The sequence below is a fragment of the Talpa europaea genome (assembly GCF_964194135.1).
Source record: "Talpa europaea genome assembly, chromosome: 5".
Taxonomy (NCBI): Eukaryota; Metazoa; Chordata; class Mammalia; order Eulipotyphla; family Talpidae; genus Talpa; species Talpa europaea.
This window is the reverse complement of record NC_140071.1, coordinates 113140711-113252013: the sequence shown is the minus strand read 5'-3', so window position 1 is coordinate 113252013 and position 111303 is coordinate 113140711. Positions and strand designations below refer to the sequence as shown.

General features: G+C 35.8%; 2 protein-coding genes and 1 pseudogene across 3 annotated transcripts; 1 reads left to right on the top strand and 2 right to left on the bottom strand.

Annotated features, from left to right (window-relative positions):
• Positions 1 to 8843: 8843 nt before the first annotated feature.
• On the bottom strand, positions 8844 to 69716 carry CLOCK (clock circadian regulator; the record flags this gene model as incomplete). The annotated part of the gene is made up of 21 exons (XM_084233590.1): positions 69588 to 69716; positions 64185 to 64274; positions 58816 to 58875; positions 54853 to 55001; positions 49867 to 49958; positions 44796 to 44885; positions 37829 to 37949; positions 36474 to 36587; positions 36216 to 36334; positions 34173 to 34255; positions 33825 to 33931; positions 31888 to 32035; positions 31072 to 31147; positions 26848 to 26989; positions 25062 to 25162; positions 23011 to 23100; positions 20094 to 20246; positions 19081 to 19290; positions 18224 to 18429; positions 13470 to 13740; positions 8844 to 9026 (listed from the first exon to the last, which is right to left on the bottom strand). Exons 2-21 carry the CDS (start codon positions 64202 to 64204, stop codon positions 8844 to 8846), a joined length of 2535 nt encoding a protein of 844 aa, XP_084089716.1. The 5' UTR covers positions 64205 to 64274; positions 69588 to 69716.
• LOC311171214 (heterogeneous nuclear ribonucleoprotein A3-like) lies at positions 23322 to 24201 on the top strand (annotated as a pseudogene). Its single transcript has 2 exons — positions 23322 to 23396; positions 23447 to 24201. The product of its transcript is annotated as a heterogeneous nuclear ribonucleoprotein A3-like (transcript).
• Positions 69717 to 98928: 29212 nt separating the features above from the next.
• Positions 98929 to 111300, bottom strand: PDCL2 (phosducin like 2; the record flags this gene model as incomplete). Its single annotated transcript, XM_084234248.1, has 5 exons — positions 111186 to 111300; positions 110239 to 110329; positions 106213 to 106356; positions 101260 to 101468; positions 98929 to 99086 (listed from the first exon to the last, which is right to left on the bottom strand). The coding sequence occupies exons 1-5, from the start codon at positions 111214 to 111216 to the stop codon at positions 98929 to 98931; spliced, it is 633 nt and encodes a 210-aa protein (XP_084090374.1). The 5' UTR covers positions 111217 to 111300.
• Between the last annotated feature and the right edge of the window lie 3 nt (positions 111301 to 111303).

Sequence of the window (111303 nt, the reverse complement as noted above, 5' to 3'; positions counted from 1 at the left end):
ATCAGAGAGGTGTTTAAGCTGTTGACCTTAAGATTTTTCTTGGGAAGAATGAATTTCTCTTTTAAAATCTTTCCTTGAGCCAATAAGCAGTAGTTTAATCAGAAACCTTTTCAAAATTAGCTTGTTATGTTTTAAAAAAGGCAAGAGAGATGTATTACTGTAATAGCAACATGACACAATTGTTTGCCAGGCCCATTTGCTTTTTTTTTTTAAATTGGGCCGGAAGCCCAATATAAAAACAGTCAATATTTGACAATGTGGAATTACCAAATTAAAAGGAATACTATGAGTGTATTCATATTTTTTCTATATTGAATAAACAATGTAACATAGATGCAATGTAAATAAAAGTGGTATGACCAGTGCTTGTTTCTCCTTGTGTGTTATCAAAATAGTATTTATATTTATAGATGAGTTTCTAAAGTTGATGTAAGAAACAAGGGCTAAGCATCGTCCAAAAGCACTTAACTCTCACAGTGCTGAGGTTGTAGGTACTAACATAAGGTGTGGAAAAAAGGAAACTCACCCAAGGTTGTGTGGTAGGGCAGAGAGTCAGTCCAGACTGTTTAATTCTGGAGTCTCTAACTGTTGATCTTATAGTAAGGTTTACCTCATTTTATCACAGCAGCTTCAGTAATCACTGTCATTTAAGCATCTATTCTAACTTGACTAACTGTATTCCAGCTAAGCAGCACAACTGCTTTTCCCCAGCCTGACATGTTCTATTACATATGTAGCCACACTTTAAGAGACTCTTTAAACCCAAAACACAGTTCTCTGCAATAACTGTCACATGTGCTTTGTGTGAAGTATACTAACTAGCACACCCAGAGCAATTCAGGTTTACTCTGAACTACTGAAAGTCTACAATCTATAGTAATTTATTAAAGAGATTATGAAAGAAAGATCTAAAAGTAGGTGTCAGTTAAAAAGTAATAGTAGCTTATATTGATGGAAAAGTTACTTAGGAAACTTTCAAGGAGTTCTTTACCATAAAAACTTAAACAATGAACATGAGTTAAGAGAAAGAAATTTCAGGTTAAGTCCTCAGACTACATTTTCTTGGTATTGCCTTGGGCTATGAGCAAGTAAAGAATTACATTTATTTCTTTTCAAGAACAGAAAGGCTCTAGTAAGTTGCTAGAAAGTAGCTGGTACAATCAAAGCCCAAATTAGCAGTGTAGGCAGCCAGCCTACTTCCCGGGACTAGTTTGCCGTGTGGAATAACAGCCTAGCTTTCTGGGGCACCACCATCTTGTAACAGGACTTGGCTACCTTGAGAGAATTTGGAAGCTTGGGAACCAAGCTACAAGGTAAAAATTCCTACTGCAGTTAAGACTCCACTGTTTATAAACAAAAGGAAAATGTCATTGGTGGTGATTTTAAAATATTTAATAGTCCTTTTTTAAATTCCAAAATAATGTGATTCTTACAAGTTATGTGCCACATAAAGCAGGTGTTATTTTTTGAGAAATGCAGGTGATACTGAAAAAAACATAGCACTGAGGTATTTTTTATTTTTAAAATTGAGTAAGGAAACAAAGTCTGACTAATTACATTTACAAAAAAACAATGCTACTGCTTGGCTCTTTTACTCTAAGGTTCTGAATACATTATAAGAGTCTATGGGAAAGAGCATTATAATAGTACATGTAGTTATAAAAAACTATGCACGTCATAACCTGGGAAAGTGATTATACAGCAAGAGGCCTTTGTGGAGGTAGGCTAATAACACATTTTACCTCTTCTCAAATAGTTTTGAAGAAAAACAAGTAGAACCAATTAATAACACCAAATTAAAATGGCAATATTTAACTGATAACAAAATGATCCACATATTTTATACAATGTTATATTTCCAAACACAGCTCATGAAAATCAGCAGGGAACCTAATATAGCACCGTGGAAACCATTCAGTATCCCTTCATGCTGCTGTGCAATTTAGGATTTGGGGCAAATACCTGGAAAATGGCAGTCTCATTTTTTGTAAATCAATTTGGGTGGATTGCTTTAGGAAAAATAGATGTTACCTCAAGATGGTTAGCCATTCATAGCGCCACCCTTTTGGAAGTAAGAATGATGGGCTATATCTAATTCTTTCTTAAAACCAAGAACCAAGCAGTAAAGACAGCGATGTCAAGAGTAGCACACTAAGAACCACACAGAACATTAGAAAGAATCTGGTGTATGTTTTTACAACTACCAACCAATGTTCACAATTAAAAATTTACAAAGATAGAACATTTTTTTGCACTAACTGGTTTTAATACAGCACTGAATTTAACTCATCTTTGGGCTTCAATCTTTACATAGAGTGAATGTGCAAGTGCCACGCTGAGGCCTTCCCCAACTTAACATCATAGTAAAATAGCTATCAAAGTAATTCCAGAATGACCTAACTGTCAGTCATGGCTGACATATGTATTAAAGAGGATATTTCTTGGCCAATGTTTTTGCTTGATGGTGATTGTCTAGTTACAAAATTCAAAATTCAATCTGAATACAGTTTTTCCTACATTTCAACTCTAGTACTGGTACAGCCATTGCCAGCAGTGAACATGCACCAGTACAAGCCAACTTAAAAAACATCGTAAAACATTTGAATGTAGTTTTTCAAGTGATAACACAATTTCCTCAGCAATTTAAAACCATACATTTGAAAATGACACCTTCAATTTAACCTCAAAGTTGAACCTTTTTTATATCATCAAATCCAACTTGTGGCTGACATGCTTTCATTGCCATACTTTAAGGAATCTCAGAAGTTAGAGAGTATGCCCGTCCCTGACCTGTTGGTGAAGAATTACATTTCAATGCATACCAGCAAGAAGTATCCTCAACTCGAGGCTTCAAAGCTTCAAGCACTGCTTTAATGGACAGTGCTGTGTATAAAGGTTTTGTTTTTAAAGGACCAAGCAACATCACACTATATAAAGACAGCAAACACTTTGTAGAAGAGTTTGCAGTGTGTAGAGTACATATTTTTTGTCCATCTATATTTAAGGACTTTAAATGACTTTAATATGGACAGGATAGGGACAGCCATTAGAAGATGCTGATCATTTTACTAACATCCCTAAATGGGCAAAATAGAGGCAATGTGTGCCACTGGTCCTGTCATACTGGCCTTTGGCTGTGTTGGGGAAGTGATCATATAAAAAGTGTCCATAAAATAGAAAAGGCAGCAAGTGAAACTAGAAAAAGGTTGGAGCTATATGAAGCAGATTTGAAAGGAGTTATTTTTTTCTTACTTGAGAACAGGACGGAAGTGCAGAAGCATCTGGATTTGGGCCCGCCACTCCTGTCCTGAAGTCAGATTTGGATTGCCCAAGAAAAGTGATTGTGAGAACTCTAGAGACTGAACCCCAGATTAGAAGAGCCAGTTCTCTAAGAAAAAAGATCACGAGGCAAAACAAAACAAACCACAAATTAAATACATAACACTGTGAAATCACTCTGATGAGAAAACAACACAGATATTTAAAAATATAAATAAATACAGTTAGCCATTTTTATTCAAGAAACCCAGAGAACTGCTTTCAAAGCAATTGCTTCTTTAAAACCACTTTCTAAATTCTCCCATAAATACTATTTTGATTGTCACTTAATGCAAGCACCCTCAGTGTTTGCTGGTGGTAGTGATGGAATTTCACTTAATAGTCTCTTCATAAACAATACCCTATTTTACTAAAGAACGTTTCCTTAGGAAAACCCAGGCAGCTTACAAAATACTGTTAAATACTCAACAGAACCTGCAAAATATTTTATTTAAGAAATACAAGGAATGTAGTGTTAAATTATGACATGGGGGGAAATACGCAAAACAGTCACATGGAAAGAAGGTGTTTTAATTTTTAAATATCCACGTTTGTTTAATTTTTTGTGGGCTGTTTTAAATACCCTGAATTAATAACTATACTAACAAAATTCATCCCCGGTGTTTCCACAGGAGACATTAAAATAAGACCAAATTAGACTTTTCCTTTTCTTTAACCAAAGTAGTAGTATTTTTCTCAGTTCTTTTGTGCAAAAACATGACAAGAGCAATTCAAACGGAAATGCTGAAATGACATGCCAACATTTCAGAGCACATTTAAAACACCCAGAATAATTCTTGAAGTTATTGTATTCTAAAATATTACTATCAGTCACTTTTAGGTTAGTTCTATACATCTATTCACACCGATGCAATTTTCCTAGACCTCTGAAGATAAACAGGCTCATTGGTCTCTTTTGGTGTCCACACAATAGGCAAGATAGGTTTACAATAGTGTCTAAATGGAACTAGGCATCTATAATAATCTTTTGACTCCACCACATTCAAAACAAAAGTCAAAGGACATTTGGCTACCTTGAAATCACTCCCATAAACCTACTGGTTCACTGGATCTAAACATTTCTCAGAAATGTGTCATTTTAAAATTTCACCTAAGTGATGATTTGGGGATCCTTTAGAAATAGTAATGCCTAAGATAATAAACGTTATCAAAATGAATAATTGCAATAAAGTGCTTGTTAACATTTCAAAATGATGCTTTAGACTGTGGTATGTTGTTTTAAAGTGTGTGCTATTCCTGCATAAAGGATCCCCAGGCATGAGAGTCGATCTTCTCACCTGTCTCAAAAAGCAGCAGCACTATCTTTTGGTAGGCTGACAATAGGCACATTACCCATGCGGATGAGGCTATACTAGTGCTATGGCAAAAGGGGGAGTAAATTAGAAAAATGGGAGGCATGTGGAGGGTTCCTACTATGTTCATAGTTATATACAAATATATTAAATATGCTATAAAAATAGTCAACTCTTATCCTTTGCTATTACTTCAGACGCTCCTTTTAGAAGAAAGGTCACCAAACCCAAACAAACTGAAAGGCTCTCTTCTCTCCAATCCCTATTCAGATGGCAAGTGCCTTTGTGCTGTTTCTTTTCCACAATTTAAAAATTTCAATCAGTTTACTGCTGGTCAGACTCATTCAGCAACAGTAATATCCAGTGTTCCTACCTTCCAACATTGACTCCTGAGGGACTAAGAACAGGGTCACAGATATTGGAAAGGTTATATAGACTTGAACAAGTTATACATAAGTGTTCATCAGCAAACTGTCAATCACCAAAAAAAAAAAAAAAAAAAAGTAGAAATGAGCAATACTAGAGTAAAATGCTACTTGTATTCTGCTTAAAAGCAAAACATTGACTTCAATGCAGAAGAAACATTTTAAAACACACTGAGTAATATCAGTGTTAAAGTAACTTTCACCTACGTAGAGCAGGGCACTAACTAGAGTACTATTTTAAGAGTCCCCTTTCTAAGGCTTCTCGATTAAGGGGTCATCTCCCTTCAACACAAAATGTCCTTTTTATGGAGCTGCACTGCTTCAGTGCCCTTACCTAACTGCAAGCACACTGCTTTAAGGCACTGACCAACTACTACAGCACTTCTGAAGAATCCAAATAACATTTTCACTATCCTGCACTGAGTGTGTTATAACAAAATGCTTAAAGCCACTGGCATCCTTTTATTACTAGTGCATCCCTAAACCACGTTTATATGACAAAATGGAGCACAGGACTCAAATTATCCCCTCAGCCTAGGGCAGAGTTTGGAGACTGAACTGTATTACTGACTTACATCCCCCTGTTCCCCATATTTGCTTGCCCGCCAGTGTTTTCCACTCAAAAAAATGGAGTACTTCTAGTCTAGATTCTGGTTTGACATCACTCTCAGCAGCAACATTATTATTCCTTGTAATTCTCATCTGCAGTTGTTTAAATAATACTGACACACCCGTGTCACAGCACTCCAAAGCAAGCGATGCAGAACAGCTGACATTTCTCCTTGTCTTCAACAGTTTCTAACCTAAAAGGTGCCAGAAAAATACTTAAGAAAAACTGAATATGACAGTAAAGCAGAGGGAAGATAATGATTTTTTTTTAGTAGTTTAAAGGTGTTCCTATTTGGTATTTTTTTCATGACTTAAAATTTAGAATTGTAATGAACAACTTTGGCTACAGAAAGGAACTAGTTAACTGCTGCATCTTCATTAGAATGCTTAAGTCTCCAATTCTCGAAGGCAGGGTCAGCAGGAGGAAAACTAAGAAGTTAGAGGTGGCTGGTGCTTCTTAGTTCTTCCAATACAACACTTCACACTGACAGCACAGGAAAAGCACCTAGCTGCTGTTCCTTTAAATTTAGCAACGAATTCGAAGAGGGGGTGGGGGGGATGAAGGATAAAGAACAACAGGAAAGAGCAAGCCAAATCTTACCTAATTTTCTTTCTCAAATATTTGTGAGGATGGAAAATGAAGGGACTGGTAGAGAAGAACATGAATAGTCTACAGGTTGACCTTGAGGCTTATGTTGTTTGCTCTTGTTAACCTAAGTACAAGTACTCACGGCTCACTGTATTTAAGTATGGTATTTAGAGGATAAACCTTAATATTATGGTTCCTCATATAATTTCGTTAGCTAAATCCTTATCACTAGATATTCCCAGTAAATAAATGAGACACAACTCAGATGTATATGGAATAGCATATGGTTGAGAAAGGCAATTTGAAAGGGGAGAAAATTAATACTCTTGCCATATTCTACATCATGGATTTTGTCTCTGTGTACATTCAAGTACACACATTCTTGACATTCAAGAGAAAGTCAGAAATCTCTTCTAGATGATCATTTAGCTAGAAAAGAAGCTCATTGATATGTTAATTATTAAGTGGTATCTAGTGACACTTCTTTTGTAGAAGTACCTACCAACTTTCTTTGGTTGTTTCATTTTTCAACATTAATTTTCTAATTAATTTTCTAAATTTAAATATGGCTAGGTACAATTTTCTACAGAAAGACAAAGCATATCCTTTAAGGATGATAGCAAAGCTGAGGTCAGAAAAGTCTCAGGATTTTAGGAAAAGACTTAGGATTCCTCTGACTCCTTTATCTAGCAATTTTGTATTAGGCTATTTTCATTGAAACAGAAAACCTTTTCTGTTTAACATCAATTCATTTGATGTTAAATTGTATTATACATTTTCTGTTAAGGTCAATTTTGGTTTATTATAGCTTGCTGTCCTCCCTTTCTTCAGTAATAATTTTTTTTATATTCTGATATATTCCATTAATTTTCCTTTGCTCTACATTAGTAGATTTATTATTATCATAAAACCTATAAAATTATTTCTTGGGTGTATATGCAATTTCTGTTGGAATTTATTATCTTTAGAATACAATACGGCCAAATGAAATCTTAGTTCATGTTTAGAAAGCATGTGAGTTACAATAGTCTAGTGTAGTGAAGGCAAGCCAGTTCCTGTCCCTTCTTTTTTCCTTGTAGGAATATCAAGATCATATTTAGCAAATATTTACTGTTAATTCTTAAGACTATTTAGTTTTAACAAAGGAAGATGCTGACTCAGGAAAACAACTTTGCAATCACATTAATGACTGATAATGGTATGATGTCATCTTTTATTTCTAACGTTGTAACCTCCAGTCCCAGAGACAACGTAGTCTTCACAGAACTTAGGAGAGTAATAATGGCACCAACACCCACATGCTGTTAAAAATGTACTAAGGTTTCAAAACTGCTACTGAAACCAGACAATGAGTTCAAGATGGTGAGTTATCACCTGAATCAAAATCAAGGCACTATGGGTTTTTTGTCCCCTCAAATAACCCTGAATTATTTGACTAAAAGAAGCTTTGAAATTGTGAAGGATAATAAAAAGATTCCAACAAATCTTAAAAGTTAAAATTCCCACCAGTGAGAATGTTAAAAAGTGCCAAAATGTTTTGTGTGCAAATTTTACCGCTATAACTGAAACATTCTTGAAATTACTTTCAGACTTGTGGAAAACTGTTTACACAACTATTTCCAACTATGAACTATATCAAAATGGATCAAAACTCCCAACCATCTAAAAAAAGCAGTGCAAATCCTATTTTCAAACATAACTGAAAAATAATGAAATGAGGGATATTTCTGAGTAACTTGAAAATCCTGTTGTTTCAATAATTTAACCTGAAAAAAAAAAAAAATCCATTCCCAGCAGCACATCATACCTCACTGAACAAACTGTGACATCACAGCCAAAGTATGAACAAAAAGACTTGTGCCCTGGAAAAGTAAATAGAATACTATATGTTGTAAACAAGAGGAAAAACAGAGGATATATTTGTTTGTACATAGTGTCAGAATCTAAGGAAATGTACTCATACCTATGAGGAGATTATGCTTTCATGCAGCATACAAAATGTTTTGCTTTCCTCACCTTTTATCCAGACACATACATAGTATTTTTACAGCATCTACACATAGAGAATTTGAACTTACACAACATTCTGAAACTACTATTCCATCATTATCTGAAAACGGACAGGGGCTGGGGCAGGGGACCTACTGAGTCTACTGGACTGTCTTCATGGCATCATTGTAAGCAAACCCTGACATGGCAGTGGCGTATCCTCTGTAACACTTGAAAACAGGCACAGAACCACTAAAAGTCACTAACATTGTTAGCGCCTCTCTGATTAACTGGAGGTCATGTTACATAGCTGAGCTTAACATTTGGCAATATACTCTTTTTTCCATCAAAAGAAAATATCTGGGCAAGTAAAACACTGTCAGAATTGGCTACCGCCCTATGATCATCTGCTGGCTGGTATTCAATGTACATCTACAGCACTAGGCAGTATTTTTCCTGCTAACGGATTCCAGGAAAAAGTACACTCAATACTGCATCTCATGAAACTGCTGGGACTTTAACTTCTATCCTCAGATCAGCTGAGCAACTTTTTATGGACCAACCCCTTCCTCCCTTGAGGTCGGAGAGGTGGCACATGTGCTACTGTGGTTGAACCTTGGAAGGGTCGGTCAAACTGTCAGTCCTGTGTCGATTCAGCTGCTGCTGCTGCTGCTGAGACTGGTGTTGCTGGTGATGAGATTGAGGGAAAGTGCTCTGTTGTAGTGGAAATGCAGCAGAGAGGATAAGCTGTGTTGAAGGATTCCCGTGGAGCAACCTAGAAGTCTAAAAAACAAATGAATCATGCAAATGGACTATAGAATGCTTTCCTACCTTTCTACAGTCTACATTTGATGTTACTCAAGTTTTCCACTCTCCACAGGGACAAGATCCTTACGTTTCATATAATTTACATAATTTTTACTTTCTCATTTAAAAATACTTTGAAAATTGTCTCTCAAAAGGAGACAACCTCTTTTGGAAAGTATGACAACTTAATTTTTTAAGGCACCTGAGCTACAGATTTTTTTAGTTTAGTTTTTTTTTTTTTTTTTTTTTAATTTTTGTATAGAAGAACTGGTGTATAGGCCAGAGGTGTGTGTGTTTGGCGGGGGTGGGGGGAAGGATTCACCAGAGACAGAGTGGGGAGGAGAACAGGAGGACTGACTGAAATACACTGCTGAGGGGAGCAGTGGGAGAGACAGGAGAGGTCTGCTGTGACTTGTGTGAGTTAGCTCCCTGGCCAGGAATCAAACTCAGGAGGTAGTGGTAAGACTTAGCCCTAGGCCACCAGGGTCACCGTGAGCCACAGATTTTAAAGTACAAAAAGCAATCCAGGGCCTCCCGGGTGGCACAGCAGTTGAGCGCTGGGTTGCGAAGCTACCCGCAGCCTCTGCAGCGCCGGTTCTATCCCAGGCCACAGGTGAGGGTCCCACATGGCGTGCAGACCTCTCCTGATGCGCCCGCTGCTTCCCTCAGCAGTGTACTTCGGTTCTTCTGCCTGTTCTGCTCCCTACTCTGGCTCTGGTGAATTCTCTCACCCTCCCGCTCTTCTGACTGTACCCAGTGCTTCTATAAATAAATATATCTTTGGGGGGGGGGGGAGGAAGCAATCCATGTTTTGAGACAAACCACACATATTCCTTCACTTTATATGTCCTAAAGACCATACTATCGAAACAGATAATAAAATTTCAGCATAGCTGAGAATGTATGATATAGGCTACTCTGAGGTCAAATAGCAATGTCCTCTACATTTGGTTGGTTACAGTAGCAATTCAGTAGCTGGAGCTTGGGCCCTGTGGTACATGGTCTGATTTCAAACTCTATCTCATACTGTCTCATTTACTAGATGTATGATTTGCTCAAGTTTATTGCCTCTTGTGGACATCAGTTTGTTCATTTACAAAACAGTGAAATCACATCGCCTGCTATATTGGACTTTAATGAAGATTAAATATTAACATTATTGTCTTAAAATACTATAAAAATGAGAGCAAAGTTGGAGATTTACAAGCCATATGTAACAGTGTGATGTAACAAAATGCCAAACCAAAACAAAAAGTTAGAAGCCCAGATTTGGAGTTGTTCTCTGCTCTTTATTAGTTGTGTGTGTGTGTTTTTTAATGATGACAGTATTTATGCACATAAATATTAACATTATTATTTTAAAATATCATAAAGTAAAGGCAAAATTAGAGACTTTAATCCTATATGCAGCAGAGTGATGTAACAAAAAACTCAAAACAAAAAAAGGTACAAGATCTGAAGTCAGACACCCAGGATTTGAGTATTTGAGTTGGGCTCTGTAATTTATTAGCTGTGAGACCTTGGCCAAGTTTCAACTTTATGAGCTTTGGTTTCTTTCACCTAATTTTTACTACAAAAGAAAATGAATTTAAAAACATAGCCTTTACTACTGCAAATTAATGCAGGGCTCCTAATTTTAAAGCGGTCTTGTAATGGGAGAGTTTTTCAGAATATATATAAAGGACACATGCACACATACTCACAAAGGACCATTAAGCCTTACCAAGACACCTAAGAGTTTTCTTTCTCTCTTGACTATTAGGAAAAATTTTGTAATAAAGAATTCAGGATGTTTACGAGCCTTATGGGGTTACATTAGTGGTACATTTTGGAACTAGGTGTTACAAAACAGAAAAGCCAAATTGTGTATTTACTGTCTACACGCAAGTGCATTTCTGAAGGGCATTGTCTATGGTATTTCTTAGGGGTCTCATGTCTTAAAATATGCTTTTTTTTTGTGATAATCAAGGTAACACCAATGATTGTGTATATGACTTAGAGGCAAAGATTCACACCCCTGAGGTGCCTGCCCTCACACCACACCCCCACCAAGGCTCCCACAGTCCACCACAGCCTACTGGGACCCTCCATATTTTGCTCTCCATCTTCTCCCTCCACATCCCCCTTTGGTTACCTTAATTCTACAGATTTTGATGATTTGCTTTATTTGTTTCATTTTAACTGACCCTTTGTTTTATTTCTTCATATTCCACAAACAACATTTGTCTTTCTCCTTTTTTTTTTTTAAAGATTTATTTATTTATTTTAAAGATTTATTTTATTTACTTATACAAGCACTGGGTACAGTAAGAAGCGCAGGAGGGCGAGAGAATTCACCAGAGCCAGAGTGCGCCATGTGGGACCCTCCTCCGGTGGCCGGGGAGCAGCCGGGGATCGAACCGGCGCTGCAGAGGCTGCGGGCAGCTTCGCAACCCAGCACTCAACCGCTGTGCCACCAGGGAGGCCCTGTCTTTCTCCTTTTGACTTAAGCTTAGCATTATCCCCTTCAGTCCATCACTGACACAAATGGCAAGCGTTCATTTTTTTTTTTTTTTTAAATCACTGAGTAGTATCCATGTATATACCACATCTTCTTAATCCACTCATCTGTCCTTGGGCATTTAGGTTGTTTACATAAATTGGCTATTGTAAATAATGCTGCATTCTTCAAAAAGATACCTAGGAGTGGAGCTGTTAGATAGTAAATCTATTTTTAATATTTTGAGAAACCTCTATATTTTCCATAAGGACTTTACTAGTCTACAACCCTACCAACAATTTAAGAGGGTTCCTTTATCTCCACATCCTTACTAACACCTGTTCCTGGTTTTTTTCATATGGGCCATTTTCACAGGTAGGAGGTGGTATCTCATTGTGGCTCTGATTTGTATTTCCCTGATGATAAGTGAAGATGAGCATTTTTTCATGTGCCTGTTGGCTATCTGAATGTTTTCTTTGGATAAGTGTCTATTTAGCTCTTCTGCCCATTTTTGAATTGGGTGGTTTTATTTTTTTGGGTTGTATGAGTTCTTTATAGATCTTGACTATAAGTCCTTTGTCAGATGTATGACGGGCAAATATTTTCCTCTATGGCTTGCTTTTTTTTTTTAAAAGTGGGAGAATGAAATGTTCATACTTTTAAAGGCCCTTGTTCTGTGATAGACTAGAAGACTGAGATCTTAAGGCAAGTTTTTTGCTTTTTAAGTTTTTGCTTAATTCACCTTGAATATATTCTCCTAGAAAATAGTTCATAACTTGCTATAACTTCTCATTATTAATTCATTTATAACACAGCTAACCCAATCATTAGTGGCTGCAATAAAGGCTTAAGGCTTTAGTGAACTGAGTTTAACTGAGAGATATTTAGTTTTAGTATTCCACATCACCAAGTAGAGAATTTTGTTTGCAGAGGACACCAAGGATAATATAATTAACACTGGAGTATGCCTAAATATACAGTATGTTTTGAATCTTCTAATCATACTGTATAGATGTTGTATAATTCTAAAACTGGTAACATGTCCCTGGTTTATAGTATCTAACACAAAACTAGGCTACCCTACATTCAAAATTGCTCCAATGAGGCCAGAGGGGAAAAAGCTTCCTTTCCAGATGTCATTATCTGCTACAGTGCATCCCAGTGGGTAATAAGGTTCAGAAATCTGTCTTAATTTGACAACCTAGGTGACTTTCTGCTATATGTAGCTTTCAGATAAGCAGATCCTGCTACACCCACATATTTGTGACTGCATTTTGGTTAATCTGAATGTCTTACATTTATTGAAATTAGTGCTCATAAATGACAGCTAGTTATATATGCTTTCTAGCATGTGCAGTGATTTACAAGCTATTAGCACCTCTATAATATACATGAGGAAACTCAAGTTTAGTCATCTGCCACAAGTCACAAAGTACTTTGTGCCCAGGTTCTTAACTACAACATATGCTTCATAGTGTTCCCCTCTGATATTAATTTATTTCTGAAAAATTTGCAACATTTAATCTGACAAAATAACTTAATGTCTATACTAATTTTTAAGAAACCCCTTTGATAGTTCTGCCTTGTAGAGAGAAGAGAAGGGGGAGAAAGGTGCCTTTTCTTGAATTCCAGAAATTGGTCAGAGAGAGAAACTGAGCTCCACATAGTAAAGTTCAAGCATCTTGATGTGAACAGGATGTGACACTTATTCTACAGAGCAGTTATTAATTTGTCCATGGCAGGGTTAAAAGTCTTCCAATGATTGTATAAGAGAAGAAAAAATAGCTAATACAGACAAGTTTTCTCTTTGTTGGAATTTAACTTGTAAAATAAGCTTTTAAGATTTTTCAGACCACTTACAAACTGTCCATTTATTGCAAATTTCATTTTATATATGTTTATAAACAAGTCTGGAGTAACTTCCCCATGGGGTGGATTACCTGTAAAAATTGCTGCTGTGGTGTTTGGGTCAGCTGAGCCTGAGATGGTTGCTGAACTGAAGTAAGCTGCTGTTCCTGGGAATTCTGCTGCTGCTGTTGCTGCTGCTGTGGTGATGTAACTGGCAATGTCTGTGACTGCTGCTGTTGTGTAGCAAAAGTAGGGTAGGCAGTCACCACCTGACCCATCAGCATAGTGCTAGGTACCATGACTGCCCCACAGGCTACAGGAGCAGTTACCAATTTGGTCACAAGTTGCTGACCTTGAGAAAATCTGTAAAGGAAAGAGAAAGAGTCAGAAGTATAATACTTTATAAAAGGCAGTGAGTGGGTTGAAAATAAATACTACACTAAGATAACACCCAGAGATACTGCCCATTTAGTTTTTAGAAAGCTGTATGTTCCAATTTTGTTTCATGTTTTTAAAGAGCCCCTCTGGGGTCCTACTAAAACAGAAATGTATATAGCAAAATGAAATGATCACAACAAAAATATAAACTTTTGTATATCCATATGCAAACAAAGTTGAACCCTTGCAAGAAAGAACTCAAAATGAATTAAAGATTTAAATAGAAGAGCTGAAACTACAAAACTCTTAGAGTAAAACACAGAGGGTAAGTACCATGACACTAGATTGAGCAATGAGTTTTTTAGATATGAACTAAAAGTATGGGCAACAAAAGAAAAAATAAACTGGAATTCATAAAAAAAAAAAGTGCATCAAAGGACAATATCGATAGAGTGAAGGGGCAACCCACTGAATGAGAGAAAATACTTGCAAGTCAGGTATCTGATAAGGAGCTAATAACCATAATATATAAATCAATCCCAAATTCAACAACAGACAATCAACTAAAAAATGGGCAAGGGTCTTGAAGAGACATTTCTCCAAAGAAGACATACAAATGGACAGTAGGCACATAAGATGATGATCAATATCACTAAGCATTAGCAACTGTGAATCAATACTATGCACCACTTCAGATCTATTAGGATGGTTATCATTTAAAAAAACAAAACAAAACACAGTATTAATGAATATATGTAGAAATTGGAACCCTTGTCTACTACTGGTGTGGTCAGAAAATAGGCAGATACTAAGGAAAACAGTATTATGGTTCCTCAAAAAGTTAAATATAGAATTAACATTTGATCCAGCAATTGCATTTCTGGATATATCAAAAGAACTGAAAGCAGCTATCAGATACTTGAACACCCATATTCAGAGCAGCATTACTCATGATAGCCAAAAGATGAACAGAAATGACGTGTCTGGATGAACAAACAAAAAATGTGGTGTTATCCACACAATGGAATAGTATTCAGCCTTTAAAAAAGGAAATGTTGACACTTCTTACAACCTTGAGGACATTATGTCACATAAAATGAGGTAGTCACAGGCCTCCCCAGGTGGCTCAGCAGTTGAGCACTGGGCTGCGAAGCTGCCCGCAGCCTCTGCAATCCCCGGCCACTGGCGAGGGTCCCACAGGGCACGACAGACCTTTCCTGCCACTCCCACTGCTCCCCTCAGCAGTGTATTTTGTCAGCCAACCTGTTCTGCTCCCCGCTCTGGCTCTGGTGAATTCTCTCACCCTCCCGTGCTTCTGACCGTACCCAGTGCTTGCATAAATAAATAAATAAATCTTTAAAAAAAAAAAAAAGAGGTAGTCACAAGCAACATACTGTATATTCTACTTCTATGATGTATATGAGTAGTCAAACTCAGAGAATTATATGCTTAGAAAGCAGAATGGTGGTTTTAGAGAGTTAGAGGTAAGAGGAATGAGGAACTATTGCTCAATGGGAAGAGGTTCAGTTTGGGAAGATAAAAAAAGTACTGGAGATTGATTGGCAGTGATTGCTATGATGGTGTGATGGTACTCAGTGCCAATGAAGTTTACATTTAAAAATGCTTAATGGTTAATCTTTTTCTTACCACAATAAAAAATTTTAAACCTGTTAAAAAATATCAACTTTTTCTTTAAAAATTACTAGGTACTTGGGAGTCAGATGTAAGTGGCATTGTTAATCATGAATTAACTTAAAGCTATTACAAGGGAATTTTTTAGAACTAGTTTATAGAAGAGATGTACACTGAAAGTTATAAATATAATTGAAACAAAATGACATTCCAAAAATGAATAAAAATACCTTCAATTTATAAATTTATTACTACAGTATAGTACCCGCTGTGTTAGAATTCACTAACATTCCCTCGCTACACCTCCTACTATTTTCCTTAATAAAAGAACAACAGAGGGGCCTCCCTGGTGGCGCAAAGGGTTAAGATGAAACCTATGAAGCTGTCCACAGCCACTGCAGCACGAGTTCGATCCCCAGTCAGGGAGGAACCCACACGGTGCAGCAGACCTCTCCTGTCTTGCCCGCTGCTCCCCTCAGCAGTGTATTTGAGTTGATCTGCCTGTTCCGTTCCCACTCTGTCTCTGGTGAATCCTCTCACCCCCAACACATCTGGCCTGTACCCCAATTCTTGTATGCATAAATTAAAAAAACTTAAAAAAAAATAAAAGGGCCTGCCTTGTGGCACAGGGATTAAGCACTACACTGTGAAGCAATCCGCAGCCTCTGCAGCACAAGTTCGATCCCCAGGCGGCGAGGGAGAAACCCACAAGGCGAGGCAGACCTCTCCTGTCTCGCCTGCTGCTCCCCTCAGCAGCATATTTCAGTCAGTCTGCCTGCCTGTTCTGTTCCCCACTCTGTCTCTGGTGGATCCTCTCACCCCCTGCATTTCTGGCCTGTACCCCAGCTCTTGTATGCATAAATAAATACATCTTAAAATAAAAAACAAAAGAACAACAGAAATGATGCCTCTTCAGGGAACAATATTATTCCTATTTGTCTTTTCTGTGAGATAAAGTTAGTTTCTAGCAATGACCATTATAGTGAAAAAATCAAGACATACTCTACTATATGACAAAACTGCAAATAAAACTGTTAAAAGTACCTAACAATAGTAAACTTATACACATACCTTATTATATTATTTTCCACAAGACAAGTTTATCTTTAATCCATGCCACTCTTGAAAATAAAGGACTATATTTTATATATTTTAAGACCAAATGCATTATTTAATGGAAAAATACGTACATAAAAGGATAAAAAATTTACAGTGCTGAGTGCTAATTTCTCTATAATCTTTCAAAGTTACACCTGAATTCTCCAACTGCTTACTGGTAAAATATGGTGATAATACTTCATTTGCTCTGGTCCCAAGGCACATTCACAATCTATTTCCATTTAACTCTCACTTCTGTGGTTTTCTATCTACTGTCCCCTCTGCAAAGTCTAGAATACCCTTTTCCACAAGCACACCCAAAGTCAAGCCCTTTAAGACTCAGTTGCAGTACTCCTCTCTTCTGTGAAGCTCTCCACTGACAAAGTTCTCCCTTCATTTACTTGCTTCAACACATATAACACTCTCTTCCTGCTTTCTAGAGAGCTAGTAAGCATTTATCAAACCAAATAATACTGATTTGCATTCTATGGCTTTTACTGGTGATATTTTTTTCTTGGGGCAAATATGTAGTATTCATCTAACTAGGCTCTCAAATGTTTGCTGAAAAATGTGTTTTCCTCCTCAAAAAACATGCTTACAGACAGTTACTAAACTGCATCATCCAAAATGCTCATCAGTATCACAAAAGTTTCCCTCAGGCTTTGAAACTAGTTCTCTGCATTTCTATAGAGCACATTCTTGATACTTCCTTTCAAAATGTTAGAGCTAAAAGCTGGACTTCATAACTTGAAGGAATTATTCCCAAGAGAAGCAATGAGCTTTCCCTGCCATCCTTGTCTCTGTAATCCTGCAGCTTCTTTACTATCTGGAAAATAGGAATTTAATAAAATCTATTACACCATCTAATACAAAAGCAAAATTCTATTACAAAAGTAGCAACTTTTGTAAAAATATAAATTGTATTTAGGAAAGATTTTAACACTATAAAGATCCTACTTGTTGTAAACAACTGACAGTTTCAGCTTAAAAACTGACAGTTGTAAAAAAAAGATAGCTTCCTAATTAAAGGGAAAAGGTATTTCTTCAGAAACTTTGTTTCTAGGCTCCTATTGGGACATCCCATTAAAATAAGTCATGCAAGGCTGTTTTTCTAGAGTGGTCCACAAAAGTTCGGAATAGCATATGTTTAAGCTGTTGAGCTTTGAATCACATATTGAGGCTTAAATTCAGAATTCTCATCATCCCCTGAACTAGCTATTGGTCGTTGGCCAAACTACTAAAAGCTCACTTTTCTCATAGCTGGGAGATAAAGAGACTGTAACACATATTAAAAACAAAACAAACTAATAAAAAACAACCCCTAAATGAGACATAAATTTTGAACATTTAGTATGGTACTTAAACTCAAGAAAGGTAATCTACTTTTATTCCGTAACACGTAGACTATGGCAGTATACACCCTAACCACTGCCTATATAAAACTCACCAGCATTTATATTCAAAAAATTTCAGTGACGTCTGTCATAAATCCTGTTTAACAGTGTGTGCTACAGTAGATTCTACAATGTTGGTAGCACATTTTTGGACAGGAAACAAAATTTGTTGCTACTCATTTTTATATAAAATCCTTAATAGGTAAATTCTGAATTTTAATCCCAAATTCAAGAATGCTGGCTGCAGTGAGCAACAAACTAAAATCATATTTTTAAAGACTAAATGGTGGTTTTTCAGTTTACCAATTTACAACTCTGGAATGATTAAGGAATATGAAAACTACCTTATCTGTCTGTCCTGAGTAAATGTAGTTACGGCAGCACTCGGGGTGCTGTTTTGTGGCACACTAGATGGAATCTGGACCATGCTTCCGGCTGCTGGCTGAGAAATCACCATTGTGTTATACAGTGGGGCTGCAAGAGTACTCTGTGTCTGACTGGGAAGAGATGTTTGTTGACTGTGCCCACTCAGAACATTCTGTTGACTCTGCTGGAAAAAGAGAAGATTTTATACATAAACTGAAAAAATTGATTCAGAAAGTATGACAGAGAAATAAGTAGCAGGACACATCCCCCTGGGAAAAATCTAACCACAAAGGAATGACCTGTAGGAACTGAGAATAACTGGTCTTCAACCTCTTGTTGGAAGATAAGCTATGATTTTAGAAGGACATCATAACAAGGATGATATAAAACAGCTGAAAAATCCTGCTAAATGCCCAAAGTGAGTGACCAACCCTAGACATTTTTACATATTTCACTGAAGCCTTGGGAATTACAGTCATAGATCATATACCAATTACCAGGTTTTTCTGTAATACTGATTAATCCATCATTGCCAACAATCTAATCTTCACATGTGCTAAACTGTTTTGTTTTACAGCCTCTTTTACAAGTCAGCCTCTTTTACAAGTCAAACCTTCTTAACATACAGAAGTAGTGTGTATTCTCATTTTAAGCAAATGACAAAATTTTGTGTCAAAATAGTTAAAACATTTAACATTCAAGAATTTAGCAATTAATAATTTTGCAGAAAACATTTTCATTATCACTCTCAATTCTGTACTAACTAGTAATGTTAATTTTTTAAATATGATATTGTTCGAGAGAGAACTACATTTCAATCATTCATTAACATTACCTGACTTGATGTACTTTGTAAAGTCTGCTGTTGTATCATATGCTGAGTTGCACCAATGTGTCCAGTATTCATTCCACTTTGAATTTGGTTAGTTTGAACAACCTGACCTTGCATATTTATAGGTGTGAGTTGCTGGATGCTAGATGAATTTCCAGAAGAAAGTTGAACAGAACCAAAATTCAATCCAGAGGCTGATTGCTGTAAAAACATCTTTAAAAATAAAGATTACATTAAAGTGATCTTTCTAGGTTAAAAACAAAGAATGAAAGCAAAAACAAGCTACAAATTAAATTTTAAGAGTAACCGAACAACTAAATTATTTTGAATGAACAATTAACAAGAAATGACTCCTAAATAAAACATGATCCTTCTATTTGCTCTCCAGTCATTCTAATGTTAGAAAAAATGCTATAAAATTCAAAATCTCTACTTGGCTGAGCATTTCACATTTGGGGGACTGTTTGTTATATCAGCTAATTCAGTGCTACTCAAAGTCCTTTGGTATGGCAGCTCTGCATCTCATCATTTATAATTTATAGCATTAGAAAGAAGCAGTTCTCACATCCCCTTTGTTGAAGTTTCCCTTAACAAAGTCCTAGTCTCCTATGATAAACATAACTTTAGGGTGGCCTTATGATGGATTAAGTAAGACTAAGTCAAATTATACCTACTAGAATATTTTATTAAGACAAAATGATTGATTTATAAGTGCTATGCCTACATGTAACTAAAAATCAATGTAAAATATAATTTTTATAACATGGATTTAAGCTTACTAAAAATTAGACTACTGAGAAATGACTCTAATCTTAAGAAACAAGGATGCTGACAGAACTACTCTTAGAAATTAATTTTCTTTAAAGATTATTAATGCAAAAATACTGCGTAGACAATGAGTATTGCACTAAATTGGAAAGATATATCTCAAGTCACTTTTAATTAAAAAGGTAAAATTTTCTAAGAAACCAAAATGTGAGTGGTATGCTTTGTTTATATTCAACTATGTAATTTACCTGGAGCCCTTGACCATGAACCATTTGAAGCTGTTCTTGAATTTTTCTTAGTTCTTCTTGTTGTCGATGAATATTTGCCTCTATCATCCGTGTCCGTTGTTCCAACTGGTCTTTAAGATGCTGCATGGCTCCTAATTGAGCTGAAAACTGAAACTGAAGTACCATGTATGGAAAAAGTATAACATATTTTAGAATTACTTATTCCTCATAATTGTGTAATGTGAAAAGTAAGCAGTGTCTCACGAGCTAAGAATGTTATGCCAGTTATCAATATATTGCCTCTCAGCATCTAATTCACCCATCTTTTGCTTGGCTTTGTGATACTGGAGCTGGATCCGATATATTCTTTGCCAGCAGGCACAAATTTAGTCATGTCAGTAGGTGGTGCTCAAGGAGTGCTGCAAAAGAAGATGCTTATCTTTCTAGTTCTGGTGCTTTTCCTTCTTGCTAGTCATCACTAGCAACCACAGTAGGTGGCTTTCTAGAAAGTCTCACATCCATCCTAGTGAGCATCTCCCCAACCCAACAAGTCTTACTGATACCTCAACAGGTAGCTTCTTGTTTGGCAGCCCTAGCCTGTAGAACCTTAGTGAAATTCTCTATCATCCAGTGGCTATAGTTAAGCCTGCCCCATGGGGGTGAGGGGTCAACTTGTTCTTTCTGGAGTACTTTATCTCTGATTTAGGATTGGCTAGTGGCTGATCTCTACATCTGTTATTCCTGTATTGTTTTAGAATTTCTCAACTACTTGTAGTAGTAAATCCCTTTACGACTTCTGAATGGATCTTAACTGATTATAAGTACAAACTGGTATTAGAAGACCTGAGCTTATACTGTGGTTCTAACACTTGCTATAACAAGAAACTTGACTTCATTTCTACCCTTAAACAGAGGAAAAAGTAGCCTACAGCAAGTTATTCACATCAAATTCTGTCATCTTGAGCACATCATTAGAAACTTAGAAAATCTGAGAGATAAAAGAATATCTTTTTAACTCATATTGTCAACTAAACTGCTTCTTAAGACAAGTACGAAACATTGACTTTAAAGACCAGACAATCATGAGTGAATGAAAGCATATGTGAATGAACAGTTATTTTATTCTTGGGGTTTTCAATCTTATGTTTTTTTCTTGAGTCAAAAGCAGTTTCTATTTCTTACTCCTTGAAATTCAGCCAAATTTGATGGCTCACCACTTAAATATATATAGGCTCATTGTATTCATGAATGTTCAGCACAAGATACAGCATGAGAATAGAAAATTTCATTTTATTGGAAATCTGCCTTAATCTTAAATAGTTTCCCACAGTAAACTGCATCTAAGAGTGAGAAATATGCCCCCCGCCAAGGTTTTTTAATTCTATTTTCAAAAGTATATACTGAGGAAACAATAAATATTACTTGTCAAAGTATAAAACACTTCCTTCTAAAGCTGACAATTACAAATTTATATCTCAACTCCCTCATGCCTTTATTTTTTTTTATCATTCAAAATATTTGGCAAACAAAAGCATATTATCCCAACTAAAGTTATTTATACTTTGGGGTAAATATAACGTTGTAATTTAAAGGATTTCCATCAGGTACAAATAAGAAAACAGATATAAACACAGGCAAAATAAAAAATACATGAGAAGAAAAAGGCAAAAAGATTGACTATCACTGAAAAGAAATATGTTTGAATACTGATTATCATTTTAGCAGAACATCTATTACTTATTCCATGAAACTATCCCTTTAAAATGTTAAGCAATGCCTATTCTGTATCTTGAGATTAGTAAGCTAATAATATTGAGTGACTGTCTATATATGCACACTCTAATTCTGTTAACCTACAGATAAAAGGATTTGAGGACTCAATGCTGATAAAAAATGTTGCAACTATTATATTTAATAATATAGTGCTGTTATAAACACTATATGACCACATGTTGCTAGAAATCAGGGTGACATTTAATTTTTAGCATCATCAATATATTTATACAAGTATCATTATATGATAATTACAAATATATGTAAAATTTAAACAATAATCATATAAAGTAATCTTTATAAAGATATTTTTACCTAGTGGTTAACTTATCATTATTTGATATTAAGATACTGATATATTTGATACAAAGAAAACAGAAAATTTTGGATTATTTTTACAACTACTCAGTAGTATTTTTAATGTGTTTGAATCACTGAAGAGGTACACAGTCATAAATTACAAGTTGGGAAGCTATAATCAAAAGTAACTTAGTCACTTCTGTAATGTCGCTCCTTGTCTTGTTAATTTCTATATTTAGGCCTGCTTCAGGACTTCATTCTTTTAGAAAACTTTTCTTCGCTTCCTTAGGCTGCATTAAGCATCCATCTAATGTGCTCACATATGAACTTGGGTACCTTGAGTGCAGAATACACAATATTATACTGTACTTATATCATTACGTCTTAACTATATAATATAATAAAGTCTTTTAGCATAGATATCCTTGTATACCCAACAGCTGCAATACAAGGATTGCAGATGATATACAAGGAACTCAAGGAACTCAATAGACATCCTTATACTTATGAGTAGCTATATAAATTAAAAATTATTCAATTCCTCCAATATCCATAGAACAACAAAATGAACAGCTGTATTTCATCTTTAGTATCCTTCTTCTATATGAGGGTGGTGTTAGAGCATATTAAGCAGGATAATTCTTTGTTGTGTAAGACTGTCAGGCATCCTGAAAGACACTGAATATCCCTGATCCTAACCTATTAGGAGCCAGTGGTAACCGAACACTGACAACCGGACACAAATATACCTGGATGTTCTAACTGCCTACAGTTGAGATTCACTGCATCTATAAGTACATGTATGTTTTAAAAATCTGTATTATCTTCAGTACAATTTATCAACTGAAACAACAAACAAAAATACCTGGGACATGCCTTGTGGAATTGGTAAATTTGCAGCTTGAGACATCACTGGCTGAGTTAACGATTGACCAACAGACTGGGAATTTATGGACTAGAGTAAAATAAAAAACAAAACACTGAAGTGATAATTGTTCCCATACATGAGTGCTTCAACCAGAAATATAACATATCTTTATTACTGAATCACTATTTGACTCATTCTTTTTTTAGCTGAATACAGGCAAGGCTCCCCCTCTCCACTGGAAATAACTGCTCCCTATTTATATCTTCCAAGTGACCCACCACATTATGTTGTATGGACTCCCAATAAAGATGACTGAACATTCCCACATAGAACTTGAGCTGGAAAAGACAAATCTGTCCCTAAAGGAGAAAAACTGCCACCCAGTTATCCCTAGCCCCAGGACTACCAGGGAAAGGACAACCATAATCTAAAGGAACCAGAAGAATTGAGAAAACTGTTCATTGGTGGTCTGAGTTTTGAGACTATAAATGATTGTTCTAAAGAACATTTTGAGAACCAGGGGAAACTTACAGATTATGTGGTAATGGAGATCCCCAAACAAAACATCCCAGGGGCTTTAGTTTTGTGGCTTATTCTTGTGTTGAAGAAGTGGAGGACACAGCAAGTGTGCTCAACCACACAAGGTTGGTGTGTGTGTAGAGGAACCAAAGAAAGCTATTTCTAGAGAGGATCCTGTAAAGCCTGATGCCCGTTTAACAGTGAAGAAAATTTTTGTTGGTGGTGCTGAAGAAGATACAGAAGAATATAATTTGAGAGACTACTTTGACAAGTATGGCAAGACTGAAACCATAGACAGGTAGGGTGGGATAAAAAGAGGATTTGCTTTTGTAACTTTAGGTGATAAAGAGTGACAAAATTGTTCAGAAATAGCACACTATTAGTGGGCATAATTGTGATGTCAAAAAGGTCCTATCTAAGCAAGAAATGCAGTCTTCTCAATCACAAAGGGTCAGAGAGGTGGATCTGACAACTTTTGGATTGTGGAGGAAATTTTGGAGGTGGTGGAAGTAACTTTGGCCATGGTAGAAACTTTGGTGAAAGAGGAGGATATGGTGGTTGAGGTGGTGGCAGTGGAGGTAGTTATAGAAGATGGATATAGTAGATTTGAAGGTGATGGTGGCAATTTTGATAGTGGTCTTGGTTAAAGTATTAGAAGAAACTATGGTAGTGGTGGACCAGGATATGGAAACTAAGGTTACAGACATGGTGGCAGTGGTGGAGTACATAATGGTTAACCACAGAGGAAATGTTGGCAGCAGTAACTATGAAGGTGGTGGGAACTACAATGATTTTGGAAATTATATGGACAATAGCAATCAAATTATGAACCCACAAAGAGGGACAAGTGAAAGAAGCTCAGGTATTTCCTGTGCTGGTGGTTATGGATCTGCTGATAGATGTGGTGACTGTGGTAGCAGAAGGTTCTAAAACTTCAGCAGAAAAGGGTGACAGTTCTTAGTGGTAGAGCAATGAGGAGTTGTCAGGAAAGCTGAATGTTACTTTGAGACAGCTGCCCCAAATCCATTAGAGGAATTGTAAAATACTGCCACAAGTGGTATGCTGACCCACAGCCAGAAAGTTGCAGTAGCTTAAATAGGAAAACTTTCTTATTTAGGACTGTCATAGCTACAGTTTGCAAAAAGTGAAGCTGTTGATTAATGCAATATAGAGTCATGTATATCCCTGAAGTCTTTCATCTGTTGTAGCTTTATCTTTTCCTTTTCATTATATGGGGTACATTGTCCTGTAAATTGTGGTAATGGTACCAGAAATAAAAATTCAAGGAATTTTTAATTAAAAAAAGATGATTGGATTTAACTGCAGCGTTGACATTTAAACTTTGTTATAAAATAGCTCTAAATTCTCAGTTATTCATTGTATATCTAACATTTTACCTGAGGAAATCATTAAAGTGATAATGAATTTTTAAAGATTTAAACTTTTTTTCTTTTAATAAATCTTTATTTAAAAAAAACAAAAACAAAGAAAAAGTCTTTATTCAGAAGAATATTAACCAAAAAGCTTACCTGACTACTAAATGATGACCTCCTTTGTGCCATCTTTTCATGAGTTGGTAAATGTTGTCTGGGAGGAGTGCTATTATCTGTTGGGATCTTTGTTGGTGTTGCTGAGGTTAGTCAACAAAAACAATGGCATAAGCACTTTTTAAAAAACTGTTCTCAAAGATTAAACTCAAAAGACACTTAGAAATAAAAACTGTCTTATAACCTAATAGTATAAATAAAGGTAATAACTCAATTAAAAGTTGGTCATAGTGGTGCCATTCAGTGGGAAGGGGAAGGGAGAAGGATCAAAGTAGGGCAGGGAAGAGTACAAGAGACTATGGTGATGGTTCATGGTGTCTTGGTGGTAGGAATTTTATAGGGATTACACCTGAGAGGAGAATGAACGATGTAAAAAAATGTATAAAGTAAAAATTAGAAACTTTTTAAAAAGGGGGGGGGGGAAAGTTGGTCATAGGACTTGAATAAGACATTTCTCCAAAAAAGACGAAGTAGAAAATTTCTGAAATTGTCCATATGAAAAATTACTCAACATCACGACCATCAGGGAAATGCCTATCAAAACCACAATGTGGTATCACCTCACACCTATCAGGATGGCTATTATCCAAAAGACAACAAGTGTGGGCAAGAATGTGGAGAAACTGGTGTGCAATACTGGTGAGGATGCAAATAGTGTGGCCACTGTGGAAAACAGCATAGAGGTTTTCAAAAAATTAAAAGTAGAGTTACTGTACATGACCTAGCTTCTAGATACATATATCCACTTCTAGATTGAAGTGAAAAGAATTGAAATTGGGATCTTGAAGAGATATTTGCTCTCCATATTCACGACAGCTTTATTTACAATCATCAAACAGATTGACCGGTGTAAGAATTAACAAAACTTGGTATATACAAGCCATGGAATACTATTCAACCCTAAAAAAAGAAATCTTGCCATATGTGACAACACAGATGAACCTTGAGGACAACATGTGAAGAGAAATAAGTCAATGACAGAAAGACAGAAGCATAGGGCATGACTCCATTTACACGAACATATCTAAGGCAGTTAAATTCACTAAATCAAAGAATAGGATGGTAAATACAAGGGGTGGGGCAAAAAATGAGTAGCCAGCAAAGTTTCAACTAAGCACAGTATCATGCTCTAGAGATCTGCAATACAACATTGTATCCAATCAACAATAACATATTGTACAGTTAAAGATTTAAGAGGGTAGATCTCATTTTAAGTATTCTTACCACAATAAAATAAAATTTCTAAAGGAAATACTTATGAGGGGGAAATCTTTTCCTAAGAAAAAGAATCTTCCTGATGTTCTACCCAAGATATTGAATAGATCACCATAACCCATTTTTTCTTTATTACAGTTTTAAAATCCTCAGAAATAAGGGCGCTAAAGTTTTTAAAAAGTTACAAATGATAATTATATAAGTCTTCATAAAGACACACAAAAAAAACCTTCAAAAAGCAAATTTAAAGAACAATTATTAGCTTTACCAATAAAAAAAGAATAGTTTTGTTTTCTTTTTGAGGGATTAAAAACTTAAACAATAACAACATAATTACCTACATATTTTACAGGCTATTTCATAAACTTAATAAGCTTAGCCTGGCTAAGTGCAAACAATGTGCCTTTTACTGGGAAAGTTAATTATTTCAGAAATGTAAAAATTTATGCTAAGTAGCATTTCATGAAAAAAGCTGAAACAGTAGCACAAACCATTTTAGAAGCAGTCTCTTAAAGGAAGTCTGATAAGTCTGATTTCAAACTAGGATACTCACAGGAAGGGTCTGAGACTGCTGTGTGAGATGATTTTCTTGAACTCCGGGAAGAAGCAGAAGGTGTTGGGCTGTGATCAAACCTTTCCAGTGCTTCCTTGAGACTCACTGTGTTTATTCTATTATCAGACCCAGAATCTTGGCTCTATGGAAGACAGAGTAAAATAAAAATTTTCTTGTGGATTAGAGATTCCATTCAGCGTACTACAGGCTAGCTGCCTCCCCCACCAATCTTTACTCATAACAAGGCAAAAGTACCTGTGTATATATTAGTAAAGAAGTACAAGTTTAATTTATGGCCACAAAGTTTTGGTTTCATTCTTGAATAAAGAAGCAACAGATGCAAAAGAATGAAGTTAGAATCTTACCTTACAGCATATACAAAAAGTAAATGGACCAAAGACCTAAATATAAGTGTTAAAAATAAAAACTCTAGAAGAAAAGGGGGGAAAGCTCTTTGTTGGCAATGACTTTGTTGGGCAATGATTTCTTGGATATGTGAAAAGTAAAAGATAAGGCAACAAAAGGAAAATAGATAAACCAAAGTGAAGTTAATAAAAATTAAAAACTTTGATGCATCAAAGGACACTATAAACAGTGGGAAAGCAACCCATGGAATGGGAGAAAACATGTGCAAATCATATGTATGGTACAGAATTAATACCTAGAGCACATAAAGAATTCCTACAACTCAGCAGCAAAAATAACTCAATTAAAAAATGGTCTAAAATCTTGCATAAGCATTTCTCCAAAGATACAGAAATGGTCAATACATACATGAAAAGATGTTCAGTATCATTAGGAAAATGTAAATCAAAACTAAAATGTGATACTACTACTTCACACCCATCAGGATGTGTTGGCAAGAATATGGAGAAACTGGCAACTTCGGCACCTGAGACATTGGCACCTGCTGGTGGAAATATGAAATACTACATGTATTATGGGGGAAAAGTAAAAAAAAAAAAAAAAAATGAAACATAGAATTGCTACGATACAACTATTCCATGCTTGGGTATATACTCAAAGGAATTGAAAGCAAGGATTCAAAGAGAACATTCATGTTTATAGCTGTACTATTCATAGCAGCTAAAAGGTAAATGTAATCAAGTGTCCTTCAACAGATGAATGGATAAACAAAATGTATATATACACAATGGAGTGTTATATTCGACCTCAGAAAGGAAGGAAATTCTATTACATGATACAACATGATGAATCTTTAGGACAATAATGCCAGGTGAAATATGCCAGTCACAATAGGACACATAATGCATAATTCCATTTATATTTGGTACCTATAGAGTCAAAGTCACAAAGACAGAACAACAGAGTGACAGCTGCCCGTGGCTAGAGAGGGGAGGAATCAGGAGATACAGTTTAATGGGCACAAAATTTCAGTTTGGGAAAATGGAAGTCTTCATGATGGATGTTAGTGATGGTTACATGACAGTCTGAATGTACTTAATGCCCTGGATGCTTAAAATTGGCTAAAATGTTAACTTTCTTATTATGTATATATTACATTTTAAAAAGGTATAAAAAACAAAAGAAACAAAGATGACACTTTGGTTTAAAGACAAGATCCTATAAGAATCTTTGGAATTCAGCATTGAACTGCTCAAAATCATTCTCTTCACTCAAACTGCCCTTTTTCCTACTCTTTGATTACCATCTCCCATATTTTCTTTTCATTCTCTTTAGATTCCCAACTCTAATAATCCTTTCATGGAAGCTAAAATATATGTATCTACTATATTTTCACAATTACTCTCTCATTTCATAGCTTTTCTTAACTAGTTGACATTCATGACTATTCATCACAATCACACCCCTGTGTATATCAACTCCCTTATCTCTTTCATCATACTTCCTTGGAAAAATTCCAAATGCTAGTTAAATCCAAATTTTGTATTTTACATCTATTCCTACACAGCTGAACATGACTTTAGAAACACAATATTCTGACTTTACATGAATGACTAAAAATGTACTCTTAATCCTGCTAGCCAAACACACAAAAATTCCCTCCTCCATTCATTTTCCAACTCTCCTAGGCCAATACTGAACACTTTTTCCATCTTTTCATTCCTCCAACTGCTCCTCTTCTAATTTCATTCTTAGGTGGTAGCTATGCTTCCTTTTTGAGTGAGGAGATTGCTACAGCACCCCACTGTTATAATTCAACCTACCTATCAGCACCTGTACTCACATAGTCTACCTCTCTTCATGTTACTATAGATCAGGGATCCAAAATCTTTCTATAGAAGTCAGGAAGTCAGTATTTTATGCTTTGAGAGACATATAGGCTCTGTTTATAATGATTCCACCTACTATTGTAGCACAAAAGCAGCCAAAGGAAATTTATAAATAGTTCAGTATAGATATGGCATTTGGTAATATTTTCATGTATCACAAACCACTACTTTGATTTTTTCAATCAAGACTTGTATAATACACCCTGAATAGTTGTTCTGACAGATTTCATTTACAGGTCACAGTCTGCCAATCCCTTCTATAGTTGAAAAAAATCTGTCCTTCTCAGGGAGTCCTTCCACTATTGTCTCTTGGTCTCCTCTGTGATTGGTTCTTCCTTATCTCCCTCATCTCTTAATGTTGGGTGTCCCGATTCTTAGTCATTTTCTCTTGTCTACATCTTTGCCCTTGGTGGTTCCAGTTTCTCAAAAATACTTTGCAAATGGATCTCTTCCTTACGCTCCTGGTGGATCATCATGGTAGTGGTAAACTTGGTGAGAAAGTAGACCTATTAGAGCATATTTTGAAAGCAGGGTTGGATACTGGTGTGAGGAAAAAAGAAGAACTAAAGAGGAACAAGCTCTACATTACTTCAGTTTCTATAATGGTTCTCCTTTCAAGGAGCCCTAGACTTCAAACACTTATTTTCAGAAATCTTCTTTAAAAAACATATTGGATTTACCTCCTCTAAGCACACAAAGATACTGGAAAAGTTCTTTCATATAGGAACCAAGAAAGCAGAGAACTTGTCTGTGTCGGTCAATGCTGTATTCTCAGTGCTAAGGGCTATCTCAGATACTGGCACATGGATAGTCCTTAATAAGGTTTGTTGAATTGACAGAATGATACCCTCCATATTGTCCCCGGGTATGCCGCCATATGTAATTCACTTTTTGTGTGAATTACAGAGAATGAATTACAGAGACTTGAGTCTCTTTATTTCACTTATTTTCTACAATTCAAAAATGCCCATGTTGGGCAAACTTCTAATGGTATTTGTACCCTTATATAATCCCTCTCCTTGAGTTTAGGCTGGACCTAGTGATTTGTTTCTAATGAACAGAACAGACAAAAATGATGGGATATCACTTTTGTGATTGAGTTACAAAAGACTCTGACTTTCATCTTGCTGGTTTTTTCTTTCCCTGGAGGTTCTTACATAGCTGTTCTGAAGGAAAGGACCAACTGGAAAGAGGCTGTGGTCTCTGGTCATCACCCAGCAAGGAACCAAGGATCTTAGTTCAAATGCCCACAAGGAACATAATCCTTCCAACAACCAGAATGAGCTTGGAAATAGACTGTCCCAACAGAACCTTGAGATGACTGACCCCATCAAAACCTTGATGACAGCTTTGTGAGAACCCTGGGATGGTACCCTGAATGCAGTGTCATGGCCAGTTTTGAGCAGAGCCTGAATCTAAAGTCTAACTAATCTGTGCCAAGATTCTGACTGTTTTATACCTTAAGTTTAGGAGTAATTTGTTGCACAGCAATAAGTAACTAGCACACTGCACTTCTACTTTAAGGAGAAACCAGACTTCAAATTCTGACTATAACTTCCCAGCTATGTGTCTTCAGGGGAAGTTTTTGTCTCCCCTCCCCCTAAGTCTTAGTTTCAGTATTTTCTAAGTGGGCATATTACCTACCAGATAAAGATGTATGAGGAATAAATGACATTTTGTAACTCATACAAAGAACTTAGCCAGAGCTTAGCACAACATAGGCAATAATTAAGTGGCAAGTTAACTGAGATCATCTATGTTTCCTATCCAATTATCACTAAACAGCAGGCCCTTTGACTCCTTTTTAAAAGCAGGTAGTTTTAAAATCTTTAATTTAAAATGAAAATAAATAGTATAATTATAACCCTGTCACAAGTGAGGAAATGAAATATTTGAAAAATAATTTTTCTATAAATTACTGTGTTTTCTTGATCATTGGGGAAAAAATGAAAAACTGTAGGATATATACTTTGTCAGCAGCTGTCTCAGGAAGAGACTCTTCAATGCCAAGTTCTCGTCGTCTTTCAGCACGAACTTCTGCATAACTATGATTGGAAAAAAACAGAATTTAGTGTTTGATTGTTCATTTAAAATACTGCATAAGTGCAACCACTAAGTTTCTGTTACGTGTTTTACTTGTTCATCACTAATACCAGACTATTTTCTATGTTCTCATCTTAACTATATAGTGTGTTCTGCCCTAACTAGGTTGCATTTTTCTATATCTGAAAGTTTTTTTTAAAGATTTATTTTTATTTATTTATGCAGACAAGAACTAGCATATAGGGCAGAGGTGCAGGGTGTGAGAGGATTTACCAGAAACAGAGTGGGGAGCAGAGCGGCGGAGCTACTGAATATCCTGCTGAAGGGAGCAGTGGGCGAGACAGGAGAGGTCTGCTGCGCCATGTGGGTTAGCTCTCACCTGGCTGGGGATCAAAATCATGCTGCAGTGGCTGGCGATCGCTTGATAGCACTGAGACTTTAACCCCTGTACCACCAGGGAGGCCCTATATCTAAAGTTTTAATGTAAGTTAAAAGGCAATTCAATTAAGGAAGAATATGCTTATCTATTCTGGTACATAAATGAGTTATTAAAATGAAATTTATGTCAAGAATTATGTTTACTTAGTACCTATATATTTCTATATGATGCCTGCAAATAAAATTTAATGTATTAAAATAGAGGAAAATCGGTTTGTAATTCATTAACAAGTCACACATAAAAATTACATTGGCAAATTATAGATGATTCTGTAATTCAGAACTTCTATAAAAGAATTATTACCTTACTACAGTGTGAGTACAAACAATAAACTCTGGTCTTGAATTCCACTGATGATAAGTAATATAATAATGAGTTTGAAGCCAAATCCACTGTTGTCCTTTGGTCAGGAACCTATAGTAACATGATTTGCCTTTCCCATATTGCATTACTAAGAAGAAAAGAGAAAAATATTCTTTGATTCATATTGTTAGTTATGAATCATATTTTAGCCGAAGCTACATTTATATTTAAATCCATATATACAATTCTCCTGGATTTTCAAGTAACATTAACAATTATATATCAATTATATATAATTGACATATACATATAATTATGCATAAAATTATATGTATATCAATTTTAAGAAAATGCTACTCTGTAGAGACTGCTTAAGATCCCAAGCAATTAACAGCTCTTCCACAGTACCTAACTTATAGTGCAACTTTGCATGCTTTTCATACATAATAAATTGGTAAATACTCACAAATAAATGACTCAAATTATTACCAAAATATACTGAGTGTAACAGCAATTAGTAATCACACCTGTGTTTTCCCCACAGGAATCCTGGGCAGGTGCAGCTTCTTTGGCGCTCTTAATTCTAAATCATAACTAACCAAAATCAGACTAACTTAATTGTTTGAGGTAACTGATATATGCAGTGTTTCCCAAAACATTCCCTGTTGATTTTAAGTTTTGAAGTCTTTTAATAGAAATGAAGCAAAAAGTGGGTTATGAGATTAAAGTTGGAAGACTTTGCTAAATAGGTTTTAAGCAGTCTTCCCAAAATCTTGAGTATTCCAATATATGTCAAGATTCTTGAGGGATTTGGGGTGTTTGACTATGGAGTATTTCCCAGTCTTCCTTGACCACAAAATCTTTTTTTAAATGGACTGCTATTCAGTGAAAACAAACCTTAGGAAATGCTGGTTAGGTCTCGGTCTTTCTGTCTCTCTCTCTCTCTCTCTCTCTCTCTCTCTCATGCTTTTAATGAGGAAGTCAAGATGTACAAACTTGAAATTGCTTGTCCAAAATTACCTAGCCAGTTAATAAAAGTATCAGATCTTTTCAATATATAATGGAGCTTAATGTCCATATCACTAATAATGTTTTCTTTTGTAATGAAATGACTTTACTCTGAAAAATTTCCTTATAGTTGATGCTATTACACAACACAATTGATTTTCATATAAAGAGAATGACAAGACCAGTCTAAGACATGAAAGTATCTTAAAGATCTAATTAAGCTTTAGAGAAAGCCCAAGAGGGTAGGATTTTGGGAGAAGGATCAGAGTAGTAAATAAAACGTATTATTAAAACAAATCCCTGCAACAAAGAATGAATAGTATGTCTATAAGGGTAAGCATAGACTAATCCTTTCTCTGCCACCAATAAATTATGGGATTAAAAGTATATTACTTAGCCTCACTGTGAAGATTAATAATATAGATACTATATGTAAATTGTTTAGAATAGTGCCTGGCACAATGATATGAGAAAGCTTCTGTCATGATACCAATAAAGGTAAGTAACATTATTAAGCACTCACTATGAGCTTTCTAAGAGAGTCTTTAAATATGTATCTAGGCGGATTTACATGCCTGGAAATCAAAAGTTATGAAGAAGTATTCTAATAGTTTGATATATTATAATTTTCAAAGGACTCTACCTTATTCCAGATGCAGAACTTACACAATTCAGAGCAAGATTTATTAGATGCCAGATTATAAAACTGTATTTACTACTAAAGACTAAAATTTGTAAAGTAGGGATAAGTATAATTTAAATTTATCTATGATTCCCACTGGATTGTTTTTATACATAAAGTAAAATCTTCCAGTATGTCTAAAAACATAAAAATGGTTATAAATCTGTATTTTACCACCTTCTACTAATACAATTGTGTTTATATGATTAAAAAACAGTTCCCACTGGAAATATTAAAATCTACTTACAGTGCTCATGACATTTTGCCAAATTTTCTAGGTCATCCACATGATAGTAATCATAGCCTGATGTTCCCAGAACTTCAAATGGCAAATATCCTATTATGGGAGGTGCCCTAAATTACATATAAGACAATCAATATTATAATGTTTTCCATAATAAGAAATACTGCAACTAGAAATCAATTTTGGGGGAACCTTCTTTTTTTTAATGACTATATAATGGACTTGAATATCCTGATTTTTAACATTTGCCCTTGAAATCCATCTAGTTTCAAGATTTGTATAATGTATAAAATTTACACAAATTTATAATTTATATAACATTAACTTTTACGAATTTAATAGTTGAGTTACCTGTGATCTAGAAATAAGAACTTCCATTCTAAACTATGTCTAGATGTAAACTCTTCATTAGGTTCTTCAACAGTGCACATTTCCTATAAATAAACAAGTTAGTAATAATTAAAATTTGGAAACACTCTTCTGTGTCCTTAGAGAATCCTAAATACTGTTAGCCACAATGTCATTGAACAATTTTCACATTTTAGTTTTCTAGTACTAGAGAATGTAAAAACAAATAACCTTTACATGCAAACTTTAGGGAGAATACTTCTTACTTGACACATTTCTCCATTCACTCACATATCTACAAACTCTGAGTTCAAATCACCCTCCTGAATTACAACTGTATTTCTAACTGGCTGTTTCCAAACTCAGTGTCATAAAAATGAACTAACTGCCTTATTTCCCATGCCCAGTTATAAAATTTTCTATCTCAGTAATGGAGGGATGCCTATGTTGTACCATTAGTCTAAAAATCTGATAGTCACAGCACATTCTTATATTTTCACCTTTCAGCTTACATGTAAAAGGTTACTACTGAATCCTTTCAATTCTACCTTCTGTTTTTTAAAAACTTATTTGATCCCCTTCATCTTCAGTGTTTTAGATTCCAGACCCATGCCAACAACATATCACATTATTAACAAAGTATCTCTCAAACAAATTTCCTTGTCTTTCAACTGATCATCTATTCTGGGGCCACAATTAATTTCTGATACTCAAGTATTATTACATAACTTTCCTATTTAAGAACTTTAACTAAATAGCTGTGGAAAAAGATGAAAATAGTGGCTTTGGGTCAAAATGAATGGACCTCAAGGTGAAATAAGTGAAAGAAGTCAGAATGTGACAGATTATCTGATGGCTTTACTCATTGCGGACTATAAATAACAACAAAAAAAAAATACAGATCAAAATACAGTAGTAATAAATCTTGAGTTCAGTGAAAGAATTTAATGATTACCAGAGGGACAGGAAGGACTCAGGAGGGATGAAAGAGGAATACGGAGCGGGTATTGGCACAGGTGGTTTGGTAGAGGGTAAGTGGAACATGTGTTCATATGGAAAAGGAAAAATCTAACTTAACCCTGAAATCAGAATAAATTTTTTTTAATTAAAAAAAACACCTTAATAGCTCCTCATTACTAGGATAAAGTTCAAACTCTTTAGCATGAAGAAAGAACAACAAAGAAAAACAATTTTCAGTTCTGTGTTCTGCTTACTTTTCTAATCTCATCTCATCTCATATCCCTATCCCCTCCCACTCACAGTGACCCTAGATGCTGGTCATATTCAGTTATGTATTCCAACCTGCCACTGTGTCCTTAAATGACCTTCTGTAGTACAATGTAGTGATTAAAAGCTTGGACTTTAAGAATATGTAGAATCAAATCCCAGTTCTATCACTTGATAGCTGAGACTTCGGGCAAGTAACTTTACCTTCTCAAAGCCTCAGTTTCCTTATATATAAAATGGGGATCATTCTAGCCTCTTATAGAGTTGCTATCAGAATTAAGTGAGATCATGCATGTGAAAGCATACAGCATGCAGTAAGTACTCAATAAATGTTAGGTATTATTTCCTAAGATCAAAAGAAGCAGAGCAAGACCTGTTTAATATCCTTGACTGCTAAATTTGAAACTGTGACCTGTACTATGGTGTCTCCATAAAATGAAAATCTTAGTCTAATTTATTTTCAGTTATGTTCTAGCAGTTGAATTATTTTACTTTCCACTTTCCTTCTAATCATTTGTTTGAGCTCAGAAAATAAAAATATTTATTTAAATTTGAAATTTGAAAAGGTAAATTATGTGCAGTAAAAAGCCACTTGCACACTTCAAAAACTGTCTTAATTACTTATTTTTTGCCCTTTCCCCTTTAATTCAGATTGTGAGCTATAGAAAACAACATCCTAAAATTATGCACAAAAATGGGAAAATGCTGATTTATAATCAGATTTTATATTTATTATATACAATTTATATACATAAATTGCTGATTTATAATGCAAAGGACATACATTAGAAAATCAGAAAAATAAAATCAGAAACATACCTTGATGAACTGAGGTGTAGCTAATCTAACAGTAGCTACAAAACAAACTCTGTCTTCATAAGAAGGTCTATGTGTGCGTTGTATAGTTCCTTCAAAACCATTGTGTGCTGAACTGGACACTAAAACAACAAGGAAATAAATAGTCATATCTGTTCCTCCTGTAAAACCTAGTTTTTATTCTGTTTAAACATCTGTGTCTTTCAGAGGTCAAAAAAAAATCACATTAAAATATACTGTAATAGAAGTATTTTAACTCACCACTGTTTAATGATTTGAAATTTCCTATAAATTTCACATATTCATAGGTCGATGGATCCTTTGGGTCTATTGTTCCTCGAAGCATATGACAACAGAATTCTAGCTGATTTTTTGCTGAAGGGAAAAAAAGTTTATGCTATATAACAATGAATGAAACATCTCATGAAATAAATTTGTAAAAGTTGAATAAGTTCATAATCATTACTTTCTCCAACAGAACTTCCTCAGAAACTTTTCTAAGTGCACGAAAATAGAGTACCTTTGGGAGATGATTTTACCTTGTGCTAAATAGAGAAAACAGATATGAGCAACTCCATGTTTCCCCGTTTCTACCTGCCCTTCCTTTTTTTTTTTAAAGATTTATTTATTTATAGGAGAACTGGGGTACAGGTCAGATGCGCAGGAGGGTGAGAGGATTTACCAGAGACAGAGCGGGGAACAGAGACTGACGAAATAAACTGTTGAGGGGAGCAGTGGGCGCGACAGGAGAGGTCTGCCGCGCCATGTGGGACCCTCGCCAGCCGGCTGGGGATCAAACCGGCGATGCAGAAGCTGCGCGACAGCTTCACAATGCAGCACTCAACCACCTGCGCCACCAGAGGAGGCCCTGCCCTTCCTTCTTATTTTCTATTCTCCTTTCAGAGAAAGGTTTGCTTCCCACTCTAAATCCAGTGTTTCTGTCTCTGCCTTGAACAGGCACTCCTATCTTCTCCGGGACCATGGCCAACCACGGCTACATTATCTGTTAGCATCCGCATACTCTTTGGGTCCTTACACTCTACCTTGAAATTTGTTTTTAAGTCTTTCAAATAAGATGGAACAAAGAGTTTTTCACGGAACTCTTCCTATTACCATAAATCACCCTACTTTTCATTACATGCTTTGATTTCAATATATTTATTTCCTCTAACTTCAAGCACTGTAATTTCCACCCTTAAATTTACTGAAATTGTTCCTCTAAAGATTACCAATATTAGTACAGCAGGTCCTTGAATAGGTCCTTTCCTTCAACATTAATTCACATAATACTGACATTAGTTAAAGAACTAGTATACCGCTCTTCACTCATAACAATCTCATGATTTTTTGTTATTATTTTTGAAGACAGGTTCAAAATTTAACTTCTTAAAACCTTAACCACTTGATCACATGTGCCTAACACCAAGTTCTACAAAGTTTATCTGCTCAACACTTACATATGTGCTTTCCTCTCAATCTCCAAAAAAAGTAAGGTATATAGTACGGTGCGGTTTTGATTTGGTTCAGCCTATCTAGTCTGTCACAAACTACAAAAGTTAAGGATGATGGTATCAAATACAACATTTAACTTTTTATTTTTAAAATGTACTACTTACATTTTAAATATTCAGGAGTTAATGAATCACTTTCCAGCAGATGAGTAGAGAGTATTTTATAAACTTCTGAATGTTCCCCCTCTGGGATAAAATTAAATATGCTTTGATCCACAAGATCAGACTGAAAAAGACATTAAAACAAACAAATTTTAATGACTTAAAGAGACATTTACTTTAAAAATATATAATGACTTAAACATTAGATGAGCATACCGTTACCAGCTTTTTATTATCTATAAAAACTGACAAATGCAAACTTAACAGAGCACAACTCAAAAAAATGAGAGTGAAAAAAAGATTCACATTATCTCCATGCCTCTGATAACTAGTATAATCAGACTCAAGATCTATATGACCTAGAAAATCTGATAAATTACTTGCCAAGCTTGGTGTCACCAAATTTGAACATTTAAAAATATAACAGGATGAAAAAAGTTGATTAAAAAAATCTTTGGCCTCCCTGGTGGCACAGAGGTTAAAGTCCCAGTGCTATCAAGCTATCACCAGTTACTGCGGCATGAATTCTATCCCCGGCCAGGGAGCTATCCCACATGGCAAGGTAGGGCTCTCCTATCTTGCCCACTGCTTCTCTCAGCAGTGTATCTCAGTAGATCCACCTGTTCTGCTCCCCTCTGTTTCTGGTGAATCCTCTCACCCCACCCCACACTTCTTACTTACACCCCAATTCTTGTATGCATAAATAAAGTAAAAATAAATAAATAAATGAATGAATGAATAAAAGACAATCAAAGTTAAAAAAAAATCTTGGGCTACAGATGTAGCCTTATCATATATTTAAACCTCTAGTAATCTATGGTGGTGCACAATGTAACAAAGGACCAGCCACGGGCTAAATGAAAAGATTGTCATGTCCACTGTCCTTGATGTCATGTCCTTTCTTTTATCTTTTCCAGGCATCTATCCTGTACCCCAATGTCAACAAGCCTGGCTTTTAGATAACAACAACAAAAAAAAAAGCGCGCCTCCCTGGTGGTGCAGAGGTTAAAGTCTCAGTGCTACCAAACATTTGCCAGCCACTGCAGCATGAGTTTGATTCCCGGCTAGGGGGCTGACCCACGGGGTGCAGCAGACCTCTCCTGCTCCCCTCAGCAGTATATTTCAGTCAGTCTGCCTGTTCTGCTCCTCACTCTGTCTCTAATGAGTCTTCTCATCCCCCGCACTTCTGGCCTATACCTCAGCTCTTGTATGCATAAATAAATGAAAATCAATCCTTAAAATAAAAAAGGGAAAGAAAAGAAAGGTGAGGAATGTATTAAGCATTGAGCATTATTTAATTATTGCTAAAATGTGACTTTAATTATGATTCATTAATCAACAATTACTTGACCAATATTAGGCTACTGGCCTACAATGTGCCATGACTATGGAATCAAAGATGAGTAAGACAGTTCCTAGCCTTAAGAACCACTGACAATTAACTCAATGACTTTAGAGACTTTAGATTTCCTGAATTCAGTCCATTTTACATGTATTTGGCTTCTCTACATTTTCAAGCTGCTCTGAGGAACCCTGAGGTGTGGGGAACTGAGGTGGTATCATGAAGTCTGTGCAAGTTGGGTGGAAGACAAGGGAAGTAAAAAAGGAGCTGTGAAGACATAGTGAAGAGTCCTTCTCTTTCCAGTTCCACTGTCATTGTGGTTACATTTTAAACACTGTTAAGACTTTGTTTGAAGAGGCTCCACTACTTAAAAACAAAGCAAAACAAAACACCTCAACAACAGTCATTGGGATGATAGGAGATAGTAAAGAGGTAAACTCAAGCCATAAATTCACATTCTTTTTTCAGTTTCTTCTGCAGCTTGAGGGAATACCCATCCTTCCCTCTCTCACTACCTTTCAAAGACCAGTTCAAATTACTTCCTCCAAAATCACTCTCTTAACACCATAATCCATAGGAAAATAATAATATTCCTTTAGAAAGTATTACATATTCATTTCCCATTAAAAAAATTCCTATTATTATGTGAAGTAAAGCAAGTCAGAATGACAAGGCCAAATACTGGATATTTATCGAGTAGATGATTTGATAAGGTAAAATAAAAATTAGCAGCTGTTAATAAACAAAGTCAGTTTTCTGAGTTTAAGAGGGAAGGGTGAGGGAGAAGGAGTCAAAGGGAATATTAGGAACGGTGGTGGAGAAAATAAATTACTTGAGTGTTTATCCTATAAAGAAGGTTTTTTAAAAAAAGAAAAGAGGAGTGAAATTGCTGGGTCATGTGGTAGCTCCATTTTCAGTAGTTTGAGGAACCTCCACACAGCTTTCTTTTCATAGTGTCCAACGTTGGGCCAGCAGTGTAGAAGAGTTCCTTTTTCTCCACATCCTTGTCAACATTTGTTGTTTCCTGCTTTTTATTTTTTTTTAAAGATTTATTTATTCATACAAGAATTGGGGTACAGGCCAGAGGTGTGGTGGGGTGAAAGAATTCACCAGAGACAAGAGTGGGAAGCAGAACAGGCAGACTAAGTGAAATACACTGAGGGGAGCAGTGGGAGAGACAGGAGAGGTCTGCTGCGCCATGTGGGTTGCTCCCTGGCTGGCGGGGGAATCGAACTTGTGCTGCAGTGGCTGCATATTGCTTCATAGGTTGTGTTTTAACCCCTTGCGCCACCAGGGAGGCCCCAGTTTCCTGCTTTTTTTAATATGAGCTATTCTCACAGGTATAAGGTGGCATTTCATTATGGTTTTGATTTACATTTCCCTGATTACAAGTGACGTTGAACATTTTTTCATATACCTGTTGGTCATATGCATTTTCTCTTTAAAGAAGTGTCCTTTAAGCTCTTCTTTCCATTTTTTGACTGAATTGTTTACTTTGTTTTTGATTTACAATAGGTTAAGATATGGAAACAACCCAAATGCCCAAAAACAGATGACTGGACCAATTAAGACATGGTAGATATACACAATGGAACACTATTCAGCAATCAAAAAAAGATAAACTCATGCCATTTGCAGCATCATGGATGGAACCGGAAGGGATTATGCTCAGTGATATAAGCCAAAAAGAAAAAGAAAAATATCAAATGATTTCACTTACAGGAGGAATACAGGGGAATGAAATAAGGGATCAGGAAAAAATAATAATAGAAAAACAAAATTAGCATGCAACTACAAATCAGATACATTCTGCAGGGCAGGGGTAAGGAAAAGGATCAAAACAAGGCAGGCAAGAGCACAAGGGACTATGGTGATGGTGCATTGGTGAATTGGTAGTGAGAATTTTATAGGGACTGCACCTGAGAGGAGAAAGCATACATTGCACAAAAGCGAACAATGATATAAAAAAAAAATTATACATACACACACACACACACACACTCTTACATGATTTGGAGGAAGGATGATAAAGGTGTTAGAGATATGACCTTTTTGTTCATTTATGTAGCAGAAAGGAAAAGGCTAGATTTCTGGTGTAGGGCCATAAATGAACAAAAGATCATATCTCTAACACCTTTATCATCCTTCTTCCAAATCATGTAAGTTATTAGCACAGTAAATAATTTTAAATTAAGGAGTTATCTGATTAAAGTTTAAGGGATAACCACACCAGAAAATTTATCTGCATTTAACTATTCAAGAATTTCTAAATTATATTTTTTTATACCAGAAAAGACAGTACTGACTTTGTTAAGACATACTTGTTTTTCTATTTTCCAATTTACTCAATTAAGGAGAGTAGGAAAGGAAAAGTTTCATTCAGTATCTTAGTAAGGAAACTTTAGTCCTTGCCTTTGTTAGGCTGTAGAATGTGGTTAACAATCTTCCCTATATTACATAGTTACAAATTTAATAAACTCGGGCCTCTGTGGTGGCTCAGGCAGTTGAGCTCCATACTGTGAAGCTGTGAAGCTGTTCGCAGCCTCTACAGCACAGGTTCAATCGCAGCCAGCCCGCAAGAACCCCACATGGAGCGGCAGATCTCTCCTGTCTCACCCACTGCTCCCCTCAGCAGTGTATTTCGTTAGTCTGCCTGTTCTGTTCCCTGCTCTGTCTCTGGTGAATCCTCTCACCCTCCTGCGCATCTGGCCTGTACCCCAGCACTTGTATAAATAAAATAAAAATCTTAAAAAAAAAAAAAGTTAAAAAAGAGTTCTTAAAAAAAATTTAATAAACTCTCTGCAGCACATTTAAGCAAGCATAAACAAATCAATCTTAAGTTGTAAAATTTGGCAAATTTTAAATTTAAAATGGAGAATGAGACCCTTTCATGTCTTGGCACTTCCACTAAACTGTCGAATAATTGTGTCCAATTTCTCTGGGTTTCATATTTCTTGCTGGTCTAAGGATGTCTAAATTCCCTTTCGGCACTGAAGCAGTATGACCCTACAATTATGTCACAGAAAACCTGATTAGGAGGGAAAAAAAAATCCATAAATTTCCTTTTTAATCTCAAAATGGATAAAGCTGTGTACCTGATTATTAGCCACAAATAGGCACAACTGTGCCTAAATTAATTTCATAAGTATGAATGACGTTAAGAAAACAATTTTTTGTAGGACCAATAAAATCAGTCTTGTAATTTAGATTATAGATTTAAAATTTAAATAAAAACTTTAAGGTATATTGACTACTGATAAAGTAAATGGAAACAAATTACAAACTCTAATGCCTAACTTAGGGATTTGCTAATATTTTTTCCATCTGGGAAATAGCTAAAATTATTTTAGAAAAAATAATTCTGTATATTAAAACACAAAGAATGGGACACACTATTTTTTATCTTTTGTTTAGCATCTGTTACAGTTTGTTAATGACAATTCAAACCAGAAAAATTCCATTTTTTCCCTTATTGTGTTGTATCCTAACCAAGTATTATTTCATTTTCTCAAAACTAGCTTGTGTTTGTTTTCAAACCATCAAATAACACACAATTCAGCGATGTCAGTGACATAAAGAAAAGTATCCATGGCAACAGAACAGTAAAATGCCTTTAAATAAAGAATATTATTAACTCAGTATGGAATGAAATGGGTTTACTGGATCAGAGCAATCTCCTTGTCCAAAAATTTACATGCCAGTCTACTTGCTTTGACTGACACAAACAAAAAGATTCAGAAGATGTTATTAACAGAGGAAACTAGGCCTGAGGCAGATGGGCAGTCTTTGTATTATTCTTCTTGAATTTTCTGCAATTTTTTTTTATGTCTAAAAAAAGTTTCAAAAACAAATCCAAAAGGAAATGGGAAGATAAAGAAGGCTTTCATTGAAGGGGAATGTTAATGATCAAACACTTGGACCCCCACTAGATGTCTCTACATGTAGCTATTTCAAATGCAATTAGACTTCACAAGAAAGAATTTTTAAACCAAAAACATCAAATAGAAGACTCATTTTCACACATTCAATAAGTGATTAGTGTTTCTCTGAGAAACTAACTACACTAGTTCTTGACCTTAAGAAGCTGACCCTAATTATCCAGTAATTATCCAAATAAACACTGTAAGTGTCCTGATGGCAATATATAAGGTAACAGAACAGAGAGGAGGGACATTTTACTCTGAATGGAGTTTCAGGAAAGTGCCCAAGAAGCAGGCTTGTAAGTGTGACCACATTGCAAATGATGTTCTGATTATCACTAAATTAAAAATTACATTGTTTCTTTAATAACTGAAAATCAATACAATCGTATATATGGTTTAAAGGCATAAGTATATCTTTATTTATTTAATCTTATCTTTATCCTATAAAAGGTTTCTTTCCCCACCTTTTTTTCCACACTGTATACATACATTTTAAAAAGAGTTGGCCAGGAAATTCAGTTAATCAGTATGTCCTTGTCTCTGTCTAAAGGAGTTTACTTACATGTTGCCATAATCTCACTGTTAACTTTCAGAAAGATTTTTAAAAATTGGGCTAATAACTTATTATTTTACCGTCCCTAGAAAAAGCAGTAAAGTCAAGTAATTTTCTGTTACCCAAAGAAATTAGCAAATTACTTTATGTTAATTAGAAAACTACTACAATTTCAATTTTAGTAGGAAATTACTCTTTGAGAATCTTGACTTTTTTTTTTTTTTTTTTTTTTTTTGTGGCCCTTCAATGATTCTTGGAAGCAGAAAATATTTTGCTTTGGCTTATAGCAGCTCCAGGGACAATGGAGAATCTTGACTTTTAATGGCAGTAAGTCCATTCTCTTTATAAAGATTGAAGAAGCAGAGTAATCAGAAGGCAGGAGATAGTGCTTTTCAATATCTCTTAAAAGACCTTTACAAAACCATTTGCTTTGTACTGTTATAAATTTTCAAAAGATAAGGCATTTTAGGAGTAATTTATAAATAACTTTAGAATATACATATCACAAGTTCCATCTCAGATAAGACCATTACATATTACGTAAAAACTTAAAATTCATAAAAATCATCAACTGCAGTAGAGCAGTTAGCAGTGTCTGGTACAGAATTCAATAAATATATGGTAAATAAAACAGCAAACACATAATTCAGGTATTCACCATCCTAGTCAAAATTATGCAATATAATTTTTTTGTAAGTCTCTACCTTTTCAATTATCTTGGTAATAAATTAAATATGGCCATTATAACATTATCAATTCAAGTCACATAGCATAAAAGTTCTGTATCCATTATTTTTACTGAGTTCTTAAGTCATCCTTTAGAAAAAATTTGAGTTTCTCTAGCTACAACAGATATGGCAGTAGAAATCTAGTCATTCTCAAAATAGTCTCAGTGATTTAGCAACATCTTAATCAGGCTGATTAAAAAAAGGAAACACGGAAAACTTGGTATTAGAATCAAGAGGAAGAGTGGCTAAATATTTACCTACTATAAAGTCAAGACTGACCAGAAAACATGTCCAGCCTAAACCAAAGACATACGTAGTGTATTCATCCCTACTCTAACCGCTGCTGAAGAGGTCTACTTCCTAGTACCTTGGAACCTTTAAAGTAGGCATTAAATAAAAGAAATCATAAGATTTGTATACTTACTGGTAAATGTTCAAGTAATGAAGTTACACTCTCAGACACATATATTATGCTTCCATCTGTCATGATTGCTAAAAAAAAACCATCAAGAGCCTGAAATTAAACATAATGGTCAGTTAAATGAAAAGAAAAAAGTATTTCACGGGACAGAAATAAAAATCTAAGATAAACAACAAAGGACTTAATATGGAAATGTCCAGAGCATTGTCAAAACACTACTTTCCCCTTTACAATACTTTAGTTTACATCTTTGTGCATTTTTAAATGCTTTGGGGAACTCTACTCTATGGCTATCTATTTGACAATAGGTTTTTAAGACACTGTTCTACCTTTATCATATATATATATATATAAAAATATATTTTTTTTCCTGAAAATGGCATTATTTGAATGTGTTTATATCTTCAAAGCGTACACACCATCAATAGTATGTCTTTAGCACACAAAAGAACATGTTATCACCTTTTGGATATGTTAACAGAGAGGCGTATGATGTAAGTATATGGGGGAATAAAGTGAGAGTGAAAGGGAAATTAATCTAAAATGGTAGATAGAGGTGAGATCAAGAAAGACATTAAAAATGAGATTAAGACATAAGGAGTACTCAAGAATAATTTGGAAGCACTCTATTGATTAAGAAGGAAAAAAGAACTAAATTAGCAAAATCTCAGTGACTTTTGGAATACTTAGGGAAATTAATGAGACTGAATGAAATATGTAGTAACAAACACAGAGAAGAAAAGACTTAGGCAAATACTGAGAAATGTGAAGTCAGAGTTTAATACAATATTTAATAATAAAGCAAACTTTATATATTACAAAGTATCTTCAATTAAGAATCTGATGACAACTGAAGAAATGAGCTCCGCAAAAAAGAGAAGCACATGAGGATGAAGAGCAGAAAAAAAAAATGTCAGGGATAACGATGAGAAGACAGAATATAATGTCATCAGGGAAGTCAATGGAAAAGAGAATGACAAGGTGAATCAGGAAGAAAAGAGATGGTTCATTGTAAAATAAGATCAGAGGATAGGAACAAGAGAATGAGAAATGAATTTTGGTGATTTTGAAAAGAGTGTGTTGTTAAGAAGGTGAGTTGGACTACAATAAGTTTAGAGATAAGTGATTAACTGGAAAGCTATGATAAACAGTGTTGTGTAAACTTTAGAAGACGGACAAGTTTAAGGAGCAATCAAAGAAAGGCAAGTAAATAACAAGGGTCAAGGAAAGGCATTTTTAAAAAAAGTAACTGAAGTATATTTGTAGGCTGAGGGAAAGGAAGACCCAGTGAACAAGATGTTGAAGATGTATAGCAGAAAAGATATACTATAAGAGGTGTTCCTGTTCTCCTACCAAGACAGTTATCACACTAAATTTGAATGCCTGTTGAATTTCAGGGCTCACTCAAAGGATAACAATCTCTGATAAGAACCATATATATCTTCTTCACACTGTATCTGCAATACTTAGCATACGTAGATTAAAAAATATCCATAGTACATCATTTATGAATCTGGGAGTTAGAACAACCTCCCCTCTAATTCAAAGTAATTGTTGAAACATGTGTTGAATGTACAGGAAAAGGCAACCCACCACTTCACCTCCCCTTCTATGGAGGAGAGATTTGGGTATCAAAAAGAACTTATTGTGAATAGAGGACTATCTTCTACAAGAGCCCAGACAAACCCACTCTTGTTACCTTTTAATTTCAGCAAACTCAAGAAATTATCATCATCAAAACTTCTTACTACAATGATGCTTATATTATTATTTCACAAGGAAAAGAATCAAAACAATGTTAAGGAGAACATGCTTTTCTCATGTGAAGCTAGATTACATTATCTTTGAAAGCAAATTAATATTTACTATGTTTTATTTGATCCCAGGATATTCGCTAGTAATTGACATATAACACTCTTTTGTGAAGAGAATGAACTGAAATTTGAATTAAATAAAACTCTTTTATTTAATCCCACTCCCAGAACCAGAGCATGAGTTTCACTCTTTGAAAGCAGGCAGACTAAACAGAGAATAACCTCTTCTAGCATTTCACCAAAGTCTTTAACAGAGGAAAGGACCCAGAGACCAGACTTCTTTGAGCAGACTATTTAAGAAAGTGGGTACATCAAAACCAAAGGGGCCTGGAGGAGGAAGATCAGAGATGTGGAATAGAAGACAGAAAAGGACATCCTCCTCCCCAGACTAACAATGAGAAGCTATTCCTTCCCCTCACTGAATGATATCATCAAAATGATTCATCAGTTAAAAGTCACTGCCTTCCTATTTTATATATACTTGACCCATAACGAATGACTATAAACTTTCATTGTTTGAGAATTAAATACCTTAGTGTTTAAGGATAGAACAGAAGTACTTTGTAGATCCAGAACAGTATCTCTTGTGGATCCATATTTAAGACTACACTAGTGGACATTAGTCCTTCCCTTGGAGAACAAGAGAGAGCTGCCAGCTGCCAAGGTGGAGAACTACATACCAGAGGACTTGACAAAGAGATCACTTTGTTCAGAGATCTGCCCAGGCTAAACTGTACTTTCTGCCTTGACTTCTGTCAACCACATCTCCCTCCCCATATCCCACCCCCACCTCCCACCTACACACACACAAACAGGATAGCAAGGAATATTCCCTTGACAACAGACTTGAGAGGGAGAGACAAGTGGCAGTGGAGGAATGGAAAGAGATATAAATGTAAGTGAATTTCAAGCTCTCAATCCCAGTTCTTTTATTTCTTAGCTATCTGACCCTAGACAAGTTGCAAGTTTTCCGGGCCTCATCCATAAAATGAAGGCATTGAGTTGAATACATAATCTTTTCTACTAGCAGCTCTAGTAGAACATCCAAGATACAGCCTATATCTGAAATTCTGCTGAAAATGGCATCTGGACTGCTTAACTATAACCTGATCAACACGACTAGCCAAAAGTAACAAACCTTCTATAGGTTAGAAGGATCTATATTATAATATATACACACATTTATAAAATCTTGGTATATTAATGTTAGAAAGTATATTTACTTAGAAGTTGTAAATACTCATTGAAAGTAAAAAAATATTTAACATATTAAAAGTAAATATAATGTTTTTCAGTAATAGAATCTTAAAAGATTTGAGGAAAATCATGAGACAATTTATATTTTCAAAAATTTAAATACATGTACATTTTCTCTGTGGTATATTATAAATATTGTTATAAATTTTTTAACATTTCTTTCTTAGATACCTTTGTATGTATTACATGTTTTGGCAATTAATAAAAAAAAACCTGTCCATTATGAAATAAAATTTAAACACAATGCTTTTCTATTTACCTAACTAGTAAAAAGATAATTTACCTTCATGAAGGTTATTAAATGAGTGTAGGTACTATACCAATTAGTGAAATTATAAGAACTTTTTCATATCAGTAAAGCAGTAGTTTATGATTAACACAAAGGGTCTCAGTCAATTGCACTGAGAACAGAAACATAAAATAAAGAGTAATTAAATGAGTTATTTCCTTCCTCTGTGGACAGTAACTTGCGTTCACCATTCCATAAACATATTTCTTCACCTAGAGAGATTATTTTGGTCAAAACCAAACTACTTTTTAGGGAGAAAAATTGACAAAATTAGTAACTATTTTTTGGTTTGTAACCTAAATGTCTGCTAACTTAAAGTCCTCATTGCTGGTTACTAAGCTAAAACTTCTGTGCCATGCTTAGCTTTTACTGACAAGGAGTTTCACGAGCAGCAGTATGCACAGGGGCTGAGGCCATGGGATTAGAGACTTTTGACTAGTCTATCTGCAATGAAGCCTGAGCTACTTACTATGTTACTTTTGGCAAATTTCATAATCCCTCTGTTCATAAGATTATTGCAATAATTCACCAAGTTAGTATGTAAAAAGTGCCCATCTTTCAGATTTTAAGTACAGGTTTAAATATATAAAAAATATTTATATTCCAACAAATTTTCATAAAGTAACATTTCTGCTGAATACATATAGATTTACTTATCCAGTAATTAACTGTTCCATCTAAAGTATAAACAGAAAAATAACTCATTAATTTGCAAAACACTTGGTGTTGCTTTAGACTTTAGTCTATATACACCTAAGGTATGGCCATTATATATATGCACGTGGCACACATAAAAACTTATAGTCTAAAATATATTAGACCCAAACAAGAGATGTAGGATATATAATGATATTACATTCCCATCTCAGCTGCTTTCCTGTATACCTTCTATGTTTACTTTTTGTTATGTATCTATTTTTCTTGCCCTTAAAGTATACCACCTCTATTTCATATTTAAGTTCTCATGGAAATTTGAGAACTTAAATATGTAAATATGTACATAACATCAATATTGCTCAATATAGGAAATGATTAGTAAATAGAAAAAATAAAATTGATAAAGTATGAATGATTCAAAACATTTGTGGATTTTATAGCTGATTGAAGTACTAAGCTCCAATTTAAGCAAATATGCTCTGAATTGTTTTCAAAAATCATTTTGTCAAAAAAGAATATTTACTTATTTTCTTTTGAAAGTGTCTACTTAAAAAGAGCTGCCTTTCAAAGTATATTTCAGTTTTACTATTTTCAAAATACTGAATTTGTTATCATTTTATATTGTTTTTATAGGTGAATTTCAATTTTTAATTAATTTTTTTTGTTAATTTGTTTTTAAAAATCCTATTGTCCAGTAGGATACATTTCAGAGCATTAACATGTAATAGGATGAAAATTTTTTTATTATTCTCCATTTGAACATTAACGGTGTGGCCTCAGGTAGAGAACTTCATAGCTATAGGTGTCTAACTTTTATTAAGTTTCTCAGAAATGTAGATAATACTGAAAATATGAAAAATTGCATTACTTTATCACAAAGTACTATTTGTTTACAATACTTACATCCATAAATTTTAATTGAAAATATAGTTTACAGATTTACATTAAGAGTTTTCAGTATTAAATTAATATTGTTAAAATTATACTAAAATCATTCACCCCTATGATTTCACTTTTGAGGAAAATAAAACTTTTCAAAAATTAAATCTGGACATACCTCTAACATTAACTGTGTAAACTCTTCATTACTAAGGAATGTAGGTTTCCAGTCCTGTCGAATTTCACTAGCATCTGACTGTGCAGTGATTTCTGTAAACAGATTATTTGACACATTAGTGGCATACTCCAACCCCCGGGCTAGGGTTGGGGAGTGGGGTGGTATTCACGGAAGTCCTACAAACTGCCTCTTCTCTTCCCACTCTAAAGATGAGCTCTGTAGGTATCTATTGGTCGTGGTAGGTATCAGGAGGTCTAGATTTTGGTCTGATGAAATATTTGTCCTAATGTGACAAATTATTTTCTTGGATTTGGTCTCTTGGTAAAACCAGTCTTGATTGTTCTGGGGAGGCTTGATAGCCTGTGTTGCTGATAGGCCTATGAGTGCTTCCTGCTTGACAAAATAACCAAACAAAAATCAAAACAAACATATTAGATCAAGTATTATGAAGAAATTCTCTTTCTTCTTCCTTTCCTTGCCACTGAAATGGTAGTACCTAGAGCAGACATAAAGATGTGAACCTGGAAAAAAAGGAACCAAGGAGGTGAGTCAATCTGCCCTTTTAGCAGAGAAGACTTTAGGCCTGCATAGAGTCAGGCAGAAAGATTCTTTGCAGAGTGAGCTGCTCTATCTTAAATAAACAAGGAGCCTAATTTAAGATTTTAGGAAACCATTATAGACAAAACCCCAGAGTAATTCTGCTTAGTGTCCTCTTACACGTTTTCTTAGTAGTAGAGAGATGGTCAAATATTTGGAGATCCCTAACTTGGGGCACATATTTAACACTATTATAGTTTATTTTGCTACATATATCTAATGGATTTACTTATGAAAAAGCTATTCATAACTGATGAAATCTAAACTGCTTAAGTAACCAATGTATTTCTACTTTTAATGCAGACATATTAAAACAACCAAGCAAAATACAAATTCTGTCATAGACATTATTGCACAAAAAATATTCTACTTTGCAGTGAAAAGTATAGACCAAATTGTTCTGATTTTTTTGCTACCAGGTACACCAATAAAGCACATTAACCTGTCACATAAAATCTGCTATAACAGAAATGTTTATTGTAGACTATTTAGAGTAACTAATAGTATAGGTAACTAATCCATAAAGTAAAAGCCATGCTTTTTCAAATTCACATCAATTATATACATTCCGAAAAAAAGATTTAAATCCATCAGCAAATTCCATCAAGTTTAAACAGGTTTTGGAGAAATAAGTATAAATCTTGTTCAAATTATTTTTATACGAATTATATACCTGGTTTGAAAAAATCCTGACCAGCTTAATGACAAAATTAATCTTCTGTTGTCAAGGGCAAATGCATGCATGTCATATTATTTCATTTCATTCAACAATCATTTATTGAGCTACAATGTCAGAGGGACTGAACATGCTATCTGACAATGACAACTCCAATGGTACTACTGTCTATAAAGATGAAATGTAACGATAGTAATATGGCAATAAAAATGAAGACAAGCAATTCTGACACATTTACAAAAGAATCAAAAAGATTTCGGCAACATTGTACTAAGAAATATGAAAAATATGCAAAAGTCTTTAGGTTTGAGTCCTACAGTCTGAAAGGTGGTGGGTGGAAAATGGTAAAAAAAAAAAATTTTTTTTCGTGACTTGACACCACCATTAAAACAAATTCAGTTTTAGCACTGAGTTTGAGGACATGCAAAAGAAAGATCCTGAAGTTATCTGAAATCAAAGACTGAAAAGTTTGCATCAAAAAATGCAGATTTAGTAGTTTTTAAGAGGGTAATAGCTGAAGTTATGAAATGAGATAACCAAGGGAAAGAACGTAAAGAAAGTAAATACAAAATATAAGACCTTGGGATGTCCACTTTCACCACTGTTTTTCAATATAATACTGGAAGTCCTAGCCAGAGCAATAAGACAAGAGAAAGACATACAAGGAATCCAAATAGGAAAAGAAGAAGTCAAACTATCACTATTTGCAGATGATATGATAATATACATAGAGAACCCCAAAAACTCCACAGAAAAACTAATTCAACTCATCAATCAGTTCAGTAAAGTGGCAGGATACAAAATCAACACGCAAGTCAGTAGCCTTCCTATACACAAACAATAAATCTGAAGAAGAAGAAATCAAAAAAACCATCCCTTTTGTTATTGAAACAAAAAAAATCAAATATTTGGGAATAAATCTAACAAAAGAGGTAAAGGACCTATACAAAGAAAACTATAAAACACTGTTAAAAGAAATAGAAGAAGACACAAAGAAATGGAAAGACATCCCCTGCTCATGGATTGGGAGAATAAACATTATTAAAATGGCCATCCTACCAAAAGCAATATACAGATTCAATACTATTCCAATCAAAATTTCAATGTCATTCTTTAAAGAAATAGAACAATTATTGATGAAATTCATATGGAATCACAAAAAACCCCGAATAGCCAAAGCTCTCCTGAAAAAAAAAAAGAAGGGAATGGAGGCATCACACTCCCAGACTTCAAACTATACTACAAAGCCATAATCATCAAAACTGCATGGTATTGGAACAAGAACAGACATACAGACCAATGGAATCGAATAGAAAATCCAGAAATAAACCCACAGATTTATGGTCAACTAATCTTTGACAAAGGAGCAAAGAATATGCATTGGAGCAAAGAAAGTTTGTTCAATAAATGGTGCTGGGAAAACTGGGTCGCTACATGCAAAAGAATGAAGCTTGACCACTACCTCACACCATACACAAAAATCAACTCAAAATGGATTAAAGAACTAGACATAAGACCTGAAACCATAAAATACACAGAAGGAAATATAGGTGAAACACTACGTGATTTGCACATCAAAGACATCTTTACAGACACATCACCCAAAGCAGTGATAGTGAAGGCAAAGATAAACAGCTGGGACTACATCAAATTAAAGAGCTTCTGCACAGCAAAAGAGACAATAACAAAAACAAAGAGAAACCCCACCAACTGGGAGAACATTTTTGCACACAACACTAATGATAAAGGACTGATCACAAAAATCTGCAAAGAGCTGATGAGACTCAACAACAACAAAGAAAATAATCCAGTCAAAAAATGGGCAGAAGAGCTAAAAAGAAACTTCTCTGAAGAGGAAATGCGAATGGCCAACAGGCATATGAAAAAATGTTCAACATCACTTGCAATCAGGGAAATGCAAATCAAAACTACCATGAGATACCATCTTATACCAGTGAGAATGGCACATATTAAAAAAACTAGCAACAACAAATGTTGGTGAGGGTGTGGAGAAAAAGGAACTCTTCTGCACTGTTGGTGGGAGTGCAAACTGGTCCAACCACTATGGAGAGCTGTGTGGAGATTTCTGGACCTACTAAACATAGAGCTTCCATATGATCCAGCAATTCCACTCCTAGGTATTTACCCAAAGGACACAGAAACATCAATTCCAAAGAACACCTGCACCCCTATGTTTATAGCAGCACTATTTACAATAGCTAAGCTTTGGAAACAGCCCAAATGCCCAAAAATAGATGACTGGATCAAGAAGATGTGGTACATATATACCATGGACTATTACTCAGCATTCAAAAAAGATAAACACATGCAATTTGCAGCAACATGGATGGTGCTGGAAGGGATCATGCTCAGCGAAATAAGCCAAAAAGAAAACGAAAAATACCGGATGGTCTCACTCATAGCAGGAATCTAGAAAACTTAAATAAGGGACCAGGAAAATGAATAACTATAAGAAAGTGAAAATCAAAATCAACAAAAAACTATGAACCAGAGACACTTTTTTTGGGGGGTGGGGGGTGGGAGGGGAGGGATTGGGGTCAGAATGGGGGGGTTGCAATTGTATGGGGAATATAAAAATAAAATTTATTATTTAAAAAAAAATATAAGACCTTGGAAAGTCTGACTTAAGGGCAGGAAAATAAAGAGGAAATAAGTTTGTTTCAGTTAAGAAGGAGGAGGTAAATGAGTAAGTACAGTACAGCACAATGCAAAGAAAAAAGCAGCCAGGGGAAGATGGATTAAAATTTCTACTGTTTCAAACATGCAGAAGAGGTAAAAGAATAAGCTATTGCTTTATTGGTGACAGAGCTGGTGAAAGGGTAATGGCATTAGTGAAACCAACAAAAATACTTTCAAAGAATGGTGAAGCCTAAGCCAGGCTGAACATGCATTATCAAGTGAGCTAGGGAGAAGTAAATAGAGGCACTAGTCATAAATTCTCCTGAGAAGTCTTCCAGTTTCATTTGCATCCGATAAAGGAAGTATCTTTTTACAAGTTCTTCATCTATTATCTTTGCTACCAAAATACAATTCTTTCTTTACAATTCTTTCTTTTCATGACCCATTTAGTCAAAGTCATTGTCTCCAACATATAATCATCTTATTTTAAAATATAGTGTTTATTCCCTGGATATACACTGAAACAAGTTTTTAAAATGACAAAGCCCTCATGATCTAGCTCTTATTCTTTCACATACACCCATAACTTTCCAATTCAAATTATGCTCCAGTTACACTGAACTCTCCTACTTCTGTTTTTGCACACAGTATTTTCTCTGTATGAATAACTAGTTTCCTCATAAATGGAAAACTCAGCTGAAAATCAACTATTTTTAAGTCTTCCCTGATACATCCTTTTCTCTTTGTTCTCACAGTAAATATACAGCTTACAAGCACTTCTCACGTTGTAATTATCTGCATTGTAATTAGCTGTTTACAAGCTTGTCTCCCTTGACTTAAGTTATATAAGGGTGAGAACTGTTACCTTGCATCACAAGAATCTAGGATATAGTATGTACTAAATAAATGCTTGTTGAATGAAAGAACATACTTCCTAGGCAATTGATTTCTTCCTCATAAAAAATTTAAAAAAAACAGTCAGTCTTAAGCATCATTGCCAAGACTGTATTACATTTGGTTTAAGAGTCTACTATTTAAAAAAAAAAAAAGGATTTTACAAGTTAAAAATTTACCTTTATGTTTTCGTAAAAAATCAATGCTCTTCTGTAGAACAGTAGACTTGTCCATCTTTCTAGCATTACCAGGAAGCATGGATCCCAGTTCTTTAATGAGAACATTAAATTGATCTCTACGTTTCTTTTCAGATTTGTTTCTAGATACTCTAGTGAAATAAAAAAACAAGCAGTTTTCAAACAATCCATTTAATTACACAAATAACAATGCTAAAGTTGTCACAACCACAGAGCACTGTCTGTTGATATCGATAGTAATATTTATCTCCTAAGTTACCAATAATATGCAATTAATTTGGGCAATAATTTTTCTTCCCAGTTTATCACTAAAGGAACTTTTACATAATAAGAATCTGTTACACAGATGTTTTTATAAAAAAATGCCAACAATACAAACCGTATTTAAATCTCAGGCTTTATTTATTTATTTTAAATATTTATTTATTTATGCATACAAGAACTGGGGTGTAGGCCAGAAGAGGGGAGGGTGGGAGGATTCACCACAGACAGAGCTGGGAGCAGAACAGGCAGATCTACTGAAATACACTGCTGAGGGGGGCAGTGGGCTCTACAGGAGAGGTCTGCCGTGCCATGCAGGTAAGCAACGTAGCCTCGGATCGGATCTAACTCTTGGGAGTGGCTGGATATAGACAGAGAGAGCTGTGTCTTTAAACCCGAGACCAGCAGGGAGGCCCTTAGGCTTTATTTAATCTAATTTTTACCAAGAATTGTATTTTCCTCAATGGTTACTAAGAATATCACAGAAATATTTTGTGCAAATACTATTATGTGTGATGACAAATTGTTAAAAATTATTGAATAGGGAAAACTTTACCATTGCCTGTAAGTTTTAAATTACAAACAAATCTAACAGTAGAAAACTCCCCTACCTCCCAGCTTAATCACAGATTCTTCTTCCCATTTATTCTACATCCCAATCTCAATCTCTCCATTTGTCTGTCAGCTCCTTCATTATATAGCCAATTTTTTTCATTTAAATGTCACATAATAACTAAAAAACAGTAAGCACTCAAAATGTAAATCTAAAATGAATAATTATTACTATCCTATGTGAAGCAATAGCCAGTAAATAAATACTTTGCTGCACTGAGAGCTTTTGAGACAAGTAAATACAATTATGTAAGTAGAAATTAACCATTCTGTAATACCGTGAATACCTGCTTTGTAAAATCAGATTTCCAAATTCAGCTTTTGTTTAAACAAAGTATACTACTTTCTCAAAGTGTCATTGGATAACTTTATTTATTCTGTATTAATAAAAAAAAGTTTAACTGTTCAAACCTCTTAAGTAACATAACAGATATTAACTAACTTCTTCAAACATGGAAAGCTTGTCATAACGACAGACTATGCTAATGAGGGCTAGAGAAAATGGGAAAGACAAGCCCTTTCAAGAAATTCATGTAATTCCTATGGAAACCTGGAGGAAGCAAGGATGGCATTCTAGGGTTGGGGTGAAGTGAAAATAATAAATACTGAAAAAAATCATGAAAGTTTTTATGCTATGTAATAGGATTTTAATTTAATCCTGAAAGCCGTGGAAGGCACTTAAAGGTTTTAGGCAAAGAAATGACATGAATAGATTGCTTGTTAATAAGACCATTCTGGCATCCATGATGAAAAGATCATGATTGGCAAAACAAATTCATTTAGCAAATACTACTAATTAGTTACTGTATGCCACATAGGACTGAGGAGCCACGTAACCGTTTAGGGGACCGCTGTCACACCACTCTTTTAAACCACAGTGTCAGTGTTAATGGAGCAATGTGGGTTGAAGGTTAAGAGACAGAACTGACAATTTTAGGTAGATTGGATTAGATTTTGGTGGGGAGATCAAAGAATCTAAGAGGATCCCCAATACTGTTAATGCTGTTTCTTAAGGTAAAATACAACATGTGATACTGGTTTTGGTGGACAGATGATTCAGGGAAGAATTGAGATATGGTGAAATTGTCCATTTGATATTTTAAAGGGCATATATGAGAGGCACTTAGATATATAGCTTTCATTACTTTCCTCTAGAGATGAGTCAGAAATAAGTATCTGAGAATTAGTATATATGAAGTACTTTAACACAAGTTAAAAAAATAACAGCCAATATTTGTTGTATACTTATGTGCTAGGCACTACTGTAAACATTTACAAACTCATTTAAAAACAAACTTTAATTCACATTAGACTCAAGTTGAAAGTATTCAGACCTTGTAATGAATGGCCCCACTGATAACAAGTCACAGATGTGTCATTTTGGGGGTAGGTACAAAACTCCCTTTGTTCTAGGTTCAACACGAAGGTCTTTAACTCCTCACTGCTGTTAGAGTTTAATGTGGTGGTGTTTCATTTTTACAGCATAGTTATGAGATTCATTCTTTCTCCAAGATTTTCTACAGACACAGTAATCCTGGTTTCTCAAAATCATGATCAAACAAATCTTCAGAATCTCCATAAACAGAATATCCATAGTTCACTTTATGCATTTATAAACTTGGTCTTTAAGACTCTAAGCCAACTCCTTAGTGTTCTGCCTCTTCATTCAAGCAAGACATTCTTTCCATCTTATCAGAGACCTTATCTCTGCCCTAAATATTTTGTAAGAAGTCTACCCACCCCCATTAGATTAAGGTTTTTGTTAAGGGATTATCCTGTATATTTGTTTTAGCTTTAAGTCTAAATCTTTTCATTTCCTTGAATAATGTTGTATAGCTTTACTCAGAATCTTCTAAAATATACTCTAAATCACTTATTTAACTATTTAGCAAATCCTGGTTACTGTAAGGGCTTGTCTTATACTTTAGTACCTTTTATTCTGCTAAAGATAGACATTCAAAAACAATTCCTTATTATGTTTCTTTTTTTTAATTTTAATTTTATTTTTATATTCCCCATACAATTGCAACCCCCTTATTTTGACCCCGATCCCTCCTTTCCCCGTGTAATGTTCTAATTCCTCTACCATCGTTCAAACACCCATGCAGTTCAATGGTGCTAGGGGAAAAACACGAAATGTTTATTTTTTTAAATTTTATTTATTTATATATTTTTTACATCATTGTTCATTTTCAAACAATGTTTGCTTTCTTTGCTCAGGCGTAGTCCCCATAGAATTTCCACCATCAATTCACCTGTGCACCATCACCACAGTCCCCTGTGCTCCTCCTTCCCCCCTTCAATCCCTCTCCCTCCCCTTTCCCTGCAGGATGTAGAAGTATTTATTATTCACTCTCAGTGACTACAAACTTGGCTGTAAAGCTACCTGGACACTCTCTCCTGATACTATAACTGTGAAGGCTCCTATTTAAGGGTGGGAGCCCTCACTACTACCACCGTAGCTCTAGATCCCATTCCCTCACTTACTTGATAATATCATTCCCAAAATCCACCTTCCTTTATGTCCCTTTTTACTGGACAACAAAAGCATATCAAAGGACACAGAAGCCAATCACACAAGACCTTCCAATGGTCAAAATTAAAACAAGTTGAGCAAAAAATAAAAAATATGCCAATGGAGTATAACCTAAAGGATAGAATATATACAGTCCATGTAGATATGAGATAATTTTTCTTATAGAAGAATTTCAAATATTGTAGGTTACCCCCTCTTCCAAAAGGAGATACTCCAATCTCCTGCCATTCCAACACTAACTTGCTTCCAAAAAATAGAGTAAGAGAAAAACAGCAACTACAGTGATGAATTCAGGCAAACCCTACCTTAACAAAATGTCCCCAGTAATGTCATCAATAATGATATGAAGAGAGGGAACTTTTAGAGGGTAGTTTTATTTAATTGATAAACTTTATCTGACAGTCTAAGCTCTTTCACTTTACTAATATATCTAGATATTGAGGTTCTTAAGGCAGATAGCCTTTGGAAATTAATGATTTACTATTTGGTTACTATGAAATTTATTCATTATTCATTTACATCTTAAATTGAAATACCTTTTTGCTTTGTCCTTGTCATCTTCTTCCACCAACCCGTCAAAAATACTACCATCATCTCTAAAAAAAAAGGAAGTTGATAAAGAATATGAGAGACTTAGCAACATCAATACTAAATTCTCAATGATATGAATCAAATCATTACTGATCTAAGATTTATGTAGGATGGATTGTACAAATTCAAATTCAGTAGCTACTCACTTGTTTTTAATAAATACTTGAAAATTAAAGTTTGGCTATATTTAATTAAATATTCAAACTTTATTACATGTGAATTTAAAACTGCTTAGTGGTACTATGTAAATAATATGCAAAACAAGAATTTAACTTAATCCTAAATTAAATATCTTGTTTCAAATCTTTAGTAACCAGCAAAAACTACAGGAAGCCAGTGTATTTGCCCATTACATAAAATTATTCACTTAATTATAATAGCATGGCTTTAAAAACATTTTCTGAGACATTCACTTTAGCAAACCACTAATCACTCATAAACATGCCAATATCTAGCATATTAACTTATATTAATACTTTCATTATTGAAAAATAATATGTATTAAATACATGTTTATTTATATTAAATGCACTTATGTATATTTATATTACAGCTATATTTGTATTACATATACTTCATTGTTTATTGACAAATAATTATTAGCACTAGTGTGCTAGGCTCTGTTCTGGACATGGTTATAGAGCAGTTAACTATTCATACACATCCCTACTATCCTACAGCTTATTTTCTAGTAGAAAGAAACCAACATGAAAGTAAGTAATAATGAAATTCTTTTTTAAAGGGGTAATATTTTAGTTATGTGGTGGTTGCTTAACTCTGGGTGGTAAGAGAAGGACTTGCTGAGGAGGGGACATTCTGATCTGAGATCTAAGTGAACAGAAGCGGGGTTGGGCATTCTAACAAATGAAGTCAAGAGCACAGGTGGCTAACCCCTTAACCTACAAAGCAAGTTACTTTTAGGTGACTTACAGTCCATGAAACACAACTGTCTGTGGCACTAAAGTGCCTGCTGGACACACTATTGAAATCATCTGCAAATTCTGTATTGCGCAGGTCCAGCAGGTTCAGATTCCATGTAGGCAATGAAATTTATGAAAAATTCTGTATGCATATGTATTTTATTAATGAGAAAGTCTATAGCTTTCACCATATTCAGAGATTAAGAACTACTTACTGTTTTATGTATGAACACAGATGTCATCCCTAGAGAGTATACTGTCTAGAATTGGCAATCATTCCAGAAGCACAATGCCAAAGTCATATTTATTCCCCCAGTGAACATCTTTTCTGAGAAGACTACACATAGATCCTGCCTGAAAATATGGCACAGCCCAAAATCTATGGCTGTGCTGCAAGCAGGTCTCTTTAAGTTAATACCCTGGGCCTTAGGTCTTAAGTTCTGGTATAGTATAGATCTACACTGCTTATTCTCCTACAAAAGGGAGACACATAGGCCCCAGATGTCAAAGCCACTGCTAGATACAACACTGGCCACAAAATTCTTTAAAAAATTTCCTGTGGAAGAACCACACAGTATAGTATAATAAAAGTTATTAGCATCAGAGCAACAGAGATCATAGTTAGAAATTCTCACTAATTACATGACCTTCAACAAGATATTTAACTACTCTGACCTATGGTTTCTTATCTGTAAAATCTCATGGAATATTGTGAGGTTAAGTGCAACAACATATAGAAAGCATGCTATACATTAGCTACCAAAAGAGTAGGTACTTTAAAAAGTTTCTGTATTGAAACAAATTTAAGGCACTATTAAATGTAAGACTTATTATTTTATGTACCACTAAGAAAGACTAAAACATGTGAACAGTTAAACTATGATAAGTCAATTGTTAGATGACCCCAATGTCAAAGATGTTTAAAAAAATAAATAAAAATAAAAACCATAGGACTCTTAAATATCAAAGCAGCCAGGGGGCTTATCCTTTTCCAAAGAGTAAGACTTTAAATTACAATTTCAACTAATGAAATCCTAAAAATAGTTACACTATATTAGCCACAAAAGCAAAGATGCTTAAAGATAAGCAGTTACTCTAATGAACACTGATGCAAAGATCCTCAATAAAATCCTAGCCAACAGAATCCAACAATGAATCAGAAAGATAATTCACCATGACCAACTGGGATTTATACCAGGGGCTTAAGGATGATTCAACATTTGAAAATCAATTAATGTAATCCAACACATCAAAAAAAAAAGAAAAAGAAAAACCATATGATCATTATCAATAGATGCTAAGAAAGCATTTGAAAAAGTTCAACATCCATTTGCAGACAATATGATAATATACACAGGGAATCCTAAAAACTCCACAGAAAAATTAATCAAAATAACCAGTTTAGTAAAGTAGGATAAAAAAATCAACACACAAAAAATCAGTAGCCTCCCTAAATGCAAACAATCAATATGAAGAAGAAGAAATCAAGAAAACTATCCCTTTCATCACTAAAACAAAAAAGTCAAATACTGGGAATAAACCTAACAAAAGAGATGAAGGACATATACAAAGAAAATTATAAAACATTGTTAAAATAGAAGACACAAAGAAATGGAAAGACATCCCCTGCTCTTGGATTGGAAGAATTAACATCATCAAAATGGCAATCCTACCGAAAGCAATTTACAGTTTCAATGTTATTCCAATAAAAATGTCAATGACATTCTTCAAAGAAATAGAACAAATATTGATGAAATTCATATGGAACCATAAAAAAACCTCAAATAGGCAAAGTCTCCTGACTAAAAACAAAAATGGAGGTGTCACACTCCCAGACTTCAAACTATACTACAAAGTCATAATAATTAAAACTGCATGGTATGGGAACAAAAACAGATACATAGACCAATGAAATTGAATAGAAAACCCAGAAACAAACCTACATATTTATGGCCAACAAATCTTTGACAAAGGAGCAAAGACTATGCAATGGAACAAGGAGAGCTTTTTCAATAAGTGGTGCTGGGAAAACTGGACTGCTACATGCAAAAGAATGAAGCTCGACTACTACTTCACATCATGCACAAAAGCCAACTCAAAATGGACAAACGAATTGGACATAAGACTTAAAACCATAAAAGATATAGAAGAAAATATAGGCAAAACACTACATGACATACAACTCAGTAACATCTTTAAAGACATATCCCCCAAAGCAAAGAAAGTGAAGGAAAAGATGAACAGCTGGGACTACATCAAATTAAAAAGCTTCTGGGCATGGCAGACGTCTCCTGTCTCGCCCACTGCTCCCCTCAGCAGTGTATTTCATCAGTCTGCCTGTTCTGTTCTCCACTCTATCTCTGGTGAATCCTCTCACCCTCCCGCATGTCTGCCTGTGCCCCGGTTCTTGTATAAATAAATAAATAAATCTTTAAAAAAATTAAAAAAAAAAAAAAAGCTTCTGTACAGCAAAAAAGACATTAACCAAAACAAAGAGACACCCTACTGACTGCGAGAAAATTCTGGTACACAATACTACTAATAAGGGACTGATCACAAAGATTTACAAAGAGCTGATTGCAACTAAGCAAAAACAAAGTAAATAAACAGTCAAAAACTGGGCAGAAGTGCTAAAAAGACACTTCCCCAAAGAGGAAATTGCAAATGGCCAACAGGTATATGACGAAATGTTCAACATCACTTTTAATCAGGGAAATGCAAATCAAAACCACACTGAGATACCACCTTACACCAGTGAGAATGGCTCATATTAAAAAAACAGGAAACAGGGCCTCCCTGGTGGAGCAAAGGGTTAAGCACCGCACTGTGAACCAGTCCCCAGCCTCTGTAGCACAAGTTCAATCCCCCTGGCCGGCCAGGGAGCAACCCATATGGTGAAGCAGACCTCTCCTGTCTCGCCCGCAGCTCCCCTCAGCAGTGTGCTTCAGTCTGCCTGTTCTGTTCCCCACTCTGTCTCTGGTGAATCCTCTCACCCCCACACCTCTGGCCTATACCCGCTCTTGTATGCATAAATAAATAAATCTTAAAAAAAAAGCAAACAACAAAACAGGAAACAACAAATGTTAGCAAGGATGTGGAGAAAAAGGAACTCTTCTACACTGGTAGTAGGAATGCAAACTGGTCCAGTCACTATGGAAAACCATGTGTAGGTTCCTGAAACTACTAAAAACAGAGCTTCCATATGACCCAGCAATTCCACTCCTAGGAATCTACCCAAAGGACACAAAATCATTAATTCAAAAGGATACCTGCACCCCTATGTTTACTGCAGCACTATTTACAATATCTAAGATATGGAAACAACCCAAATGTCCAAAAATAGATGAGTAGATCAAGAAGACATGGTATAGGGGCCTCCCTGGTGGCGCAGCGGTTGAGCGCTGGGTTGCGAAGCTGATCACAGCCTCTGCAGCACCAGTTCAATCCCCAGCTGCTCCCCGGCCACCTGAGGAGGGTCCCACATGGCGCGCAGACCTCTCCTGCCGCCTGCTGCTCCCCTCAGCAGTGTACTTTGGTCCTTCTGCCTGCTCTGCTCCCCACTCTGGCTCTGATGAATTCTCTCACCCTCCCGCACTTCTGAATGTACCCAGTGCTCGTATAAATAAATAAAAATAAATCTTTAAAAAAAAAAAAAGAAGACATGGTATATGTACACAGTGAAATATTACTCAACATCAAGAAAGATAAACTCATGCCATTCACAGCAACATGGCTGGAACTGGAAGGGATCATGCTCAGTGAAATAAGCCAGAAAGAAAAAGAAAAATATTGGATAGTTTCATTTAAAGGAGAAATGTAGGGGAACCAAAATAAAGGATTAGGAAAAAAAAAAAGATAATAAAAAACAAAATTTATAGGCAACTATAAATCAGAGACACTCTGCCGGGGATGGGGAGGGAAAGGGATCAAAACAGGGAAGAGAAGAGCACAAGGGACTAGGGGGACAGTGCATGGGTGAATTGGTGGTGGGACTTACACGGGGACTATACACTTGAGAGGAGAGAGCATACACTATACAAAAATGATGAAAAATATGTGTAAAATAAAAATAAATAAATAAATAAAAGTATGGAGTTAGCACCAACAGATAAGGAGAAAAAGGACAAGAAGTACAGAGATTACAGAGTACCGAGCAAACATTTTATCACTTCCTTCAGAGCAGCGCTGACCAAATCACTCAAAATTATAGCCCATTTCAAACGCTGACTCTAGATAATATTAATATATCTTACTTCATTACAGAAATCAAACATAGTAGTAATCATTTTTAAGCGCAAAACTCTTTTTATCAGCTTGATATAGACCACTGCTGTAATGGCAAATTATAAAATAGATTTATATAATTAAAAATAAAAGATTCTCTAAAAACATACCTGTCGACAATCGAGCTCATTTTATTACAGCTTACGGTGAACAACGTAACATATTACGTTTTCGTCTTGTGGTAGACATTTGTACTTCTCCTTGGGTGAAAGGAAAAATAAACAGTCATTAGTTTTCTAAAAATCTTATTTTTACATAGTAATCCTGAGAAACACTGCTATCATAGAGACTTCATATGTTTTTGTTTCTACCGAAGACTGGATCATTATTGTCAAGCAAATACCTATAGCACATTAGAAGTTTTATGTCCTCCAAAGAAAGTACAGAGGAAAAAATTCAGGCTGATCATTTTTTTCCTACTATAAAACCAAAGTTAAAAAAGACACTCAATATTCAGTATGTATGCTAGACTATGTAACTGTAAACAGGCGGTAATAACAACTACCTGACAACAAACAGTTGTTATAAGTCTATTTTATTAAACATGATGTTAAGATTTAGGGATACAAGGATGAAAGACAGTTCATGTAGTCCAACACAGTAATCCTGAGAAATACTATATGAGAAATTGAGTAGGGAGACAGATGCCTAAATAATTATTAATAAACAAGTTAAGAAAAGCAGATAAGGGATAATCAGAGGAAATATTCTTGATGACGAGTTTGTCAGGTGATCTAAGATTCTTACTGAAAATATGGTCCAGAGACCACAGCATCATCGGAGAACTTTTAAAAGACCAAATCTTGGATCCCAACTCAGTCCTACTAAATAATAATAATAATACTAAATAATAATTTACATTTTAACAAGATCCCATGTGATCTGTTCAAACATTTAAATTTGAGAAATAACAGCCTACAGGAAAGGAAGGAACAAATTCTAAGGCACAAGAAGAGCAATTTGCAAAGGCACAAAACTATGAGGTGAGAGAGCATCATATTTGAGTAACTTTAAGAGGCTTAACATTTCCTTTAGAGAAAAATCTAGGCATGGTACAACAAAGCTTTTATTTACCAAATCACAAAGTGAGAAAAGGAGTGGTAGAGTAGTGAAGGTAGTAAGTCAAGTAGAGATAAGCCTTACATCAAAACATCTTAACCCCACACTGGAGGAATTAAAATGTACTGCCTTCACTATACATCTGACAAGGGACTGATACCAAAATTCTTCAAAGAGTTCGTACAACACAACAAAAAGAAAACAAAAATGGTCAGAAGAACTAAACAGGCACTTCTCCAAAAAAGACATGTAGATGGCCAACAGGCATATGAAAAAAATGTTCATCATCACTAGTCAACAGGGAAATGCAAATCAAAACCACAATGAGCTACTCAGACCAGTAAGCATGGCTCACATTAAAAACAAACAAACAAACAAAAAAACCAAAACCAGAACCAGTAAGGATATGGAGAAAAAGGAACCTTCTTTTACTATTGTTGGGAATGTGGAATTGTCCAGCCCCTGGAACACACTTCTGACGTGCAGAGATTCCTCAAAATACTAAAAATGGATCTCTTATATGATCCGGCAATTCCATTACTAGGTATCTACCCAAAGAACATAAAAATACTAATTCAGGGCCTCCCTGATGGCACAAGGGATTAAGTCTCAGCACTATGAAGCTATTGTAAGCCACTGCAGCTTAAGTTCAATCCTTGGCCAGGGAGCTGACCCACATAGGGGAGCAGACCTCTCCTGTCTGACCAGCTGCTCCCCTCAGCAGTGTATTTCAGTCAATCCACCTATTCTGTTCCCCACTCTATCTCTGTTGAATAGGCTCACCCCCTCTCTTCTCCATACCTTTGGCCTACATTCCAGCTCTTGTATGCATAAATAAGTAAAATAAATCTTTAAAAAAATGCTAATTCAAAAGAAAATCTGTACTCACATGCTTATAGCAGCACTATTTACAATAGCCAAGATATGGAAACAAACTAAATACCCTAGAACAGACGAGTGGATAGAGAAAACGTGGTGCATGCGCATGTGTGCACCCGTGCACATACACACACACAAAATGGAATACTGCTCAGTGATCAAAAAAAAAAAAAACCTCATCTCATTTGTGGCAACAGAGATGAAACTGGAAGGAATTATCATAAGTAAAGCGAGCCAGAAATAAAAAGATAAATACCGATGGTTTCTTTTATAAGTGTAATATAGAGAAAGCAAACAAAAGATCAGAAGGATCAAAGAAACTTTAAAACCAACTCTTGAAAGCTGAGCCATCCAGGAGAGGAGGGGGAGGGAAGGAAACAGAGGCAGAAGAGCACAAGGGACTATGATGCAGGGCTATAGGTGCTCTGGTGGTGGGAAAACTATAGTGAACACACCTGAAGGAAAAAATCCTATGTTGTGAAAAAACGAACAAGGAAGTGAAATAATAATATGTCATTAATTATAAAAAAAAAGATATGAACATTGGCAAGCATGTAGAGAAAATGGGTCCTTCAAACATTACTGGTTGAAATGTATAATGATACAGCTTTGGCAATTATAGACAAAAATTGGTAACCCTCAAAATTCGCATGAACCAGTGAAATGAAAAGCTAAATGTATATTTATATAATGGGATACTACTCACTAATAAAAATGAACTACTGATAAATACTGAAAATAAAACAAATTGTACTGCCTTAAAAATGCTTTTTTCCTTATCTCCCTCCCCTTAGAAATGATTCTTAAGTCTAAAGTTTATCTCTCTATATTCTCTATATTAGTTTTTCTAAAATGTAAGGAAGGTTTTATCCATCCAAGATACTTATGTCCTATAATCATGGATTAAATAATGAGTAATCACCTTAATTCTAATGTACATCCTAGTAGTTCTAAGGCATAAGACATTCTACCTTAACTACCATGTTTTTCCTTCAAAATTTAGACAATAGTATAAATTAATGTGTAACTCTAACTAAACCAGTAAAGATTAAAGGTGTTCTAAGAACATGAGATTCTAAAATATGGTATCACTGTTTTCAAATGTACATTCATAAGAGGAAGAAAGAATAACCCTAGATAAAAGATACTGCATTGCCAAATGGTTAAAGTTGCACAAGTGGGATAGTGAAAAATGAGGAATTTTTAAAAGAAAATGAGTGGGGGAGTCAGAGGTAAAAATAAAAGAAGTAGCACTGGTTTTAAGTGCCTGGGTCAGCATCAGCAGATGGAACACAGAAATACAGTATTTTAGAGTGAGAAGAGACTTTAAAGAAGACCTAAGTACCATCCTCTGTTCCAACATATATGTTCATCATCATGTAATAACAGAAGTTTCTACCACTAGAAAAACAATAACACAAAAAGTAACAATCAATTTGAGTGAATTTAAACAGAGCAGTTTCAGATTAAAATTTAAAAGACTAGTTCTGAGCCTTACATGGCACTGATTATAAGCTTGTTTAATCATCAAAAGATAGAAAAGAGGGCAAACTATGGTAGGGGGGGAAAGAACCCCAAGAATTAGGTTTTAGACTATAGGAAAGTCCACACTGACTATAAAAAGAGTCCATTCCAAATTGTCTAGAAGATACAGACTGATGATCTACTAGGTTATTTTACTACTGTTAACAAAGTATTTTCAAATATTATTTGTTGTCCAGCTAACTGAAAATCACAGGACTCTAATTGAAAGGAAAACCATATATCTCTAATTAAGTGAAAACCATATATCTCTAGCTGTTTTGTTACAAGATATTTTCTCTACTTCTCTAGCCCACTGATAGACAAGCTATATTAAAGGGAAAGGTAAGATGAAATAAGCCAAACTAAGTATGCTAGAGAAACTGTTGGAAAAATTCCTTTTAACTTCTTTGAGCAGTGTCATATTAACTTTAATTTAAAAAAGGTGATAGTGGGGGACTAGCTAAAAGGTCTTATTTAGAGACTATCCTAGCATGCATGCTTCGAGCCAAAGTCACATTAGCCCAAATTATGGATTATAAGGACCCAGTTTCAGAAGACATGTGATGTCGTAGAGTTGACTTTCAAGTATACAATCTAACAGAGATTAAATTTTATTATTAAAAGTCTTTTTTATTAAATATGGACATTAACAGACTAGATGGTATATGTCTTAAAGAATCAGTCATGGGAATACAAAGATCACAAATTAAATTTTAAAGGATCAAATTACATACAGGAATCAAATACTCCTTTACATAAGTAACTTGAGTTCACAGTTATTAAGTGACAATGGCAGGTAAGGGTAGGATAATTCTATTATAAACTTCATTTTTAAAACAAGCTTTAAAAAATATGTTTAAATGGGAAGATACTGGCAATCAAAAAACTTTGTAAATCAATTTCAACTTTACCAAATACAGAAGCAGATATGCTTTTAATTCAGCATGTAACATCAGACATAATTAACAGAAGATCTGTGCCAGACAGTCCAACTTTGAAAAAGAACACTTATACATAAAACAATACTTTTTGTATTAAAAATAAAGTGTGTAGTATCTAGTGACATACTACTTGACCTATGAATCCTATGTGCTGTCACCCCTCAAGGTATCCTATTCCTCATCATTAATTTCTCCCTCTTTAACTAGATTAGTCTGATCAACATCTTAGTAACTTACCTTAAAAATTAACAAAACAGAAACAAAAACCTTCTTGATCCACTAATCCCCCTGAGATACCGCCCTACTTTTCTGCTCCCTTTCATAGGAAAGCTGCTTGTCAGATATGGTAGTTCCTGTTTCAATGGTTTTAGAATTTAGTGTTTATATCTTTTTTACTAAGATATGCATGTTCAAAGTTCAAGGAATACAGTTTTTAAGACTTAATTTTAAAAAATCAGATGTCCTCTGACTTCTATGTCAATAACTCCTAAATTCACACCCCTAACCAGAATCTCAACTTCACAGTTATATATCGCACTATTTTTTTTTATTTCTACAGATTTTATAGGTGTCTAAAATACCACATACATTTGTTCCTCTTCCAGTTTTCTTCCCCAACCTGAAATCATATACTCTTCCCCTCACTTACACCTGCCACATTTGTTCCCCAGGCATGCCATGATCACTTCTGTTCTCTGCCTGTCAAACTCCTCTTTAGGATCTTCACAGGGCTGGCACATTCTTGCCATTCAGATCTTAACTGAAATACTCTTCTATGATAAGGGCTTCTCTGATTTCCTAGTAAAAGCACTCCCCAGTACCTATTGCATTACCCATTCTAATTCTCTGCATAGAATTTGTCCTCATTTCCTTTAGCATGCTCATTACAGCAAGGTCAGCGTCTGTCTTTTTCATCACTGTATTCTGAGGATCCAAAGTGCTATCTGAACACAGCTGGCACCATACATGTTTTAGGATAAATACAACAGAAAAAAAAATTAAATAAAATATTGCTCAAATTTGTATGTCAATGAGCTTATGGGTTAATTTACATATTTTTCTGGAAAAATGTCATTCAAAGTGAAGTCCAAGCTACAACCCTTTAATCACCTTTTTTTTTTTTTTTTGGTATTTTGAACTGATTCTTCAGAAAATTTTAAGTTCAATGTGTTCTTCTAAATGGATGACCATCAGCTTCAGAATTCTGTTTTAAGAAGGAAAAGAACGAGACATATTAGATTTATTGAACTTATATAGAATGTTAACATGAAGGTTTTAAAGCAACTTTTAAAGTAACAAAATATACAACTTTTCACAATGTTTCTAAAAGAAACTAATTTTAAAATAGAGAAAAAATGAAAACACTTTAGTATAGAAGTCAAAAGACAAAAGTATAAAAATAATTCCCTCAAATAAAAGTATGTTAATGGTAACAATATAAAAGAAGCAATTTGTAACATTAATAACAAACTGTGGTATAGGAAAGTCAAAGAGTAGACTTTTTAAAGTTATTGGTTTGAAATAGATTGTTAAAACTAAACTATTTTATATAAATAAGGCCCACAGTAGGCACAGAGAAAACAGTTTTTTGTAGCATGTCACCATAAAAAACAAAAATCAACAAAACACAGAGGAAGACAAAATGGGAAACAAGTGACAAACAGCTAGAAAACAAATACAATTACAAAATGGCCATAGGTAGGTCCCTCCCTATCAGAGTGAGTACTTTAAACACAAATGGGTTAAAGTCACCAAATCAAAAGATACAGACTGGGAAAGAGTTTTAAAAATAACCCAACCTCAGCAGCATGGATGGAGCTGGAAGGGATCTTGCTCAGTGAAAAAAGCCAGAAGGAAAAAGAAAAATACTGGATGGTTTCACTTACAGGAGGAATGTAAGGGATCCAAATAAGGGATCAGGAAGAAAAAGAAGTAAAAGTAATTATAATAGAGTAAAAATCAAAATCAAAAGGGAACTATAAACCAGAGACATTCTGCAGGAGGGAAAGGGATCAAAAGAGGGGAGCACAAGGGACTATGGTGATGGCACACAGGAGAATTGGTGGTAGGAATTTTACAGGAACTACATCTGAGAGGAGAAAGCATACATAGTATAAAAATGAAGAACGATGTAAAAAAAACTACATAAAATAATAAAAATATATAAAAATATTTAAAAAATAAATTCCACATACTGCTTAAAAAAAAAAAAAAACCCCAATATCCACTATGGTCTTTCTGTAGCTTATGGGTGGAATACATTAACAGAAATGTTTTGCTTTGTTGGGCAGTTTTACCATTATGCAAACATCATAGAATGTACTTAAACAAAACTAGTTAGCCTACTTCACACATAGGCAGTATACAGGGAGCACTGTCACTTATGTGGTCATCTTTGACTGAAATGTTATGGGTCACTGACTGAAACTATATATGCTACCTGCAAGACACTCATTTTGGATTTAGTGATACAGAAAAGTGAAAGACTGGAAAAAGATAGCCCACACAACTGGTAATCAGAAGAGAGCAGGTGTGGACATACTTATATAAGCCAAAATAGATTTTAAATCAAAAACTGTCACAAGAGACAAAAAGGATATTATATAGGGCCTCCCTGGTGGCTCAAGGGGTTAAGCACTGCACTATGAAGCAATCTGTAGCCTCTGCAGCATGAGTTCCATACCCAGCCAGGCAGGTAGAAACCCACAGGGTGAGTAGACCTCTCCTGTCTCACCCGCTGCTCCCTTCAGCAGTGTATTTCAGTCAGTCTGCCTGTTTCTGTCCCCTACTCTGTCTCTGGTGGATCCTCTTACCCCCCTGCATCTCTGACCTGTACCCCAGCTCTTGTATGCATAAATAAATAAATCTTTAAAAAAAAGGGTATTATATAACAATTAAAAGGTGAATTCATCAGGAAAATATCACAATCATACATCTATACACAGCCAACATCAAAGCATTCAAATATTTGAAGCAAACATTCATGGAAATGAAGTAAGAAATAGCAACACAGTCAATAAACCCAATGTCAATAATGAATAGAAGACAGATAAGCAAACAAGTAAATTTGAACAACACTATAGACTAAATGGTTTTACCAGATGTACACAGAACATTACACTCAATTGCAGCAGAATACACACTCTTCTCAAGTACACATGAAATATTCAGGACACATCACATAATGGGTCACACACACAAAAAGTCTTATCAAATTTAAGAAGACTGAAATCATATCATGTATCTTTTCTGACCAAGATGGGATGAAACCAGAAATCAAGTAACACAAAGAAAAGTAGAAAATTCACAAACATATGCAAATTAAAGAACATACTCTTGAACAATCAAGGGTCAAAGAAGAAATCAAAGCAGAAACTATGTTGAGACAAAACAAACACATCAAAACCTATAAAATGCAGCAAAAGCCATACTTAGGTGGAAGTTTATAATGGTAAATACTATGTTAGAAGAAAAGATCTCAAAAGATCTTGAATTTACACCTCAAGGAATGGGGGGGGGCGGAAGGGGATTAAGCCCCAAGTTACTATAAGGAAGGAAATAAATATCAAAGCAGATATAAACAAGACAGAGAACAAAAAAACTCATTTTCTTAAGCCAATTATTACCTCGATCTAAAGCCAGGAGGAACTCCACAACTAAAAAAAAACATAGGACAATATTTCCAATGTATACAGCTGCAGAAACCCTCAACAAATTAACAAACAAAATTTGACAGCACATTTAAAAGCTCCATACACCATGATCAAGTGAGATGCAAAAATGGCTCAACATACAAAAATAAGTCAATATGATACAACAAAGGCTAAAAATGACTTGTTCATCTCAATGCAGAAAAAACATGTAACATAATTCAATACCTTTTCATAATAAAAATACTCAACGAACAAAAAATAAAAATTTCTTAAATAATAAAAGGTCTATATGAGATATATATAGCTAACATCATGCTCAGCAAAGTGACAAATTTCCCCTAAGATAAACAATCAAGAAAGCGTAATCTCATCACTTCTGCTCAATACAGCACTGGAAGATACAGCTAGAGCAATCAGGCATGGAAATCTTTGGACTAATTTAATTATCCTAAGCCTCAGAAGTCTTACTAAGGAGGTTTACTGTGAAGTATAAAGGATATAATGCACAGGAATATCCATTATTATTTATTAACAAAATAAACACAAAGGGCAACTAATCCTCTAAAAAGCTAAAAGGAAGGTTTAAATAAACAGTTGCAGCATGACTAACTATTAGTATCTTCACCATATAAGAGTTTCTAAAAGTTATCCAGCAAAAGGTTAAAATTCTACCAAGAAAATTAAAAACAGCAAAAAATGTAAGAGTTAAAAAAAAAAAACCCACAAATGGTTAGCAGATATAAAAGTTACCCCTGGCTAGAAATCAAAGAAACTTAAGTAAAATTACATTCTAATTAAATATTAGTGATTCTTTAAAAATTATACTTCATATATCTATCATTCAGCAAATATTTACTGAGAACCAATACAAGTATCCAACACAAGGCTGATGGTAGTTTAAAAGTGGTGAAACAGTCATAGCCACTACATTTGAGGTGCATCCCAGAGACATGCACAAAATGTTCTGTGAATATACAAGTGGGACACAGAAAGAAGTTAAGGAAGCCTTCTAAAAGAAGTGATATCTAAGCTGTGATCTGAAGGATAAATAAAAGCTCATGAAGTAGATCATGAAAGGCTATATGAAGGTTAAAAAAAAAAAAAAAGCCACTGCAGACGGTGCCTTGGCAACATGAAGACACTGACAGATCATTCCAGCTACAAGAAAGACTGAAATGGAAGGAGATAGTATTAGAGTTAGGGAGAGGCAACGTAATATATAGGTAGAGGTTATAGAAAGAAATACAGGAATGTATTACAGATGCTGAGATGGATCCGAAGTGAGGACAAAAGAGCAGTCGATGCTGAGATGGATCCGAAGTGAGGACAAAAGAGCAGTCAGGAGTATCACCTAAGTTTGGACCTATCTGGGAGTTGGAAAGGAAACTCGGGAGGAATAAATTGAGGGGGGGCAGAGGAGAGCTGAAAGCAATGGCTGACATTTATTGAACTTTTAGTATGTGCCAGGCATTCTTCAGTTTTTCTTCATTTAAGAGGCTCAACAATCATACAAGGTATGCTCTATTATCTCCATTTACACAGGAGGAAACTGAAACACAAAGTAGGTCAGATGGCCAAGGTCAGCAGTAAAACTGAGATTAAAAACTGACAGTTCAGCTTGAACTATGCCCTTAATCACTACGTTAGATACCTCCAGAATACTTTAGATGATGGACTTACTTTGATATGTTGTGTTCAAGATTCCTCTGACATATGCAAGAAAATAAATGTCTAGTAAGCAGTGGGAGGTGAGGGTTTGGCATTCAGGAAATAACAGGAGACAATATAAACCGAGAGACATCAACAAAACTATGTAAGTTATTGTATGGTCTTCTCTAGTAAGAACATATAAAGTGAGAAAAAAAAAGTTAACATTGATATTTGATGAAAAATTAGTATTTTAGAGACAGGCAGAAAAGTAGCTAGTAAAATGGGGAGGAGGCAGAGAGGAAGAGAATTTAAAGACATGGGCTCTGGAAACAGTTATGGATTAGTCCCTTTACTAGCTGTGGCTCTTACAGATAGTCACTTCATCTCTATGCATTTTTTTAATTAATTCTAAAGTAAAGATAATCATGTACCCGCCACATACAGTTGTTTTGAGGACTGAATTCAGTATGTTACATGTTTGAGACAGTACATAGAAAATAGCAAATGTTTTAAGTATGACTAGTAATAATATGAAAAAGGACCAAACAGAGAAAAGAAAAATCAATAGTCACTAACATTAAAGGAAAAGAATGTCTAAGTAAGTGGACAACATTAACACTGCAGTGAGGATAAGATGACTATAAAGTGTCCATCAGGCCTTGAGGGGATTATGCTAAAGTGAAATAAGTAAGAAAAAGAAAGACAAACGCTATACAATCTCACTCCCTTGTAGAATATAAAGGAAAACAAACCCTTCGACTCCAATGACACCCGTATTTATGGTTTCCAAAGGTGAAGGAGAGAGAAGGGGAATATGAAAAAAGGGGTCCACTGGATGGTGGTGGACTGTGATTAAAAATCTGGTGCTAGGCATGGGGAGAAAATGTAATCTTGAAGCCTATCTGCAAACTAATGTTACCTGAAAATAATAATAAAAAAAATAGTGTTCATTATATTTAATTACAAAAAATTTGGTAACTTTGGTGAAAGTGATTTGAAACAGAAACTGAGCACTACTTTGGATAAATTAGGAATCTCTCAAAAAATTTTGATGAGTGAAAAAAATATATAAAAAAGAAAAAAGTTTGATGAGGTACACCAATAGCTTGAAAATATATATGCCCACTGTACTAAAAAATTTTCTTTAATAAAAAGGAAATGACCTGAAATGAATCCAAAGTTTTGTATTCATTCCACCATTATTTAAAATAGTAAAGCTGGAATTTAGGCATCCAACAGCAATGGCAGTAACACTGGCATCAAAAATATATCACACATAAATTCAAAATAGCAACATTGATAATCCTATGTAATTAGCTTATCTTTTACCTCTTCCATTGTACTTTTGAAAATTTCACCAATTAATATATATTATTTTTACAGTATGAACAACTTAAATGCTGCCTTTTTTCTTTCTCTTAAGTAGCCAATAATATGGCCCTAGCTGTACCTAAGGAGCATAAAAATATACGTTATCCATTTCAGGAAACAAAACAGAAGAACATGAGTAACAGAACAATACATTACAACTATAAAACATGAATAACAGACTACTTTCCTATGTACTGTTCACATACTTTAAATTATGTGAAAATTCTAATTTCACTTAATTATTAATAATTTTAAGTGATTAATTCAAAAAGGTTAAGTCAAGAACATGGGTTTAAAAAATGGAAACTACAGGGCCTCCCCGGTGGCGCAGCAGTTGAGCGCTGGGTTGCGAAGCTGCCTGCGGCCTCTGCGGCGCCGGTTCGATCCCTGGCTGCTCCCCGGCCACCAGAGGAGGGTCCCACATGGCGCGCAGACCTCTCCTGCCGCCCGCTGCTCCCCTCAGCAGTGTACTTCGGCCCTTCTGCCTGCTCTGCTCCCTGCTCTGGCTCTGGTGAATTCTCTCACCCTCCCGTGCTTCTGACTGTACCCAGTGCATGTATAAACAAAACACACAAATAAATAAATAAATAAATAAAACATGCCTCTATTAAAAAAAAAAATTAAAAAAAAAATGGAAACTACAATAAATCTTTTTCCAACCTAATAACCTATTGACCCACTGACCTACTTTGGAATCTAGGCTAGTTAAATCTGATATCTCAGATATTCTGGGGACTGATAGGTCTATTAACATTAATATAAAGTAGTGCTGAAACTTAATTGACTGGTATAATACAAAGCCCAATCAACAATCCTTAACTACTTTTATCACCATTTATGAAAAATTCTAACTTGCTTCTACAGATTACTATTTTATATTATAACTAAAATGATAATTGTCTGAGGACAATATTAACTTATAAACAAAGACCCAAATCCTTTCAAAATTGAGCAATACAAAAATTAAAACAAAAACTGAGTAAATATGCAATAGTGGCAATCTTTCTATATTGTATCACCCTTCTATCATTCATCATTCTTTTTCCATCATTCCATCATTCTTCTATTATCTTCTTAAGGGAGATGAAAATAACTGATGAGTCATGATTAAGTAAGTCTTAGAATGATGAAATAGCAGGTTTAAAGGTAAATGAATAATGAATATAAGTGATGCAAGACAGAATGAGCTTTTTCTTAATTAAAAAGAATCTGCCTTTGTTTTTTAGAAGACGTCAAAGAATAAAAATCATAAAATACTAGTCCTTACAAATATGTAGTTAGCAATGCTCAAAAAAGTAAAAAAGTTTAAAATTAAATTCAATAGATATTGGTGGTAGATGAAGGGTTTAATCAAAAACTGGTTAAGTAAAAGGGAAGTAAGGCATTTTTCTTGCCTGTTCTGTCAAGTTGTGTTTCAAGTAGCCAGAGATTTAACTGGTGAGGGCTAATCCCTCAAAGAATTTCAGCTAATAAAAACAAAAGAAATTACATAAACAGATCGGCAACAATTATGAATGGATTTTAAAACCATTAGGAGAAAAAGTGATAGTGAATTTCACAATGGATCATAGTGTTACCAATTGCATGAATTATGATGAAATAAATCAAACTATAAAAAATCTTACTAGTAAGATCAATTTTACTATCTCTAAAAGTGAAAGAACACTAGATATTATGTAACTGTTGACATAATGAAATATGTAGTACATAGTACGGCTTACAAAATACGCTTTAATAAAGACTGGAAACTTTTTTCAAATCAAACCTTTCAGCCATATAATCTTAACAGCAGCAATGTCACATTCAAGGGACTAAAAAAATATCTAAAATAAAAAGTTTCTCCTTCCCAAAGCACAATGCTGTATCTATGGGGGGGGGGGAGCAAGAGGAGGTGGAGGGAGTAGAAAGCTGGGAGGGCCAACAGTAAGGGGATGGGGGAAGTCTAAAAAGGTCCTTTAAGGGAGTAATAATGAAAAAAAAATTTGAGAAATATTGCTTTAGAAATAACTGCTGTTTATATGGGAAAGAAATAAGAAAAAGGACATCAGGAGGAAAACAATCAGACAAATTCAGAATGTAAAATAATATATTTCACAGAACAAGTGACCCAGGTTCCTTCAACATGGAGGAAAAGGGAGGGGGCAGGGTGAGGAAGCTTAACAATTTGTTCTTAATTTTAAAATTTGGAGTCTAATTTTTAGAAACACACTTTAAAAATATTAACAGATATGTTTCAAAATAACAGTAGCAGAGGGTAAGTGGATGAGGGCTAGACAAGGGCAGACAGGACCTAATTATTAAAGCTGGCTGGTGGGCAGATGGGATATCATTACTGTATTCCATATACTCTTGTAAATGCTTAAAAATACTCCACTAAAACATGTCAATTGAAGATTTTACTTTCACCAGAAATTAATACAGAATGATATGACATAGAACTTGTTCATTTGCATCAAAGATGAGCTACAAACTAATGCTACTCCTCTTCCAAATAAATTGTAACAAGGAAAAAAAGGACTTAAGAAATATAACCAATTGGGATATAGGTGTCTCACTTGAATCTTGATTCAAACAAACAAACAAAAAGATATTTTTTGAAACTACTGGAAAAAATATGAGTATGGAGAATACATTATATAATAGCAAGAAATAATCATTAATTTAGCTAAATGTGGTAAAGATAGTGAAGTTATGTAAGAAAATACTTTTTAAAGTATACAAGTGTTGAGGGATGAAACAGCAATTTCTTTCATTCTTTCGATTCCTTTTTATAGAAAATCTGTGGGTATCAGGCCCATATTCCTGCCTCATGAGGGCCACATGCTGTGCAATTGCCCTGTGTGTCCCATCCATCTACATGGCTATGTCTCAAGGCATTTGAATTGTGTTTCAACCACATTCCCAGCCCTCAGTCACATAAGACACTTTGAAAGTAACATTAGGATGGCTACCCAAAGAGAATCCCAAGTTCAGTTCCAGTTTGTATTTGCTGGTGATGGTAGTACTGGAAAAAATACATTCGTGACTGGTGAATATGAGAAAGTACACAGCTACTTTGGGTGATGAAGTCTATTCCCTTGTGCTCCAAACCAACAGAGGACTATTACGTACCATGTATGGTCTATGGCTGGTCTGGAAATTCCTGATGGTCTGAGAGATGGCTATTATAGCCAAGTCCAGAATGCCATTATTATGTCTGATGCAACATGAAGAGTAAGTTATAAGAATATACCCAATGACATAGAGATCTGGCTTGTTAATGTGCTGTGTGGCAACAAAGTGGAAAGTTAAGCCAAAATCAATTGTCTTCTACTGAAAGAAGAATCTTCAATACTATGACATGTCTGCCAAAAGTAACTACAACTGAAAATCCCTTCTTCTGGCTTGCTAGAAAACTAACTGGAAACCTCAACTTGGTGTTCATTATCATGCCTGCTCTTACCCCAGCAGAGGTTGTCATGGACCCAGGTTTGGCAGTATGAACAGGATTTAGAGACTGCTCAGACGACTGCTCTCCTGGATGAGGACAATGACCTCTGAGATGATGAAGCTATCCAGAGTCAGAAGTCTAGTTTTATAGGCAACTGTCCAGTAATGTCAGTGGTGAATATCTAAATGTTTGCCACCTTATCAGATAGATAAGCAGAGCATGTAATAAAATCTCTGGGATCCTGAAAGAGAGAAATGGGCTTCCAAGTGAATGTGGTAGCTAAAAAAAAAAAAAAAAAAAAAAAAAAAAACTTTCTTTTTTGGACCTGCACTATTTAGCTATCTGGAATGCAGTTGTTTACTTCTTGAGTTTCAAAACACTGCTACAGTCACATAGCAATGTCAATGGTGAAATCTGGTTTATTTGTGTCATCCCATTCCTTTTCATTTAGAATCAAAGTATTTGAAAAAAGAAAAAAAAAGGAAAAAGGAAACCTGGAGGTGAAAGATGACAACCATTGAGGTTTCCCTCATCTTCTAGTAAGACAGCAAAGTAAAAAAAAAAAAAAAAAAAAAAGAAAGGAAAGGAAAGAATGGAGAAGAAAGTTATTAAAAGATGAAATCTACAGTAAGTAGATTTCGAGACACAGCAAGCAGATCCAAATGTGTTAACAGGTTCAACAGAACTAAGGAAAGCAAAGCCCCACTTTCTTTATTTCTAAGCAAGGCCTAGTCCCACCCTTAGGCCCAAACTGCAATACTCTTTCTAAAGAAATCCAACACACATTACTCACAAACATGCCATGGTTTCTGGCATGAATGTTAATATCCATGGAGCCCATGTCAAATGACAATGGTAAAGCTCCTGAGATTAATAACAGGGTCCATGCTCTTCTGCTCTACACCTAAACTCACCAGCAGAAAAGATGTTCCATCTATATAAAGGAATTCCCAACCAGGAAAGCTACAGCAGCTACCTAAAATAATCAAAATAATCCTTTAGCAATAAACATAAACCAACAATAATGAGACCAAACTGAACAAGTAGATTAACTAACCAACTAACCCTGGAAAATCAGATTATCCCAGATACAGAAGAAAACTCAAAAACAAAAGAAAATGTCTTCCACTCACTCCTGAAGAAATTAAAATTCATTTAAAAAATTTTAAGAAGGTGTTATATATTTAAGAATAACACAGATTTTGGCATACCAGAACTGTTATAAATGCTTTACAAATATAAACACCTTTACCCACAAGTAGTTATTATCCTCATTTTGTAGATTAGAAATTAAGTGCAGATGTTAAACAATTTGCCCAAGGTCACATAGTTATTAAGTAGTAGATCGCCATCTAAACCCAAAATCTGGCACTCTGGTTCTACTGTACATGCTTTTAATTCCTACATGTTGCCTGCTGAAATGATGTCAGCAGAAAATACACAAGGCTGCTAGAATATTAACAATGTGTTTACAGTCATTCATAGAAAAACAAGAATGTAAACTTAATCTATTAGAATACAAAATAAAAAGGCAAAGATAGAAAACATAAGAATTGACAAAAGGGGGTCTCCCCGGTAGCCTAGGGGTTAAGTCCTGGTAGCACTATCACCTCTATAGACTGAGTTTGATCCCAGCCAAGGAGCAACCCACATGGCACAGCAGACCTCTCCTGTCTCACCCCCTGGTCCCCTCAGCAGTGTATTTCAGTAGATCCGCCTGTTCTGCTCCCCATTCTGGTCAGTCCTCTCACCCCTCACACCTGTGGCCTACCCCTCAGTTCTTCTAAGCAGAAAAAAGAAAAAAAGAAAAAGACATAAGGATCAACCCAGAAAGCAGCAGTTGAGGAGCATTCCAAAATGTCAAAGTACGAAAACACAAAAAACCAAGAAATACTACCCAAGAAAAAATAAAAGGGCATTTCCCATATCTGGAGGAAGACATTTACATTTCAATTGAAAGGACCTGGAGTCTAGTCAGAAAGACAAAAACACTCATATCTAGACACATAACTAACAATTCCAGAATTACAAGGACAAAGATAAGGTACTGAAGCTTCCCAAGAGAAAAGTAAAGGGACATTTAGGAAAATAACAAGACTGACAGTATCATTAAATTTCTACAGAAGAGTGTAAAACTCTTAAGTGCCAAGGGAAAATTAATGTGACTCCAAATCTCTACATCCAGCCAAACTATCAAGCAATTATGAGCCACCCCAAAACTATTTTCAGACATGCGAGAAATTTAGAACATTTACATTTTGAGTACCCTGTATAATAATGTTAATTCAGACCACATTTTAGCAAAAAGGGCGAGAATGCAAAGAGAGAGAAAACAGAAGATCTGAGAAACAGCAAATCTAATGCAGAAATGCAAAAAGGAGTATCTCAGAATGACAGATTAACAACAGGCTTCCAACCCAACAAGACTCACGCAGGAAGTAGGAGTGCTCTGAAAGAGCTATCTCCAGGAAATGAGAATTCCATCCAATATATAGCAGATATTATGATCCAAACAAGAAACATTTGAGAATATCTCTATCAAGGAAAAAAGGTAATTAGAGATTACACGGGTGGAGGGAGATAAACAATATAAAGCAAAAGCATGATTTTGAAAAACTTGTGAATTGTAACTGAAGATCAGAAAACCTTATCATGATATCAAATACTTTTGAGTTATATGAGCATTAGAACTCCAGACCCATTGAAAAGAAAAATTAACATTAGGTCAATGATTAATTGCAGTTTATACTGTTCAGCTTTTAGAATCACTCTATTGACAAGTTTGAACATTTTAATTTTCATTACAGAACAGAATGTAAATGTTAACAATCTGGTCAAACACAAAAGAAAAGGTGAAAATGGAAGTGAGGGAGCAGGAAAGACAAAATAGAAAAATGGACAAAGGTGCTACTATCCTTAGCTACATAAGAGGGACTTAAAAGACAATGTTCAAGGCATTTAAGTATTTTATTTTACATTTGTTTCATTAAGTTACTAATAAAAGAACTAAATAAAGTAATATGATTTAAAATTTGGAATGAAGAAAAAAGGAGACAGAGGAGAGTGTAAGTAAACTAAATCCTCAATTTCCTTAGCAGACAGTCATAATTGGAAGTAAATAATCAAGAAATAAAAGCAGATTACAAAAAAGAAAAGCCTGGGGACCAGATGGCTTCACAGAAAAATTCCACGAAAACATTTAAAGAGGAATTAACACCAATCCTCCTCAACACTTCCACAAAATTAAAGAGGAGGGAACAGCTCCCAACTCATTGTTATCAGGCCAGCATTATGCTGACAGCAAAACCGGAAAAAAAGGACATAAAAGCAAACTACAGACCAATATCCCTAATGAACAATGACACAAAAATCCTCAACAAAGGGGAACAAACCAAACTCAGTATATTTTCAGTATAAATTAATTGTAATCAAATAAATCTAAAGTGCACAGTGTTTTGTGTGGGTTTTTTTCATTTTATGCAAGGGAATAAATCTGTTATAGGACAGGGAGAGGGGCAGCCCAAACCCCGCAAACCTGCCTATTCTAAATGGGTTTCGCTGAGCATGATCCCTTCTAGCTCCATCCACGTTACTGCAAACTGCATGAGTTTATCTTTTTTGATTGCTGAGTAATAGTCCATCGTGTATAAGTACCACATCTTCTTGATCCAGTCATCTATTTTGGGGCATTTGAGTTGTTTCCATAGCTTAGCTATTATAAATAGTGCTGCTATAAACATAGGGATGCAGGTGCCCTTTGGAATTAATGTTTCTGTGTCATTTGGGTAAATACCTAGGAGTGGAATTGCTGGATCATATGGAAGCTCTATCTTTAGTAGGTCAAGAAATCTCCCAGCTTTAAATCTCCCAGCTTTAAAAATCTCCCATTTTTAAAACTGAAAGGCAAAGTGGAAGTCCCACTTCGGGCATTACTAAGGGCACAAAGAACCAGGCTTTGAATTGAAAAACTATAAACAAGCCAAGTAAGAGGATGAGTACTTTCAAACTACTAAAACAGAAACCCAGTTGCCTCATAAATCAAGATGACTGGCTCCTATTTCTATGTGCTGTGAAAAAAAAGGTTAAGGCCCCTCTGCCAGAACACACTTGGTAATGTTTGCTTTACTGTCTTTTATATTTCATGAAGTCTAGCGTTCAATAAAAAATTATAAGATATAAACAAAACAATCAACCAACTTGACCTAGTTAACATTTACCTAACAATTCCATTCAACAGTGATGAAGTACATATTCTTCTCAAGTGCACATACAACATTTACCAATAGAGATCAAATTCTGGGCCATGAAGACAAAACATTTTTTTAAATAACTATCAATTTAGAATTCTATATCCAGTGAAAATATTCAAAAAAGGTGAAATTAATACATATTCAAACAATACTGCACTGTGAGTAGGTAGGTCAAATTAAAATACATACTGTAAATAGTTATTTGTTATTCAGAAGGAAAATAATCCCAGGGAGAAACACAGAAATGTAGGAGAGAAGAGCATTACCAAGGGTATACAGGATCAAAAACTGACAGTCCAAAACCATATTAATAATGTCTAATCAAGTTTAAAATATGTATAAATAAAATGAAAAAAAATGCACAAAGTCTGCAGGAGTTAAAGTCTAAGAAACAGGTTTGATTAGGAAATGGTAAAAGTAGAAATTTATATTATACTAATAAATCAGTATACTTATTGTAATCTTGGAATAATCACTAAAGATATAATGAAAGAACATATAACAAATTAATAGCAGGAAAAAGAAAGAAAAGTGATTTAACACAAAAGAAAGCAAAAAAGCACAAAAAGGAATGCAAAACAGAGGACTCAAAGGGAAAAATGATTTTCAAAGAGAAGATATAATCTTAAATGAACTAAATACTCAAAGACCAAAATAGATTAAAATAATGAAAATCTATTCACAAACAAGTATATCCAGCAACATGAAAATAGTTTATAAAACTGCACCTACTCTACTTGCAATAAAACAAACTGGAACATAGACATCTACAGGGTAGACCCACATACCCACCCCCTCCACAAATACCTTTGAAAATGCTGAAAAATTTTAACAGAGCTTATCCCAAAGATTTTAGGGAAATTTTTCATACTTTCATTTTGTGGTTGCTGGTACTTTAACTTTTTCAGTGCAAGTCTCATTTTTAACAAAACTTCAAAATTATTTTCAAAAGAAAAAGTATTACAAATTTTACTAATGGTCAGCTCCAATAAAGTAACAGACTAAGAGAAAAAAAAGGACATGATCAAGTCTAAAAAGAAACCAAACAATGTAAACTTATTTCACACAGTAAACTACTGGTAAAACCAAGACACGTTTATAATTACAAATATATTATATCAATTTTTTCTGATGCAGACCAAAAATCAGGTAAGAGTTAGAAATAGTTTTTCCCATTAACTAATGTTTCTGTCATTTCTCTTCTTTCTTCTAATAAAAATCTGTGAAATTTCTATTGAACTATACAAGCTAAAGTTGTAAAACATAATTTAAGTCCTAACACTTCTTTAATTTATGGGTTTTTCCCCTAAATTATTTCTTCTGTATTTTTAAACTATAAAACCTAACTTTCAACACAGAAGAAATCATTGTCTTCATAAATCAAAATTTTACTTGACCAAGGGTTTTCAAAGAAATATATAATATCACACATCTGGGAAACATGCTTTTGTAACTTTTTTATTATTCTAAGTCACATGAAAAGGTTAAGTACTCCCAAACTCTCTATAGCAATACAAAACTCTAAACAACCTACCACATTTATTACAAACTATGAAACTAACAAAACAGCAGCAATATGGCTAACATTTATTGAACACTCAACTATCTAATAACTACTATTCTAAGTATTTTGCATATATGATCTCACTTAATCCTCACATAATATGAATTGGTATCATCGCTATACTATCGATGAGAAATTGAGGTGACACTTGTCAAAGGTCAGACAATCAGCTAGCCAGCCAGCAATAGAGACAGATTTTGAGTAAGCATGCTAGCTATAGAGCCCTATATCCTTAATTGCTACACCATGCTATAAGTAATTAGGCCTTGCTGAAGTAACTTGCTGTGTGTGTTATAAGTTTCAGACAATAAATAAGAAGTTTTATTTAGACGAAAACCAGGTATTCTAACAATATGGCTATGTCTCTGAGAATACATAGAATAATAAATATCTAAAAACTCTAGTTTCAAATACATTATATCAATTTCATGACAAAAAAAGTAAAAAGCAGTCACTCTCAAACTACTCTTAGAACCTGAGGAAATGTGTACTTTCCAAAAATTAACAGAAGACATTAAAATTATTGCATTAAACTTTACAATTTTACCTATTTTCTCTGGAAAAAAAAGTTTAACATAACAGTTTTCTCCTCAGTTTACAAGGGGTGTAGATACCTTATATCTATACAAGTTGAATATATAAAATGTTACAAATATCCTGAATGTCAATTCTTTGATCTTAAGGTGTTCAGGAGAGGCATACCCAAGATGTGCCACTTTGACATGCAGCTGAGGTCAAGGGAGGTCCATACAGGCTCAAGAGAAACTTTCAACTACCTAGAAGAATGAAAATTGGAGCCTTACCCAGAATTAGGGTTTTACCAACAATAACCTTTCTATCTGAATAACCTATCTACCTGACAGGGCAAATATCTGTCACAGAGTATTTGCTCTACATCATGTGAATTGCCCCCTCACTGTCACATGAGTTTCCTTCCCTTACTCTCTGGAAAGCCCAAGGCTCCAACCAATTCCTTAGTTTAGGGTATATACTCCATTCTGCCTCACTATCTTTGGAATTCTAATGTCATTGAAGATTTCCCATAGCTTTGTACATACGTAATTAAATTGGTCTTTTTCCTCCTGCTATTTTGATGTTAATACTCTATATCATTTATTAAAGCACTATTTATAATAGCTAGGACATGGACGCAACCTAAATGCCCATGAATAGACTACTGGATCAAGAAGATGTGCTTTAAAAAAAAAAAAAGATCATAAATAGATGTTGAATCCTGTGAAATTTTTTTTTTTGCATCAGTTAAGATGATGAATTAAATTTTGTCCTTTATAGCACACACAAAAAAGAGAAGATGTGCTATATCCACACTATGAAATACTACTCTGCCATAAGGAAAGATAAAATGCTACCATTTACAAAACAGAAGGAGTTTGAAGAATTAAATGTAATAAAGCAAGTCAGAATGACAAATAGTGGAAATTTACAAACCAAATTAATCAACAAAATAAAATATTTACAAAAACATGTGAACATTAATAAACAAAGTGATGTAAAGAGGGAAGGAGAAATGGCCAAGGGGATATAAGGGATGGTGATGGGGAAAAACAAAAAAAAAATCATTCAAATTTTAGCTGTGTGTGGGAACTGCTTCATGGATTGCAACCCCACTTAGGTATGGTTAAGAGCATTGCTATCCAAATGATTATGTTCATGAAATGCAAACTTAGCTTAAAATAATTCAAAGTAAAACATACCTTAGAAAGAAAATAAACCATTATAAAAATCTTGGACTCACCTCATTATTATTTATACTATGGGTCTCATGGCATATTTTTTCAATGAAAAGCATGCAATTTGTTTTATCTGGATATTAATACAAATTCAGTATCATTCTACCTAAATTTTAATTTTTTTTTAACAGATTTATTTATGCATACAAGAGCTGGGGTACAGGCCAGAGATGTAGAGGTGAGAGGATTCACCAGAGACAGAGTGAGGAACAGAACAGGCAGACTGACTGAAATATACTGCTGAGAGGACCAGAGGGCGAGTCAGGAGAGGTCTGCTGTGCCATGTGGGTTGCTCCCTGGTGGGCCAGGGGTTGAACTTGTGGTGCAGTGGCCGTGGACAGCTTCATAGTGCGGTGCTTAACCCCTTGCGCCACCAGGGAGGCCCCTAAATTTTAATTCTCTTTAAGAATATTCTACTGAGCTTATTTTCAAGTATCAATTCTACCTGATTATTAATACTGTCATTTCTAAAAGTGATGGTATCACTAATGAGTTAAAAATTTGTAAACTTAAGTGCCTGAAAGACCAGTAAATAAATTATTACACAAACACAGATATTATATAACTATTTAAAATATCATAGAAAAATACTGACATAAAAATGTCCAAGATTAAGTGAATAGTCTGCACTACAGTGGATGCATTATGAGTTCATTGTGTAAACACTGTGTCTATAAGTGTGCAAATATAATGCAAAATAAATGCAGCAAGAAGGTACTGCAAAAACTTAATAATGGCATCTCTGGGTGGTGGGATTTCCAGCGATACTTAAATTTATTTTATACTTTGTTGCCCAAGCTTTCTACATTTGGGATGTAATATTTTTATAACTGAGGACAAATTAAGAAAGAAAGGAAACTATATTATAGACATATTTTAATACATATGATAAATTCTCAGCTAGGTATATGGTTTCACCCTCACTGGTACAACCCCATTTTTTTTTTTTTATGTAAAACCTTTGAACACAAATCAACCTATATTTTCATTTTCCAGATTCAAAAAGTTTTTGGGTGAGAATTAAAAATTTGGCTACCACATTAAATGTGAACTTTGAAAAAAATGGGAATTTTTATCTTATTATTTGACATTATTAATGTAAAAAGGAAAATATTTCTAAGAATTAAAATGTAAATCACATCCTAAATATTATACTATGAAAGAGAAAAGCAATTCATAAAAATTTATTTTTTACAAGTAATTTTTTTCTGTGGATTGCTAAGACTTAATGAGCAGAATTATACCTTTGTGAAATACACACCTTAAGCAAGTAATAATGCAGAGTTAACTCTATACTTAGGATGAGCCGAGGTAATTTAATATTTGCATAATCAGAAACATGGAGAAAAACAAGAATCTTTTATCCATCTAATTCATAGAAGTTACACGTAAAAGAGCTATAAAAATGACTAACAAATGGTTGGAAAGCAACCTATAAATATAAGGGCCATTATAATAATTATAGTCAATTAGCACAAATTATATTGCTTTGCACTTAAAAATATTCTATAAATAATTCATAGTACTTCATCTAGAATTTGAGACTCAGGAAAGGAGAAAATATAATGTCTATTGGTACAATGCCTATAAGAAACAACACTTTAAAAATTTATTTTATGCAGCTGTAAAGAACTGAAAGGAAAAAGACACAAATTATTATAGGTAGTTTTGCTGTAATGTGAGCTTTGATTTTTCAGTGTGATTGTTCGCTTTCACAGTTTAAATATTTACAGCAATAAATATCTGACAACCAGAAATAAAAATGGGGCAGAGGATACATTAAATATGTAGTCTGAGAAAAGGAAATGAGATAGGAAGAAACAATTTACTTTTAATACTAACACTGCCTGACATATAGATGGCAGATAATAGTTAACTAACAGAATTAAATTTCCTAATGTAATATTTCTAACAATCTCGAAATCTAAGAGACTGATGTATTATAATTGTTAGATAAAGTATCAAATGCCTCTTTCTAGTGGGACAGAGTTAAGACTTGAGCTTTCTAAGTTTGTTTTCAACTATTTAAAACATTTATATGTATTCTGACTCTTTAAATCCCATACCTGCAAAAAAATAAAAGCTGGAAATAGTTTCAATCTTACAAATCTTTACTGTTTCTTCTACAGTCATTTCCTATCTTGTGTTATAATCATCACATACATTCTCTTTCAACCACACCAGATTTTAAACCCTCTTAGGGACAGAGTTAATTATACAGCATCTTTCTCTCTATTTCACATAGCTTAGTAAAGAGTCTTGATTAATACTGTGAACATTCTGCAGACTATCACTGAAAAAGAATTAAGGGCTGGTAATTCTTTGCAGCTTCGGTTAAATAAATAAAACCTTCTGGGCATATCAGAAAAGTAACGTTCTCTCTGCAGGTGGGGAGATGGCAAGGGGTGCAGATGGGATGCATGCTCCTTGTCTGCTGTCTGTTAAGCAGAAACCAGACCAAAGGGCCTTCCACCCTTTCCCCTTCAAAGGTCATATTCCACCCAAGTCAGTTAAGGACAGAGCCTGCCCAGGTTCACTTCAGGGGACCTAGAGAGACGTGATGTGATAATTTAGGGGGCTTTCCAGTAGTTTGCAAGTACAGGAGAATAAATTCTAAGTTTTACCTGTGAGTCATTGATAAGGTCAAAATCCAAAGGAAAACCCTAGAATGTGGACTATAAAATCCACTGAATCCAAGTCCTTACCCTGAATTCAATCTACACCAGGCAAAGCTCACCACCAGTATGATCTCATTGCAAACTCTACAAATGCCCCCAAATCTAACTGGCCCCTCAAAGTGCAAAGTATTATCCTAAGTTGTATACCACATGTTAAGCTTTCTAACTTTCTCCAGATTATTTCCCCCTCCTGTGGATAGTAAAAGTATAGGCAAACTGACAGAGCAGATGATCAGTTAAAAACAATTCAAAATTCAGTATCTGTAAATTAATATAAAATTTTTAAAAAAGAAAGAAAAAGATCTAAACGGTCAGACAACAGTGTAAACAGCAGTTATCTCTGGGAGGGATGTGAGGAGTGGAAGTACATGAAGGAATTTTCATTTACTATATATACATTGCATTGTTTAAATTTTATGTTCACTAATTTACTTATGTAATTTTAAAAACAAAGTGATAAGTAAAATTCTGAAATGTGATTTCATTTTTCAAAAGATTGAACCTATCTACATGGAGTTCAAATGAAAAATATATGCCATTTTGCAGAAGATGGTAGTAAGATACCAATAGGTCAAACAGAGATCTACAATTATTCTATCCTACAATACAAAAATACCTAGAATGGAACAAAAAATGGCCCAATAAATGTCACCAACTGCAAGATTCACTACTTTGATTATACAGTATTAGTCACCACTAGAGGGAGTCTGAATAGCCTATCCCCAAAATTATATCCCCTTTTCAATTTTAACCTCATTTAAAAGGTTAGTCTGGCAGAGCTGAAAATATCTGAATACCATGTTTACAGCAATCCATAATTCATAAAAAAAAAGTTTTTAGTTTTTGTTACCAACAGAACATTGCCTCAATACTTATTTTTCCTAAGAACCAAATACATAATACATGGTTCTTATGAAAAATTCTATCTATACATGTAACAACGTACATTTCACTGGGATTACTGTGTAATTTCCTTTTTTTTTTTTTTTTTTTTTGGTGGGACCCTCAACGGCGGCAGGAGAACCAACTGGCACTGCAGAGGCTGCTGGACAGCCTGGCAGCCCAGCGCTCAACTGCTGCACCACCAGGGGAGACCCTGTCTAATTTCCTTAAGAGAAAAAAGCTACCCAATCTGAAAATATAACTACCTGGATAACCAATTCTATCATTCCAATTCCCCAACTGTTTCTCATGACAACTTGAGGGTTGAAAAGCATGACAGCAATATTTTATACAACTTATGACTCCTGCAGTAAGAAAAAAAGGGGTCACCAACTGTACTACAAACCCGCATAACCCATCCAAAATGTCAAATAAAGATGTAATCTTAGCAAAGCAAAATACGACTAAACATTAAGAATTAAATTTGTCTGTGACTTCAGCATCTTAAAAAGCAGACAAATTTATCCTAAGTTTTACTTTATTTTTTCAAAAAAATTGAGATCATTGTGAAAATAGCCAAAATCATCATAAATTAGGGAACAGAGACAGAAGACAGACAAAACCACGTAACAGATTTTTGAACAGGATTTTGTTTAATGTAGTTTGTTGAATCCATAATCTAGTCACACACAAAAATTTAAATATCAACACCGTGTATAATCTCCTTTCCCGCCATCACATCATCAGACCACTTCTCTCCCCCATGGCTATTGGTTTTCCTTATCCTCCCCAAGTTTCTTTAAATAAAAACCAGCACACACAAGTTTACATTCTTTTTCCACCCCTCTGCCCTTAACATGAAGTAGCGCATCATTCAGACCCTTTCTTCACTTTTTAACATATTATGGAGTTCGAGCCATGTCAATACCAGGTCACTAGTTCCGCCACAATTTTCATCTGTCATCTTCAGACTCACGTTTAATGGCATCCTGTTTGGTCAACTACTTAGCACCGAGTGTGTTTTCTTCCCTCAAGGTGATTTTAAACCAGATTTCAAGCGACCAAAGGGAAAACTTTGGGCGAAAGCAACTCTCTTATCTAAATTACACTAGTCCTAAAACGTTTTTCAACAGGTAAAGGGAAAACATGCCACAGTTTCCTCCCCTTCACCACTTAAACATAAATCTCCAAATTAGTAAGCAACTTCCAGGTGAATTTACCTTTACTTTGACTTGGGGGATCAGCGTTAACAGCCAAATCTCTTATCTAAATTATGCTAGTCCTAAAACGTTTTAGGTAAAGGGAAAGGGAAAACAGGTAAAGGGAAAACATGCCACAGTTTCCTCCCCTTCATCACTTAAACATAAACCTCCAAATTAGTAAGAAACTTCCAGGTGAATTTACCTTTACTTTGCCTTGGGGGATCAGCGTTAACAGTCAAATCAAGAATGACTGTAAAAGTTTCTTTACTTCTGGTGCTTCTCTTTCACTGCAAAAGAAAACATTTTTTTTTTTAAAGGCTGCAAAGCCTTAAAGCCGTCTAGCATGACATCCTAATAGTGAGAAACCATAACCTGATCTTATCTTTCATGTGTCGGGTCAGAGGCCGAGGCGTCGCTCTTTCAAGATCCTACTATTATGGTTAACAGGACGATTTCTGCACGGGCGAAGAAAACACTCCCTGAACACACGCTCTGCGGCGCTGCGTGTTGGAAATGACACGCCGAGGGCCAGGGCGCCCGAATCGGCTGGACTGCAGCTCGCCGGCGGCGAAGGATCTGCAGGAGGCAGCCGCCGCGAGGACAGGGCGGACTGCAGGAGACAGCCCCGGCGCCGCCGGCCCTCGAACCCGCGCTCGGCCGGGGCCGGACGCGCCGAGCCGCGCGCTCCGCAGGGACCGAGCCCCGGAACCGCGGCCACTAACGGAACCAGCCCACGGGCGGCAGGAGCCGCCGCTCGGACCGCAGACCGCGGCGCGCGGGCCGGGCGCCGCGAGGGCGGGGGTTCCCCGGAGGAGCTGGCCGCCCCGGCGCCCCATTGGGCGCCGCTCCAAACGTGCCCGAGTTGTGACAGGAATAAAGTGGGTCACAAGGCCTAGCGGGTCCCCGGCGAAAGCCCTCTCAGCACCGGGGCGCCGGCGGTCCCCGCCAACCTGGCGCAGGAGCCGGCCCCGGCCCGCGGGCGCGCTTGGGCCCCCCGGCCCCGGCGGGCACCCCAACCCGGCCCCTGCCCCGCAGGTAACCCCAGCTGCCCTCAGGGGCCCCCCAGGCAGGGCGGGCCTCCGCCGCAACTCCCGGGAAAAGACACACTGAGGCGACGGCAAAACTTGGGCTTCAGCTCCCGCCTTCCCCTGCCTTGGCCGCCGCCCCCCGGCCCCACACACGCCGCCCCCCGCTCCCACCCCTTCCCCGCGCCCTCACCGTGTGGCTGGCGGCGGCTCGGGCTTCTTCTCTCCCCCACCCCGGAGTCTGACGGAGACTCGGAGCCACGGACCCGGCCGCGCGCGGGAGAAGCGCAGCTCCCAGCACCAGCAGCACCGAGGGCTGAGTTGCGCCCCCCGCCCACCCCCCCAAAATTCACCGCTAAGCCGCCCGCTCCTCCTCCCCCTCCCTTCCCTTCCCCTCCTCCACCGGCATCGGAGCACGCATGCGCCGCCGGGGCGAGCCTACCGGCAAACGTCAAACCCGGGCCCACCCGGCGGGGCGCCACTCACCGGGAGCGCGCACGCGTCGGCCGCCAGATCTCTCGGCGCTCCCGCGCTCGGGGGTTTCCTCTCTGAGGCCGGCCGCCGCGAGTCCAGTCTGTGATTGCGCTGCCGCTCGGCGCATGCGTCGTCGGTGACCCCCGCGGGCTTCGACGGCAGCCCGGGCCCGGCGCTGGCCCCGCCCCTCACTCTCGCTTTCCCCGGCGCTGCCCGCTGCGCATGCGACTTGCCCCGTTAGGCAGCGCCGAGCCGCGCTCCGGGGGGCCGGGCGCTCCGGGGACGGCCGCTCGCGCGCGCGGGCCCCGGCCACCGCCGGGCGCGGAGAAAAGCCGCGCTCGCCTCGGCGCCCCCGGCCCGGCGCCGGTTACTGGAAAGCCGCGGGGGCGGGGTCTAGTCGGGCGGAGGGTGCGGCCGGGCTGGGCAGCGCTAGCGGTAGGTCGGGGCGGCTTTGGCGCGCGCCCTGGATGCGGAGAGGCGGAGGAGAAGGAGCTTCCTGCGGATGAGGGATCGCGCTCTGGAAAACAGAATCCCTTTGCTGACGCCAAGGACAATATTCGGGTGTTGGCAAACGAAAGACTTTATCCTCTTGAGGCTGCATCGCTCGCGTTTCCTTGACGGGGCTGGAAGGGAGGGGTGCGGAGGTGGTAGGATGGGCAGGGCTTGAGGTGGCTCCTCACAGGTGGGTGGGAGTGGGGAAGGCTGGTCTTGCTCACCTGCGGTGGGTGAAGGGAGGCCACAGGTCAGGCCCCCCGCGCCTTTCGTTAAAGCCAGGTGACTTTTATAGTGGGAGATGGGCGAGGAATCAGTGGAGACGAAGCTGGACCCTAATTTGTAGGGTTTCTTTTATTGGAACTAAGTGAGTGCCCCTGCTTAACCTGGCCGAGGGGAAGGGGAGAGGTGAGTTACTTTCCTTGATGCTTAAGTCACCCTTGGGCCACATGGGAGAACACATATCCTAGTTGTAAGTTATTGGAAAGGAGATCTTGACAGTATTGATTACTACTAGTTTTCCTGTCTTTAATATGCTGTGGATTTGAAATAGCCATCTTGTTTCAAAAGATAACTGTCAGTTGCTTGTTGATTTTGATTTTGTACTTTGTTATAATTAGTCTTTTTCCTGGTCCCTTAATTAGGTCTAAATTCCTGCTATGAGTGAGACCATCCGGTATTTTTCTTTTTCTTTCTGGCTTATTTTGCAGAGTATGATCCCTTCCAGCGCCATCCATGTTGCTGCAAATTGCATGAGTTTATCTTTTTGATGGCTGAGTAATATTCCATTGTGTATATGTACCACATCTTCTTGATCCAGTCATCTATTTTTGGGCATTTGGGTTGTTTCCATAGCTTAGCTATTGTAAATAGAGCTGCTATAAACATAGGGGTGCAGGTGCCCTTTTGAATTAATGTTTCTGTGTCCTTTGGGTAAATACCTAGGAGTGGAACTGCTGGATCATATGGAAGCTCCATCTTTAGCAGGTTGAGGAATCTCCACACAGCTTTCCATAAAGGGGGAGGTGGGGAGAAAAAGGGGGATTGTATGGGGACTGTAACCTAGATGAAAATGCATACATTGTGCAAAAATGAAAAGTGATGTAAAAAAAATGAAATAAATAAAAACATTCTAACTGATGTAAGATTAAAAAAAGGATAACTTTTAGCTGTAAAATCTTTCAAGGTAATATTCACCTCGGTAAACATTTCACATGTTTGAAATGAAAACATCAAAGTTGAGGAACTTATGAGGATTATTCCCCTTTTGAGAGTGAAAAAGCATGATTCGTTAGCTTACACCATCATATAGAAGAAGGAATTTTAGTGGACATTTTTTGCATGTTCAGCATTCATTTCTTATTCTCATCATTTCCTTTGGAAAACTCCTTTTTTCACTCTTATATGGCCTAGGCAACACTGCAGTGGGAAGCATATTTGAGTTACTCCTCTGCCTTAGCCCGGAGAAGAATCTTTGCATTCATGGATACTGAGGGGGGAAAAGGCATGGGGAAAAAAAGCAAATTCAAAGGTGGAGATTTGACCTGGAAACATGTCAGATGTCCTGAATCTAATGTGGACTAGATAATTGGACATTTCAGTCAATAAATCCTTACATGTGTTTTATTGCTTAAACCAGAGAGAGGTTTTCTGTCACTTGTAATCATGAATCCTGAAAATAAAAGAGAAGTGGCACGGTAGTTTGCAGTCAAGACAAGAGGGTTTGAATGTTTTGCCTAGAATGTGGCTGTTTGGATTTTATTCTAGAGAAAGTGATCCCTCATAGCAAATTGTACATCATCTGGAACATCTATCTTCAAAAGTACCTTTGCCCTTTTTAATGGGTCCATTGCCCTTTTAGTCACTGGGATCATGTTCATCTTTGACTACTTTCACACTTTCTGTCTTTAATCATTTACCAAGACCATTTTTCTTCTCAGTCTTCTGCTATTGCTTCAACAGTTCCCAACTTATCTTCCTGCTACCCCCACTCTCGAAGTAGAAAAACTTTCAGATATTTCTAATAACTTTTCCAGTTTCCAGATTCCACTTTCCCTAAAACAAAAATCTTCCCTCAATCTCATAGATCCTAAATTTGTGTCCCCCAGCCTAAATCTCCTTAAATATAAATTATGTATTTCAGCTGTTTATTCATTCTTACATACTTTGCTACCCTTTAAACTGAGCTTTTCCAGCTCGCTTCTCAGTTGATTTCTCCTGTCAATATCTTCATAGAGGAATTATCACATAGTGTACAAAATAAGCACTAAAATAGCTGGATTTACATCCCAGTCCTGTCACTAATAGCTGCAGGACTTTCAGCAAGTTATTTCTGTTTTTGAGTTTCCTCATCTGCAAACTGATAATAACAACAATCCCATCTCAGGATAATTGAGAGTAGATATATAGGAGATAGGTAGGTAGGTAGTTAGATAAAGGATGGAGAGAGTATAATAGTTCCGAGTACATAAATACTACCCAGTACATTTCAATGTTGACTATTACTAATTTATATTCCTTTTTGTATAATTCTTACATCTGTTTGTTCAGATTCTCATCAGTCACAAAATCTTGTTTTTTTCATAATACCTCTGATACCATTCTTTCACTGACTGCTACTTTTACCACCATAATTTAAAGTAAATTGAAACAAAAAAAAAAGTGAATTGGAACATGGGAAGTTTAAGATATGCAAATAGGGAATATAAGTTTTATTTTTTATTTTTTTAAAGATTTATTTATTTATTTATACAAGCACTGGGTATAGTCAGAAGCATGAGAGGGTGAGAGAATTCACCAGAGCCAGAGCGGGGAGCAGAGCAGGCAGAAAGTACACTGCTGAGGGAAGCAGTGGGCGGCAGGAGAGGTCTGCACACCATGTGGGACCCTCCTCCAGTGGCCGGGGAGCAGCCGGGGATCGAACCGGCGCTGCAGAGGCTGCGGGCAGCTTTGCAACCCAGCGCTCAACTGCTGCGCCACCTGGGAGGCCATATAAGTTTTATTTTTAAAGAAAACTTTATGGTTTAGTAAATTCATATTCTTTCTAGATCCCTTTAAATGGAGGGAAGTACAATAATGTGAGATGGCATTATGAACCTTGTAATTAAAAGTTTAGACTTAAATTCTACTGGGCAAATTGGAGACATTGAGCAAATTAAATAATTTCTCTGAGCTTCAGGGTATTTATCTGCAAATTTAGAGGAATAAGCATTATGAAATTCTGACATGGGACAACATGAGTCTATTTACCTGAGGGCAGTAAGCTAAGTGAAATAAATCAGACAGAAAAATACAAATACCATCCATATTTTCTCACTATTGCATGGAAATTGAAACATACAACTGAACTCATAGTGATGATTCCTAGAATTGGGGTTGAGTGGTCAGCAAAATGGGTGAAGGTCAAAGATGTGAACTTACATTACAAGGAGAATTTAAAGAGCTAGAAGTATAACTAATTATAGCTGTGCATAATGCTACAATAAAGACCATTATGAGGGTGTAACATACACGGTGATTATAGCTAATAATATTGTATTGTATATTTGAAAGTTATTAAAGAAGATCTTAAAAGTTGTCATCACAATAAAAAAAACAACACTTTCCTAAGCCATCAGCTTAGTCATAGATGCTTCCCTTAGAACTGAGATTAGAGTTTTAAAGCAGTAAGATTTTAGTAACGGAGAATGTAAGCGTTAAAGAATATGCTTAAAACATCTTTAGGGATTTGCTACCTGTTGGTGCTCAATCACTCAAGTGTGTGATTTCACTTCAGTGCAAGTGATTCACTTGAGTGATTCAGTGCACTCAAACTGAATTCCAATTCAGTTTGGGGTGGAGCAAGAGATTCTACATGGCTAACAAACTCTCTGGGAATACCGATTCTAGGGCCACACTTTGACACTATAAAGTAGGGAAAGGACTTTCAAGAGCATGTGGTTGGCAATGAGAATAAAGAAAAATATATTGAAATATATGTCCACTCTGTGGGTCAAAAACAGTTCAATATTGGCAATTTCAAAAAAATCTTTTAAGTTTGTATCCTATAAAATAAAATTTATTAAATAAGATGGGAAACACAATAAAAAACATCAAGTACCCTACATTTCAACTAATATTTATACCATACTTAAATGACAGTATATAAATGAACTAGCATATGAATAGTACTATTAACAGGTATGAGTCCTTGCTAGGGAAGAGAGAGAAATTTGAGAAACCAGGCTGGAATGACAATCAGCCACCCTAACATGCTATAATTTTATGATTTTTATTTTTTTATTAAGATTTATTTATGCATATAAGAACTGGGAGACAGACCAGAGGTGTGGTGGGTGAGAGGATTCACCAGAAACAGTGTTGAACAGAACAGGCAGATCAACAGAAATACACTGCTGAGGGGAGCAGTAGGCAAGACAGGAGAGGTCTGCCATGCCCTGTGGGACCCTCACCCGGCGGCCAGGGATCGAACCGTTGCTGCAGAGGCTGCAGGCAGCTTCATAGCCCAGCGCTCAACAGCTGCGCCACCAGAGAGGCCTAATTTTATGATTTTTTTAAAAAGGTTAAAGTCTTCATGAACTGTGCTAGTGGATAAAATCTTACTGCCACCTGGTGGATTTTAGTTAAGAATTAAAAGGGAAATACATATCTTTTTATTTGGATATCTTAATTACTAGTAGTACTCTGTTAATTTTAACTTTAAAAAGAAAATAAATACATATTTACTATGAAAAAAGATTGCATTGAAGGAGAACTTTTAGAGGAGAAAATAATGTTCATATTTATATGCATTAAATGGCCTTAAAGTTATATTTTAATTTTTAATAACATATCTTTTTCTCTTCATTTCCACAGTTGTCATCCGGATTACGAATATATCCATCCATTTGTCAAGGAGAATTTAAAGAGCTAGACCAGTATAACTAATTACTTTATATCTGTGCATAATGCTACAATAAAGACTGTTGGGTATACCTCTCAGATTTCCTTCACTATAGTCCCAAGATGTGTATTTTGAAATATCCTTATTTTTAACTCAGAAGAAAAGGAGCTTCTTAATTCTTTCCAAAGTTAGAGCATTTGATTTTACCTTAGCTGGTAAAATAAATTATCAATGCCTTTCTCAAATCTGTATCCCACTTTCCTTGCACTTCATCACTGTCTGCAGCCTCTATGATCCCAGCCTGGCCCCCAACAGCAGCAAACATTCTTCATGTTAAACTGTCTCAATTATCACCAATTTATTTTTGTAATCTAAGCATTTAAACTTAGTTTAGATTTTCTTACAAATATCAGTGAATCTGCCGTAATCAGAACAATGTGTCATCAATACAAAATAGAAGAATAAAATCTTACTGAACTATTATGTAGTTTATTAAAAGCCAACATAAAATATCTGCAGTGTCCCTATTTTTCTGTTTTCTATAATGAATTTTTCTGTGATTACCATAAAAACATAGATAAACCTCATAATTCTCATGATTTAGAAACTTACATGTTTTACTGTTTGAATCTAACTATAGTGAGTTGTTTTTAATAATTATTAAAAACAATGAGTGGAGATGTTTCTTATGTACTTTTCATAATCTTTAAATTGCATTTTTCTATTGGGTGATTTTTTTTTAATTGGTAACAGATTTCACAGAAAAAGCATATTATCATAAATTTAGGTATGTTCATTCAACACACCTGTATAATAGACTTTAAAATCTACTAACTTAAATGAAATTGCAGGTTCTCTTTGGAAGTGAGAGGCAACACAGAAGACTTGTAATATTTGTGATTTTGTCCAACACAAATCAGAAAAAGGATAACCCCCCCCAGAAAAATATCAAGAGTTCAGTACAAATTCTGGTTTCGCTGAAGGAAATTAATATTCTGAAGTATCTAAAGGTTTCAGAAATGACAAGCTATAATTCTAATATAAAAATGAACATAAGATAATATCTATAAATTTTCCGATAATTGATTATAAAGGCAATAGCAAATAATCAGTATACAAACACTTTAAAACTATTTATTATGTATTTCTATTTGGTATCATCATTATCACTGTTTGAACTATTAGTATCATCATAAATGGAAGTGTTTCTAATCGAAGATATCATTACATCCACAATGCCTTTTTTAGGGTTTTCTTCTAAATCAGTCTGTATTGCTCCAACTTCTGCTAGTTTCCATTCAAGTTCTGCAACAAAAAACCCATCATTAAATCAGATAAAAAGCTTAGAAAACCAAAAAGAAAAATTTCTTGTTTATATGAGACAAAAGTCAATTTTAATAAAATTAATGTGGAAATGATCATGTTTTTTATAAACATGATGGCAGTAAAAGTACTACAATGTCAAAATACAAACTGGATACAGCAAGTTATACTTAGAAGGGAAACTATGGTTAATCTATTTAAAATGATTGAAAATATGTTATAAAAAGTCAAATCAAAGAGCTTGGGAAAAAACAAACACTAAAGATATTCGTAACAATAATAAAATATGTAGACCTTGAGTAGCAAAATGGGAAGACAAAAAATATAGCATATGGAAATACTCAAAAGACTAAAATATCACAAGGTAAAGAACAACTCTCCAGACTCCAAACACAAGAAGATGGAAAATTATATGTCCCTATCAGATAGAGTTCAGAACTACTATAATAAAGCAACTCAGAGATAAGAAAACTCAAGAAAGGTAAGTCAAAGTTATATAAGAGAACTCAGAAAGGCAAGTCAAGGAACACAAAACAACTCAGAAAAGATAATCGAAGAGATGAATTTGGGGGGCGGTCAGAAAGGGGGAATCAACTAATAAAATCAATTAACAGAAAACAGAAATTGAAGATTTAAATAAGAACAGAAATTCAAGAGATAAAGAGCTCGATAAATGAGATCACGAACTCTAGAGAAAGCTATGGAAGTAAAATAGATCAAATGAAGGATTAAAATCAGTGACCTCAAAGTGAGTGCAATGATAATGCACTATGGACCCAAGTGGAAGAAAAGAGAAAAATAGGAAGAAAACAAAACACATTATTCATGATGGTAATTAACTCTAGAGATGCAGAGAGATAAATGGGACTAGGAATAGAAATATAGGTAACTCCCTGGTGGCACATGGGTTAGTCTCAGCACTATGAAGCTATCTGCACCCACTGACACATGGCACAGCAGACCTCTCCTAGGCAGTGTATTTCAGTAGATCCACCTGTTCTGCTCCCCATTCTGTCTCTAGTGAATACTCTCACCCCTCACACCTCTGGCCTACACCCCAGCTCTTATATGCATAAAATAAATAAATCTTTAAAAAATATATAGGTAACTTTAGCTATATCTATAATGCTATTTCAACAGTAACTAACAAACAGTTGAAGCAAACATGAACAAATGTTCACAGTGTTATGTTTGGTAATGATTATATAAATGTTTGCTATATCTTTGTTTTCTTATGTATTACTTTTTTTTATTAAAATGATGTTAAAGCTGAAAAATAAACCCTTGGAAACTAGGAGAAGGAAAACAAGGAAATGCTGAAAAAATTAAAGTATGGCAATCTCATAAATTAGACCAAAAACAGTTTTAGGGAATGATAGTGAAAGAAAAACTGTTGAGAACAGCTTTTCATAATGTTTTTAACCTGGATGGTAAAATAAAAAGATTTTAGTAATGTAGAATTAGAGCAATTTTAAGAAATAACTAAGCCAAAGATCTGGTATTAGGATAGGGGTAAAAAAAAATTTAAGAAGGTAAAAATACACAGTCTTATGTATTGTGAAAGAAAATAGTGGAAGGCATGGTCTGTGTACTTGTTAGGGAAACAAAGGGAATTGATTAACCAACAAAATCAGATAGTATGCGGATAAATTAAAAATGTGTTGTATAGAAAATATATGCTATAGAAATTCAGTAGAGAAGAGGAAGGTGGAGCATGAAATTGTCTAGGATCACTTAATTGGATAAATGAAAACTGAGGAGAGCCACAACAGATAGGTTTATGAGAATAAAGAAGAGTAGGCTATTTCACGTACAGGGAAAGAGAAAAGAAAGTATAAAAGCATAAATGAGTAAGGTGTGTCTAGGATAGAAAGTAAAGACCAGCCTCACTGGGATAAACAGTAGAAAGTACTAAGAAATGTAGTTGGATAGGTGGGCTGAAATTCTCAAGCAGAGCATTCTGAATTTTTTATTTATTTGGGATCAGGAACAAGTAAGAATTTAAATAAGTATGTGGTATGAGTATTAATGTAGGAAAATTAATCTGGAGGCCTGCTAGAAGCAAGAAGAAAAAATTTTATAGCAGTAAACTTTTATAATATTTTCGGAAGTTTTTATATTTTTTATCAGCAAGTATTTAATATAACATAATTACCTTCCAGTTTAAGGTTTATCCCTCCACATTCTGTAATTCCAATGAATTTGCCTTCTATCTGACCATTTTTATAAACAAAAATTGTTGGTAAACAATTGTCATGGTAGTGTTGAATACAGCTATTCACGATGGCTTTAACAAATTTAGTTTCTGGAAACTTTCTTGCTAGGAGACTAAGATGTTGGTTAACCAACAAACACATTGGGATGCTAAAAAGAGAAATAATATACACATTATCTTTATAAATCAGACTAGTTATATCAGTCTAACAAAGAAATAAAACATCTCCAAGAGAAAGGTTTTATCTTTAATTCTTTTAAATGAGTATATCAGTTAGCATCCTCTAACTGATAGTTATTACCTTTAGCAATGATGAATTGTGTCGTCTTCTATTTTTATTACAAACATCATCATTGCCTGGGAATAAAGCTTGCTACTATAGGAATTCGATACTTACCGTCTTACTTAACATAGAGAAAAAAAAATCTGCTACCCAAAAATATGTCTTGTTGGCAAAAAGGTGCTGTATGAAAGAGTTCTAAAGACTGGGTGGAGGCTGCTTTTGAAAAAGGACAATCTGTAAGGGTGTGTCCTGGAAAGACCTAATCTGCTTATCTCTTTTCAAAAGAAGGCAAGACTTAATCTGTTAACTTTATCTACAGTGCTTCTTCATTAACCTGAATTGGCCTTACCTTTCATCCCCAATTTCCCTGTCTTAGCTAAGCTATTTAAGATGATGTCTGAAGCTACAGTGGTGGGCAAGTTCCTTAGTCTTGTAGGGTCTCTCACATGTATCCAGGAGGTAAACATATATAAAACTCCTTTTGGTTTTTTCCTTATCTGTCCATCCAAGGCTTGTTTGATTATTTGGCAATGTAGAAAAACTCAAAAGGTTGTGGGATGATTTCCTTTGCACCCTGACCACATCCACTTAATTCAAGCCAGTATTCAGTTTGTAGGACATAGAACGAGCAAAGCAAAAATAGGACACATCTCAGAATTCTTGGCAATTCTTAGGGAAACAAAAGAATTCCAACTCTTGTCATCATTGTGGGTTTATTTCTGTAACAGTGTAATCGAAAATGGGGAGGTTCCCCATTTTCCCTGCACCACCTATTGAAGGGTGGAGCTGAGCGACTGATGGGAAGCTGGAAAGGACTAGAAGGGTGAAGACTTGGAGGAGGCACAAACAGCAGAGATAAGTGAAGAAGTTGGAGTAAAGTGAAGAAGCTGCACTTCTTTGTGGGTTTTGGACTTGCCCCAGTTTGGGACTTGGAAAGAGACACTTGGAAGGTGTGAGACTGATGGGGAGGCTGATAATGGCAGGCTTTGAATTTGATTCTGCTCCTTTCCTTCCAGACTTGTCTGGTGCCCTCTGCCTCTTTCCTCAGGTTCCCCACCAGGAAGTGCCTTAGACTTGTGGAAAGCTCTCAGGCCTCAGTGGCCCTACTTTGGGCCAACGCTGTTTGGTTGGACATTTACCCATGAGGGGGTGGGTAACTTTGGGTGTTGCAATGGGAAACTATATCCTTTCTTTCCTTTCTCTCTCTCTCTGATATGCACACTAAGACTGTTACAGTTTTTTTCTAGTGACGTTCTTTTGTATTAAGTATGTTTTGTCTTTATGTGGTAGATGGCAGAACCCATTTACAGAAGTCAGGTTTGGGGGTCCAAGGATGCCCCTCAGCCCACCTGTTAACATTTCCACATTAAACTATGACATCAGGAGTTGCTGGTCTCAAACTCCATTGACTTTCCTAACTCTAAATTCACCCACACCTTTCACTGACATCTCAGTCTGGGCCAGTCTAGAGGCTCCCCGTTACCCAGAACTACTCCTTACTAGAAATTAAAATTGAATGGAAGTTTAACCCAAACCTGCAGTTCTTCCTGCTGTATCACTTAATCTCCCCTTATCTTCATTCTTTGTTCCCTTTGTCCCTCAAACTATCACTCACGGACAGTTTTACCAAAGTGTTACAAAAGTATTCCTTTCATTTTTTCCCAAATCCTTGCTTTTCTGACAAGGCCTTTCTCTGTAATTCTGCTTCCCTTTTCTCCTGTTTTCTCAATATTTCCTTCTCAAGTTTACACAAATATATTTGTTAATAAAGGGGGGAAAATGTGTTTGATAACTCTCTTCCCTTCTAATAACTACTCTCTTCTTCTGTTCCCTTCCAGATAATAAAAATCTGTGCAGTCACCTTCCTTCTTCAAAGTTTCTCACTCTAGTGATAACGCTTTCTATTAATTTCCTTTTTACTTCTTTGATTTCCTTTATTTATGCCTCCAATAGAGATGTTCTTTGCGATTTTGTTCTGGATTCTCCTCTCATTCTACACACATTCACTGGACAATCTTTTCCATTCTGATATATTGATAAATAGATGATGAATTTCATATTGTTATAGGACAGGGAGAGGGGCAGCCCAAACCCCGCAAACCTGCCTATTCTAAATGGGTTCTGCCATCCGCCGCATCAACACAAAACATAGGAGACTTTAATGAAAAGGAACTTTAATAAAACTAGGAAACAATACAGGTAAGGCAAAGAGTCTAGTTTCTAAATCAAGCACCCAAAGTTACCCGTCCCCTCGTGGGTAAAACTCCATCCATATGGGATCGGCCCAGAACAAGGCCCCAAAGCCTGCTACAAGTCTAAAGCATCTTCCAGTGGGGACCCACAGAAAAGGGTCACAAACAACCAGACAAGCCCGGAAGGAAAAGAGCAAAATCAACATCAAGATAAAAGCTGCCATTGTCACCTCCCCACGGGTCTCACCCACATCTGTGTTACCCAGTCCACGACCAAAAGACAAGCACAGTTTCTTTACGTGTCTCTAGGGTCCATGAGCCTCCTCCAGGTCTCCTTCTGGCTCCATTCTGCTCCTTCCTCAGTCTCTTCTTCAGCTTCTCCTCTTCCTGCTCAGCTCCACCCTCCCTTGGGTGGGGCAGGGAACCTCCCCCTTTCCTGGGGACCACCCTGTTACAATATCCCCTCCAATCTGGCCGGAAAAAAAAATCTGCTTGGCATTCAGGCCCAACCCCCCCCCACTTCTCCTTTACCATGTCTAAGTGTTATAGGGCAGCCCCGATACAAAACGGGGTGCCTGACTGTGGGTCCTCACCCGCGCGCTTAAAAGGACTTATCAGTACTCTACTGCAGGCACACGCGAAAGGTTAATGAAAGGTTTATTTACAAGGGAAGGGGAAATGAGGAAATGTACAGCTCAGGAAGAAAAACGGGAGACAAAGTTTTAAATGCGTCTTACCCGATCTGCTGATCAGGAATCCCAAATGGCACTCTGAGAGCTGGCCGCGAGCCAGGAGCCGTGAAGCCAGGAGGAAGGAGACAGAGATAGAGACCCCAAGGCCCACGTGTTTGGTTTTTATACCCAACCTGGCTGCTTAACTCCACCCTCAGGTCCCAGCCACCTTCCCTTTGGTGGTGACGGGATTTGTCTTTCCCAATGTCCTGATGGCCTTGGTCTGGAGTGGGGGTGGGGTCCACAAAGCCTGTATGGGATTAGCTCAGAACATATTTTCCCCCAATAATAGCAGTAGTCAAGTCACTGTGATTCTACCTCTCATATCTATCTTCTCTCTCCATTGCCTTACTCTTTTCCTTTCTTATCTGAACTACAACAAATTGTCCAAAATATCTTTGTTTCCAGTCTTCATTCCCCAAGGTCATCCCTGCTGGCAAAGGGAGCTCACCATGAAAATCTTATGTGGTCTCCAAAGGACTAGAGGGCTACTACTGAGATTTGTTATGAGAGTTTTAAAAATTCTAGGAGCTCACAACTCCTCTTTGGCACAGTTGGGTAAAGGCCCCTCTCCACAATCATTGTTATAATAGGCTGGTGAAGCCAGAGGACATTGGGGTGTGCTTAATACAACTAGGCACTTTAAAATTTTGTTTTTTTAGTGTTAGTTTTTTTTTTTCAATGTTAGATTTTTGTTTTGTTTTTCAGTGTTGCTTTTATTTCAGTATAAGGGAGTGTGAGGAAGCTGTTCTGTCAAAAAAGACTTAAATTATAATTTTCTTATGTAATTTAATTTTGTAAAATATTACAAAGGCACTTTATGTTCCTGGTTGGAACCTTGTTCAAAAAGACAAATATTTACAAAATACATTTTGAAGTCAGTTATGAACATTTGAGTAAGGACTGGATATTAGCATTTCTTAGGACTTGTTAATTATACTAGGTAAGGAAATGGAATTGTGATTAAATAGAAGATGACCTTATGTTTTAAAGACATACACAAAGATACTTAGCAGTAGAATGTCATGCTTTGCATACTTTACTTTGAAATTCTTTAAACATAAAGTGATAAAAAATATGGCAAAATAATCATTGTTGAATCTACCCTATGTGCACTTCAGGTGTTCATTTTATCACTGTTTTTCTATGTTTGAAATTTTCCATAATCTGTTTTAAAAGTTAATTGTCGGGTCTCCCCTGGTGGCGCAGCAGTTGAGTGCTGGGCTGCAAAGATGCCTGCAGCCTCTATAGCACCAGCTCGATCCCGGCCGCAGGGCGAGAGTCCCACATGGTGCGCAGACCTTTCCTGCCACACCAGCTGCCTCCCTCAGCAGTGTACTTTGTCAGTCTGCCTGTTCTGCTCCCTGCTCTGGCTCTGGTGAATTCTCTCACCCTCCAGCGCTTCTGACTATACCCAGTGCTTGTATAAATAAATAAATAAATCTTTTAAAAAAATTGTCAATAAGTGTTTGTTTTTCTAAAAAATGTGATGAGTTCCTTAAATTCGACATGAAAATATCTTAAAATACCTAATTTAATGCCTGAAGCTTATGCATTGTACATATATGTGTGTGCATATGTTTATATTTTTTGAGTAGTCTTCATTATATTTAAAACCTTGAAACCAGAAACATGTATTTTAAAGCATAAGTATATTAGTATTTTGAGAAAATGCTGTAGTAATTACCTTGATCTGTATAGATGAATTATAACCCACACATCTGTTTCTGCATTTGTGACTTCATTCACATATTGATTTCCAGATATTTCTCTTAATTCCCCAAACTTTTGTTTTTTCTTAAGAGCTTTCCATTCCTGTAACCGTTTTTCTCTAATTAAGAAATGAAATTAAATTACATTAGGAAATTGTTATATTCTTAATGCTATTCCCATATTTAGGGCAATGAATGTAATGCCAGTACATATCAAACACTTTAAAGAATAATAGAATAACTATTAATGGTTTTATAATGCCAATTTCCCTTTTACATAGGAATTTGTGTTTTCTTGGGTATCATAAAGTATAAGAAGTTAGCTATTGACTATAACGTTTATTTTTTAATTTTAGGTGTTTTTTTTTAATTGTGGTAACATTGGCTTACATTATTTTTGGTTTTAAAATTTATTTTATATTAAGACTAGGTCTTAGTTATTGATATGGAAAGTTTATGTAGACATTTGGCAGAACAATTCTCACATGCAAATTAAATACTTACTAAGGGAAAATATACATATTAGTAACAGTAGTTGACATTTATTGAGGGCTTACTATGTTGCCAGGCACTGTTTTAAGTGCACTATGTTAACTAATTTAACTATTATTAAGTTGGTACTATTACTATCCCCATTACATGCCCTTAACTACGTTTCTAAGCTGACCTTCATCCCAAAGATTTTATGAAAATGTGCAATTTGTTGTTATAAATTTATTGCAAGTAGAGAGAGCTTGGAGCTTGGATGCTAAGGTCAAACTGAACTGGGCTTAAATGCCAGCCCCACCACTTACTAGCCATGTAAACTTGGATAAATTATTTAATCTCTCTAGGCTCCAATTTCCCCAACCATAACTGGGAATATACTAATACCTTCTTACACAAGATTGCTGGTGATTAAATGAGATAGTACATGTAAATTCCTAAGCATGGTGCCTGGACACTGTGAGTACTTGATGTTACCTGTTTATTTGTTCATAGAGAACCTTAAAACTCTGTTAAACTTTCAAATTTTACATATTTGATTTAGTTGCTGAGGGAGAAATAGCAGGGTAGAAGGAGAGGGAATAGGTCAAGATACCATCAGCTGGTGCCACGTAGAGCTACATCTCCAGGAATTAGGTGGGGCAGAGGTCTGCCACTGCTGAGGCTCTCCCATCTCCCAGGGCAGAGACCTGCCCCCCTGCCAGCCAGTGAAATGGTTGATGTCTGCAGCAGCTCTGAAGACAAGAGCTGCATAGGGCCTCCCTGGTGGTGCAAGGGTTTAAACACAATACTGTGAAGCTATCAGCAGCCTCTGCAGCAGAAATTCAATCCCCAGCCCACCAGAGTGCTACCCACATGGCACAGCAGACCTCTCCTATCTGGCCCACTGCTCCCCTCAGCAGTGTATTTCAGTCAGTCAGTGTATTTCAGTCTGTTCTGTTTCCCACTCTGTCTCTGGTGAATCCTCTCACCCCCCACACCTCTGGCCTGTACTCCAGTTCTTGTATGCATTAATAATCTTAAAAAAAAAAGAGCTCCATATATGTGGGATCCCTCTTAAAGGCTCTCAAATGGCCACTCAGCTCCACCCCCTTCCTAATAGGCCCCTCTCTCTAAATGTCATGGTGGAGTTCAGGCCATGGCACTGTGTAGGTCTTGCCCCCTCCGCCTTAGGCAGTATCTGGCTTAGGCAGATTTTGGTCCCTCATTTGTCCCCAGCCTAGAAGGCTGTGCTTGTTGCCCTGAGGGGCCAGGGAATGCGGGGCTTAGCTTTACCAGGCCATAAAACAATATGAAAAGAGTTTCCAAATCTATGTCATTGGAATAGTGAGAGTTAACAAAAGAACTTTACACACCTATTACAATGGCCAAAATCTATAACACTGACAATATCAAATGCTGGTGAGAATGTGAAGCAACAAGACCTCTCATTTGTTGATGGTAAGATGCAAAAAGGGAAAAAAGGCAGCTCCCTGTCCACCTGTGACTACGCAGGTGACCCTCTCTTGCCCTTTCTCTTAACCCTATTAAACCTGTCCTTCCAAATAAAAAAAAAATAAAAATAATAAAAACAAAATGGTACAATCTTTGTAAGACAGTTTGGAGGTTTCTTATACTAAGCATGTTCTAGCAATTGTACTCTCCAGCTTTGAGCTACTGTCTGGCATCCTTTAATTTCACCCTAAAGGGCCTCCTTGGTGGTACAAGGGATTAAGATGCAACCTATGAGGCTAACCGCAGCCACAGCAGCATGAGTTCAATCTCCGGCCAGGGAGCAGCCCACATGGCACAGCAGACCTCTCCTGACTCACCCGCTGCTCCCCTCAGCAGTGTACTTCGGTCAGTCTGCCTGTTCTGTTCCCACTATGTCTCTGGTCAATCCTCTCACCCCCCTGCACCTCTGACCTGTACCCCAGCTCTTGTATGAATAAAAATAAAATAAACATTAAAAATAATAATAATTTCACCCTGAAGTGCTCCTTCAGCTAATTTTTGAGGGTAAGTCTAGTAATAACTACCATACTTAGTTTTTATCTAGGAATATCTTAATTTCTCCAGCACACTGAAGCATAGTTTTGCCAGATGTAGAATTCTTGGTTGAGAGGTTTTATTCTTTCTGAACTTTAAATGTATCAGCCCATGCCTCTGATCTCCAAGAATTTTTGATGAAAAATTAGCTGATATTCTTATTAAGGGTGATTTTTTAAAACTAATTTTCTTACATCGTTGTTCATTTTTGTATTTGATTTGATTTTTTCCCTCAGATGTAGTCCCTGTAGTTTCTCTATAACCATAGCACCCATGATCCGTCACTATAGTCCCTTGTGGCACCACTATTTTGATCTCCCTCCCTCCATCTCCCTTGCTGTATGCCTCAGATCTGTGGTCAGCTTGCAAGGTTTGTCTTTTTTTTTTTTTTAAATATTTATTTATTTATGCATATAAGAGCTGGGACACAGATCAGAGATGTGGGGGGTGAGAGAATTCACCAGAGACAGAGTAGAGAACAAAACAGGCAGATTGACTGAAATACACTGCTGAGGGGGGCAGTGGATGAGACAGGAGAGGTCTGCTGCAAATGTGGATTAACTCCCTGACCGGAATCAAACTCATGCTGCAGTGGCTGGCAAAAGCTTGACAGCACTGAGACTTAACCTCTGAGCCACCAAGGATTCCCTGGACTTAATTTGATGATAATTTGTTAAGATCTTTTTTGTGTCTTTGTTCATAAGGGATATTTTTCTTTAGCATTCTATTTTTGCAATACTTTATCTGATTTTACTGTTAGGATAAGTTAGAGAATACACGCATTTACTGTAATTCTAAACGAATTTATTTCTGAATGGGAATTAATGCTTCAAGAAATGATAGCAGGGCCTCCCCGGTGGTGCAGCGGTTGAGCACTGGGTTGCGAAGCTGCCCGCAGCCTCTGCAGCGCCGGTTCGATCCCCGGCTGCTCCCCGGCCACCTGAGGAGGGTCCCGCATGGCGCGCAGACCTCTCCTGCCGCCCGCTGCTCCCCTCAGCAGTGTACTTCGGTCCATCTGCCTGCTCTGCTCCCCGCTCTGGCTCTGGTGAATTCTCTCACCCTCCCGCGCTTCTGACTGTACCCAGTGCATGTATAAACAAAACAAACAAACAAACAAATAAATAAATAAAAATAAAACATGCCTCTATAAAAAAAAATTAAAAAAAAAAAGAAATGATAGCAACCCTTGAGAGAGATCTTGCAAGAAGGAAAATCATGACCCTCTTTTTATTGGACTTTTATTGATATTTTCCACATTGTTCATATGGAATTTGAAGAAATTTTACTGTATATTATTGAATAAGTTTTTACTTAAGCAAAGTAAAAATATTCTGAGAAAACTATCTTATATAAAGCAAATTAGTTTAAAATGTTACTTAAAAATAATTTTGTTCTTTAAAATATATTCTGAAAAGAAAAATTTTTTTTAGTTTCATTCTTACAATTTTCTTCATTTAAACTCATGTTACCCAAATGAATTACTGTACCTATATATTTCAATAGCTCTCATATCTTCATCATCAAATTCATCTTCAGCTTCCTTCAATTGTTTAAGAGTCATCTTTTCATATGGTTTAACTAACACAAAATAAATTATAGACAATTTATTTGTAAAATAGACTTTATGATTTGTAAAATAGACTAGAAAAACAACATATTAGTTAAATGGAGACCAGGAATATCTTTAAACAAACCTAGTCAGTCACAAAATAGCTTTATATTGGAAAAACTGTAACATTACTATTATTCCCTCAGAGTTCATAGAACTACTAGGTAACATTTAGAAGCAGATGTAAAAAATCAATTATATCCCACAAATTCAGATTTTCCCAAGTAGCTATCTTAATTTAAAATCTTGGCAAATAACCCATACTATGTAAAATGATCAAAAGAGTAGGTAGTTACATTTTAGAAGAATGTGGTGGGAAGAAAAAGCTCGGTAGGTTAGATACCAGGATATTTCAGCTGTTATTAACTAGCATGTGATATTTATTAATATTTCTATTAATTTAAAAGATTTACTGATATGTAGCATCTCCAGTTGCAATTGTTCATGAACTCTACAGGTAACTAGTGTGTATATATATATATATTATATATATATATATATATATATGCATGGAAGAACTGGGGTGTGGGGGATGAGAAGCTTCACCAGAGACAAAGAGGGGAACAGAACAGGTGGATCTACTGAAATATACTGCTGAGGGGAGCAGCGGGTGAGACAGGAGGAGTCTGCTATGCCATGTGGGTCACCTACATGGCTGGGGATCTGTCTCAGGCTGTAGCGGTAATAGAGCTAAGACTTAACCCCTAGGCCATCAAGGAGGCCCTATATTAAACAATTTCCAATGCCCTTTCTCCCTCTATGTGAAAATATAATATCATAGCTATGACTTTCCCTTCACCCAGCCCAGCAAATTCACAAGTATACCCATTGCTTCTTCCTGTAAACGTGTAACCATTTCTTCAATTTCATCTTTCGGCTCTTCTTTTGGTGGAAGAATACCAAAATCCCTTAGGATTTCATTCCATTCTGTATCTTCATTTGG